The sequence below is a fragment of the Strix uralensis genome, unplaced genomic scaffold (assembly GCF_047716275.1).
Source record: "Strix uralensis isolate ZFMK-TIS-50842 unplaced genomic scaffold, bStrUra1 scaffold_280, whole genome shotgun sequence".
Classification (NCBI taxonomy): Eukaryota; Metazoa; Chordata; class Aves; order Strigiformes; family Strigidae; genus Strix; species Strix uralensis.
This window is the reverse complement of record NW_027436876.1, coordinates 1-115,748: the sequence shown is the minus strand read 5'-3', so window position 1 is coordinate 115,748 and position 115,748 is coordinate 1. Positions and strand designations below refer to the sequence as shown.

The following is a 115,748-nucleotide window of genomic DNA, read 5'->3' as shown; positions in this document are numbered from 1 at the left end:
CTGCCCGCAGAGGTCACGGCCAGGAAGAAGTGTTACTTCCAGGGCAGTAGCCGGCCCTCTCCACCCACAGCGCACACGGGGATTTCGGAGCAGAGCGGCGGTGCTGGGGGCGCGGGGAAACACGCGACTCTGCACAGCCTGAGCCCTGGCTGGGGACGTGCTGGCCCTGGGACCGGCTCCTCCTCCTTCTGCCCCACGGGACGGTGTTGGTGAGAGCGGACCCCCCTTGGCTCACCTGTGGGGCTCCTCTCTGCCCCCACCAGCTCCACACCCACACGGCTCTAGGCCTGCCCGTCCCCGGCACGGATCTGGGCAGCACCCCAGCGCTCCCCGCCCTGGGCAGAGGGACAGGGCTGTAGGCAAGGCCCTGGCAGACGAGGGGAGCATGTGCTCTCGCCTGTGGGTACCTGTGGGTGCTCTGGAGGAGATCCAGGTCCTCCTGGTGCCGCTGCTGGAGGCTCTCCAGAAAGACTCTGTCTTGTGCCCGCGCCAGCTCCAGCGTCTGCACCTGCCGGGCACCCGGGGAGAAGCTCCTTGTGCCGCCCAGGGGACAGAGCTCCCACAGCAGCACTTGCTGGCCGCAGCCTTCTCTGGACAGGCAGCTTCCTCCTCTCTGCCCCGGCCCCCCCGATGCCATTGGGAGCAGGTGTGGCCCCTGCTCCTGCCCCTGCCTCACCCCTGCTCCCCCGTCCAGCCGGCGATGGAGCTCACCTGGCTCTCCAGCTCTGCCACACGGGCCTGGGCACGGAGCAGCGCTGCCTGAGAGCCCGTCGTATCCTCGTGGGGCTGGGCAGCGGGAGCCCCCAGCCTCCTCTCATGCAGCACGTCCAGGCCTGGGGACTCTGCCTACAGGGACAGAGAGACAAGACCCTTCAGCATCGGGGGCTTTCTGGTGGGGCCATCTGCCCCCAAAGGCAGGCACGTGCCTCGCCCGCAGCTGTGCCCTGGCTGTGCTAACCTGCGCAGACACAGGGACGCTCTCGGGGAGGTAAAGCCCTGGGGAGAGCATCTCCTCCCAGCCCGGGAATGGCAACCTAGCCCCAGCCTCCTGCAGTCCCTCCTCCACCCATCTCCAGCCCAACCCTGCTGCTGCCCAGGTGACACTCGGCAGCCCCTACCCCAGACACAAGCGTGCTGGGCTCTTCCTTCTCTGGGGACAGACTCAAGGATAAGGCCTTGCGAGGCCTCTGGGAGACAGCGTGTGTCCTTCCACCAGGGCCGGGCCGAGAGGCCCAGCTCCATCAGAAATGGAGGCTTTGAAGACCAAGCAAGATCTCCCTCCCTGTCACAGGCTACAATTCCCCTTCAGTTCTCCAAAAACAAGTTCAGAGCATCTTCACCACCGTGCTGGGGAAAACCAGCTGAAGAAAAAGCCCTTCGTCAGCTGGAGCCTCTGATGTCTCATTAATAGGAGACAGAGATGCCTGGGGAACTCTGTCAACACTGCTCAGGCAATGCAGGGCTCTCAATGCACACGATTTACAAAGCAGCCACAGCACACACACTTTGGCCTGACAAATACAACTCATGGCACCTCAGGGCTCTCCAAAGCCTTTGCCTCCATGAACGCAGGCTCCCAGGGCTGCAAAGCAGGGCACAGCCATCCTCCTGCCCAGGGAGCACGGGCAGAGCTGGGTGACGGTGAGTTGTCAGGGGAGGGCTCACGATCACCACCCCCTCTCAGGGGCCAGGCCCAGCAGACCTACCTGAGCCAGCAGCGCAGGGCACTGCGTCTCCTGCTCTCCCGGTAACAAGGCTGTGGGGACTGAAAAGTCAACAAGTCTGGGATTCAGACAGGCCAAGGGGAACCATTCCCTCCCAGGAGGACAAGGGCCTGGGTCTCCTCGGCAGAGCGGGAAGGGTCCTGCCCCGCTCTGGCAGCTGGGGATGGGGACGCAGGCTCAGACAGGCTTGTCCAGACCCGCACCCCTACCCCACCCCACGCACAGTGGCGAGGACTCTGCTCTGCAGAGTAAGTCTGGGGGCAAAGCACAGCTCCTCCTCCATCTCCCTCAACTAGGGAGGAGGCTGGGTCCCCTCAGCCACTTGCAGTGGCCTCTGAAGTGGTGCTCAGCCTCAGCCGAGGGCAGGAGGGGGTCTGCCAGCACACAGCGCTAGTGGGATGAGTGTTGGGGCAGCAGGAGGGAGGAAGGAGAAAAAAGGGACAGCACGAACGTAGGTCCACCCATTGCTCAGAGAGAGCAAGTCCCCGGCAGCCCTCTCAAACCCCACAGGCAGCACTGCGGAGCTCAGTGCACCCCAGCACCGTGTCCCCACCGCGCCACGACATGGGCATGGTGGGATCCTGCAGCCTGGCAGCCCCCTCCAGCAACAGCTGGGCAAAGCCCGGGCAGCGTTCACACGGACAAGGGCAATGCTGTGGCTCCTGCCTTTTTTTGGTTGGTTGTTTTTGCAGGGCCGGGACCCTCTCTGCCTCCTGCTGCCCAAACCGTACAACCACACGAAACGCACCCGGGGCGCTGGCATCTCTGGAGGGTTCTCCCTGCGCGGCCTCCGATGGGGGAGCTGAGGCTTGTTCCGTGGTGCTGAGCCAGGGGAGCGGTGACCTGCGTGGGCACAGAGACACGAGTGATGCACAGCAGTGCCACAGCTCAGGGAGAGGCACGCAGACATTCTCCTGCTCAGCATTTCGGGGAGTTTAAAGCTTGGCCGTCCCACTGTGACACCCCTCCTGTGGGGCACGCCTGAAAGGCAAAGGCGGCCTTACCCGGAGCCATCTCTGCTCGTTGCCTCGTCCTGCACAGCGGCTGCCTGCGGCCGTGCTCCTGGGGAGGCTGCTGGCCGGCTGCAAGCAAAAAGCATCTGATGTGGGAGAGCCCAGGAGGCGAGGAAAGACAAGATCCTCTCCCCCAACACCAGTTCCTGCCTCGCAGGGGAAAGCCTCTGTCCCACTCAGCTATGGCAGGATTCAGCCTTTGGGCTGCAGGGGCAGCAAAGACACCTCAAAACCTCCCTCACCGCTGGTCCTTGCTGCATCCAACCCCTTCCCCTGGGCAACACCAGCCCCAGCTAACACAGCCCTGCCCACGCCACAGGGCTCTCTGTCTGCAATTTGCTTCCCAGTCCCCTTCAGTGGCACGAGTCCGGACCTGGGTCCGTGTCAACTCAGCTGGAGGAGGTGCTTTGCCTCAACTAGGAGGAAGGAAGGGGAATGAAGGCAGGAACGAGGAGCACGGGGCGGGGAGCTGGTGGGGGTGTGCTGATCCAGGACAGCTCCGCGGGACCCACGGCACTGTGTGCCCTCTTGGCTACAACTGGCAGGAGAGCCCAGAGGTGGGAGGGGACTGCGGGCTGGATCACTGGGACGAAGCCCCGCATTATTACCCCAACCCAAGACAAGACAGTGCTTAAAATTCATTTCTCAGATCGGACCCCAGGGTTTCTGAGAGCTCCTCCTGGAGCAGCTACACGCGGAGCAGACGGGAGCGCTGCGGCCATCAACCATGCCTTTACCTGACAGGAGAGCAGGGTTGCAGCCCTTCAACTGGGGCCTCCGAGGGCTTGGCATTCCCCTCCTGGGCCTTCGCCTGGGCTTGGGCTTTTTTGCGTGATAAGGCAGCGCTCAGCCAGTCCTCCTCCTCCACCGAGTCATGTTTAGCTGCTGTCTCCTCTGCAGCCGGGAGCTGTCTGGCGGGGCTGGGCCGCCCAGCTGCGGCAGGGCTGGGGGAGCTCCCTGCAGGACTGGCCTTCGATGGAAATGACAGCTCCAAATCCATAAAATCGTCATCTTTCAGGCCCAGCCAGGCACCTCGATTCCTGCGGCCCCCCGTGGGCCTCTGGCTGGCTGATGGAGGAGCTATGGAGAGGGTCTCTGCTTGTCGATCAATGCTCGTCTTGGCTGAAAACCTGTTGTGAGGAGAAGCAGTCGCATCCCTGCCCGCGAGGGGACACCGGGGGGACCCTGCCCGCTCCGCTGCAGGGGCAGCGTGGTCGGTGGCTGGAGCTACAGACACACAGAGAGCACAATACCTCACAGGCTGCCTTCTCGCCGGCCGGCCCTTGGCTGTGGAGGCCACCGAGGGCTCGTATGCTCCAAAGACAAAATTCTCATGCCGACCCTCTTCCTTCTCTGTTCAGACAAGTGGCCTTGAGTCAGTGCCCAGAGGAGCAGCCCACTGCAAAGACTCCAGCCCTCCTCCTCCTCCCCCCCTGCAATTCCCACTGACGTTGCTGCCTCTGGGAAAACACCGCTGCAAACCTCTTGCCCAGAAACCGGCAAGCGAGGGGCCTCCCCAGGGTGGCTGCGAAAAACTTTTGTGGGGAATCAGCCCACGGCCAAACGGAACCGAGTTACAGCTCCTGCGCAAATGCTGCCAGGCTGCCGCGAGGGCAGAAAGGGCATTTCCCCTGCAAGGGCAGTAGAAATCAATCTCACTCGCCCAAGCCAACGCTGCCACCTCTGCAGCCCTCCCCAGTGTCCCTGGCTGTGCTCACCTGGCTGCTTTTGGTACTTCTTCTCCTGTGTGACCTCCCGGCGCTCTCCCAGGCCTGGCTCTTCCAGGATTCTGGCCACGGAGCCTCGTCCCAGTAACTCATCCAGCACGGCACGGGCTGGCCGGACCTTCTCTCTGCTGGGGACACAGCGGCAGATGGGTTTCTCCCAGAGGCAGGACTGGTCCTCCTCACACAGCCTTGCCAGCCTGCTCTGCCTCTTCTCTGCCACACAAGGCTGCTCCTGCCCCTTTCGGGGACCCACAGGCACAAGCTCAGCATCCCCCACCCACCATAGTGGCACCATCTCAAGACACAAGCCAGCCCCTCCTTTACTCCCGCCGCCCCTTCACTGCCCTTACTCTTCTGCCTTCTTGCCCTGCTTGCCATCTCTTCCTGGGCCACTGCCAAGGCCCAGTGCATCTAGCAGGTCATCGCCATCGTCTTCAAAGGTGATCTCCTTCCTCCTCTGCACTGGGGCCGCGGTGCGCAGGGGCGTCTGGGCTGCGGGTGGCTCTGGGGGTGGGATCACACATCGTAGGAGGTTTGAGCTGGGCTTGTCTCTTTCCCCCCCCACCCCCCAACAAGAGATCAGAGCAGCCCTGCCTGCTCTTCTCTCTCAGGACCGTTTACAGAGACACTTTTAAATAGCTCTTTTCAGTGACCAAATCTCACAGCAAGTGACAAAGTGGCAACGTGCTACTGCCTGGTCCATGGCCACTGATGGGACACTGCTGGGTGTCACTGACACTGGGGTTTCCAGCTCTGGCGGACACCAGCAGCTTCTTCAGCTTTGCAAGTTTCCACTCAGATAATTCCTCCCCACCTTCACCCAAAGTCTCTCTTCCACCAATGCACCTTAGTCCTTGCCCCAGCCCACCAGCTGCTACTCGTGTCCAGAGGGGATTTTTCAGGGTGAAAGGAGGTTTGAGGGGACTACCAGACCCATTGGCATCCCTCCTGCAGCAACAAGAGAGACGAGTGCCTGTAACACAGTCACAGTGCAGCTGGATCCCACCCAGAGGTGCAACTGTGCTTTGGGGTGGACCAGCGAGGCCCTCAGCCACCCAAATCCTGACCCAGAACACTGCTTCTCCTCTGGCAGCGTGCAGAACAGGCTGGGTGAGTCCAAGGGAAGATCTGAGACTCCATTCCCAGAAAGAAAAAGTCAGTTCTGTAACCTCTAGCACACTGCAAATATTGAGCACTCGGGGAGCTGTTACCAGCTGTAACCGTGCTACCAAGTTGCTCCCTAAAAGGCCGTACTGGTTAACAAGAGATGCCACTAGCTGGCTTTCATTTAACGTTTGGACATGACACAAACTCAGCCAGGCTGCTGATTCATTTAACACAAAGAGGATGCATCAAGCAATCCCACTTACCTTTCTCCTTGCTCTGTTTTTCCTCAGGGATGCTTTTAGTGCCTGTCGGGGATGGCTTCTTGGGTGCATCCTGCTCCTCATCAGACAAGAGCCCCGACAGAGGATCATCTAAATCTGGCAATTACGCCGTAGGGGCAGAAAATAAAACAATAAAAACAAACAAAACAACAAAACCAAGGTTATTGAGAACAACGCCTCTGTGCTAAGCCAAACACTGCTCCCCACCATGTGCACATGGGGACAGGAGATCATCTCTGCCCAAAGCCACGAACGCAGACTCCGCACAGACCCTGGACACCCATGAGTATCTCAAAACTGGGGTGCTTTAACGCTTGACCACTCTTTAGGCAATGACAAAGGGGAGGACAAAGCCCACCTAAATCATCTAAAGCCAATTAGTGACTGGAGCAGATGCTGACCTCGGTTAAAGTGCAGGCTCTGACAGCCAGATCTCAGCTGTGCCAGGAAACCAGCCCCCCTCTTTGGAAGGGGGACAGAATCCCCCCCTCCCCGATACAAGGGTCTCCAAGTGCTACAGACAGGCACTAAAAACCAAAGCACAGCTGAAAAAGCAAACGCCCTCAGGAATCCTCTCCCAGCCCCACCCTGAGGAGGGCTTCCAACACTGAGCAGTCTTTTTTTTTTTTTTTCCCCTTTGGTCACCTCTAAGGGATGAGCTTTGCACGGACATCGCAGGGGTGAAGGATGCTCTATGTCATTACCCAGCCAAGCCTTTGGGTGACAGAAGAGGCAAGCTACGGGCAAAGAGCAAGGACAGAGTCCTCAGCTGCCCCCACACATCCATGTGCTGAAGGGAAGCGACATCCTACCTTCCAAGTTGAATTTCCTGTACTGTCGGGAAGCAGCGAAGGATGACAGCAGCTTCTTCTCCATCGCAGGTCCAGACTCTCCTGCAAAGAGAGGCCACAGCTCTCACAGACAAGGTACTGTGGAGATGGCCCTTTCCCACCCCGGCTGAAGGTCACTTTTCTGGTGGCAGCCCCCTAAAAGCACATCCTGGGACACACAGTCAGTCCCCTCACGGCCCTGGGGGGTAGGAATCTCTCTCTTGAGGGGCCTCCTTGCAGGCAGAGAAGGAGAAAAGGGCTTGGGGAAGAGCAGGACAGGTTGCGGACAGGCACGTCTTAAATGCAACCGCCTGGCTCTCCTTCCACGCAGACCAGGCAGATCCCTGGTCTTTGACCTGCACCAGGCAACAGCCAAGTGGGTTTGGTGGGAGGCGGCAGCGTGGCTGTCATGGCTGCTGATGGCAGTGATGTTATCACAGCACGACAAGAGGCCGGGCCAGGGATCAACCAAGGGACAACACACAGCCAGAATGACACTCGGTGGCTGGCACAGCCCCAAAAAAGATTTTAGGGAACAAATCCACTTTTCATTCCCTATCGCGGAAGAAAACACGCCCTGCTCGTCTGGAACCAGGGTACGACAAGAGCAGCACAATCTCCTTTTCACCTTTCCCAGGGCCTTTCACGGTTGTCAGCCCTGGCCCAGAACCGGATCTCGACGCTCCCAGCAGATCAGCTTCCAGGTCGTCCAAGTCCTGGAAAGCAACAGGACGGCGACGGGAGCAGGGCGAGTGCTACTCCTGCCTCAGCGCTGCTTCTCCCTTCGGAAGTTGGTGCTGGAGGCCACGGCTGCAGCCCACGCGGGGCTCAGGCGAAGGGTATTTCTGCACTGACCTTCAGGCTCTGCAACAGAGCTTGGGGCTCTCTGCCGGAGGCGCTGGAGCCCTGCGTGCCAAGGAGGGCAGAGATCAGAGACAAGCAGACTTTGGAAACTCCTCACCCCTCACTTCCATGCTCCAGCCCCCGCTTTTCCTCATTGTTTGGAATGGGAGAACACACGCCCAGCTCCTCCTGGGGTGCCCCTCACTGGAAACTCCCCGTGCCTTGATTCCTTTGCTGACATCCTACTGCCTCTGGGAGAAGTGTCAGCAACACCCAGGCCGGTGCTTTGGGTCAGGGTCCTTCCTGCGGCGCTTCCTCCCAAGAGCACCCAGCAGGGCTGGGCTGCAGCACGACGTGCCCCCCTGGCTTTGCTCCAGCTCACCCACGGCACCCGCAAGCCCTTCTCCCACCAGCCACCCGCTCCCCTGGCCCAGTTCCCCTGTAGTCACGCCAGAGAGGGGTCACCTCTTCAGCCAGACCTCACGGTTTCCCCCGATATCCCACTGCTGACTTGCCTGGGGTGACACCAGGGGCAAGCCTGGCCCAGCTCAGTCCCAGCCCTCGCGGTACCCAGGCTCTCTCCCAAAATGCAGGCTCACCTCTGCAGCTTCCACGTCCTCTGCAGGCAATCTACTGAAGAAATCCTCCGCTACGTGGCACCTGCGACACAAGCCCGGGGGTCAGCAGCAGCACCCGTGAGCTCGGCAAGGGCGCGTTAGGGACAGCCAGGCCAGGTGGCGGCAGGCGGAGGGGACCGCACGGGCACACCACGGCAGCCGCGTTGTGCAACAGAAAAGGAGGTGCAAATAGCGCCCGCATAAAAGATGGGAGTGCTGGGACTGCTGTAGTTAAGCGAGCAACTCTCCTAAGGCAGACGTACCAGGAGATGTACCGGGCTGGGCGCACCCAGCTCTCGCTGGAAAGCTTCAGGCTCTGGGCTCCCAGTTCCCAAAGGCATTGCCGGTAACTCGCCTTCCCGGGCAATCGCTCTCGGGGCAGGGAGCGAGGGGGACAAGACGAGGACGGGGCAGGTCACAAGGACCTGGGGAGCACAGAGGGATCTCCAAGAGCGAGAGGCTCTGTCTCAAAGGCACTCACTTCTGGCTGGCCGGCGAGCTGGTGCCCCGGACTCTCCCACTGCTGCCCCTGGCCAGCTGCGAAGTCCTCACAGAATTCACGGGGCTTTCGTCTGGAAACAAGACAGGGAGACGTGAGGATGACGGACACAGGCATATTCCTGACCCGGGCACCCCAGAGGGGGATTTGTTGTCTCCCCACGGGCCACAGATGCTTTTAATCAGAGATGAACTTCACTCGGCCTCCCCAAGCTGACGTCCAGCCTCTTCGACAGCCTCTGACTCTGGGAAACCCTGCTTGCTGCTTCCTCCCCCCTCACCGCTGGAGCCCCCTCAGAGACCACTGGCTCTTTCACCAGCACCTCCCGCTCCCAGCAGGGGACTAAGAGCACAAGGATGCTGCCCTTTCAGCTGCAAAGAAGGTTCCTTTTACCGTCCTCGAATCCCAGAAGGTCGCCAAGCAGGTCATCCAAAGAGTCTGAAACCAGACACATTAAAGGCGTTGAGGCAGGGGAGCTCACCACGCAGGTGCAAACAAGCTCCCAGTTTCAGTATGCCTTGCTCTTTTGAAACCCCCCAAGCATACAGGTTTGGGCTCAAGCACCATCAGCATAAGGCCTTCCTAGAGAGAACTGCCAAGACTTGACCCAGTATTTTGTGGATAAAAGATTTCACTTCACTTAGCCAGAAAGGAGATCTCTCTATCAAGGAGCCAGCAGCTTCCTATTCAGTCTCTGGCCACAAGCAGCCCTTCCTCTGGGAGCTCTCGCCCCACAGTGGCTCAGAGGCCCTGGGCAACCCCAAAAGTGCTGCTTCAGTGTCCAGGGCTGCAAGAGCCCCCCAAACAAGCACCTGGGCGTCAGGTGAGGCAGAGAACTGAACTAACCACATCTATTCTGCCCTGGACTGGGGAAAGCCCGCAGGAAAGGGCTGTAGGAGCCCGATAAGCAAAGCCCCTCGCTGGCAGAGGCAGGTGAATGTCTCTGCTTCAGGAATGAGACGACGCCTCAGCTGCAGCTCTCGGCCAAGGCCCAGGAAACATCGTCGCAGCCAGGACCCCCACCTGATCCCGCTGCCCCACCTCGCCTCCGGCCCCGCGTTCCCGCAGAACAAAGCACCTACGGACAGCGAAGGGAACGCGCTCCAGGCTACGTACCGCTTAAACTTCTCGGGGGTTTTGTAGCCTACGGAGAGAGGCAAATTCCCTCATGAGAAAAGGGCGCGGGGCTGGCCGGGTCGTGCTCCAACCCCGCCGGAGCCAGGGGCAGGGTTCTCCAGAGCACCCCACAAGCAACAGCGAAGCCCCCCCGCCTCCCTCCCGGCCCCGCTGGTCGGGAAACGGCCCCTGAACCGCCGGAACCCCGAGAGATTCCCAACTGCAGCGGCAGCGGCGAGCACAGCCCCTCCCGCCCCCCGCGGGGTCCCTCCTGCCCCCCACAGAGGGGCCGGAGCAGCAAAGCCGCATTGCCCGGGCCCGCCTCAGCACCCCCCGCACTCACCATCGCGGCGCGCCGGCCTTCCCCTGCTCTCCCGCCGCCTTCCCGGCTCCTCCCGCTCTCCGCCGCTCCCTGCAGGGACACAAGGGTCTCCTCAGCGGCCGGCCCGGCCCGCGGCACCCCCCGTTACCTCTGGCCCACGCGATCTCCTGCTCCTGCCGGGGCCCCTCTCGGCCCGCCCGGCCGGCTCCGCGCTGCTCCGCCTCGCCCGGCTGCTCGGAACAAGGCTCCGGCGCTGCAAAAGAGCCCCGCAGGTAGCGAGTCTCGCCCGCCGCCGCCGCCCCGGGGAGCCCCCACCTCTCCGCCGCCGGGCGCCCAACGGCCCAACCGCCGCCTCTCCGCACCCGCTGCGCGGCGCGCGCTGCCCGCCCGCCCGCGCGCGGCTCTTCAAGAGACAGACACCACCCCACACACACAGCCGCGGGCTGAGGAGGCGGCGGGGGGCAGCGCCTCGGGAAGAGCTGCAGCCCCGGGGGGGGCAGGACAGGGGCTGGAGAAGCTCCTGGGGAGCGGCTGCTGCGGGAGGGAGTATACAGTATTCAGGAAGGCATTTGGGTGGGCACTGCCCACACAGACCCTACTCTTAGATAGGTCTTCATGCTTTCCAAAGTTGTTAAAGATGAAAACACTCTTTTCCTAAGAACTGTATCATTGACTTGTTTAGCAAGACTCTTCTCTCGAATTGGACTCGATGCAAACACAAGAATGTTATTACAAACCTTTGTTTAAATCCCCGTACAGTATCTTGTTAGGAAATCCTTTCCTGCAGACTCCAATGCCTTCCAGAACACCGTTACATCTCAGCTGGTGCAGAACAAGCTTGTGATCCATCAGGCCTATTACAGAGCAACATGGGGATATACTGATTTTTCTAGCACTGGACAATTGGTCTTTCTGCCAACTTCTAATCTATGTTTTATGAACGACCTGGGGTCTTTGTTTCACTGGGAATGATACAACACACAACATGAGGATGAGTTGTTCGCAAGTTGGACATCAGCTTATTTAGATTTTCCTGGAAAAAAGAGATCATTTGCAATCGCTCTATTACTTCAAGACATAATGCAAATACTTTCAATATGATTTGGCTCTGATTAAAAATAAAAATTCAGAAGTTTTTCCTTACTGTTCTAGTGAATATTCTACAGTCCTGTATAGGCATCAGCAAAGTAAATAGCTACTAACAATGGATACAACTGATAAACTTTACTCCTGTCTTAAAATGAAACTGTGTCCTTAGTGGTTAGCAGCTAATCATAAGAGCTATGAGGCACATCACCACCCACAAGAAGAGTTTTTCATAGACTGACTTGGAAATGGCGTTCGCTGCCTGGGGCACCTGCAGGGAGATGGTTCACAGAGCTGGGTCAGGGCACATCACCAGAATAAAACACCCCTCCACCATGTACAGATGCTGTCAGCCCACGAAATGCACTAACAGGCCTGAATGGTCCTGACTCTCCTCAGCTGAGACCTGCACCCACTCCTGTCCCTTAGGGAGAGGAGGGTCCCTGCTGCTCCCTAACGCTCACCTGATCCACTGCTTGGCCCTTCATGACATATTCATTTCCCACTTTCACCCGGGGATAGCACAAAGCTTTCAGCAAGTCTGCTGAGTTCAGGCCCATCAGGTACGCTGCTTTGTCAGCCTCTGTAAAACAAACCAAAAAAAAGCTGAAAGACTTTCTTCTTAGCTGGGACAGACAGAATGTGTTGGAGCCAGCCAGAGCTCACTCTGAAACCTGGCAAACTGTTTGGCTTTACACTGTGCACAAAAGCTTGAAAAATGTTATTTACTCTTCCAAACAGCCTTGTGGGGCTGGTCCTCATGATTGGAGTGGCTACAGCAGCCCCAGCAGGTATGGTAAAACCAGTGAGTGCATTGGTGATGGGACAACAGAGTGTTTTTCCCTTCGAGCCACTTCTCCACAATGTCACACAAGCAGAACAATTCTCAGTGTGTTACCAGAAACTGGTGAACACTGCAGTAACGTGTCCCAGAGACAAGGTCCTTCAGCAGAGCCATCAGGAAAAAAAGGGATGCAGAAAGTGACTCGACAGAAGGTGGTAAGTTGAAGGTTGAAGCTCATTTTTATGTTCATCAAGGAACAACTGCTCCTTTCCTGGAAGACTCCTTGTATTTCTCGTGAAAAATGGTATGGAAACAGTGGGAAATACGTCTCTCCGAGTCATTAAGGTATTACCTTCCATGCCGTCTGGTTCTGCCCAAACTTCATGTTCCCATAGTGCAGGATTGCCCCTGTCAGGTTGGAAATCCCCATTCTCTCACTGGGGCTGAAGCCCAAAATGTCAACGGCTGCCTGCACAGCGGATAGATCAGCTGATTGTAACAGTGGTGATGGCGGAAGTCTCTCCTTGCAGAATGTACTCACGTCTGCGGCAACAAGTTCCTCCTGGTCATCAATGCTGGCCACAGAAATCTCCCTTTGGCTGATGAAGAGGCGGTTGTACAGGTTGGTTGTGATGAGGAGCATCTCTGAAAGGCAAACGAAGGAGCGAGAGCCAGATGCTGGCAGTGAAAATGGAACAACAGCTCAGCAAGGTTTCCCAGGCTCTTTTTCCTTTTGCATCCCCAAAAAGACAGAGTAAAGCCATTCATCTGCCTTCCACTGGGTGAGCAGAAGGTCCCGGCCAGGTTCTCAGTCCTACCAGTTTAATATGCTGTGAACTGGGAGCTGAACATTCAGAACTGGCAGACAAGGAACAAGTGCATCCAAAGAAACAGCTTTTACAAAAGATACTTTTAGGTAAGACTCATACATGACATATACTAAAATCCATCCTGAATGCCCTTCACACCCACTGGAGTTGTGTGCTGGTGCACAGAAGTAATACAAACACGTGTGTTTACCTCCATCTAATTAAGGCCAAAATTCACAGAACTCCTTTTCAGTCCTGAATCCTATGGCAGAGTAAGAGAAGTGAAGGTGTAGCCTCCAGAGTAAGAAACTGCCCGATCCAATGTCGGGGGAGGTTTCGATACGATCCCAAGACCGACATTAAGACACAAATGAGGTCAAATGCCGTATACCCAAACCAGGTTTTTATTATTAAAAAAAAGTGAAGAGGGTAGCAATAGGACAGAATGGAAGGAAAAGACAGAAATAAAGCAAGGATGTGGGATAGGGCTGCAAGAATAGTCACCACCATGGATCCAGCGACATCCCCTTGGTCCTCAGTCTTCAGTTCTTCGGTGGTGGGTGCACACAGAGCAAAGTTTCTGTTGCATTTTTAAGTTCATCGTATCCGCTGATTAGCATATCTGCCCAGCTTTAGGTTTTTTTTCTCTGGTCCCACAGGTTTTGTTGCATCTGGCTTATGGGCAGAAATGCTTGCCTCTTATCCGTTCATTAGCAATGCATGCATGGGGTCTGGCCTACAGAGTAGAGCCACAAGTGGCTACAGGATGGGGCCAGCTCAGTACACCTCTGCCCCTTTGAGGCAAGAAGTGGGGGGGTGCATCCTTCAATACGCTCCCGCTTCCCTGGGCCACACTCCCCAGACCAATTCACAGGCCGCAGCAGCTTGTTTTGGAGGTTTGCACAGACACAAGCAAGCTTTGAGACAGTCCTATGACATTTCAGTCTCTCACAGAAGCCATCTCCTTATTTTACTCTGGAACCATGATTCAGGCTCCGAGGTGAATGGTGTCTCCAAAGGGATGAGGATAAAACACACTCACACCAGTCTGCAGTTCTCCTGGTCACTATTCGACTTTTCTTGTCTGGGGGTCTTGTAAGTTACTGCAATCCATGCCACTGAGGGAATGTGCCCTGAAAGCAAGGCACAACACTGGTTCTGCCATCACCCAAGCTGCGCTCTACCCTTGGGCTGCAACTCCAGACCCCCTCCAGGACACAATGACCTCTGAGCATGGACATAACTATTTTAGTGCTACAGAAATGTCTGTGCTCAAATGCCTGCTTCTCCAGAGGTAATAGTGCTGGAAAAAGGCTGTGCAGACACCTTCAAGCAAACTGCCTGCAAGTCAGTTGGAGCTGGGAAGCAGTGTGCCCTATGCTCTTGCAGTTTGAACTCAGCAGCTGTGCGCATCACTGCCTTGGACCCTGGTGGTGCACTTCATCTACAGAAAAACATGTCCCAGGAGTGCCAAAGGCCATCCCTTTCTGATCTCTACATTCATTTCATCCCTGTTCCCTTTCACCTGCTGCCTCTCTTTGAAAGCAGCAGGTTTTCTCATGTCCTGACTAATGCACCGCCCTTGCTAAGGTCTTTGCTCCCAGGCAGGAGGCTTCTGCTGACTGGCTGCAACAGGGCTGGTGAAGGTCCAGTACACTTCCAGATTTCCTCCCTTTAGTACTGCCCTTTCCCATCCCACTCTGCCCAGTCTTCTCCAAGGTGCTTCTCAGAAATGGAGTTAGCCTGCTTCTGGCTCTCCCTCAGCTGAACGTCACTCTCCCTGTGGCAGATGCCTGGAAGGTGCAAAGCTAAGGTCCCAAGGAAGAATAGGATTGAAATTAAGGATATTAAACAGCTCGCCAAAGCCACCTCCACTTCCCAGACTCAGAAATCTCCATTGCATTTGTTCTTGCAGTGAGTTTGAGGACAGTTTTGCTGCTGCGGGAAGTCTGGAATATGGCATTTCAGAGGCAACCCGGTTAAGTGCTGTACACGGTTTTATGATAAAGAGATAATGATAAACTGGGGATTTTCAGAAGGGAATGCTGGTTAGAAACTCATAGTAAAATTAAGCCTCAGCCCAATGGCAGACATTCCTGTTCAAATTTTCTGTGTGGTAAGTTATTTGTGCAAGCTTCTTAACTCTGCATGTAGCACTGTACACTCACTGACTGAATGCTTTAGCCAATAAAAATACACTTATAGCAGATGTTAGCAGGTGGTCCCAAAACCTCAGGCACATTCTTGTAACCCAAAATACAAAAAACTTCAAGTCTGGGATAAAGGATGCACTTGCAAGAAGAAATAAAAAATGACACAAAGAACTAAGCCGGTTTCAGTAGGCACTGCAGACACAGAATGCCAGTTGGAAAAGTTAAGCAGATTGCCCCAGTTCACTTTCAAGCACACATGGGCACACCTTCAAGTAAAATTTCTTCAGAGGTCGGAAGTAAGTAATTTCTAGGTTGTTGTGGGTTGCACAGTAAATGCTGTTCTCAGAGCAAGACATGAAATACAGACCAGAGGCACTTCTAAAAGCCTGTCCAACCTGGGATGACTTGCAGAACACACCATCACCAGTTGAGAATGTGGGATGATCCTTCACACTGCTGCATGGGAGATCAACTTCCCCAGAGTGCTCACCACCTGGCAGCTTGCTTTATGATACTCCCAGAGGGACTTTTAAAAGGGCACTAGGAAATTTGAAAATCCAGATCATTCTTTCTATGTCTAAAGGGGAAGCAGGACTTAATTCTCACTTTAGAGGCATGGTAGCTGCAGGAACAGCTTCATCTGGGGCCACACCAAGAGTTGCATCCCAGCACTCCAGCACTCCCATAGCCTGGGACTTTACCACAACACTGGTGCTGCATACAGAAGGTGTTCCTGCTGAAACTCAGCTTGGGAACTCTGTATGGCTCAGGGCCTGGGAAACAGTAGGAGAAAGAGAAACCGAGTGCAAACATCCACTCTCCAAGCTTAATCTGCTTTCAAACCACAGTGATTCTCTAGATTGCTACAGCATGCTAGAAACTCTCTTTTTTTTTTGCATTGTCTGATGAAGTAGGGAAGAAAGGTGTTTCCTCCCTGGACTGCCTGAGACACCAAACAAGGCCCTGAGAATTCTCTTGGAACACAGCTGATGGTTGGATACTAAACACACAGCGATGCTGAAGCCCCTAGGAGAGGCTTATTATCGCCAGCTTGTGAAGAAAGTATTTAGACTGTACCTCAGAAGACTCTAAAGCTTTCTGAAGACAACGTCATCTTCAGAGAGAAGAAAGCTAAGCAGTGCATGCAGGGGTGCTAACGTTTTGGCTTCCAGGGATGTCACTTACATGCCTTTCCAGCCACCTGGGGTGACATAGGGAACTATCACTTAAGGGTTAACAGGATAGCAATTATTTAGCTGAAACAAGGAATTTTAAGTCATTGTGCAAGGGGGTCTTGTTAAAGAGAAGTTCCTGATAAGAACAAAAACTTGCTTTCCTGCAATTGTTGCAAAGTACTGGATGACACCTTTGTGTTCAGTCTTCCCTGCACCAGATTCTCCACTGTTGAAAGAAAGCACAGACCAAAGAATTATCTGCCCACTTTTTGTAGGAGACGAAGTTCAAAGTCACAGATGTACTTATGTGATTAGGAAAGACTGATTTTCATGATCTGTCAAACAGAAAAATAACTGCAGGCAGAGAAGCTGTAGGGAAAAGTGCTGATTCTCAGGTAACCCGTGACCTAGTGTCTATCGAAGGGAAAGAAACAAAATCTCTGCAAGCAAAACTGAAAAGATGCATGGTCTTTTTCTCCTCTTTCCCTCCGTGTACTCCACTTTTTGTCTTCTCCACCTTTGCTCCACCCTGCACTCCCCTCTTTGCTTCTGTCTTTACTATTCTGTATCTTTATTACTATTTAATACAGGACAGGACTTGATTCAAACTAAAGCCAGGTATTTTGGTGAAAATATTTCTTCCAGCTCTGTTCTGAACCTACCTGCTGTTGCCTGAAGCCATGTGTTGGTGTGGGACTTCCCAGACCGTGTGTCCTATCCAACTGCAACTGCCCTCTGCAGCGGTTCCTGTTACGGTGCTTAGCTTAGTACTTAGACCAGAAATACACATCATGTGCAGTACAACAGCACAGCACTTCAAAAATAAAACTATTTCAGGAGACAGGGAAAACTGTCCAGAGCTGGTTTTGCATCACCTAGAGATAAAACAGGCACATCTAATTCCACAGTACAATAGTAGGGAGCCCAAGCAGATAATCTGCAACATGACACAGAACAAGGAACTGGGGTAGCACGCTGCAGGGGATGGCAAAGGCAGCTGAGCCCACGGCACGTGAGGAATGGCATTTGGCAGAAGCAGTGTTTCTAACACAGTTCTTTAATATGAGTCTGGTCAAAACAGAAAAGCATGAACTGATAGGCATTGTCAGAGATGGAGAAGATGTGCGGAGGGGCTTCCTGGCGCTTCTTGCCTCGGCAGCCAGCCACCACCTCCGGGTTGTACACCGGCAGCCACTCGTAGGGGTTGACAGTGACGCAGAAGAGACCCAAGTAGGTCTGCAGGAAAAAATCAGAAGAGTCACCGAAGTCCATCTCCTGGCAGCTGGATTTTCTCCTTTGCCACGAGAGGGAATAGATCATCCAGAGCTGTATTGGTCCTTGAGGTTGTAGAGGACAGCAGGTTCATGTAGGTGGGTCAGCACGGCCACATCCTCAATTCTGTCAAACTTAGGTGGGTTCATGGCATATACATCATCAGTTTTGGCAGCAACCGTCTATAATTCAGAAAGAAAGAGTTAATCTTGATTCAGCAACTCTCAATGCTCCTTTCATGTGTACACACAGAGACACAAACACAGAGAAGTCATAACATTTGTAAGGCTGCTCCAATTCGTATTTGTCTTTCCGATTAACTGTGCAAAACAAGATATGGCTGTTACAGAGCAGACACTGCTGCCAGCCAGGAACACCGGCAAATTTACAGGATGTCAAGGTACTGTCCTGGAATTGCTACAACCACACAGACAGGATTTGTGCTGGATTAGATCTTTCTACACATTAGGGCTGCTTATGAACTTCAGGCTGCTGCTGCTCATGGCTGTAATAGACAGGGGCACAAGTGCTGGCCAGTCAGCCTTTCAGACTCCGAGACTCACACTGCACAGTGCCGGAGAGACAGGACAGTCACAGCATAGGATTCATCCTGACTTGGAACAGATTTGTTCCACTGCTGCCTGTTGCTATTCCTTTTTAAACAAAGACTGCAGCGCTACCAAGCAGCACCGTCTACTGGGCTCACATCGGGGGTGACCATCCTGTCACAGCCCAGAGCCTGTGGGTAGGGGGGGGGGGTGCAGATGTGCAGGAAAACAAATGTACACAGATGGCAGCAGCTTATCTTGGCAACAATGAACCATGAAGGAGCTTGAAAATCCTGTTATGACTTCTCCCGATGGGCTTTTCCCATTGATTTCACTTTTTTATACCCCTCACGTACTTACTGTGAGCAACCACTCCAGCTGAGGACCAGCAAAGTAAAGCACATGCACCAGTCCTGCCCTACCCAGGGAACAGCCCAGCAGGGAATCTGCAGCAGATTTCCCACCACAGTGCTACAGCCTTGCAAAGCTCCAAGCATGGGGAACAGTGCCTGTGACAGGAGCCCTCCACCCCTCTGCAAGTCAGTCACAGCACGGCCACAAGCATGGCCAGGGGATCAGGAGCCACCAACAAGGGCTTTCTCCCTGGCAGGTTTTATAGGCTTGGCCCCTTCCCTATATTTGGAAGGAAGGGATCGACACCCCTACCTGCTCACCAACTCATGTTTGGTTTCTGCCATATACAGTACGTGTCCCAGCACAGCTTCAGCATCATCTGGGTTGGAAAAGCCCTTGAAGATCCTCCAGTCCAACCATGAACCTCACACTGTCCATCCCCAACGGTCCAGGGATGCTGCCCTGGGCAGCCCATTCCAATGCCCAACAACCCCTTCTGCAAAGAAATACTTCCTAAGAGCCAGTCTAACCCTGCCCTGGCGCAGCTTGAGGCCATTCCCTCTTGTCCTGGCGCTGGTTCCTTGGGTCAAGAGACTCATACCCCCTCTCTGCACCCTCCTGTCAGGGAGTTGTAGAGGGCCATGAGATCTCCCCTCAGCCTCCTCTTCTCCAGACTAAACAACCCCAGTTCCCTCAGCCGCTCCCCAACAGACCTGTGCTCCAGACCCTTCACCAGCTTCGTTGCCCTTCTCTGGACACACTCGAGTCATTCAATGGCCTTTTTGGAGTGAGGGGCCCAAAACCGAACCCAGTCATCGAGGGGCGGCCTCACCAGTGCTGAGTACAGGGGTGAGATCCCTTCCCTGTCCCTGCTGGCCACGCTATGGCTGATACAATCCAGGATGCCATTGGCCTGCTTGGCCACCTGGGCACGCTGCTGGCTCCTGTTCAGGCGGCTGGCAGTCAGCCCCCCCAGGTCCCTCTCTGACTAGCAAGAGAGATGGAGGCCAGACAAACTGTGGCTCTTGACACAGTCCACTTCACATCTGCTTGTAGCCGTGGTTAAGGATCACGCCAGGGGCTACAGGCACCACACCCATGGGAACAAGTACGAGGGTGTGAAGCTCGGGCAAGTGGGACTTTGAAGCGTGGTCAAGACAACCTGCACTAGTGATGAGAAATTCATACAGGATAGACTTTGATCTCCAAACCCTAGGAAACAAGTGGAACACCCTGCATCACAAAGAGAAGGTCTGGGATTGTGCTGAGGATGAAATATTGGACAACCTGGCACAATGAACAACCGATTAATTAACGTGGCAATGAAACTAACTTTTGAGTGTCCTGGAAGTGAACTACCCTCGTTATAATACTAAAAACCACACACACACACACACACAGAGGTTCAGAAGACGCTGCCCGGGTTGAGACCCTTTCCCTGAGCACACGCAGTAGTAGAAGCATGCAGTATGTTAATCACTAACCAATCCGTATCCAATAGGCGTATTTGGAAAAGCTTCTGATTTCTGTGTATAAAAGAAGCACAAAAACCTGCTGTTGGTGTCCTTGATTTGTGGAAAAGTCCCCCGAGCACCCAGGCCTCAATAAGTACAGTAACTCTGGTGAGCCTGTGAAGGGGGGTTTATTGAGCAGCCATCCCCTGGGCACAGCATGGGGACGCCACCCCTTCAGCCTGGCACAAAATGAGCATTGTAGGACGCTTTCTTCAGGGACTCCAGGAAGAGCTGCTCATTATCTAAGTAAGCGTGGTCCTGAAAAGAGAGGGATGGATGGAAGGGGTATCAGAGAGTGCCACAGAAGGGGGCTGACAGTCCCGGGAGTCACTCATGAGGGAGGGAAGCATTCCAAACCCTCCTTCCTGCAGTCAGCAGGGGGCAGCATCATCCGTGGTACCCCCTGGGTTGTGGGGGCTCCCCCTGCCCCAAGCCCACAACCTCACACTCTCAGCAAGACTCACAGCAGAAGCCTCAAAGAGCAGCCCCGCCTGGGGAAGGACCCAGCAGGGAATCGGGGGGCCGACGGGAGAGGATGGGGACATTGTGAAGCCAGAGGCCAGCAGAGCTGGCTTCTCCCAGCCAGGGACAGGGCGAGGACAAGGGCAACCCCACGGAGCTGAGGACGTTGTCCATGAGCCTGAGACCAGCTGCGAGGATCCACCCGTCCTTGTTTCTGCCATCACTCCTCTAGGTGCCCGGGGCTTCTACAAGCCCGCCCAGCCCCACAGCTCAGTAATGATCTGAGCCACAGCCTGGGCTGTCTCCTACCAGGCTCAGATCAGGCTTCACCCAGCCCTGCTCCCACCCAGCGGGTTTGAAGCCCCTTCCCGCCCCGGTCTCCCACCACCTCACCTGCAGGGCCCGGAACTTCAGCATCGCCAGCGTGGCACTGAGCTCGGCGGAGCTGGCCCTGGCCAGGAGTTCCTCGACACCTCCCGGGCTCCCGATGGCTGGTGGAAAGCCTGGAACAGAAGCCCGACTGTGTGGTGCTGCTGCCGTCAGAGGAACCGCAGACAGAGACGACACAGCATCCCTTTGGGTGCTGCCTGCGCGTCCCTGCAGCAGGGTCCTCCCCACGCTCCCAGGGGAAACGGGCTTTAACCCACCGGCCTCTCCCTTCCTGGCCCCTCTGCCCTCTCCTGGCACTGCCCTGGCTCAGAGCTTCGCTGAGCTCCTTCAGAGGACGAGGAGGCCAACTCCAACAGCCCCCAGGAACAGCCCAAGCCTCCCAAGAAGTGGAATACAAGTGCAGCTGCCCCCCAGCATGTCCCTCCCCACCAGCAGCAAGCACAAAGCCTTACACAGCATGCTGGAGAAGCCACTCTCAGGGGCACTGGAGTCCCGGCCTGCAGTCCGCAGCATCGTGCGGCTCTTGGACAGCTCCTGGCGCAGCTGTTCAAGCTGGCTCCTCTGCTGAGCCATGCTCAGCCGGTCCTGCCCCGTCCCGGGGAGAAAGGGAGAGAGAGAAGCTGTTGGCAAAGGTTCGGGCCCTTGGCAAGGCGGCCCCAGGCCCAGAAGGGAAGGCGAGGGGGTATTTGCCTGGTGCAGACGCTCTTCCTGCTGCCTGAGCTGCTCCAACTGCCGCTGCAGGGACTGCAGCCTCGACTGGTGCTGCGACTCGACCCTGCGTGCCTCCCGCAGGGCTCGCTGCCCTTCCTCGTACTTCTGGGAGGAGAGCTGCAAGGCAGAGTGGCTGGGGAGGCTGGGGACAGGGACCCTCGCTGCCCTGGGGCACGACTCCTTTGGGCATCCCCTCCTTCCCCTTCCAGGACAGGCTTTCTGTCCCTGCTTTGGCAGGGCTGTGAAAGCCCAGCTTTGCTGCCAGCCCGTGTGCAGCTGGGAACAGCAGCGCAGATGCTCCGCTTACCTTGGTCACGCTTTTCAGCTCCTCCTCCTGCTGCCGGACGCGCAGCGCAGCCTCATTCACCTCCTCCCTCTCCGCCTTCAGCTCCTGCCAGGCCTCATCCAGCAGCTCCTTCTCTCTTGCCAGCTGCTCCTCCTGGGCTCTCAGCGTGCGGACCCGCATCTTCACCTCTGCCCGCTCCTAGGATGGGCACAGGGGAAACCAGCGGATGACCTGCTCTGTCCTGGACGTTCTCTCGTGTCTTCCCAAGAGATGGCAAAGATCTGCCCCTGCTGAGCTTCTCGTGTGTGCCAGTCTGGGGTGCAGAGCAACACCACCAGCTACTCCAGCAGCACCCTCACCCCCCCAGCCTTGGGCTCTTCCTGGAACAGCCTGATTCTCACCACCCCGAGCCATGTCTCTGCCTCCAACAACTCCACGTCTCCCCTCTAGGCAGGACCCACCCGGCAGCCTGCCATGGGGGTGCTGGAGGCCATGGGCAGGGGCTCTGCTGCGGTACCTTGGCCAGGCTCCTGACGGGGCCCTCTCCCCAGCGCTCGCGCCGTGTCCCGCTCCTTGCTCAGCCCCGCTCACACTCACATGACGTGTGAAAAGCACCTGGAGATCTCCGCCCCACCTCACCTTCGCCCTCTCCAGCTCCGCTCGCTCCACGGAGAGCTGCTGGGTCACCACTCGCTGCTCCTCCTCCAGCGAGTGCTGCAGTGATTCTGCTCTGGAGCGCTCTGCCAATGCCCTCTGTCGCTCCTGGGTTCAGACACAGAGGAGACACAGATGTCATTCGCAGGCTCCAGGCCAGGGACCGCCAGTGGGCGAGACCTACGGCCCATCCCCAGACAGGAGGGCTGAGCCGGGCAGAGGACACAGGCTGGGCTCACCTGCTCCAGCAGCCGCGTCTGCTCCCCCAGCCTGGCCTCCAGTTTAGCCACCACCTCCTGGAATCGGCGCCGCTCCTCCTCCGCGTCCTTCTGCTGCTGCCACAGGCTGTCCTGGAGCACTGGGGAGAGGCAGCAGTGGGGCCATGAGCAGCATGCAGAGGGAAGCCCCGCTCTGCCACCCCAGATTCACAGAAAAACTGCACGCGTTTGTGCTCAGCACCTTCGGCACATCCGCCAGGACACCGTTGGGGAAAGGAAAGACCCCGAGATGCCCAGTGACCAAGGCAGGCAAAGCTCTGCCAGCCTTGGCTCCCAGCCTCTGGCTGACTCGGAGCCCCTTCTCCCCGTTTCCTGGGTGTCCCCAGCCCCGGCAGGGACCTCGCGGCCATTTCGGCGCAGACAAATGGCAGACGTACCCTCGAGCTGCTTCTCCTGCTTCTGCACCCCCATGGCCAGCTCCCGGGAGGTGCTGTGGTGCATGGCCTCCACCCTGTGCAAGACGTCACACAGGTCACTGAAGAACTTCTCCATCTGCTCGATGACGCTGTTCAGAGTCCTGCAGAGGGCAGCGAGAGGAAGGTCACCCCGGGGGGACACACTTCATCTCCCTGCAATGGCCAGAGGGACGTGTGGTGGGCCAAAGGCCGGGCAGCCCTGCCCTGAACCTCTCTGGGGCAGAGCAGAGCAGTATTCCTGCATCAGCAGAGCTCAGCGTCCCTGGAGGCAGGGGCTGGGAGAGGGGACGGCCTCTGGTGCCACGGTCTGAGGCCGCTTCCCTGGAGGACAGGGAACACCGTGGCCAGGGACCAACGCGGGGACGCGACGCCGGCTATCGGTACCTGCCGTGCGAAGTGGCGCTGGTCACCGCGTCGAGCTCCTGGTCCTTCATCTGCTTTAGCCGCTGGAGCTGCTCGTCATGGTCTCTGCGCAGCTCCTGCACAGACAGCCTGCAGGACACGGGCAAGGAGCCCACCACGGGCTGTTACAAACCAGGGCTCCCCGCGATGGGCAGCGGGGAAGAGGCTTGCTCAAGGGCCTGGGAACCAGGTCCCAGGAGCTGAGCTGGCACGGGGCTCTGTCCCAGGGCATCCACTGACAGGCACCGCATTAGGCATGGACCACAGCTGGGGGGGATGGGCTTCTCCACCAAAAACGGATTTCCAATTGACCCCCACTCTGTGGACATTACTGACTCACTGACCTGGACAAAAGGGGTTTGAGGGAGATAAAACACTGGGCTCAGCACCTTGCAAAATACAGTGCATTCACTTGGAAAGGACGTCTCCAGCCACATCTCCCTCTGTCTGGCTACAAAGCAAATCCCCATTCTAAACGCCGCCCAACTGCCCACAGCCCAGCGCTTCTGGAGTCTCCCTTCTCCTGGCACCGTGTCTCCAAACCACTCCCCAATTCCTCTGCCACAACCAGCAGCACTGGCCCCACTCGTGCGCCGCTCGTGCCGCTCTCACCTCTGCAGCTCTCGCAGCCGCTCCAGCTCCAGTGCGCTCCGCTGCTCCTGCGTGGCCAGGTGCTGCTGGTGCTGTGCCAGCAGCTCTGCCCGTGCCTGCTCCGCCTCCTGCCTCTGCCCCAGGAGCTGAGCTGCCAGCTGCTCCTTCTCCTGCCGCAGCCTCTGCTCCTGCTGCCTGCAGGTCTCCTCCAGCACCTTCACCTGGCTCCTGCCCGCAGAGGTCACGGCCAGGAAGAAGTGTTACTTCCAGGGCAGTAGCCGGCCCTCTCCACCCACAGCGCACACGGGGATTTCGGAGCAGAGCGGCGGTGCTGGGGGCGCGGGGAAACACGCGACTCTGCACAGCCTGAGCCCTGGCTGGGGACGTGCTGGCCCTGGGACCGGCTCCTCCTCCTTCTGCCCCACGGGACGGTGTTGGTGAGAGCGGACCCCCCTTGGCTCACCTGTGGGGCTCCTCTCTGCCCCCACCAGCTCCACACCCACACGGCTCTAGGCCTGCCCGTCCCCGGCACGGATCTGGGCAGCACCCCAGCGCTCCCCGCCCTGGGCAGAGGGACAGGGCTGTAGGCAAGGCCCTGGCAGACGAGGGGAGCATGTGCTCTCGCCTGTGGGTACCTGTGGGTGCTCTGGAGGAGATCCAGGTCCTCCTGGTGCCGCTGCTGGAGGCTCTCCAGAAAGACTCTGTCTTGTGCCCGCGCCAGCTCCAGCGTCTGCACCTGCCGGGCACCCGGGGAGAAGCTCCTTGTGCCGCCCAGGGGACAGAGCTCCCACAGCAGCACTTGCTGGCCGCAGCCTTCTCTGGACAGGCAGCTTCCTCCTCTCTGCCCCGGCCCCCCCGATGCCATTGGGAGCAGGTGTGGCCCCTGCTCCTGCCCCTGCCTCACCCCTGCTCCCCCGTCCAGCCGGCGATGGAGCTCACCTGGCTCTCCAGCTCTGCCACACGGGCCTGGGCACGGAGCAGCGCTGCCTGAGAGCCCGTCGTATCCTCGTGGGGCTGGGCAGCGGGAGCCCCCAGCCTCCTCTCATGCAGCACGTCCAGGCCTGGGGACTCTGCCTACAGGGACAGAGAGACAAGACCCTTCAGCATCGGGGGCTTTCTGGTGGGGCCATCTGCCCCCAAAGGCAGGCACGTGCCTCGCCCGCAGCTGTGCCCTGGCTGTGCTAACCTGCGCAGACACAGGGACGCTCTCGGGGAGGTAAAGCCCTGGGGAGAGCATCTCCTCCCAGCCCGGGAATGGCAACCTAGCCCCAGCCTCCTGCAGTCCCTCCTCCACCCATCTCCAGCCCAACCCTGCTGCTGCCCAGGTGACACTCGGCAGCCCCTACCCCAGACACAAGCGTGCTGGGCTCTTCCTTCTCTGGGGACAGACTCAAGGATAAGGCCTTGCGAGGCCTCTGGGAGACAGCGTGTGTCCTTCCACCAGGGCCGGGCCGAGAGGCCCAGCTCCATCAGAAATGGAGGCTTTGAAGACCAAGCAAGATCTCCCTCCCTGTCACAGGCTACAATTCCCCTTCAGTTCTCCAAAAACAAGTTCAGAGCATCTTCACCACCGTGCTGGGGAAAACCAGCTGAAGAAAAAGCCCTTCGTCAGCTGGAGCCTCTGATGTCTCATTAATAGGAGACAGAGATGCCTGGGGAACTCTGTCAACACTGCTCAGGCAATGCAGGGCTCTCAATGCACACGATTTACAAAGCAGCCACAGCACACACACTTTGGCCTGACAAATACAACTCATGGCACCTCAGGGCTCTCCAAAGCCTTTGCCTCCATGAACGCAGGCTCCCAGGGCTGCAAAGCAGGGCACAGCCATCCTCCTGCCCAGGGAGCACGGGCAGAGCTGGGTGACGGTGAGTTGTCAGGGGAGGGCTCACGATCACCACCCCCTCTCAGGGGCCAGGCCCAGCAGACCTACCTGAGCCAGCAGCGCAGGGCACTGCGTCTCCTGCTCTCCCGGTAACAAGGCTGTGGGGACTGAAAAGTCAACAAGTCTGGGATTCAGACAGGCCAAGGGGAACCATTCCCTCCCAGGAGGACAAGGGCCTGGGTCTCCTCGGCAGAGCGGGAAGGGTCCTGCCCCGCTCTGGCAGCTGGGGATGGGGACGCAGGCTCAGACAGGCTTGTCCAGACCCGCACCCCTACCCCACCCCACGCACAGTGGCGAGGACTCTGCTCTGCAGAGTAAGTCTGGGGGCAAAGCACAGCTCCTCCTCCATCTCCCTCAACTAGGGAGGAGGCTGGGTCCCCTCAGCCACTTGCAGTGGCCTCTGAAGTGGTGCTCAGCCTCAGCCGAGGGCAGGAGGGGGTCTGCCAGCACACAGCGCTAGTGGGATGAGTGTTGGGGCAGCAGGAGGGAGGAAGGAGAAAAAAGGGACAGCACGAACGTAGGTCCACCCATTGCTCAGAGAGAGCAAGTCCCCGGCAGCCCTCTCAAACCCCACAGGCAGCACTGCGGAGCTCAGTGCACCCCAGCACCGTGTCCCCACCGCGCCACGACATGGGCATGGTGGGATCCTGCAGCCTGGCAGCCCCCTCCAGCAACAGCTGGGCAAAGCCCGGGCAGCGTTCACACGGACAAGGGCAATGCTGTGGCTCCTGCCTTTTTTTGGTTGGTTGTTTTTGCAGGGCCGGGACCCTCTCTGCCTCCTGCTGCCCAAACCGTACAACCACACGAAACGCACCCGGGGCGCTGGCATCTCTGGAGGGTTCTCCCTGCGCGGCCTCCGATGGGGGAGCTGAGGCTTGTTCCGTGGTGCTGAGCCAGGGGAGCGGTGACCTGCGTGGGCACAGAGACACGAGTGATGCACAGCAGTGCCACAGCTCAGGGAGAGGCACGCAGACATTCTCCTGCTCAGCATTTCGGGGAGTTTAAAGCTTGGCCGTCCCACTGTGACACCCCTCCTGTGGGGCACGCCTGAAAGGCAAAGGCGGCCTTACCCGGAGCCATCTCTGCTCGTTGCCTCGTCCTGCACAGCGGCTGCCTGCGGCCGTGCTCCTGGGGAGGCTGCTGGCCGGCTGCAAGCAAAAAGCATCTGATGTGGGAGAGCCCAGGAGGCGAGGAAAGACAAGATCCTCTCCCCCAACACCAGTTCCTGCCTCGCAGGGGAAAGCCTCTGTCCCACTCAGCTATGGCAGGATTCAGCCTTTGGGCTGCAGGGGCAGCAAAGACACCTCAAAACCTCCCTCACCGCTGGTCCTTGCTGCATCCAACCCCTTCCCCTGGGCAACACCAGCCCCAGCTAACACAGCCCTGCCCACGCCACAGGGCTCTCTGTCTGCAATTTGCTTCCCAGTCCCCTTCAGTGGCACGAGTCCGGACCTGGGTCCGTGTCAACTCAGCTGGAGGAGGTGCTTTGCCTCAACTAGGAGGAAGGAAGGGGAATGAAGGCAGGAACGAGGAGCACGGGGCGGGGAGCTGGTGGGGGTGTGCTGATCCAGGACAGCTCCGCGGGACCCACGGCACTGTGTGCCCTCTTGGCTACAACTGGCAGGAGAGCCCAGAGGTGGGAGGGGACTGCGGGCTGGATCACTGGGACGAAGCCCCGCATTATTACCCCAACCCAAGACAAGACAGTGCTTAAAATTCATTTCTCAGATCGGACCCCAGGGTTTCTGAGAGCTCCTCCTGGAGCAGCTACACGCGGAGCAGACGGGAGCGCTGCGGCCATCAACCATGCCTTTACCTGACAGGAGAGCAGGGTTGCAGCCCTTCAACTGGGGCCTCCGAGGGCTTGGCATTCCCCTCCTGGGCCTTCGCCTGGGCTTGGGCTTTTTTGCGTGATAAGGCAGCGCTCAGCCAGTCCTCCTCCTCCACCGAGTCATGTTTAGCTGCTGTCTCCTCTGCAGCCGGGAGCTGTCTGGCGGGGCTGGGCCGCCCAGCTGCGGCAGGGCTGGGGGAGCTCCCTGCAGGACTGGCCTTCGATGGAAATGACAGCTCCAAATCCATAAAATCGTCATCTTTCAGGCCCAGCCAGGCACCTCGATTCCTGCGGCCCCCCGTGGGCCTCTGGCTGGCTGATGGAGGAGCTATGGAGAGGGTCTCTGCTTGTCGATCAATGCTCGTCTTGGCTGAAAACCTGTTGTGAGGAGAAGCAGTCGCATCCCTGCCCGCGAGGGGACACCGGGGGGACCCTGCCCGCTCCGCTGCAGGGGCAGCGTGGTCGGTGGCTGGAGCTACAGACACACAGAGAGCACAATACCTCACAGGCTGCCTTCTCGCCGGCCGGCCCTTGGCTGTGGAGGCCACCGAGGGCTCGTATGCTCCAAAGACAAAATTCTCATGCCGACCCTCTTCCTTCTCTGTTCAGACAAGTGGCCTTGAGTCAGTGCCCAGAGGAGCAGCCCACTGCAAAGACTCCAGCCCTCCTCCTCCTCCCCCCCTGCAATTCCCACTGACGTTGCTGCCTCTGGGAAAACACCGCTGCAAACCTCTTGCCCAGAAACCGGCAAGCGAGGGGCCTCCCCAGGGTGGCTGCGAAAAACTTTTGTGGGGAATCAGCCCACGGCCAAACGGAACCGAGTTACAGCTCCTGCGCAAATGCTGCCAGGCTGCCGCGAGGGCAGAAAGGGCATTTCCCCTGCAAGGGCAGTAGAAATCAATCTCACTCGCCCAAGCCAACGCTGCCACCTCTGCAGCCCTCCCCAGTGTCCCTGGCTGTGCTCACCTGGCTGCTTTTGGTACTTCTTCTCCTGTGTGACCTCCCGGCGCTCTCCCAGGCCTGGCTCTTCCAGGATTCTGGCCACGGAGCCTCGTCCCAGTAACTCATCCAGCACGGCACGGGCTGGCCGGACCTTCTCTCTGCTGGGGACACAGCGGCAGATGGGTTTCTCCCAGAGGCAGGACTGGTCCTCCTCACACAGCCTTGCCAGCCTGCTCTGCCTCTTCTCTGCCACACAAGGCTGCTCCTGCCCCTTTCGGGGACCCACAGGCACAAGCTCAGCATCCCCCACCCACCATAGTGGCACCATCTCAAGACACAAGCCAGCCCCTCCTTTACTCCCGCCGCCCCTTCACTGCCCTTACTCTTCTGCCTTCTTGCCCTGCTTGCCATCTCTTCCTGGGCCACTGCCAAGGCCCAGTGCATCTAGCAGGTCATCGCCATCGTCTTCAAAGGTGATCTCCTTCCTCCTCTGCACTGGGGCCGCGGTGCGCAGGGGCGTCTGGGCTGCGGGTGGCTCTGGGGGTGGGATCACACATCGTAGGAGGTTTGAGCTGGGCTTGTCTCTTTCCCCCCCCACCCCCCAACAAGAGATCAGAGCAGCCCTGCCTGCTCTTCTCTCTCAGGACCGTTTACAGAGACACTTTTAAATAGCTCTTTTCAGTGACCAAATCTCACAGCAAGTGACAAAGTGGCAACGTGCTACTGCCTGGTCCATGGCCACTGATGGGACACTGCTGGGTGTCACTGACACTGGGGTTTCCAGCTCTGGCGGACACCAGCAGCTTCTTCAGCTTTGCAAGTTTCCACTCAGATAATTCCTCCCCACCTTCACCCAAAGTCTCTCTTCCACCAATGCACCTTAGTCCTTGCCCCAGCCCACCAGCTGCTACTCGTGTCCAGAGGGGATTTTTCAGGGTGAAAGGAGGTTTGAGGGGACTACCAGACCCATTGGCATCCCTCCTGCAGCAACAAGAGAGACGAGTGCCTGTAACACAGTCACAGTGCAGCTGGATCCCACCCAGAGGTGCAACTGTGCTTTGGGGTGGACCAGCGAGGCCCTCAGCCACCCAAATCCTGACCCAGAACACTGCTTCTCCTCTGGCAGCGTGCAGAACAGGCTGGGTGAGTCCAAGGGAAGATCTGAGACTCCATTCCCAGAAAGAAAAAGTCAGTTCTGTAACCTCTAGCACACTGCAAATATTGAGCACTCGGGGAGCTGTTACCAGCTGTAACCGTGCTACCAAGTTGCTCCCTAAAAGGCCGTACTGGTTAACAAGAGATGCCACTAGCTGGCTTTCATTTAACGTTTGGACATGACACAAACTCAGCCAGGCTGCTGATTCATTTAACACAAAGAGGATGCATCAAGCAATCCCACTTACCTTTCTCCTTGCTCTGTTTTTCCTCAGGGATGCTTTTAGTGCCTGTCGGGGATGGCTTCTTGGGTGCATCCTGCTCCTCATCAGACAAGAGCCCCGACAGAGGATCATCTAAATCTGGCAATTACGCCGTAGGGGCAGAAAATAAAACAATAAAAACAAACAAAACAACAAAACCAAGGTTATTGAGAACAACGCCTCTGTGCTAAGCCAAACACTGCTCCCCACCATGTGCACATGGGGACAGGAGATCATCTCTGCCCAAAGCCACGAACGCAGACTCCGCACAGACCCTGGACACCCATGAGTATCTCAAAACTGGGGTGCTTTAACGCTTGACCACTCTTTAGGCAATGACAAAGGGGAGGACAAAGCCCACCTAAATCATCTAAAGCCAATTAGTGACTGGAGCAGATGCTGACCTCGGTTAAAGTGCAGGCTCTGACAGCCAGATCTCAGCTGTGCCAGGAAACCAGCCCCCCTCTTTGGAAGGGGGACAGAATCCCCCCCTCCCCGATACAAGGGTCTCCAAGTGCTACAGACAGGCACTAAAAACCAAAGCACAGCTGAAAAAGCAAACGCCCTCAGGAATCCTCTCCCAGCCCCACCCTGAGGAGGGCTTCCAACACTGAGCAGTCTTTTTTTTTTTTTTTCCCCTTTGGTCACCTCTAAGGGATGAGCTTTGCACGGACATCGCAGGGGTGAAGGATGCTCTATGTCATTACCCAGCCAAGCCTTTGGGTGACAGAAGAGGCAAGCTACGGGCAAAGAGCAAGGACAGAGTCCTCAGCTGCCCCCACACATCCATGTGCTGAAGGGAAGCGACATCCTACCTTCCAAGTTGAATTTCCTGTACTGTCGGGAAGCAGCGAAGGATGACAGCAGCTTCTTCTCCATCGCAGGTCCAGACTCTCCTGCAAAGAGAGGCCACAGCTCTCACAGACAAGGTACTGTGGAGATGGCCCTTTCCCACCCCGGCTGAAGGTCACTTTTCTGGTGGCAGCCCCCTAAAAGCACATCCTGGGACACACAGTCAGTCCCCTCACGGCCCTGGGGGGTAGGAATCTCTCTCTTGAGGGGCCTCCTTGCAGGCAGAGAAGGAGAAAAGGGCTTGGGGAAGAGCAGGACAGGTTGCGGACAGGCACGTCTTAAATGCAACCGCCTGGCTCTCCTTCCACGCAGACCAGGCAGATCCCTGGTCTTTGACCTGCACCAGGCAACAGCCAAGTGGGTTTGGTGGGAGGCGGCAGCGTGGCTGTCATGGCTGCTGATGGCAGTGATGTTATCACAGCACGACAAGAGGCCGGGCCAGGGATCAACCAAGGGACAACACACAGCCAGAATGACACTCGGTGGCTGGCACAGCCCCAAAAAAGATTTTAGGGAACAAATCCACTTTTCATTCCCTATCGCGGAAGAAAACACGCCCTGCTCGTCTGGAACCAGGGTACGACAAGAGCAGCACAATCTCCTTTTCACCTTTCCCAGGGCCTTTCACGGTTGTCAGCCCTGGCCCAGAACCGGATCTCGACGCTCCCAGCAGATCAGCTTCCAGGTCGTCCAAGTCCTGGAAAGCAACAGGACGGCGACGGGAGCAGGGCGAGTGCTACTCCTGCCTCAGCGCTGCTTCTCCCTTCGGAAGTTGGTGCTGGAGGCCACGGCTGCAGCCCACGCGGGGCTCAGGCGAAGGGTATTTCTGCACTGACCTTCAGGCTCTGCAACAGAGCTTGGGGCTCTCTGCCGGAGGCGCTGGAGCCCTGCGTGCCAAGGAGGGCAGAGATCAGAGACAAGCAGACTTTGGAAACTCCTCACCCCTCACTTCCATGCTCCAGCCCCCGCTTTTCCTCATTGTTTGGAATGGGAGAACACACGCCCAGCTCCTCCTGGGGTGCCCCTCACTGGAAACTCCCCGTGCCTTGATTCCTTTGCTGACATCCTACTGCCTCTGGGAGAAGTGTCAGCAACACCCAGGCCGGTGCTTTGGGTCAGGGTCCTTCCTGCGGCGCTTCCTCCCAAGAGCACCCAGCAGGGCTGGGCTGCAGCACGACGTGCCCCCCTGGCTTTGCTCCAGCTCACCCACGGCACCCGCAAGCCCTTCTCCCACCAGCCACCCGCTCCCCTGGCCCAGTTCCCCTGTAGTCACGCCAGAGAGGGGTCACCTCTTCAGCCAGACCTCACGGTTTCCCCCGATATCCCACTGCTGACTTGCCTGGGGTGACACCAGGGGCAAGCCTGGCCCAGCTCAGTCCCAGCCCTCGCGGTACCCAGGCTCTCTCCCAAAATGCAGGCTCACCTCTGCAGCTTCCACGTCCTCTGCAGGCAATCTACTGAAGAAATCCTCCGCTACGTGGCACCTGCGACACAAGCCCGGGGGTCAGCAGCAGCACCCGTGAGCTCGGCAAGGGCGCGTTAGGGACAGCCAGGCCAGGTGGCGGCAGGCGGAGGGGACCGCACGGGCACACCACGGCAGCCGCGTTGTGCAACAGAAAAGGAGGTGCAAATAGCGCCCGCATAAAAGATGGGAGTGCTGGGACTGCTGTAGTTAAGCGAGCAACTCTCCTAAGGCAGACGTACCAGGAGATGTACCGGGCTGGGCGCACCCAGCTCTCGCTGGAAAGCTTCAGGCTCTGGGCTCCCAGTTCCCAAAGGCATTGCCGGTAACTCGCCTTCCCGGGCAATCGCTCTCGGGGCAGGGAGCGAGGGGGACAAGACGAGGACGGGGCAGGTCACAAGGACCTGGGGAGCACAGAGGGATCTCCAAGAGCGAGAGGCTCTGTCTCAAAGGCACTCACTTCTGGCTGGCCGGCGAGCTGGTGCCCCGGACTCTCCCACTGCTGCCCCTGGCCAGCTGCGAAGTCCTCACAGAATTCACGGGGCTTTCGTCTGGAAACAAGACAGGGAGACGTGAGGATGACGGACACAGGCATATTCCTGACCCGGGCACCCCAGAGGGGGATTTGTTGTCTCCCCACGGGCCACAGATGCTTTTAATCAGAGATGAACTTCACTCGGCCTCCCCAAGCTGACGTCCAGCCTCTTCGACAGCCTCTGACTCTGGGAAACCCTGCTTGCTGCTTCCTCCCCCCTCACCGCTGGAGCCCCCTCAGAGACCACTGGCTCTTTCACCAGCACCTCCCGCTCCCAGCAGGGGACTAAGAGCACAAGGATGCTGCCCTTTCAGCTGCAAAGAAGGTTCCTTTTACCGTCCTCGAATCCCAGAAGGTCGCCAAGCAGGTCATCCAAAGAGTCTGAAACCAGACACATTAAAGGCGTTGAGGCAGGGGAGCTCACCACGCAGGTGCAAACAAGCTCCCAGTTTCAGTATGCCTTGCTCTTTTGAAACCCCCCAAGCATACAGGTTTGGGCTCAAGCACCATCAGCATAAGGCCTTCCTAGAGAGAACTGCCAAGACTTGACCCAGTATTTTGTGGATAAAAGATTTCACTTCACTTAGCCAGAAAGGAGATCTCTCTATCAAGGAGCCAGCAGCTTCCTATTCAGTCTCTGGCCACAAGCAGCCCTTCCTCTGGGAGCTCTCGCCCCACAGTGGCTCAGAGGCCCTGGGCAACCCCAAAAGTGCTGCTTCAGTGTCCAGGGCTGCAAGAGCCCCCCAAACAAGCACCTGGGCGTCAGGTGAGGCAGAGAACTGAACTAACCACATCTATTCTGCCCTGGACTGGGGAAAGCCCGCAGGAAAGGGCTGTAGGAGCCCGATAAGCAAAGCCCCTCGCTGGCAGAGGCAGGTGAATGTCTCTGCTTCAGGAATGAGACGACGCCTCAGCTGCAGCTCTCGGCCAAGGCCCAGGAAACATCGTCGCAGCCAGGACCCCCACCTGATCCCGCTGCCCCACCTCGCCTCCGGCCCCGCGTTCCCGCAGAACAAAGCACCTACGGACAGCGAAGGGAACGCGCTCCAGGCTACGTACCGCTTAAACTTCTCGGGGGTTTTGTAGCCTACGGAGAGAGGCAAATTCCCTCATGAGAAAAGGGCGCGGGGCTGGCCGGGTCGTGCTCCAACCCCGCCGGAGCCAGGGGCAGGGTTCTCCAGAGCACCCCACAAGCAACAGCGAAGCCCCCCCGCCTCCCTCCCGGCCCCGCTGGTCGGGAAACGGCCCCTGAACCGCCGGAACCCCGAGAGATTCCCAACTGCAGCGGCAGCGGCGAGCACAGCCCCTCCCGCCCCCCGCGGGGTCCCTCCTGCCCCCCACAGAGGGGCCGGAGCAGCAAAGCCGCATTGCCCGGGCCCGCCTCAGCACCCCCCGCACTCACCATCGCGGCGCGCCGGCCTTCCCCTGCTCTCCCGCCGCCTTCCCGGCTCCTCCCGCTCTCCGCCGCTCCCTGCAGGGACACAAGGGTCTCCTCAGCGGCCGGCCCGGCCCGCGGCACCCCCCGTTACCTCTGGCCCACGCGATCTCCTGCTCCTGCCGGGGCCCCTCTCGGCCCGCCCGGCCGGCTCCGCGCTGCTCCGCCTCGCCCGGCTGCTCGGAACAAGGCTCCGGCGCTGCAAAAGAGCCCCGCAGGTAGCGAGTCTCGCCCGCCGCCGCCGCCCCGGGGAGCCCCCACCTCTCCGCCGCCAGGCGCCCAACGGCCCAACCGCCGCCTCTCCGCACCCGCTGCGCGGCGCGCGCTGCCCGCCCGCCCGCGCGCGGCTCTTCAAGAGACAGACACCACCCCACACACACAGCCGCGGGCTGAGGAGGCGGCGGGGGGCAGCGCCTCGGGAAGAGCTGCAGCCCCGGGGGGGGCAGGACAGGGGCTGGAGAAGCTCCTGGGGAGCGGCTGCTGCGGGAGGGAGTATACAGTATTCAGGAAGGCATTTGGGTGGGCACTGCCCACACAGACCCTACTCTTAGATAGGTCTTCATGCTTTCCAAAGTTGTTAAAGATGAAAACACTCTTTTCCTAAGAACTGTATCATTGACTTGTTTAGCAAGACTCTTCTCTCGAATTGGACTCGATGCAAACACAAGAATGTTATTACAAACCTTTGTTTAAATCCCCGTACAGTATCTTGTTAGGAAATCCTTTCCTGCAGACTCCAATGCCTTCCAGAACACCGTTACATCTCAGCTGGTGCAGAACAAGCTTGTGATCCATCAGGCCTATTACAGAGCAACATGGGGATATACTGATTTTTCTAGCACTGGACAATTGGTCTTTCTGCCAACTTCTAATCTATGTTTTATGAACGACCTGGGGTCTTTGTTTCACTGGGAATGATACAACACACAACATGAGGATGAGTTGTTCGCAAGTTGGACATCAGCTTATTTAGATTTTCCTGGAAAAAAGAGATCATTTGCAATCGCTCTATTACTTCAAGACATAATGCAAATACTTTCAATATGATTTGGCTCTGATTAAAAATAAAAATTCAGAAGTTTTTCCTTACTGTTCTAGTGAATATTCTACAGTCCTGTATAGGCATCAGCAAAGTAAATAGCTACTAACAATGGATACAACTGATAAACTTTACTCCTGTCTTAAAATGAAACTGTGTCCTTAGTGGTTAGCAGCTAATCATAAGAGCTATGAGGCACATCACCACCCACAAGAAGAGTTTTTCATAGACTGACTTGGAAATGGCGTTCGCTGCCTGGGGCACCTGCAGGGAGATGGTTCACAGAGCTGGGTCAGGGCACATCACCAGAATAAAACACCCCTCCACCATGTACAGATGCTGTCAGCCCACGAAATGCACTAACAGGCCTGAATGGTCCTGACTCTCCTCAGCTGAGACCTGCACCCACTCCTGTCCCTTAGGGAGAGGAGGGTCCCTGCTGCTCCCTAACGCTCACCTGATCCACTGCTTGGCCCTTCATGACATATTCATTTCCCACTTTCACCCGGGGATAGCACAAAGCTTTCAGCAAGTCTGCTGAGTTCAGGCCCATCAGGTACGCTGCTTTGTCAGCCTCTGTAAAACAAACCAAAAAAAAGCTGAAAGACTTTCTTCTTAGCTGGGACAGACAGAATGTGTTGGAGCCAGCCAGAGCTCACTCTGAAACCTGGCAAACTGTTTGGCTTTACACTGTGCACAAAAGCTTGAAAAATGTTATTTACTCTTCCAAACAGCCTTGTGGGGCTGGTCCTCATGATTGGAGTGGCTACAGCAGCCCCAGCAGGTATGGTAAAACCAGTGAGTGCATTGGTGATGGGACAACAGAGTGTTTTTCCCTTCGAGCCACTTCTCCACAATGTCACACAAGCAGAACAATTCTCAGTGTGTTACCAGAAACTGGTGAACACTGCAGTAACGTGTCCCAGAGACAAGGTCCTTCAGCAGAGCCATCAGGAAAAAAAGGGATGCAGAAAGTGACTCGACAGAAGGTGGTAAGTTGAAGGTTGAAGCTCATTTTTATGTTCATCAAGGAACAACTGCTCCTTTCCTGGAAGACTCCTTGTATTTCTCGTGAAAAATGGTATGGAAACAGTGGGAAATACGTCTCTCCGAGTCATTAAGGTATTACCTTCCATGCCGTCTGGTTCTGCCCAAACTTCATGTTCCCATAGTGCAGGATTGCCCCTGTCAGGTTGGAAATCCCCATTCTCTCACTGGGGCTGAAGCCCAAAATGTCAACGGCTGCCTGCACAGCGGATAGATCAGCTGATTGTAACAGTGGTGATGGCGGAAGTCTCTCCTTGCAGAATGTACTCACGTCTGCGGCAACAAGTTCCTCCTGGTCATCAATGCTGGCCACAGAAATCTCCCTTTGGCTGATGAAGAGGCGGTTGTACAGGTTGGTTGTGATGAGGAGCATCTCTGAAAGGCAAACGAAGGAGCGAGAGCCAGATGCTGGCAGTGAAAATGGAACAACAGCTCAGCAAGGTTTCCCAGGCTCTTTTTCCTTTTGCATCCCCAAAAAGACAGAGTAAAGCCATTCATCTGCCTTCCACTGGGTGAGCAGAAGGTCCCGGCCAGGTTCTCAGTCCTACCAGTTTAATATGCTGTGAACTGGGAGCTGAACATTCAGAACTGGCAGACAAGGAACAAGTGCATCCAAAGAAACAGCTTTTACAAAAGATACTTTTAGGTAAGACTCATACATGACATATACTAAAATCCATCCTGAATGCCCTTCACACCCACTGGAGTTGTGTGCTGGTGCACAGAAGTAATACAAACACGTGTGTTTACCTCCATCTAATTAAGGCCAAAATTCACAGAACTCCTTTTCAGTCCTGAATCCTATGGCAGAGTAAGAGAAGTGAAGGTGTAGCCTCCAGAGTAAGAAACTGCCCGATCCAATGTCGGGGGAGGTTTCGATACGATCCCAAGACCGACATTAAGACACAAATGAGGTCAAATGCCGTATACCCAAACCAGGTTTTTATTATTAAAAAAAAGTGAAGAGGGTAGCAATAGGACAGAATGGAAGGAAAAGACAGAAATAAAGCAAGGATGTGGGATAGGGCTGCAAGAATAGTCACCACCATGGATCCAGCGACATCCCCTTGGTCCTCAGTCTTCAGTTCTTCGGTGGTGGGTGCACACAGAGCAAAGTTTCTGTTGCATTTTTAAGTTCATCGTATCCGCTGATTAGCATATCTGCCCAGCTTTAGGTTTTTTTTCTCTGGTCCCACAGGTTTTGTTGCATCTGGCTTATGGGCAGAAATGCTTGCCTCTTATCCGTTCATTAGCAATGCATGCATGGGGTCTGGCCTACAGAGTAGAGCCACAAGTGGCTACAGGATGGGGCCAGCTCAGTACACCTCTGCCCCTTTGAGGCAAGAAGTGGGGGGGTGCATCCTTCAATACGCTCCCGCTTCCCTGGGCCACACTCCCCAGACCAATTCACAGGCCGCAGCAGCTTGTTTTGGAGGTTTGCACAGACACAAGCAAGCTTTGAGACAGTCCTATGACATTTCAGTCTCTCACAGAAGCCATCTCCTTATTTTACTCTGGAACCATGATTCAGGCTCCGAGGTGAATGGTGTCTCCAAAGGGATGAGGATAAAACACACTCACACCAGTCTGCAGTTCTCCTGGTCACTATTCGACTTTTCTTGTCTGGGGGTCTTGTAAGTTACTGCAATCCATGCCACTGAGGGAATGTGCCCTGAAAGCAAGGCACAACACTGGTTCTGCCATCACCCAAGCTGCGCTCTACCCTTGGGCTGCAACTCCAGACCCCCTCCAGGACACAATGACCTCTGAGCATGGACATAACTATTTTAGTGCTACAGAAATGTCTGTGCTCAAATGCCTGCTTCTCCAGAGGTAATAGTGCTGGAAAAAGGCTGTGCAGACACCTTCAAGCAAACTGCCTGCAAGTCAGTTGGAGCTGGGAAGCAGTGTGCCCTATGCTCTTGCAGTTTGAACTCAGCAGCTGTGCGCATCACTGCCTTGGACCCTGGTGGTGCACTTCATCTACAGAAAAACATGTCCCAGGAGTGCCAAAGGCCATCCCTTTCTGATCTCTACATTCATTTCATCCCTGTTCCCTTTCACCTGCTGCCTCTCTTTGAAAGCAGCAGGTTTTCTCATGTCCTGACTAATGCACCGCCCTTGCTAAGGTCTTTGCTCCCAGGCAGGAGGCTTCTGCTGACTGGCTGCAACAGGGCTGGTGAAGGTCCAGTACACTTCCAGATTTCCTCCCTTTAGTACTGCCCTTTCCCATCCCACTCTGCCCAGTCTTCTCCAAGGTGCTTCTCAGAAATGGAGTTAGCCTGCTTCTGGCTCTCCCTCAGCTGAACGTCACTCTCCCTGTGGCAGATGCCTGGAAGGTGCAAAGCTAAGGTCCCAAGGAAGAATAGGATTGAAATTAAGGATATTAAACAGCTCGCCAAAGCCACCTCCACTTCCCAGACTCAGAAATCTCCATTGCATTTGTTCTTGCAGTGAGTTTGAGGACAGTTTTGCTGCTGCGGGAAGTCTGGAATATGGCATTTCAGAGGCAACCCGGTTAAGTGCTGTACACGGTTTTATGATAAAGAGATAATGATAAACTGGGGATTTTCAGAAGGGAATGCTGGTTAGAAACTCATAGTAAAATTAAGCCTCAGCCCAATGGCAGACATTCCTGTTCAAATTTTCTGTGTGGTAAGTTATTTGTGCAAGCTTCTTAACTCTGCATGTAGCACTGTACACTCACTGACTGAATGCTTTAGCCAATAAAAATACACTTATAGCAGATGTTAGCAGGTGGTCCCAAAACCTCAGGCACATTCTTGTAACCCAAAATACAAAAAACTTCAAGTCTGGGATAAAGGATGCACTTGCAAGAAGAAATAAAAAATGACACAAAGAACTAAGCCGGTTTCAGTAGGCACTGCAGACACAGAATGCCAGTTGGAAAAGTTAAGCAGATTGCCCCAGTTCACTTTCAAGCACACATGGGCACACCTTCAAGTAAAATTTCTTCAGAGGTCGGAAGTAAGTAATTTCTAGGTTGTTGTGGGTTGCACAGTAAATGCTGTTCTCAGAGCAAGACATGAAATACAGACCAGAGGCACTTCTAAAAGCCTGTCCAACCTGGGATGACTTGCAGAACACACCATCACCAGTTGAGAATGTGGGATGATCCTTCACACTGCTGCATGGGAGATCAACTTCCCCAGAGTGCTCACCACCTGGCAGCTTGCTTTATGATACTCCCAGAGGGACTTTTAAAAGGGCACTAGGAAATTTGAAAATCCAGATCATTCTTTCTATGTCTAAAGGGGAAGCAGGACTTAATTCTCACTTTAGAGGCATGGTAGCTGCAGGAACAGCTTCATCTGGGGCCACACCAAGAGTTGCATCCCAGCACTCCAGCACTCCCATAGCCTGGGACTTTACCACAACACTGGTGCTGCATACAGAAGGTGTTCCTGCTGAAACTCAGCTTGGGAACTCTGTATGGCTCAGGGCCTGGGAAACAGTAGGAGAAAGAGAAACCGAGTGCAAACATCCACTCTCCAAGCTTAATCTGCTTTCAAACCACAGTGATTCTCTAGATTGCTACAGCATGCTAGAAACTCTCTTTTTTTTTTGCATTGTCTGATGAAGTAGGGAAGAAAGGTGTTTCCTCCCTGGACTGCCTGAGACACCAAACAAGGCCCTGAGAATTCTCTTGGAACACAGCTGATGGTTGGATACTAAACACACAGCGATGCTGAAGCCCCTAGGAGAGGCTTATTATCGCCAGCTTGTGAAGAAAGTATTTAGACTGTACCTCAGAAGACTCTAAAGCTTTCTGAAGACAACGTCATCTTCAGAGAGAAGAAAGCTAAGCAGTGCATGCAGGGGTGCTAACGTTTTGGCTTCCAGGGATGTCACTTACATGCCTTTCCAGCCACCTGGGGTGACATAGGGAACTATCACTTAAGGGTTAACAGGATAGCAATTATTTAGCTGAAACAAGGAATTTTAAGTCATTGTGCAAGGGGGTCTTGTTAAAGAGAAGTTCCTGATAAGAACAAAAACTTGCTTTCCTGCAATTGTTGCAAAGTACTGGATGACACCTTTGTGTTCAGTCTTCCCTGCACCAGATTCTCCACTGTTGAAAGAAAGCACAGACCAAAGAATTATCTGCCCACTTTTTGTAGGAGACGAAGTTCAAAGTCACAGATGTACTTATGTGATTAGGAAAGACTGATTTTCATGATCTGTCAAACAGAAAAATAACTGCAGGCAGAGAAGCTGTAGGGAAAAGTGCTGATTCTCAGGTAACCCGTGACCTAGTGTCTATCGAAGGGAAAGAAACAAAATCTCTGCAAGCAAAACTGAAAAGATGCATGGTCTTTTTCTCCTCTTTCCCTCCGTGTACTCCACTTTTTGTCTTCTCCACCTTTGCTCCACCCTGCACTCCCCTCTTTGCTTCTGTCTTTACTATTCTGTATCTTTATTACTATTTAATACAGGACAGGACTTGATTCAAACTAAAGCCAGGTATTTTGGTGAAAATATTTCTTCCAGCTCTGTTCTGAACCTACCTGCTGTTGCCTGAAGCCATGTGTTGGTGTGGGACTTCCCAGACCGTGTGTCCTATCCAACTGCAACTGCCCTCTGCAGCGGTTCCTGTTACGGTGCTTAGCTTAGTACTTAGACCAGAAATACACATCATGTGCAGTACAACAGCACAGCACTTCAAAAATAAAACTATTTCAGGAGACAGGGAAAACTGTCCAGAGCTGGTTTTGCATCACCTAGAGATAAAACAGGCACATCTAATTCCACAGTACAATAGTAGGGAGCCCAAGCAGATAATCTGCAACATGACACAGAACAAGGAACTGGGGTAGCACGCTGCAGGGGATGGCAAAGGCAGCTGAGCCCACGGCACGTGAGGAATGGCATTTGGCAGAAGCAGTGTTTCTAACACAGTTCTTTAATATGAGTCTGGTCAAAACAGAAAAGCATGAACTGATAGGCATTGTCAGAGATGGAGAAGATGTGCGGAGGGGCTTCCTGGCGCTTCTTGCCTCGGCAGCCAGCCACCACCTCCGGGTTGTACACCGGCAGCCACTCGTAGGGGTTGACAGTGACGCAGAAGAGACCCAAGTAGGTCTGCAGGAAAAAATCAGAAGAGTCACCGAAGTCCATCTCCTGGCAGCTGGATTTTCTCCTTTGCCACGAGAGGGAATAGATCATCCAGAGCTGTATTGGTCCTTGAGGTTGTAGAGGACAGCAGGTTCATGTAGGTGGGTCAGCACGGCCACATCCTCAATTCTGTCAAACTTAGGTGGGTTCATGGCATATACATCATCAGTTTTGGCAGCAACCGTCTATAATTCAGAAAGAAAGAGTTAATCTTGATTCAGCAACTCTCAATGCTCCTTTCATGTGTACACACAGAGACACAAACACAGAGAAGTCATAACATTTGTAAGGCTGCTCCAATTCGTATTTGTCTTTCCGATTAACTGTGCAAAACAAGATATGGCTGTTACAGAGCAGACACTGCTGCCAGCCAGGAACACCGGCAAATTTACAGGATGTCAAGGTACTGTCCTGGAATTGCTACAACCACACAGACAGGATTTGTGCTGGATTAGATCTTTCTACACATTAGGGCTGCTTATGAACTTCAGGCTGCTGCTGCTCATGGCTGTAATAGACAGGGGCACAAGTGCTGGCCAGTCAGCCTTTCAGACTCCGAGACTCACACTGCACAGTGCCGGAGAGACAGGACAGTCACAGCATAGGATTCATCCTGACTTGGAACAGATTTGTTCCACTGCTGCCTGTTGCTATTCCTTTTTAAACAAAGACTGCAGCGCTACCAAGCAGCACCGTCTACTGGGCTCACATCGGGGGTGACCATCCTGTCACAGCCCAGAGCCTGTGGGTAGGGGGGGGGGGTGCAGATGTGCAGGAAAACAAATGTACACAGATGGCAGCAGCTTATCTTGGCAACAATGAACCATGAAGGAGCTTGAAAATCCTGTTATGACTTCTCCCGATGGGCTTTTCCCATTGATTTCACTTTTTTATACCCCTCACGTACTTACTGTGAGCAACCACTCCAGCTGAGGACCAGCAAAGTAAAGCACATGCACCAGTCCTGCCCTACCCAGGGAACAGCCCAGCAGGGAATCTGCAGCAGATTTCCCACCACAGTGCTACAGCCTTGCAAAGCTCCAAGCATGGGGAACAGTGCCTGTGACAGGAGCCCTCCACCCCTCTGCAAGTCAGTCACAGCACGGCCACAAGCATGGCCAGGGGATCAGGAGCCACCAACAAGGGCTTTCTCCCTGGCAGGTTTTATAGGCTTGGCCCCTTCCCTATATTTGGAAGGAAGGGATCGACACCCCTACCTGCTCACCAACTCATGTTTGGTTTCTGCCATATACAGTACGTGTCCCAGCACAGCTTCAGCATCATCTGGGTTGGAAAAGCCCTTGAAGATCCTCCAGTCCAACCATGAACCTCACACTGTCCATCCCCAACGGTCCAGGGATGCTGCCCTGGGCAGCCCATTCCAATGCCCAACAACCCCTTCTGCAAAGAAATACTTCCTAAGAGCCAGTCTAACCCTGCCCTGGCGCAGCTTGAGGCCATTCCCTCTTGTCCTGGCGCTGGTTCCTTGGGTCAAGAGACTCATACCCCCTCTCTGCACCCTCCTGTCAGGGAGTTGTAGAGGGCCATGAGATCTCCCCTCAGCCTCCTCTTCTCCAGACTAAACAACCCCAGTTCCCTCAGCCGCTCCCCAACAGACCTGTGCTCCAGACCCTTCACCAGCTTCGTTGCCCTTCTCTGGACACACTCGAGTCATTCAATGGCCTTTTTGGAGTGAGGGGCCCAAAACCGAACCCAGTCATCGAGGGGCGGCCTCACCAGTGCTGAGTACAGGGGTGAGATCCCTTCCCTGTCCCTGCTGGCCACGCTATGGCTGATACAATCCAGGATGCCATTGGCCTGCTTGGCCACCTGGGCACGCTGCTGGCTCCTGTTCAGGCGGCTGGCAGTCAGCCCCCCCAGGTCCCTCTCTGACTAGCAAGAGAGATGGAGGCCAGACAAACTGTGGCTCTTGACACAGTCCACTTCACATCTGCTTGTAGCCGTGGTTAAGGATCACGCCAGGGGCTACAGGCACCACACCCATGGGAACAAGTACGAGGGTGTGAAGCTCGGGCAAGTGGGACTTTGAAGCGTGGTCAAGACAACCTGCACTAGTGATGAGAAATTCATACAGGATAGACTTTGATCTCCAAACCCTAGGAAACAAGTGGAACACCCTGCATCACAAAGAGAAGGTCTGGGATTGTGCTGAGGATGAAATATTGGACAACCTGGCACAATGAACAACCGATTAATTAACGTGGCAATGAAACTAACTTTTGAGTGTCCTGGAAGTGAACTACCCTCGTTATAATACTAAAAACCACACACACACACACACACAGAGGTTCAGAAGACGCTGCCCGGGTTGAGACCCTTTCCCTGAGCACACGCAGTAGTAGAAGCATGCAGTATGTTAATCACTAACCAATCCGTATCCAATAGGCGTATTTGGAAAAGCTTCTGATTTCTGTGTATAAAAGAAGCACAAAAACCTGCTGTTGGTGTCCTTGATTTGTGGAAAAGTCCCCCGAGCACCCAGGCCTCAATAAGTACAGTAACTCTGGTGAGCCTGTGAAGGGGGGTTTATTGAGCAGCCATCCCCTGGGCACAGCATGGGGACGCCACCCCTTCAGCCTGGCACAAAATGAGCATTGTAGGACGCTTTCTTCAGGGACTCCAGGAAGAGCTGCTCATTATCTAAGTAAGCGTGGTCCTGAAAAGAGAGGGATGGATGGAAGGGGTATCAGAGAGTGCCACAGAAGGGGGCTGACAGTCCCGGGAGTCACTCATGAGGGAGGGAAGCATTCCAAACCCTCCTTCCTGCAGTCAGCAGGGGGCAGCATCATCCGTGGTACCCCCTGGGTTGTGGGGGCTCCCCCTGCCCCAAGCCCACAACCTCACACTCTCAGCAAGACTCACAGCAGAAGCCTCAAAGAGCAGCCCCGCCTGGGGAAGGACCCAGCAGGGAATCGGGGGGCCGACGGGAGAGGATGGGGACATTGTGAAGCCAGAGGCCAGCAGAGCTGGCTTCTCCCAGCCAGGGACAGGGCGAGGACAAGGGCAACCCCACGGAGCTGAGGACGTTGTCCATGAGCCTGAGACCAGCTGCGAGGATCCACCCGTCCTTGTTTCTGCCATCACTCCTCTAGGTGCCCGGGGCTTCTACAAGCCCGCCCAGCCCCACAGCTCAGTAATGATCTGAGCCACAGCCTGGGCTGTCTCCTACCAGGCTCAGATCAGGCTTCACCCAGCCCTGCTCCCACCCAGCGGGTTTGAAGCCCCTTCCCGCCCCGGTCTCCCACCACCTCACCTGCAGGGCCCGGAACTTCAGCATCGCCAGCGTGGCACTGAGCTCGGCGGAGCTGGCCCTGGCCAGGAGTTCCTCGACACCTCCCGGGCTCCCGATGGCTGGTGGAAAGCCTGGAACAGAAGCCCGACTGTGTGGTGCTGCTGCCGTCAGAGGAACCGCAGACAGAGACGACACAGCATCCCTTTGGGTGCTGCCTGCGCGTCCCTGCAGCAGGGTCCTCCCCACGCTCCCAGGGGAAACGGGCTTTAACCCACCGGCCTCTCCCTTCCTGGCCCCTCTGCCCTCTCCTGGCACTGCCCTGGCTCAGAGCTTCGCTGAGCTCCTTCAGAGGACGAGGAGGCCAACTCCAACAGCCCCCAGGAACAGCCCAAGCCTCCCAAGAAGTGGAATACAAGTGCAGCTGCCCCCCAGCATGTCCCTCCCCACCAGCAGCAAGCACAAAGCCTTACACAGCATGCTGGAGAAGCCACTCTCAGGGGCACTGGAGTCCCGGCCTGCAGTCCGCAGCATCGTGCGGCTCTTGGACAGCTCCTGGCGCAGCTGTTCAAGCTGGCTCCTCTGCTGAGCCATGCTCAGCCGGTCCTGCCCCGTCCCGGGGAGAAAGGGAGAGAGAGAAGCTGTTGGCAAAGGTTCGGGCCCTTGGCAAGGCGGCCCCAGGCCCAGAAGGGAAGGCGAGGGGGTATTTGCCTGGTGCAGACGCTCTTCCTGCTGCCTGAGCTGCTCCAACTGCCGCTGCAGGGACTGCAGCCTCGACTGGTGCTGCGACTCGACCCTGCGTGCCTCCCGCAGGGCTCGCTGCCCTTCCTCGTACTTCTGGGAGGAGAGCTGCAAGGCAGAGTGGCTGGGGAGGCTGGGGACAGGGACCCTCGCTGCCCTGGGGCACGACTCCTTTGGGCATCCCCTCCTTCCCCTTCCAGGACAGGCTTTCTGTCCCTGCTTTGGCAGGGCTGTGAAAGCCCAGCTTTGCTGCCAGCCCGTGTGCAGCTGGGAACAGCAGCGCAGATGCTCCGCTTACCTTGGTCACGCTTTTCAGCTCCTCCTCCTGCTGCCGGACGCGCAGCGCAGCCTCATTCACCTCCTCCCTCTCCGCCTTCAGCTCCTGCCAGGCCTCATCCAGCAGCTCCTTCTCTCTTGCCAGCTGCTCCTCCTGGGCTCTCAGCGTGCGGACCCGCATCTTCACCTCTGCCCGCTCCTAGGATGGGCACAGGGGAAACCAGCGGATGACCTGCTCTGTCCTGGACGTTCTCTCGTGTCTTCCCAAGAGATGGCAAAGATCTGCCCCTGCTGAGCTTCTCGTGTGTGCCAGTCTGGGGTGCAGAGCAACACCACCAGCTACTCCAGCAGCACCCTCACCCCCCCAGCCTTGGGCTCTTCCTGGAACAGCCTGATTCTCACCACCCCGAGCCATGTCTCTGCCTCCAACAACTCCACGTCTCCCCTCTAGGCAGGACCCACCCGGCAGCCTGCCATGGGGGTGCTGGAGGCCATGGGCAGGGGCTCTGCTGCGGTACCTTGGCCAGGCTCCTGACGGGGCCCTCTCCCCAGCGCTCGCGCCGTGTCCCGCTCCTTGCTCAGCCCCGCTCACACTCACATGACGTGTGAAAAGCACCTGGAGATCTCCGCCCCACCTCACCTTCGCCCTCTCCAGCTCCGCTCGCTCCACGGAGAGCTGCTGGGTCACCACTCGCTGCTCCTCCTCCAGCGAGTGCTGCAGTGATTCTGCTCTGGAGCGCTCTGCCAATGCCCTCTGTCGCTCCTGGGTTCAGACACAGAGGAGACACAGATGTCATTCGCAGGCTCCAGGCCAGGGACCGCCAGTGGGCGAGACCTACGGCCCATCCCCAGACAGGAGGGCTGAGCCGGGCAGAGGACACAGGCTGGGCTCACCTGCTCCAGCAGCCGCGTCTGCTCCCCCAGCCTGGCCTCCAGTTTAGCCACCACCTCCTGGAATCGGCGCCGCTCCTCCTCCGCGTCCTTCTGCTGCTGCCACAGGCTGTCCTGGAGCACTGGGGAGAGGCAGCAGTGGGGCCATGAGCAGCATGCAGAGGGAAGCCCCGCTCTGCCACCCCAGATTCACAGAAAAACTGCACGCGTTTGTGCTCAGCACCTTCGGCACATCCGCCAGGACACCGTTGGGGAAAGGAAAGACCCCGAGATGCCCAGTGACCAAGGCAGGCAAAGCTCTGCCAGCCTTGGCTCCCAGCCTCTGGCTGACTCGGAGCCCCTTCTCCCCGTTTCCTGGGTGTCCCCAGCCCCGGCAGGGACCTCGCGGCCATTTCGGCGCAGACAAATGGCAGACGTACCCTCGAGCTGCTTCTCCTGCTTCTGCACCCCCATGGCCAGCTCCCGGGAGGTGCTGTGGTGCATGGCCTCCACCCTGTGCAAGACGTCACACAGGTCACTGAAGAACTTCTCCATCTGCTCGATGACGCTGTTCAGAGTCCTGCAGAGGGCAGCGAGAGGAAGGTCACCCCGGGGGGACACACTTCATCTCCCTGCAATGGCCAGAGGGACGTGTGGTGGGCCAAAGGCCGGGCAGCCCTGCCCTGAACCTCTCTGGGGCAGAGCAGAGCAGTATTCCTGCATCAGCAGAGCTCAGCGTCCCTGGAGGCAGGGGCTGGGAGAGGGGACGGCCTCTGGTGCCACGGTCTGAGGCCGCTTCCCTGGAGGACAGGGAACACCGTGGCCAGGGACCAACGCGGGGACGCGACGCCGGCTATCGGTACCTGCCGTGCGAAGTGGCGCTGGTCACCGCGTCGAGCTCCTGGTCCTTCATCTGCTTTAGCCGCTGGAGCTGCTCGTCATGGTCTCTGCGCAGCTCCTGCACAGACAGCCTGCAGGACACGGGCAAGGAGCCCACCACGGGCTGTTACAAACCAGGGCTCCCCGCGATGGGCAGCGGGGAAGAGGCTTGCTCAAGGGCCTGGGAACCAGGTCCCAGGAGCTGAGCTGGCACGGGGCTCTGTCCCAGGGCATCCACTGACAGGCACCGCATTAGGCATGGACCACAGCTGGGGGGGATGGGCTTCTCCACCAAAAACGGATTTCCAATTGACCCCCACTCTGTGGACATTACTGACTCACTGACCTGGACAAAAGGGGTTTGAGGGAGATAAAACACTGGGCTCAGCACCTTGCAAAATACAGTGCATTCACTTGGAAAGGACGTCTCCAGCCACATCTCCCTCTGTCTGGCTACAAAGCAAATCCCCATTCTAAACGCCGCCCAACTGCCCACAGCCCAGCGCTTCTGGAGTCTCCCTTCTCCTGGCACCGTGTCTCCAAACCACTCCCCAATTCCTCTGCCACAACCAGCAGCACTGGCCCCACTCGTGCGCCGCTCGTGCCGCTCTCACCTCTGCAGCTCTCGCAGCCGCTCCAGCTCCAGTGCGCTCCGCTGCTCCTGCGTGGCCAGGTGCTGCTGGTGCTGTGCCAGCAGCTCTGCCCGTGCCTGCTCCGCCTCCTGCCTCTGCCCCAGGAGCTGAGCTGCCAGCTGCTCCTTCTCCTGCCGCAGCCTCTGCTCCTGCTGCCTGCAGGTCTCCTCCAGCACCTTCACCTGGCTCCTGCCCGCAGAGGTCACGGCCAGGAAGAAGTGTTACTTCCAGGGCAGTAGCCGGCCCTCTCCACCCACAGCGCACACGGGGATTTCGGAGCAGAGCGGCGGTGCTGGGGGCGCGGGGAAACACGCGACTCTGCACAGCCTGAGCCCTGGCTGGGGACGTGCTGGCCCTGGGACCGGCTCCTCCTCCTTCTGCCCCACGGGACGGTGTTGGTGAGAGCGGACCCCCCTTGGCTCACCTGTGGGGCTCCTCTCTGCCCCCACCAGCTCCACACCCACACGGCTCTAGGCCTGCCCGTCCCCGGCACGGATCTGGGCAGCACCCCAGCGCTCCCCGCCCTGGGCAGAGGGACAGGGCTGTAGGCAAGGCCCTGGCAGACGAGGGGAGCATGTGCTCTCGCCTGTGGGTACCTGTGGGTGCTCTGGAGGAGATCCAGGTCCTCCTGGTGCCGCTGCTGGAGGCTCTCCAGAAAGACTCTGTCTTGTGCCCGCGCCAGCTCCAGCGTCTGCACCTGCCGGGCACCCGGGGAGAAGCTCCTTGTGCCGCCCAGGGGACAGAGCTCCCACAGCAGCACTTGCTGGCCGCAGCCTTCTCTGGACAGGCAGCTTCCTCCTCTCTGCCCCGGCCCCCCCGATGCCATTGGGAGCAGGTGTGGCCCCTGCTCCTGCCCCTGCCTCACCCCTGCTCCCCCGTCCAGCCGGCGATGGAGCTCACCTGGCTCTCCAGCTCTGCCACACGGGCCTGGGCACGGAGCAGCGCTGCCTGAGAGCCCGTCGTATCCTCGTGGGGCTGGGCAGCGGGAGCCCCCAGCCTCCTCTCATGCAGCACGTCCAGGCCTGGGGACTCTGCCTACAGGGACAGAGAGACAAGACCCTTCAGCATCGGGGGCTTTCTGGTGGGGCCATCTGCCCCCAAAGGCAGGCACGTGCCTCGCCCGCAGCTGTGCCCTGGCTGTGCTAACCTGCGCAGACACAGGGACGCTCTCGGGGAGGTAAAGCCCTGGGGAGAGCATCTCCTCCCAGCCCGGGAATGGCAACCTAGCCCCAGCCTCCTGCAGTCCCTCCTCCACCCATCTCCAGCCCAACCCTGCTGCTGCCCAGGTGACACTCGGCAGCCCCTACCCCAGACACAAGCGTGCTGGGCTCTTCCTTCTCTGGGGACAGACTCAAGGATAAGGCCTTGCGAGGCCTCTGGGAGACAGCGTGTGTCCTTCCACCAGGGCCGGGCCGAGAGGCCCAGCTCCATCAGAAATGGAGGCTTTGAAGACCAAGCAAGATCTCCCTCCCTGTCACAGGCTACAATTCCCCTTCAGTTCTCCAAAAACAAGTTCAGAGCATCTTCACCACCGTGCTGGGGAAAACCAGCTGAAGAAAAAGCCCTTCGTCAGCTGGAGCCTCTGATGTCTCATTAATAGGAGACAGAGATGCCTGGGGAACTCTGTCAACACTGCTCAGGCAATGCAGGGCTCTCAATGCACACGATTTACAAAGCAGCCACAGCACACACACTTTGGCCTGACAAATACAACTCATGGCACCTCAGGGCTCTCCAAAGCCTTTGCCTCCATGAACGCAGGCTCCCAGGGCTGCAAAGCAGGGCACAGCCATCCTCCTGCCCAGGGAGCACGGGCAGAGCTGGGTGACGGTGAGTTGTCAGGGGAGGGCTCACGATCACCACCCCCTCTCAGGGGCCAGGCCCAGCAGACCTACCTGAGCCAGCAGCGCAGGGCACTGCGTCTCCTGCTCTCCCGGTAACAAGGCTGTGGGGACTGAAAAGTCAACAAGTCTGGGATTCAGACAGGCCAAGGGGAACCATTCCCTCCCAGGAGGACAAGGGCCTGGGTCTCCTCGGCAGAGCGGGAAGGGTCCTGCCCCGCTCTGGCAGCTGGGGATGGGGACGCAGGCTCAGACAGGCTTGTCCAGACCCGCACCCCTACCCCACCCCACGCACAGTGGCGAGGACTCTGCTCTGCAGAGTAAGTCTGGGGGCAAAGCACAGCTCCTCCTCCATCTCCCTCAACTAGGGAGGAGGCTGGGTCCCCTCAGCCACTTGCAGTGGCCTCTGAAGTGGTGCTCAGCCTCAGCCGAGGGCAGGAGGGGGTCTGCCAGCACACAGCGCTAGTGGGATGAGTGTTGGGGCAGCAGGAGGGAGGAAGGAGAAAAAAGGGACAGCACGAACGTAGGTCCACCCATTGCTCAGAGAGAGCAAGTCCCCGGCAGCCCTCTCAAACCCCACAGGCAGCACTGCGGAGCTCAGTGCACCCCAGCACCGTGTCCCCACCGCGCCACGACATGGGCATGGTGGGATCCTGCAGCCTGGCAGCCCCCTCCAGCAACAGCTGGGCAAAGCCCGGGCAGCGTTCACACGGACAAGGGCAATGCTGTGGCTCCTGCCTTTTTTTGGTTGGTTGTTTTTGCAGGGCCGGGACCCTCTCTGCCTCCTGCTGCCCAAACCGTACAACCACACGAAACGCACCCGGGGCGCTGGCATCTCTGGAGGGTTCTCCCTGCGCGGCCTCCGATGGGGGAGCTGAGGCTTGTTCCGTGGTGCTGAGCCAGGGGAGCGGTGACCTGCGTGGGCACAGAGACACGAGTGATGCACAGCAGTGCCACAGCTCAGGGAGAGGCACGCAGACATTCTCCTGCTCAGCATTTCGGGGAGTTTAAAGCTTGGCCGTCCCACTGTGACACCCCTCCTGTGGGGCACGCCTGAAAGGCAAAGGCGGCCTTACCCGGAGCCATCTCTGCTCGTTGCCTCGTCCTGCACAGCGGCTGCCTGCGGCCGTGCTCCTGGGGAGGCTGCTGGCCGGCTGCAAGCAAAAAGCATCTGATGTGGGAGAGCCCAGGAGGCGAGGAAAGACAAGATCCTCTCCCCCAACACCAGTTCCTGCCTCGCAGGGGAAAGCCTCTGTCCCACTCAGCTATGGCAGGATTCAGCCTTTGGGCTGCAGGGGCAGCAAAGACACCTCAAAACCTCCCTCACCGCTGGTCCTTGCTGCATCCAACCCCTTCCCCTGGGCAACACCAGCCCCAGCTAACACAGCCCTGCCCACGCCACAGGGCTCTCTGTCTGCAATTTGCTTCCCAGTCCCCTTCAGTGGCACGAGTCCGGACCTGGGTCCGTGTCAACTCAGCTGGAGGAGGTGCTTTGCCTCAACTAGGAGGAAGGAAGGGGAATGAAGGCAGGAACGAGGAGCACGGGGCGGGGAGCTGGTGGGGGTGTGCTGATCCAGGACAGCTCCGCGGGACCCACGGCACTGTGTGCCCTCTTGGCTACAACTGGCAGGAGAGCCCAGAGGTGGGAGGGGACTGCGGGCTGGATCACTGGGACGAAGCCCCGCATTATTACCCCAACCCAAGACAAGACAGTGCTTAAAATTCATTTCTCAGATCGGACCCCAGGGTTTCTGAGAGCTCCTCCTGGAGCAGCTACACGCGGAGCAGACGGGAGCGCTGCGGCCATCAACCATGCCTTTACCTGACAGGAGAGCAGGGTTGCAGCCCTTCAACTGGGGCCTCCGAGGGCTTGGCATTCCCCTCCTGGGCCTTCGCCTGGGCTTGGGCTTTTTTGCGTGATAAGGCAGCGCTCAGCCAGTCCTCCTCCTCCACCGAGTCATGTTTAGCTGCTGTCTCCTCTGCAGCCGGGAGCTGTCTGGCGGGGCTGGGCCGCCCAGCTGCGGCAGGGCTGGGGGAGCTCCCTGCAGGACTGGCCTTCGATGGAAATGACAGCTCCAAATCCATAAAATCGTCATCTTTCAGGCCCAGCCAGGCACCTCGATTCCTGCGGCCCCCCGTGGGCCTCTGGCTGGCTGATGGAGGAGCTATGGAGAGGGTCTCTGCTTGTCGATCAATGCTCGTCTTGGCTGAAAACCTGTTGTGAGGAGAAGCAGTCGCATCCCTGCCCGCGAGGGGACACCGGGGGGACCCTGCCCGCTCCGCTGCAGGGGCAGCGTGGTCGGTGGCTGGAGCTACAGACACACAGAGAGCACAATACCTCACAGGCTGCCTTCTCGCCGGCCGGCCCTTGGCTGTGGAGGCCACCGAGGGCTCGTATGCTCCAAAGACAAAATTCTCATGCCGACCCTCTTCCTTCTCTGTTCAGACAAGTGGCCTTGAGTCAGTGCCCAGAGGAGCAGCCCACTGCAAAGACTCCAGCCCTCCTCCTCCTCCCCCCCTGCAATTCCCACTGACGTTGCTGCCTCTGGGAAAACACCGCTGCAAACCTCTTGCCCAGAAACCGGCAAGCGAGGGGCCTCCCCAGGGTGGCTGCGAAAAACTTTTGTGGGGAATCAGCCCACGGCCAAACGGAACCGAGTTACAGCTCCTGCGCAAATGCTGCCAGGCTGCCGCGAGGGCAGAAAGGGCATTTCCCCTGCAAGGGCAGTAGAAATCAATCTCACTCGCCCAAGCCAACGCTGCCACCTCTGCAGCCCTCCCCAGTGTCCCTGGCTGTGCTCACCTGGCTGCTTTTGGTACTTCTTCTCCTGTGTGACCTCCCGGCGCTCTCCCAGGCCTGGCTCTTCCAGGATTCTGGCCACGGAGCCTCGTCCCAGTAACTCATCCAGCACGGCACGGGCTGGCCGGACCTTCTCTCTGCTGGGGACACAGCGGCAGATGGGTTTCTCCCAGAGGCAGGACTGGTCCTCCTCACACAGCCTTGCCAGCCTGCTCTGCCTCTTCTCTGCCACACAAGGCTGCTCCTGCCCCTTTCGGGGACCCACAGGCACAAGCTCAGCATCCCCCACCCACCATAGTGGCACCATCTCAAGACACAAGCCAGCCCCTCCTTTACTCCCGCCGCCCCTTCACTGCCCTTACTCTTCTGCCTTCTTGCCCTGCTTGCCATCTCTTCCTGGGCCACTGCCAAGGCCCAGTGCATCTAGCAGGTCATCGCCATCGTCTTCAAAGGTGATCTCCTTCCTCCTCTGCACTGGGGCCGCGGTGCGCAGGGGCGTCTGGGCTGCGGGTGGCTCTGGGGGTGGGATCACACATCGTAGGAGGTTTGAGCTGGGCTTGTCTCTTTCCCCCCCCACCCCCCAACAAGAGATCAGAGCAGCCCTGCCTGCTCTTCTCTCTCAGGACCGTTTACAGAGACACTTTTAAATAGCTCTTTTCAGTGACCAAATCTCACAGCAAGTGACAAAGTGGCAACGTGCTACTGCCTGGTCCATGGCCACTGATGGGACACTGCTGGGTGTCACTGACACTGGGGTTTCCAGCTCTGGCGGACACCAGCAGCTTCTTCAGCTTTGCAAGTTTCCACTCAGATAATTCCTCCCCACCTTCACCCAAAGTCTCTCTTCCACCAATGCACCTTAGTCCTTGCCCCAGCCCACCAGCTGCTACTCGTGTCCAGAGGGGATTTTTCAGGGTGAAAGGAGGTTTGAGGGGACTACCAGACCCATTGGCATCCCTCCTGCAGCAACAAGAGAGACGAGTGCCTGTAACACAGTCACAGTGCAGCTGGATCCCACCCAGAGGTGCAACTGTGCTTTGGGGTGGACCAGCGAGGCCCTCAGCCACCCAAATCCTGACCCAGAACACTGCTTCTCCTCTGGCAGCGTGCAGAACAGGCTGGGTGAGTCCAAGGGAAGATCTGAGACTCCATTCCCAGAAAGAAAAAGTCAGTTCTGTAACCTCTAGCACACTGCAAATATTGAGCACTCGGGGAGCTGTTACCAGCTGTAACCGTGCTACCAAGTTGCTCCCTAAAAGGCCGTACTGGTTAACAAGAGATGCCACTAGCTGGCTTTCATTTAACGTTTGGACATGACACAAACTCAGCCAGGCTGCTGATTCATTTAACACAAAGAGGATGCATCAAGCAATCCCACTTACCTTTCTCCTTGCTCTGTTTTTCCTCAGGGATGCTTTTAGTGCCTGTCGGGGATGGCTTCTTGGGTGCATCCTGCTCCTCATCAGACAAGAGCCCCGACAGAGGATCATCTAAATCTGGCAATTACGCCGTAGGGGCAGAAAATAAAACAATAAAAACAAACAAAACAACAAAACCAAGGTTATTGAGAACAACGCCTCTGTGCTAAGCCAAACACTGCTCCCCACCATGTGCACATGGGGACAGGAGATCATCTCTGCCCAAAGCCACGAACGCAGACTCCGCACAGACCCTGGACACCCATGAGTATCTCAAAACTGGGGTGCTTTAACGCTTGACCACTCTTTAGGCAATGACAAAGGGGAGGACAAAGCCCACCTAAATCATCTAAAGCCAATTAGTGACTGGAGCAGATGCTGACCTCGGTTAAAGTGCAGGCTCTGACAGCCAGATCTCAGCTGTGCCAGGAAACCAGCCCCCCTCTTTGGAAGGGGGACAGAATCCCCCCCTCCCCGATACAAGGGTCTCCAAGTGCTACAGACAGGCACTAAAAACCAAAGCACAGCTGAAAAAGCAAACGCCCTCAGGAATCCTCTCCCAGCCCCACCCTGAGGAGGGCTTCCAACACTGAGCAGTCTTTTTTTTTTTTTTTCCCCTTTGGTCACCTCTAAGGGATGAGCTTTGCACGGACATCGCAGGGGTGAAGGATGCTCTATGTCATTACCCAGCCAAGCCTTTGGGTGACAGAAGAGGCAAGCTACGGGCAAAGAGCAAGGACAGAGTCCTCAGCTGCCCCCACACATCCATGTGCTGAAGGGAAGCGACATCCTACCTTCCAAGTTGAATTTCCTGTACTGTCGGGAAGCAGCGAAGGATGACAGCAGCTTCTTCTCCATCGCAGGTCCAGACTCTCCTGCAAAGAGAGGCCACAGCTCTCACAGACAAGGTACTGTGGAGATGGCCCTTTCCCACCCCGGCTGAAGGTCACTTTTCTGGTGGCAGCCCCCTAAAAGCACATCCTGGGACACACAGTCAGTCCCCTCACGGCCCTGGGGGGTAGGAATCTCTCTCTTGAGGGGCCTCCTTGCAGGCAGAGAAGGAGAAAAGGGCTTGGGGAAGAGCAGGACAGGTTGCGGACAGGCACGTCTTAAATGCAACCGCCTGGCTCTCCTTCCACGCAGACCAGGCAGATCCCTGGTCTTTGACCTGCACCAGGCAACAGCCAAGTGGGTTTGGTGGGAGGCGGCAGCGTGGCTGTCATGGCTGCTGATGGCAGTGATGTTATCACAGCACGACAAGAGGCCGGGCCAGGGATCAACCAAGGGACAACACACAGCCAGAATGACACTCGGTGGCTGGCACAGCCCCAAAAAAGATTTTAGGGAACAAATCCACTTTTCATTCCCTATCGCGGAAGAAAACACGCCCTGCTCGTCTGGAACCAGGGTACGACAAGAGCAGCACAATCTCCTTTTCACCTTTCCCAGGGCCTTTCACGGTTGTCAGCCCTGGCCCAGAACCGGATCTCGACGCTCCCAGCAGATCAGCTTCCAGGTCGTCCAAGTCCTGGAAAGCAACAGGACGGCGACGGGAGCAGGGCGAGTGCTACTCCTGCCTCAGCGCTGCTTCTCCCTTCGGAAGTTGGTGCTGGAGGCCACGGCTGCAGCCCACGCGGGGCTCAGGCGAAGGGTATTTCTGCACTGACCTTCAGGCTCTGCAACAGAGCTTGGGGCTCTCTGCCGGAGGCGCTGGAGCCCTGCGTGCCAAGGAGGGCAGAGATCAGAGACAAGCAGACTTTGGAAACTCCTCACCCCTCACTTCCATGCTCCAGCCCCCGCTTTTCCTCATTGTTTGGAATGGGAGAACACACGCCCAGCTCCTCCTGGGGTGCCCCTCACTGGAAACTCCCCGTGCCTTGATTCCTTTGCTGACATCCTACTGCCTCTGGGAGAAGTGTCAGCAACACCCAGGCCGGTGCTTTGGGTCAGGGTCCTTCCTGCGGCGCTTCCTCCCAAGAGCACCCAGCAGGGCTGGGCTGCAGCACGACGTGCCCCCCTGGCTTTGCTCCAGCTCACCCACGGCACCCGCAAGCCCTTCTCCCACCAGCCACCCGCTCCCCTGGCCCAGTTCCCCTGTAGTCACGCCAGAGAGGGGTCACCTCTTCAGCCAGACCTCACGGTTTCCCCCGATATCCCACTGCTGACTTGCCTGGGGTGACACCAGGGGCAAGCCTGGCCCAGCTCAGTCCCAGCCCTCGCGGTACCCAGGCTCTCTCCCAAAATGCAGGCTCACCTCTGCAGCTTCCACGTCCTCTGCAGGCAATCTACTGAAGAAATCCTCCGCTACGTGGCACCTGCGACACAAGCCCGGGGGTCAGCAGCAGCACCCGTGAGCTCGGCAAGGGCGCGTTAGGGACAGCCAGGCCAGGTGGCGGCAGGCGGAGGGGACCGCACGGGCACACCACGGCAGCCGCGTTGTGCAACAGAAAAGGAGGTGCAAATAGCGCCCGCATAAAAGATGGGAGTGCTGGGACTGCTGTAGTTAAGCGAGCAACTCTCCTAAGGCAGACGTACCAGGAGATGTACCGGGCTGGGCGCACCCAGCTCTCGCTGGAAAGCTTCAGGCTCTGGGCTCCCAGTTCCCAAAGGCATTGCCGGTAACTCGCCTTCCCGGGCAATCGCTCTCGGGGCAGGGAGCGAGGGGGACAAGACGAGGACGGGGCAGGTCACAAGGACCTGGGGAGCACAGAGGGATCTCCAAGAGCGAGAGGCTCTGTCTCAAAGGCACTCACTTCTGGCTGGCCGGCGAGCTGGTGCCCCGGACTCTCCCACTGCTGCCCCTGGCCAGCTGCGAAGTCCTCACAGAATTCACGGGGCTTTCGTCTGGAAACAAGACAGGGAGACGTGAGGATGACGGACACAGGCATATTCCTGACCCGGGCACCCCAGAGGGGGATTTGTTGTCTCCCCACGGGCCACAGATGCTTTTAATCAGAGATGAACTTCACTCGGCCTCCCCAAGCTGACGTCCAGCCTCTTCGACAGCCTCTGACTCTGGGAAACCCTGCTTGCTGCTTCCTCCCCCCTCACCGCTGGAGCCCCCTCAGAGACCACTGGCTCTTTCACCAGCACCTCCCGCTCCCAGCAGGGGACTAAGAGCACAAGGATGCTGCCCTTTCAGCTGCAAAGAAGGTTCCTTTTACCGTCCTCGAATCCCAGAAGGTCGCCAAGCAGGTCATCCAAAGAGTCTGAAACCAGACACATTAAAGGCGTTGAGGCAGGGGAGCTCACCACGCAGGTGCAAACAAGCTCCCAGTTTCAGTATGCCTTGCTCTTTTGAAACCCCCCAAGCATACAGGTTTGGGCTCAAGCACCATCAGCATAAGGCCTTCCTAGAGAGAACTGCCAAGACTTGACCCAGTATTTTGTGGATAAAAGATTTCACTTCACTTAGCCAGAAAGGAGATCTCTCTATCAAGGAGCCAGCAGCTTCCTATTCAGTCTCTGGCCACAAGCAGCCCTTCCTCTGGGAGCTCTCGCCCCACAGTGGCTCAGAGGCCCTGGGCAACCCCAAAAGTGCTGCTTCAGTGTCCAGGGCTGCAAGAGCCCCCCAAACAAGCACCTGGGCGTCAGGTGAGGCAGAGAACTGAACTAACCACATCTATTCTGCCCTGGACTGGGGAAAGCCCGCAGGAAAGGGCTGTAGGAGCCCGATAAGCAAAGCCCCTCGCTGGCAGAGGCAGGTGAATGTCTCTGCTTCAGGAATGAGACGACGCCTCAGCTGCAGCTCTCGGCCAAGGCCCAGGAAACATCGTCGCAGCCAGGACCCCCACCTGATCCCGCTGCCCCACCTCGCCTCCGGCCCCGCGTTCCCGCAGAACAAAGCACCTACGGACAGCGAAGGGAACGCGCTCCAGGCTACGTACCGCTTAAACTTCTCGGGGGTTTTGTAGCCTACGGAGAGAGGCAAATTCCCTCATGAGAAAAGGGCGCGGGGCTGGCCGGGTCGTGCTCCAACCCCGCCGGAGCCAGGGGCAGGGTTCTCCAGAGCACCCCACAAGCAACAGCGAAGCCCCCCCGCCTCCCTCCCGGCCCCGCTGGTCGGGAAACGGCCCCTGAACCGCCGGAACCCCGAGAGATTCCCAACTGCAGCGGCAGCGGCGAGCACAGCCCCTCCCGCCCCCCGCGGGGTCCCTCCTGCCCCCCACAGAGGGGCCGGAGCAGCAAAGCCGCATTGCCCGGGCCCGCCTCAGCACCCCCCGCACTCACCATCGCGGCGCGCCGGCCTTCCCCTGCTCTCCCGCCGCCTTCCCGGCTCCTCCCGCTCTCCGCCGCTCCCTGCAGGGACACAAGGGTCTCCTCAGCGGCCGGCCCGGCCCGCGGCACCCCCCGTTACCTCTGGCCCACGCGATCTCCTGCTCCTGCCGGGGCCCCTCTCGGCCCGCCCGGCCGGCTCCGCGCTGCTCCGCCTCGCCCGGCTGCTCGGAACAAGGCTCCGGCGCTGCAAAAGAGCCCCGCAGGTAGCGAGTCTCGCCCGCCGCCGCCGCCCCGGGGAGCCCCCACCTCTCCGCCGCCGGGCGCCCAACGGCCCAACCGCCGCCTCTCCGCACCCGCTGCGCGGCGCGCGCTGCCCGCCCGCCCGCGCGCGGCTCTTCAAGAGACAGACACCACCCCACACACACAGCCGCGGGCTGAGGAGGCGGCGGGGGGCAGCGCCTCGGGAAGAGCTGCAGCCCCGGGGGGGGCAGGACAGGGGCTGGAGAAGCTCCTGGGGAGCGGCTGCTGCGGGAGGGAGTATACAGTATTCAGGAAGGCATTTGGGTGGGCACTGCCCACACAGACCCTACTCTTAGATAGGTCTTCATGCTTTCCAAAGTTGTTAAAGATGAAAACACTCTTTTCCTAAGAACTGTATCATTGACTTGTTTAGCAAGACCCTTCTCTCGAATTGGACTCGATGCAAACACAAGAATGTTATTACAAACCTTTGTTTAAATCCCCGTACAGTATCTTGTTAGGAAATCCTTTCCTGCAGACTCCAATGCCTTCCAGAACACCGTTACATCTCAGCTGGTGCAGAACAAGCTTGTGATCCATCAGGCCTATTACAGAGCAACATGGGGATATACTGATTTTTCTAGCACTGGACAATTGGTCTTTCTGCCAACTTCTAATCTATGTTTTATGAACGACCTGGGGTCTTTGTTTCACTGGGAATGATACAACACACAACATGAGGATGAGTTGTTCGCAAGTTGGACATCAGCTTATTTAGATTTTCCTGGAAAAAAGAGATCATTTGCAATCGCTCTATTACTTCAAGACATAATGCAAATACTTTCAATATGATTTGGCTCTGATTAAAAATAAAAATTCAGAAGTTTTTCCTTACTGTTCTAGTGAATATTCTACAGTCCTGTATAGGCATCAGCAAAGTAAATAGCTACTAACAATGGATACAACTGATAAACTTTACTCCTGTCTTAAAATGAAACTGTGTCCTTAGTGGTTAGCAGCTAATCATAAGAGCTATGAGGCACATCACCACCCACAAGAAGAGTTTTTCATAGACTGACTTGGAAATGGCGTTCGCTGCCTGGGGCACCTGCAGGGAGATGGTTCACAGAGCTGGGTCAGGGCACATCACCAGAATAAAACACCCCTCCACCATGTACAGATGCTGTCAGCCCACGAAATGCACTAACAGGCCTGAATGGTCCTGACTCTCCTCAGCTGAGACCTGCACCCACTCCTGTCCCTTAGGGAGAGGAGGGTCCCTGCTGCTCCCTAACGCTCACCTGATCCACTGCTTGGCCCTTCATGACATATTCATTTCCCACTTTCACCCGGGGATAGCACAAAGCTTTCAGCAAGTCTGCTGAGTTCAGGCCCATCAGGTACGCTGCTTTGTCAGCCTCTGTAAAACAAACCAAAAAAAAGCTGAAAGACTTTCTTCTTAGCTGGGACAGACAGAATGTGTTGGAGCCAGCCAGAGCTCACTCTGAAACCTGGCAAACTGTTTGGCTTTACACTGTGCACAAAAGCTTGAAAAATGTTATTTACTCTTCCAAACAGCCTTGTGGGGCTGGTCCTCATGATTGGAGTGGCTACAGCAGCCCCAGCAGGTATGGTAAAACCAGTGAGTGCATTGGTGATGGGACAACAGAGTGTTTTTCCCTTCGAGCCACTTCTCCACAATGTCACACAAGCAGAACAATTCTCAGTGTGTTACCAGAAACTGGTGAACACTGCAGTAACGTGTCCCAGAGACAAGGTCCTTCAGCAGAGCCATCAGGAAAAAAAGGGATGCAGAAAGTGACTCGACAGAAGGTGGTAAGTTGAAGGTTGAAGCTCATTTTTATGTTCATCAAGGAACAACTGCTCCTTTCCTGGAAGACTCCTTGTATTTCTCGTGAAAAATGGTATGGAAACAGTGGGAAATACGTCTCTCCGAGTCATTAAGGTATTACCTTCCATGCCGTCTGGTTCTGCCCAAACTTCATGTTCCCATAGTGCAGGATTGCCCCTGTCAGGTTGGAAATCCCCATTCTCTCACTGGGGCTGAAGCCCAAAATGTCAACGGCTGCCTGCACAGCGGATAGATCAGCTGATTGTAACAGTGGTGATGGCGGAAGTCTCTCCTTGCAGAATGTACTCACGTCTGCGGCAACAAGTTCCTCCTGGTCATCAATGCTGGCCACAGAAATCTCCCTTTGGCTGATGAAGAGGCGGTTGTACAGGTTGGTTGTGATGAGGAGCATCTCTGAAAGGCAAACGAAGGAGCGAGAGCCAGATGCTGGCAGTGAAAATGGAACAACAGCTCAGCAAGGTTTCCCAGGCTCTTTTTCCTTTTGCATCCCCAAAAAGACAGAGTAAAGCCATTCATCTGCCTTCCACTGGGTGAGCAGAAGGTCCCGGCCAGGTTCTCAGTCCTACCAGTTTAATATGCTGTGAACTGGGAGCTGAACATTCAGAACTGGCAGACAAGGAACAAGTGCATCCAAAGAAACAGCTTTTACAAAAGATACTTTTAGGTAAGACTCATACATGACATATACTAAAATCCATCCTGAATGCCCTTCACACCCACTGGAGTTGTGTGCTGGTGCACAGAAGTAATACAAACACGTGTGTTTACCTCCATCTAATTAAGGCCAAAATTCACAGAACTCCTTTTCAGTCCTGAATCCTATGGCAGAGTAAGAGAAGTGAAGGTGTAGCCTCCAGAGTAAGAAACTGCCCGATCCAATGTCGGGGGAGGTTTCGATACGATCCCAAGACCGACATTAAGACACAAATGAGGTCAAATGCCGTATACCCAAACCAGGTTTTTATTATTAAAAAAAAGTGAAGAGGGTAGCAATAGGACAGAATGGAAGGAAAAGACAGAAATAAAGCAAGGATGTGGGATAGGGCTGCAAGAATAGTCACCACCATGGATCCAGCGACATCCCCTTGGTCCTCAGTCTTCAGTTCTTCGGTGGTGGGTGCACACAGAGCAAAGTTTCTGTTGCATTTTTAAGTTCATCGTATCCGCTGATTAGCATATCTGCCCAGCTTTAGGTTTTTTTTCTCTGGTCCCACAGGTTTTGTTGCATCTGGCTTATGGGCAGAAATGCTTGCCTCTTATCCGTTCATTAGCAATGCATGCATGGGGTCTGGCCTACAGAGTAGAGCCACAAGTGGCTACAGGATGGGGCCAGCTCAGTACACCTCTGCCCCTTTGAGGCAAGAAGTGGGGGGGTGCATCCTTCAATACGCTCCCGCTTCCCTGGGCCACACTCCCCAGACCAATTCACAGGCCGCAGCAGCTTGTTTTGGAGGTTTGCACAGACACAAGCAAGCTTTGAGACAGTCCTATGACATTTCAGTCTCTCACAGAAGCCATCTCCTTATTTTACTCTGGAACCATGATTCAGGCTCCGAGGTGAATGGTGTCTCCAAAGGGATGAGGATAAAACACACTCACACCAGTCTGCAGTTCTCCTGGTCACTATTCGACTTTTCTTGTCTGGGGGTCTTGTAAGTTACTGCAATCCATGCCACTGAGGGAATGTGCCCTGAAAGCAAGGCACAACACTGGTTCTGCCATCACCCAAGCTGCGCTCTACCCTTGGGCTGCAACTCCAGACCCCCTCCAGGACACAATGACCTCTGAGCATGGACATAACTATTTTAGTGCTACAGAAATGTCTGTGCTCAAATGCCTGCTTCTCCAGAGGTAATAGTGCTGGAAAAAGGCTGTGCAGACACCTTCAAGCAAACTGCCTGCAAGTCAGTTGGAGCTGGGAAGCAGTGTGCCCTATGCTCTTGCAGTTTGAACTCAGCAGCTGTGCGCATCACTGCCTTGGACCCTGGTGGTGCACTTCATCTACAGAAAAACATGTCCCAGGAGTGCCAAAGGCCATCCCTTTCTGATCTCTACATTCATTTCATCCCTGTTCCCTTTCACCTGCTGCCTCTCTTTGAAAGCAGCAGGTTTTCTCATGTCCTGACTAATGCACCGCCCTTGCTAAGGTCTTTGCTCCCAGGCAGGAGGCTTCTGCTGACTGGCTGCAACAGGGCTGGTGAAGGTCCAGTACACTTCCAGATTTCCTCCCTTTAGTACTGCCCTTTCCCATCCCACTCTGCCCAGTCTTCTCCAAGGTGCTTCTCAGAAATGGAGTTAGCCTGCTTCTGGCTCTCCCTCAGCTGAACGTCACTCTCCCTGTGGCAGATGCCTGGAAGGTGCAAAGCTAAGGTCCCAAGGAAGAATAGGATTGAAATTAAGGATATTAAACAGCTCGCCAAAGCCACCTCCACTTCCCAGACTCAGAAATCTCCATTGCATTTGTTCTTGCAGTGAGTTTGAGGACAGTTTTGCTGCTGCGGGAAGTCTGGAATATGGCATTTCAGAGGCAACCCGGTTAAGTGCTGTACACGGTTTTATGATAAAGAGATAATGATAAACTGGGGATTTTCAGAAGGGAATGCTGGTTAGAAACTCATAGTAAAATTAAGCCTCAGCCCAATGGCAGACATTCCTGTTCAAATTTTCTGTGTGGTAAGTTATTTGTGCAAGCTTCTTAACTCTGCATGTAGCACTGTACACTCACTGACTGAATGCTTTAGCCAATAAAAATACACTTATAGCAGATGTTAGCAGGTGGTCCCAAAACCTCAGGCACATTCTTGTAACCCAAAATACAAAAAACTTCAAGTCTGGGATAAAGGATGCACTTGCAAGAAGAAATAAAAAATGACACAAAGAACTAAGCCGGTTTCAGTAGGCACTGCAGACACAGAATGCCAGTTGGAAAAGTTAAGCAGATTGCCCCAGTTCACTTTCAAGCACACATGGGCACACCTTCAAGTAAAATTTCTTCAGAGGTCGGAAGTAAGTAATTTCTAGGTTGTTGTGGGTTGCACAGTAAATGCTGTTCTCAGAGCAAGACATGAAATACAGACCAGAGGCACTTCTAAAAGCCTGTCCAACCTGGGATGACTTGCAGAACACACCATCACCAGTTGAGAATGTGGGATGATCCTTCACACTGCTGCATGGGAGATCAACTTCCCCAGAGTGCTCACCACCTGGCAGCTTGCTTTATGATACTCCCAGAGGGACTTTTAAAAGGGCACTAGGAAATTTGAAAATCCAGATCATTCTTTCTATGTCTAAAGGGGAAGCAGGACTTAATTCTCACTTTAGAGGCATGGTAGCTGCAGGAACAGCTTCATCTGGGGCCACACCAAGAGTTGCATCCCAGCACTCCAGCACTCCCATAGCCTGGGACTTTACCACAACACTGGTGCTGCATACAGAAGGTGTTCCTGCTGAAACTCAGCTTGGGAACTCTGTATGGCTCAGGGCCTGGGAAACAGTAGGAGAAAGAGAAACCGAGTGCAAACATCCACTCTCCAAGCTTAATCTGCTTTCAAACCACAGTGATTCTCTAGATTGCTACAGCATGCTAGAAACTCTCTTTTTTTTTTGCATTGTCTGATGAAGTAGGGAAGAAAGGTGTTTCCTCCCTGGACTGCCTGAGACACCAAACAAGGCCCTGAGAATTCTCTTGGAACACAGCTGATGGTTGGATACTAAACACACAGCGATGCTGAAGCCCCTAGGAGAGGCTTATTATCGCCAGCTTGTGAAGAAAGTATTTAGACTGTACCTCAGAAGACTCTAAAGCTTTCTGAAGACAACGTCATCTTCAGAGAGAAGAAAGCTAAGCAGTGCATGCAGGGGTGCTAACGTTTTGGCTTCCAGGGATGTCACTTACATGCCTTTCCAGCCACCTGGGGTGACATAGGGAACTATCACTTAAGGGTTAACAGGATAGCAATTATTTAGCTGAAACAAGGAATTTTAAGTCATTGTGCAAGGGGGTCTTGTTAAAGAGAAGTTCCTGATAAGAACAAAAACTTGCTTTCCTGCAATTGTTGCAAAGTACTGGATGACACCTTTGTGTTCAGTCTTCCCTGCACCAGATTCTCCACTGTTGAAAGAAAGCACAGACCAAAGAATTATCTGCCCACTTTTTGTAGGAGACGAAGTTCAAAGTCACAGATGTACTTATGTGATTAGGAAAGACTGATTTTCATGATCTGTCAAACAGAAAAATAACTGCAGGCAGAGAAGCTGTAGGGAAAAGTGCTGATTCTCAGGTAACCCGTGACCTAGTGTCTATCGAAGGGAAAGAAACAAAATCTCTGCAAGCAAAACTGAAAAGATGCATGGTCTTTTTCTCCTCTTTCCCTCCGTGTACTCCACTTTTTGTCTTCTCCACCTTTGCTCCACCCTGCACTCCCCTCTTTGCTTCTGTCTTTACTATTCTGTATCTTTATTACTATTTAATACAGGACAGGACTTGATTCAAACTAAAGCCAGGTATTTTGGTGAAAATATTTCTTCCAGCTCTGTTCTGAACCTACCTGCTGTTGCCTGAAGCCATGTGTTGGTGTGGGACTTCCCAGACCGTGTGTCCTATCCAACTGCAACTGCCCTCTGCAGCGGTTCCTGTTACGGTGCTTAGCTTAGTACTTAGACCAGAAATACACATCATGTGCAGTACAACAGCACAGCACTTCAAAAATAAAACTATTTCAGGAGACAGGGAAAACTGTCCAGAGCTGGTTTTGCATCACCTAGAGATAAAACAGGCACATCTAATTCCACAGTACAATAGTAGGGAGCCCAAGCAGATAATCTGCAACATGACACAGAACAAGGAACTGGGGTAGCACGCTGCAGGGGATGGCAAAGGCAGCTGAGCCCACGGCACGTGAGGAATGGCATTTGGCAGAAGCAGTGTTTCTAACACAGTTCTTTAATATGAGTCTGGTCAAAACAGAAAAGCATGAACTGATAGGCATTGTCAGAGATGGAGAAGATGTGCGGAGGGGCTTCCTGGCGCTTCTTGCCTCGGCAGCCAGCCACCACCTCCGGGTTGTACACCGGCAGCCACTCGTAGGGGTTGACAGTGACGCAGAAGAGACCCAAGTAGGTCTGCAGGAAAAAATCAGAAGAGTCACCGAAGTCCATCTCCTGGCAGCTGGATTTTCTCCTTTGCCACGAGAGGGAATAGATCATCCAGAGCTGTATTGGTCCTTGAGGTTGTAGAGGACAGCAGGTTCATGTAGGTGGGTCAGCACGGCCACATCCTCAATTCTGTCAAACTTAGGTGGGTTCATGGCATATACATCATCAGTTTTGGCAGCAACCGTCTATAATTCAGAAAGAAAGAGTTAATCTTGATTCAGCAACTCTCAATGCTCCTTTCATGTGTACACACAGAGACACAAACACAGAGAAGTCATAACATTTGTAAGGCTGCTCCAATTCGTATTTGTCTTTCCGATTAACTGTGCAAAACAAGATATGGCTGTTACAGAGCAGACACTGCTGCCAGCCAGGAACACCGGCAAATTTACAGGATGTCAAGGTACTGTCCTGGAATTGCTACAACCACACAGACAGGATTTGTGCTGGATTAGATCTTTCTACACATTAGGGCTGCTTATGAACTTCAGGCTGCTGCTGCTCATGGCTGTAATAGACAGGGGCACAAGTGCTGGCCAGTCAGCCTTTCAGACTCCGAGACTCACACTGCACAGTGCCGGAGAGACAGGACAGTCACAGCATAGGATTCATCCTGACTTGGAACAGATTTGTTCCACTGCTGCCTGTTGCTATTCCTTTTTAAACAAAGACTGCAGCGCTACCAAGCAGCACCGTCTACTGGGCTCACATCGGGGGTGACCATCCTGTCACAGCCCAGAGCCTGTGGGTAGGGGGGGGGGGTGCAGATGTGCAGGAAAACAAATGTACACAGATGGCAGCAGCTTATCTTGGCAACAATGAACCATGAAGGAGCTTGAAAATCCTGTTATGACTTCTCCCGATGGGCTTTTCCCATTGATTTCACTTTTTTATACCCCTCACGTACTTACTGTGAGCAACCACTCCAGCTGAGGACCAGCAAAGTAAAGCACATGCACCAGTCCTGCCCTACCCAGGGAACAGCCCAGCAGGGAATCTGCAGCAGATTTCCCACCACAGTGCTACAGCCTTGCAAAGCTCCAAGCATGGGGAACAGTGCCTGTGACAGGAGCCCTCCACCCCTCTGCAAGTCAGTCACAGCACGGCCACAAGCATGGCCAGGGGATCAGGAGCCACCAACAAGGGCTTTCTCCCTGGCAGGTTTTATAGGCTTGGCCCCTTCCCTATATTTGGAAGGAAGGGATCGACACCCCTACCTGCTCACCAACTCATGTTTGGTTTCTGCCATATACAGTACGTGTCCCAGCACAGCTTCAGCATCATCTGGGTTGGAAAAGCCCTTGAAGATCCTCCAGTCCAACCATGAACCTCACACTGTCCATCCCCAACGGTCCAGGGATGCTGCCCTGGGCAGCCCATTCCAATGCCCAACAACCCCTTCTGCAAAGAAATACTTCCTAAGAGCCAGTCTAACCCTGCCCTGGCGCAGCTTGAGGCCATTCCCTCTTGTCCTGGCGCTGGTTCCTTGGGTCAAGAGACTCATACCCCCTCTCTGCACCCTCCTGTCAGGGAGTTGTAGAGGGCCATGAGATCTCCCCTCAGCCTCCTCTTCTCCAGACTAAACAACCCCAGTTCCCTCAGCCGCTCCCCAACAGACCTGTGCTCCAGACCCTTCACCAGCTTCGTTGCCCTTCTCTGGACACACTCGAGTCATTCAATGGCCTTTTTGGAGTGAGGGGCCCAAAACCGAACCCAGTCATCGAGGGGCGGCCTCACCAGTGCTGAGTACAGGGGTGAGATCCCTTCCCTGTCCCTGCTGGCCACGCTATGGCTGATACAATCCAGGATGCCATTGGCCTGCTTGGCCACCTGGGCACGCTGCTGGCTCCTGTTCAGGCGGCTGGCAGTCAGCCCCCCCAGGTCCCTCTCTGACTAGCAAGAGAGATGGAGGCCAGACAAACTGTGGCTCTTGACACAGTCCACTTCACATCTGCTTGTAGCCGTGGTTAAGGATCACGCCAGGGGCTACAGGCACCACACCCATGGGAACAAGTACGAGGGTGTGAAGCTCGGGCAAGTGGGACTTTGAAGCGTGGTCAAGACAACCTGCACTAGTGATGAGAAATTCATACAGGATAGACTTTGATCTCCAAACCCTAGGAAACAAGTGGAACACCCTGCATCACAAAGAGAAGGTCTGGGATTGTGCTGAGGATGAAATATTGGACAACCTGGCACAATGAACAACCGATTAATTAACGTGGCAATGAAACTAACTTTTGAGTGTCCTGGAAGTGAACTACCCTCGTTATAATACTAAAAACCACACACACACACACACACAGAGGTTCAGAAGACGCTGCCCGGGTTGAGACCCTTTCCCTGAGCACACGCAGTAGTAGAAGCATGCAGTATGTTAATCACTAACCAATCCGTATCCAATAGGCGTATTTGGAAAAGCTTCTGATTTCTGTGTATAAAAGAAGCACAAAAACCTGCTGTTGGTGTCCTTGATTTGTGGAAAAGTCCCCCGAGCACCCAGGCCTCAATAAGTACAGTAACTCTGGTGAGCCTGTGAAGGGGGGTTTATTGAGCAGCCATCCCCTGGGCACAGCATGGGGACGCCACCCCTTCAGCCTGGCACAAAATGAGCATTGTAGGACGCTTTCTTCAGGGACTCCAGGAAGAGCTGCTCATTATCTAAGTAAGCGTGGTCCTGAAAAGAGAGGGATGGATGGAAGGGGTATCAGAGAGTGCCACAGAAGGGGGCTGACAGTCCCGGGAGTCACTCATGAGGGAGGGAAGCATTCCAAACCCTCCTTCCTGCAGTCAGCAGGGGGCAGCATCATCCGTGGTACCCCCTGGGTTGTGGGGGCTCCCCCTGCCCCAAGCCCACAACCTCACACTCTCAGCAAGACTCACAGCAGAAGCCTCAAAGAGCAGCCCCGCCTGGGGAAGGACCCAGCAGGGAATCGGGGGGCCGACGGGAGAGGATGGGGACATTGTGAAGCCAGAGGCCAGCAGAGCTGGCTTCTCCCAGCCAGGGACAGGGCGAGGACAAGGGCAACCCCACGGAGCTGAGGACGTTGTCCATGAGCCTGAGACCAGCTGCGAGGATCCACCCGTCCTTGTTTCTGCCATCACTCCTCTAGGTGCCCGGGGCTTCTACAAGCCCGCCCAGCCCCACAGCTCAGTAATGATCTGAGCCACAGCCTGGGCTGTCTCCTACCAGGCTCAGATCAGGCTTCACCCAGCCCTGCTCCCACCCAGCGGGTTTGAAGCCCCTTCCCGCCCCGGTCTCCCACCACCTCACCTGCAGGGCCCGGAACTTCAGCATCGCCAGCGTGGCACTGAGCTCGGCGGAGCTGGCCCTGGCCAGGAGTTCCTCGACACCTCCCGGGCTCCCGATGGCTGGTGGAAAGCCTGGAACAGAAGCCCGACTGTGTGGTGCTGCTGCCGTCAGAGGAACCGCAGACAGAGACGACACAGCATCCCTTTGGGTGCTGCCTGCGCGTCCCTGCAGCAGGGTCCTCCCCACGCTCCCAGGGGAAACGGGCTTTAACCCACCGGCCTCTCCCTTCCTGGCCCCTCTGCCCTCTCCTGGCACTGCCCTGGCTCAGAGCTTCGCTGAGCTCCTTCAGAGGACGAGGAGGCCAACTCCAACAGCCCCCAGGAACAGCCCAAGCCTCCCAAGAAGTGGAATACAAGTGCAGCTGCCCCCCAGCATGTCCCTCCCCACCAGCAGCAAGCACAAAGCCTTACACAGCATGCTGGAGAAGCCACTCTCAGGGGCACTGGAGTCCCGGCCTGCAGTCCGCAGCATCGTGCGGCTCTTGGACAGCTCCTGGCGCAGCTGTTCAAGCTGGCTCCTCTGCTGAGCCATGCTCAGCCGGTCCTGCCCCGTCCCGGGGAGAAAGGGAGAGAGAGAAGCTGTTGGCAAAGGTTCGGGCCCTTGGCAAGGCGGCCCCAGGCCCAGAAGGGAAGGCGAGGGGGTATTTGCCTGGTGCAGACGCTCTTCCTGCTGCCTGAGCTGCTCCAACTGCCGCTGCAGGGACTGCAGCCTCGACTGGTGCTGCGACTCGACCCTGCGTGCCTCCCGCAGGGCTCGCTGCCCTTCCTCGTACTTCTGGGAGGAGAGCTGCAAGGCAGAGTGGCTGGGGAGGCTGGGGACAGGGACCCTCGCTGCCCTGGGGCACGACTCCTTTGGGCATCCCCTCCTTCCCCTTCCAGGACAGGCTTTCTGTCCCTGCTTTGGCAGGGCTGTGAAAGCCCAGCTTTGCTGCCAGCCCGTGTGCAGCTGGGAACAGCAGCGCAGATGCTCCGCTTACCTTGGTCACGCTTTTCAGCTCCTCCTCCTGCTGCCGGACGCGCAGCGCAGCCTCATTCACCTCCTCCCTCTCCGCCTTCAGCTCCTGCCAGGCCTCATCCAGCAGCTCCTTCTCTCTTGCCAGCTGCTCCTCCTGGGCTCTCAGCGTGCGGACCCGCATCTTCACCTCTGCCCGCTCCTAGGATGGGCACAGGGGAAACCAGCGGATGACCTGCTCTGTCCTGGACGTTCTCTCGTGTCTTCCCAAGAGATGGCAAAGATCTGCCCCTGCTGAGCTTCTCGTGTGTGCCAGTCTGGGGTGCAGAGCAACACCACCAGCTACTCCAGCAGCACCCTCACCCCCCCAGCCTTGGGCTCTTCCTGGAACAGCCTGATTCTCACCACCCCGAGCCATGTCTCTGCCTCCAACAACTCCACGTCTCCCCTCTAGGCAGGACCCACCCGGCAGCCTGCCATGGGGGTGCTGGAGGCCATGGGCAGGGGCTCTGCTGCGGTACCTTGGCCAGGCTCCTGACGGGGCCCTCTCCCCAGCGCTCGCGCCGTGTCCCGCTCCTTGCTCAGCCCCGCTCACACTCACATGACGTGTGAAAAGCACCTGGAGATCTCCGCCCCACCTCACCTTCGCCCTCTCCAGCTCCGCTCGCTCCACGGAGAGCTGCTGGGTCACCACTCGCTGCTCCTCCTCCAGCGAGTGCTGCAGTGATTCTGCTCTGGAGCGCTCTGCCAATGCCCTCTGTCGCTCCTGGGTTCAGACACAGAGGAGACACAGATGTCATTCGCAGGCTCCAGGCCAGGGACCGCCAGTGGGCGAGACCTACGGCCCATCCCCAGACAGGAGGGCTGAGCCGGGCAGAGGACACAGGCTGGGCTCACCTGCTCCAGCAGCCGCGTCTGCTCCCCCAGCCTGGCCTCCAGTTTAGCCACCACCTCCTGGAATCGGCGCCGCTCCTCCTCCGCGTCCTTCTGCTGCTGCCACAGGCTGTCCTGGAGCACTGGGGAGAGGCAGCAGTGGGGCCATGAGCAGCATGCAGAGGGAAGCCCCGCTCTGCCACCCCAGATTCACAGAAAAACTGCACGCGTTTGTGCTCAGCACCTTCGGCACATCCGCCAGGACACCGTTGGGGAAAGGAAAGACCCCGAGATGCCCAGTGACCAAGGCAGGCAAAGCTCTGCCAGCCTTGGCTCCCAGCCTCTGGCTGACTCGGAGCCCCTTCTCCCCGTTTCCTGGGTGTCCCCAGCCCCGGCAGGGACCTCGCGGCCATTTCGGCGCAGACAAATGGCAGACGTACCCTCGAGCTGCTTCTCCTGCTTCTGCACCCCCATGGCCAGCTCCCGGGAGGTGCTGTGGTGCATGGCCTCCACCCTGTGCAAGACGTCACACAGGTCACTGAAGAACTTCTCCATCTGCTCGATGACGCTGTTCAGAGTCCTGCAGAGGGCAGCGAGAGGAAGGTCACCCCGGGGGGACACACTTCATCTCCCTGCAATGGCCAGAGGGACGTGTGGTGGGCCAAAGGCCGGGCAGCCCTGCCCTGAACCTCTCTGGGGCAGAGCAGAGCAGTATTCCTGCATCAGCAGAGCTCAGCGTCCCTGGAGGCAGGGGCTGGGAGAGGGGACGGCCTCTGGTGCCACGGTCTGAGGCCGCTTCCCTGGAGGACAGGGAACACCGTGGCCAGGGACCAACGCGGGGACGCGACGCCGGCTATCGGTACCTGCCGTGCGAAGTGGCGCTGGTCACCGCGTCGAGCTCCTGGTCCTTCATCTGCTTTAGCCGCTGGAGCTGCTCGTCATGGTCTCTGCGCAGCTCCTGCACAGACAGCCTGCAGGACACGGGCAAGGAGCCCACCACGGGCTGTTACAAACCAGGGCTCCCCGCGATGGGCAGCGGGGAAGAGGCTTGCTCAAGGGCCTGGGAACCAGGTCCCAGGAGCTGAGCTGGCACGGGGCTCTGTCCCAGGGCATCCACTGACAGGCACCGCATTAGGCATGGACCACAGCTGGGGGGGATGGGCTTCTCCACCAAAAACGGATTTCCAATTGACCCCCACTCTGTGGACATTACTGACTCACTGACCTGGACAAAAGGGGTTTGAGGGAGATAAAACACTGGGCTCAGCACCTTGCAAAATACAGTGCATTCACTTGGAAAGGACGTCTCCAGCCACATCTCCCTCTGTCTGGCTACAAAGCAAATCCCCATTCTAAACGCCGCCCAACTGCCCACAGCCCAGCGCTTCTGGAGTCTCCCTTCTCCTGGCACCGTGTCTCCAAACCACTCCCCAATTCCTCTGCCACAACCAGCAGCACTGGCCCCACTCGTGCGCCGCTCGTGCCGCTCTCACCTCTGCAGCTCTCGCAGCCGCTCCAGCTCCAGTGCGCTCCGCTGCTCCTGCGTGGCCAGGTGCTGCTGGTGCTGTGCCAGCAGCTCTGCCCGTGCCTGCTCCGCCTCCTGCCTCTGCCCCAGGAGCTGAGCTGCCAGCTGCTCCTTCTCCTGCCGCAGCCTCTGCTCCTGCTGCCTGCAGGTCTCCTCCAGCACCTTCACCTGGCTCCTGCCCGCAGAGGTCACGGCCAGGAAGAAGTGTTACTTCCAGGGCAGTAGCCGGCCCTCTCCACCCACAGCGCACACGGGGATTTCGGAGCAGAGCGGCGGTGCTGGGGGCGCGGGGAAACACGCGACTCTGCACAGCCTGAGCCCTGGCTGGGGACGTGCTGGCCCTGGGACCGGCTCCTCCTCCTTCTGCCCCACGGGACGGTGTTGGTGAGAGCGGACCCCCCTTGGCTCACCTGTGGGGCTCCTCTCTGCCCCCACCAGCTCCACACCCACACGGCTCTAGGCCTGCCCGTCCCCGGCACGGATCTGGGCAGCACCCCAGCGCTCCCCGCCCTGGGCAGAGGGACAGGGCTGTAGGCAAGGCCCTGGCAGACGAGGGGAGCATGTGCTCTCGCCTGTGGGTACCTGTGGGTGCTCTGGAGGAGATCCAGGTCCTCCTGGTGCCGCTGCTGGAGGCTCTCCAGAAAGACTCTGTCTTGTGCCCGCGCCAGCTCCAGCGTCTGCACCTGCCGGGCACCCGGGGAGAAGCTCCTTGTGCCGCCCAGGGGACAGAGCTCCCACAGCAGCACTTGCTGGCCGCAGCCTTCTCTGGACAGGCAGCTTCCTCCTCTCTGCCCCGGCCCCCCCGATGCCATTGGGAGCAGGTGTGGCCCCTGCTCCTGCCCCTGCCTCACCCCTGCTCCCCCGTCCAGCCGGCGATGGAGCTCACCTGGCTCTCCAGCTCTGCCACACGGGCCTGGGCACGGAGCAGCGCTGCCTGAGAGCCCGTCGTATCCTCGTGGGGCTGGGCAGCGGGAGCCCCCAGCCTCCTCTCATGCAGCACGTCCAGGCCTGGGGACTCTGCCTACAGGGACAGAGAGACAAGACCCTTCAGCATCGGGGGCTTTCTGGTGGGGCCATCTGCCCCCAAAGGCAGGCACGTGCCTCGCCCGCAGCTGTGCCCTGGCTGTGCTAACCTGCGCAGACACAGGGACGCTCTCGGGGAGGTAAAGCCCTGGGGAGAGCATCTCCTCCCAGCCCGGGAATGGCAACCTAGCCCCAGCCTCCTGCAGTCCCTCCTCCACCCATCTCCAGCCCAACCCTGCTGCTGCCCAGGTGACACTCGGCAGCCCCTACCCCAGACACAAGCGTGCTGGGCTCTTCCTTCTCTGGGGACAGACTCAAGGATAAGGCCTTGCGAGGCCTCTGGGAGACAGCGTGTGTCCTTCCACCAGGGCCGGGCCGAGAGGCCCAGCTCCATCAGAAATGGAGGCTTTGAAGACCAAGCAAGATCTCCCTCCCTGTCACAGGCTACAATTCCCCTTCAGTTCTCCAAAAACAAGTTCAGAGCATCTTCACCACCGTGCTGGGGAAAACCAGCTGAAGAAAAAGCCCTTCGTCAGCTGGAGCCTCTGATGTCTCATTAATAGGAGACAGAGATGCCTGGGGAACTCTGTCAACACTGCTCAGGCAATGCAGGGCTCTCAATGCACACGATTTACAAAGCAGCCACAGCACACACACTTTGGCCTGACAAATACAACTCATGGCACCTCAGGGCTCTCCAAAGCCTTTGCCTCCATGAACGCAGGCTCCCAGGGCTGCAAAGCAGGGCACAGCCATCCTCCTGCCCAGGGAGCACGGGCAGAGCTGGGTGACGGTGAGTTGTCAGGGGAGGGCTCACGATCACCACCCCCTCTCAGGGGCCAGGCCCAGCAGACCTACCTGAGCCAGCAGCGCAGGGCACTGCGTCTCCTGCTCTCCCGGTAACAAGGCTGTGGGGACTGAAAAGTCAACAAGTCTGGGATTCAGACAGGCCAAGGGGAACCATTCCCTCCCAGGAGGACAAGGGCCTGGGTCTCCTCGGCAGAGCGGGAAGGGTCCTGCCCCGCTCTGGCAGCTGGGGATGGGGACGCAGGCTCAGACAGGCTTGTCCAGACCCGCACCCCTACCCCACCCCACGCACAGTGGCGAGGACTCTGCTCTGCAGAGTAAGTCTGGGGGCAAAGCACAGCTCCTCCTCCATCTCCCTCAACTAGGGAGGAGGCTGGGTCCCCTCAGCCACTTGCAGTGGCCTCTGAAGTGGTGCTCAGCCTCAGCCGAGGGCAGGAGGGGGTCTGCCAGCACACAGCGCTAGTGGGATGAGTGTTGGGGCAGCAGGAGGGAGGAAGGAGAAAAAAGGGACAGCACGAACGTAGGTCCACCCATTGCTCAGAGAGAGCAAGTCCCCGGCAGCCCTCTCAAACCCCACAGGCAGCACTGCGGAGCTCAGTGCACCCCAGCACCGTGTCCCCACCGCGCCACGACATGGGCATGGTGGGATCCTGCAGCCTGGCAGCCCCCTCCAGCAACAGCTGGGCAAAGCCCGGGCAGCGTTCACACGGACAAGGGCAATGCTGTGGCTCCTGCCTTTTTTTGGTTGGTTGTTTTTGCAGGGCCGGGACCCTCTCTGCCTCCTGCTGCCCAAACCGTACAACCACACGAAACGCACCCGGGGCGCTGGCATCTCTGGAGGGTTCTCCCTGCGCGGCCTCCGATGGGGGAGCTGAGGCTTGTTCCGTGGTGCTGAGCCAGGGGAGCGGTGACCTGCGTGGGCACAGAGACACGAGTGATGCACAGCAGTGCCACAGCTCAGGGAGAGGCACGCAGACATTCTCCTGCTCAGCATTTCGGGGAGTTTAAAGCTTGGCCGTCCCACTGTGACACCCCTCCTGTGGGGCACGCCTGAAAGGCAAAGGCGGCCTTACCCGGAGCCATCTCTGCTCGTTGCCTCGTCCTGCACAGCGGCTGCCTGCGGCCGTGCTCCTGGGGAGGCTGCTGGCCGGCTGCAAGCAAAAAGCATCTGATGTGGGAGAGCCCAGGAGGCGAGGAAAGACAAGATCCTCTCCCCCAACACCAGTTCCTGCCTCGCAGGGGAAAGCCTCTGTCCCACTCAGCTATGGCAGGATTCAGCCTTTGGGCTGCAGGGGCAGCAAAGACACCTCAAAACCTCCCTCACCGCTGGTCCTTGCTGCATCCAACCCCTTCCCCTGGGCAACACCAGCCCCAGCTAACACAGCCCTGCCCACGCCACAGGGCTCTCTGTCTGCAATTTGCTTCCCAGTCCCCTTCAGTGGCACGAGTCCGGACCTGGGTCCGTGTCAACTCAGCTGGAGGAGGTGCTTTGCCTCAACTAGGAGGAAGGAAGGGGAATGAAGGCAGGAACGAGGAGCACGGGGCGGGGAGCTGGTGGGGGTGTGCTGATCCAGGACAGCTCCGCGGGACCCACGGCACTGTGTGCCCTCTTGGCTACAACTGGCAGGAGAGCCCAGAGGTGGGAGGGGACTGCGGGCTGGATCACTGGGACGAAGCCCCGCATTATTACCCCAACCCAAGACAAGACAGTGCTTAAAATTCATTTCTCAGATCGGACCCCAGGGTTTCTGAGAGCTCCTCCTGGAGCAGCTACACGCGGAGCAGACGGGAGCGCTGCGGCCATCAACCATGCCTTTACCTGACAGGAGAGCAGGGTTGCAGCCCTTCAACTGGGGCCTCCGAGGGCTTGGCATTCCCCTCCTGGGCCTTCGCCTGGGCTTGGGCTTTTTTGCGTGATAAGGCAGCGCTCAGCCAGTCCTCCTCCTCCACCGAGTCATGTTTAGCTGCTGTCTCCTCTGCAGCCGGGAGCTGTCTGGCGGGGCTGGGCCGCCCAGCTGCGGCAGGGCTGGGGGAGCTCCCTGCAGGACTGGCCTTCGATGGAAATGACAGCTCCAAATCCATAAAATCGTCATCTTTCAGGCCCAGCCAGGCACCTCGATTCCTGCGGCCCCCCGTGGGCCTCTGGCTGGCTGATGGAGGAGCTATGGAGAGGGTCTCTGCTTGTCGATCAATGCTCGTCTTGGCTGAAAACCTGTTGTGAGGAGAAGCAGTCGCATCCCTGCCCGCGAGGGGACACCGGGGGGACCCTGCCCGCTCCGCTGCAGGGGCAGCGTGGTCGGTGGCTGGAGCTACAGACACACAGAGAGCACAATACCTCACAGGCTGCCTTCTCGCCGGCCGGCCCTTGGCTGTGGAGGCCACCGAGGGCTCGTATGCTCCAAAGACAAAATTCTCATGCCGACCCTCTTCCTTCTCTGTTCAGACAAGTGGCCTTGAGTCAGTGCCCAGAGGAGCAGCCCACTGCAAAGACTCCAGCCCTCCTCCTCCTCCCCCCCTGCAATTCCCACTGACGTTGCTGCCTCTGGGAAAACACCGCTGCAAACCTCTTGCCCAGAAACCGGCAAGCGAGGGGCCTCCCCAGGGTGGCTGCGAAAAACTTTTGTGGGGAATCAGCCCACGGCCAAACGGAACCGAGTTACAGCTCCTGCGCAAATGCTGCCAGGCTGCCGCGAGGGCAGAAAGGGCATTTCCCCTGCAAGGGCAGTAGAAATCAATCTCACTCGCCCAAGCCAACGCTGCCACCTCTGCAGCCCTCCCCAGTGTCCCTGGCTGTGCTCACCTGGCTGCTTTTGGTACTTCTTCTCCTGTGTGACCTCCCGGCGCTCTCCCAGGCCTGGCTCTTCCAGGATTCTGGCCACGGAGCCTCGTCCCAGTAACTCATCCAGCACGGCACGGGCTGGCCGGACCTTCTCTCTGCTGGGGACACAGCGGCAGATGGGTTTCTCCCAGAGGCAGGACTGGTCCTCCTCACACAGCCTTGCCAGCCTGCTCTGCCTCTTCTCTGCCACACAAGGCTGCTCCTGCCCCTTTCGGGGACCCACAGGCACAAGCTCAGCATCCCCCACCCACCATAGTGGCACCATCTCAAGACACAAGCCAGCCCCTCCTTTACTCCCGCCGCCCCTTCACTGCCCTTACTCTTCTGCCTTCTTGCCCTGCTTGCCATCTCTTCCTGGGCCACTGCCAAGGCCCAGTGCATCTAGCAGGTCATCGCCATCGTCTTCAAAGGTGATCTCCTTCCTCCTCTGCACTGGGGCCGCGGTGCGCAGGGGCGTCTGGGCTGCGGGTGGCTCTGGGGGTGGGATCACACATCGTAGGAGGTTTGAGCTGGGCTTGTCTCTTTCCCCCCCCACCCCCCAACAAGAGATCAGAGCAGCCCTGCCTGCTCTTCTCTCTCAGGACCGTTTACAGAGACACTTTTAAATAGCTCTTTTCAGTGACCAAATCTCACAGCAAGTGACAAAGTGGCAACGTGCTACTGCCTGGTCCATGGCCACTGATGGGACACTGCTGGGTGTCACTGACACTGGGGTTTCCAGCTCTGGCGGACACCAGCAGCTTCTTCAGCTTTGCAAGTTTCCACTCAGATAATTCCTCCCCACCTTCACCCAAAGTCTCTCTTCCACCAATGCACCTTAGTCCTTGCCCCAGCCCACCAGCTGCTACTCGTGTCCAGAGGGGATTTTTCAGGGTGAAAGGAGGTTTGAGGGGACTACCAGACCCATTGGCATCCCTCCTGCAGCAACAAGAGAGACGAGTGCCTGTAACACAGTCACAGTGCAGCTGGATCCCACCCAGAGGTGCAACTGTGCTTTGGGGTGGACCAGCGAGGCCCTCAGCCACCCAAATCCTGACCCAGAACACTGCTTCTCCTCTGGCAGCGTGCAGAACAGGCTGGGTGAGTCCAAGGGAAGATCTGAGACTCCATTCCCAGAAAGAAAAAGTCAGTTCTGTAACCTCTAGCACACTGCAAATATTGAGCACTCGGGGAGCTGTTACCAGCTGTAACCGTGCTACCAAGTTGCTCCCTAAAAGGCCGTACTGGTTAACAAGAGATGCCACTAGCTGGCTTTCATTTAACGTTTGGACATGACACAAACTCAGCCAGGCTGCTGATTCATTTAACACAAAGAGGATGCATCAAGCAATCCCACTTACCTTTCTCCTTGCTCTGTTTTTCCTCAGGGATGCTTTTAGTGCCTGTCGGGGATGGCTTCTTGGGTGCATCCTGCTCCTCATCAGACAAGAGCCCCGACAGAGGATCATCTAAATCTGGCAATTACGCCGTAGGGGCAGAAAATAAAACAATAAAAACAAACAAAACAACAAAACCAAGGTTATTGAGAACAACGCCTCTGTGCTAAGCCAAACACTGCTCCCCACCATGTGCACATGGGGACAGGAGATCATCTCTGCCCAAAGCCACGAACGCAGACTCCGCACAGACCCTGGACACCCATGAGTATCTCAAAACTGGGGTGCTTTAACGCTTGACCACTCTTTAGGCAATGACAAAGGGGAGGACAAAGCCCACCTAAATCATCTAAAGCCAATTAGTGACTGGAGCAGATGCTGACCTCGGTTAAAGTGCAGGCTCTGACAGCCAGATCTCAGCTGTGCCAGGAAACCAGCCCCCCTCTTTGGAAGGGGGACAGAATCCCCCCCTCCCCGATACAAGGGTCTCCAAGTGCTACAGACAGGCACTAAAAACCAAAGCACAGCTGAAAAAGCAAACGCCCTCAGGAATCCTCTCCCAGCCCCACCCTGAGGAGGGCTTCCAACACTGAGCAGTCTTTTTTTTTTTTTTTCCCCTTTGGTCACCTCTAAGGGATGAGCTTTGCACGGACATCGCAGGGGTGAAGGATGCTCTATGTCATTACCCAGCCAAGCCTTTGGGTGACAGAAGAGGCAAGCTACGGGCAAAGAGCAAGGACAGAGTCCTCAGCTGCCCCCACACATCCATGTGCTGAAGGGAAGCGACATCCTACCTTCCAAGTTGAATTTCCTGTACTGTCGGGAAGCAGCGAAGGATGACAGCAGCTTCTTCTCCATCGCAGGTCCAGACTCTCCTGCAAAGAGAGGCCACAGCTCTCACAGACAAGGTACTGTGGAGATGGCCCTTTCCCACCCCGGCTGAAGGTCACTTTTCTGGTGGCAGCCCCCTAAAAGCACATCCTGGGACACACAGTCAGTCCCCTCACGGCCCTGGGGGGTAGGAATCTCTCTCTTGAGGGGCCTCCTTGCAGGCAGAGAAGGAGAAAAGGGCTTGGGGAAGAGCAGGACAGGTTGCGGACAGGCACGTCTTAAATGCAACCGCCTGGCTCTCCTTCCACGCAGACCAGGCAGATCCCTGGTCTTTGACCTGCACCAGGCAACAGCCAAGTGGGTTTGGTGGGAGGCGGCAGCGTGGCTGTCATGGCTGCTGATGGCAGTGATGTTATCACAGCACGACAAGAGGCCGGGCCAGGGATCAACCAAGGGACAACACACAGCCAGAATGACACTCGGTGGCTGGCACAGCCCCAAAAAAGATTTTAGGGAACAAATCCACTTTTCATTCCCTATCGCGGAAGAAAACACGCCCTGCTCGTCTGGAACCAGGGTACGACAAGAGCAGCACAATCTCCTTTTCACCTTTCCCAGGGCCTTTCACGGTTGTCAGCCCTGGCCCAGAACCGGATCTCGACGCTCCCAGCAGATCAGCTTCCAGGTCGTCCAAGTCCTGGAAAGCAACAGGACGGCGACGGGAGCAGGGCGAGTGCTACTCCTGCCTCAGCGCTGCTTCTCCCTTCGGAAGTTGGTGCTGGAGGCCACGGCTGCAGCCCACGCGGGGCTCAGGCGAAGGGTATTTCTGCACTGACCTTCAGGCTCTGCAACAGAGCTTGGGGCTCTCTGCCGGAGGCGCTGGAGCCCTGCGTGCCAAGGAGGGCAGAGATCAGAGACAAGCAGACTTTGGAAACTCCTCACCCCTCACTTCCATGCTCCAGCCCCCGCTTTTCCTCATTGTTTGGAATGGGAGAACACACGCCCAGCTCCTCCTGGGGTGCCCCTCACTGGAAACTCCCCGTGCCTTGATTCCTTTGCTGACATCCTACTGCCTCTGGGAGAAGTGTCAGCAACACCCAGGCCGGTGCTTTGGGTCAGGGTCCTTCCTGCGGCGCTTCCTCCCAAGAGCACCCAGCAGGGCTGGGCTGCAGCACGACGTGCCCCCCTGGCTTTGCTCCAGCTCACCCACGGCACCCGCAAGCCCTTCTCCCACCAGCCACCCGCTCCCCTGGCCCAGTTCCCCTGTAGTCACGCCAGAGAGGGGTCACCTCTTCAGCCAGACCTCACGGTTTCCCCCGATATCCCACTGCTGACTTGCCTGGGGTGACACCAGGGGCAAGCCTGGCCCAGCTCAGTCCCAGCCCTCGCGGTACCCAGGCTCTCTCCCAAAATGCAGGCTCACCTCTGCAGCTTCCACGTCCTCTGCAGGCAATCTACTGAAGAAATCCTCCGCTACGTGGCACCTGCGACACAAGCCCGGGGGTCAGCAGCAGCACCCGTGAGCTCGGCAAGGGCGCGTTAGGGACAGCCAGGCCAGGTGGCGGCAGGCGGAGGGGACCGCACGGGCACACCACGGCAGCCGCGTTGTGCAACAGAAAAGGAGGTGCAAATAGCGCCCGCATAAAAGATGGGAGTGCTGGGACTGCTGTAGTTAAGCGAGCAACTCTCCTAAGGCAGACGTACCAGGAGATGTACCGGGCTGGGCGCACCCAGCTCTCGCTGGAAAGCTTCAGGCTCTGGGCTCCCAGTTCCCAAAGGCATTGCCGGTAACTCGCCTTCCCGGGCAATCGCTCTCGGGGCAGGGAGCGAGGGGGACAAGACGAGGACGGGGCAGGTCACAAGGACCTGGGGAGCACAGAGGGATCTCCAAGAGCGAGAGGCTCTGTCTCAAAGGCACTCACTTCTGGCTGGCCGGCGAGCTGGTGCCCCGGACTCTCCCACTGCTGCCCCTGGCCAGCTGCGAAGTCCTCACAGAATTCACGGGGCTTTCGTCTGGAAACAAGACAGGGAGACGTGAGGATGACGGACACAGGCATATTCCTGACCCGGGCACCCCAGAGGGGGATTTGTTGTCTCCCCACGGGCCACAGATGCTTTTAATCAGAGATGAACTTCACTCGGCCTCCCCAAGCTGACGTCCAGCCTCTTCGACAGCCTCTGACTCTGGGAAACCCTGCTTGCTGCTTCCTCCCCCCTCACCGCTGGAGCCCCCTCAGAGACCACTGGCTCTTTCACCAGCACCTCCCGCTCCCAGCAGGGGACTAAGAGCACAAGGATGCTGCCCTTTCAGCTGCAAAGAAGGTTCCTTTTACCGTCCTCGAATCCCAGAAGGTCGCCAAGCAGGTCATCCAAAGAGTCTGAAACCAGACACATTAAAGGCGTTGAGGCAGGGGAGCTCACCACGCAGGTGCAAACAAGCTCCCAGTTTCAGTATGCCTTGCTCTTTTGAAACCCCCCAAGCATACAGGTTTGGGCTCAAGCACCATCAGCATAAGGCCTTCCTAGAGAGAACTGCCAAGACTTGACCCAGTATTTTGTGGATAAAAGATTTCACTTCACTTAGCCAGAAAGGAGATCTCTCTATCAAGGAGCCAGCAGCTTCCTATTCAGTCTCTGGCCACAAGCAGCCCTTCCTCTGGGAGCTCTCGCCCCACAGTGGCTCAGAGGCCCTGGGCAACCCCAAAAGTGCTGCTTCAGTGTCCAGGGCTGCAAGAGCCCCCCAAACAAGCACCTGGGCGTCAGGTGAGGCAGAGAACTGAACTAACCACATCTATTCTGCCCTGGACTGGGGAAAGCCCGCAGGAAAGGGCTGTAGGAGCCCGATAAGCAAAGCCCCTCGCTGGCAGAGGCAGGTGAATGTCTCTGCTTCAGGAATGAGACGACGCCTCAGCTGCAGCTCTCGGCCAAGGCCCAGGAAACATCGTCGCAGCCAGGACCCCCACCTGATCCCGCTGCCCCACCTCGCCTCCGGCCCCGCGTTCCCGCAGAACAAAGCACCTACGGACAGCGAAGGGAACGCGCTCCAGGCTACGTACCGCTTAAACTTCTCGGGGGTTTTGTAGCCTACGGAGAGAGGCAAATTCCCTCATGAGAAAAGGGCGCGGGGCTGGCCGGGTCGTGCTCCAACCCCGCCGGAGCCAGGGGCAGGGTTCTCCAGAGCACCCCACAAGCAACAGCGAAGCCCCCCCGCCTCCCTCCCGGCCCCGCTGGTCGGGAAACGGCCCCTGAACCGCCGGAACCCCGAGAGATTCCCAACTGCAGCGGCAGCGGCGAGCACAGCCCCTCCCGCCCCCCGCGGGGTCCCTCCTGCCCCCCACAGAGGGGCCGGAGCAGCAAAGCCGCATTGCCCGGGCCCGCCTCAGCACCCCCCGCACTCACCATCGCGGCGCGCCGGCCTTCCCCTGCTCTCCCGCCGCCTTCCCGGCTCCTCCCGCTCTCCGCCGCTCCCTGCAGGGACACAAGGGTCTCCTCAGCGGCCGGCCCGGCCCGCGGCACCCCCCGTTACCTCTGGCCCACGCGATCTCCTGCTCCTGCCGGGGCCCCTCTCGGCCCGCCCGGCCGGCTCCGCGCTGCTCCGCCTCGCCCGGCTGCTCGGAACAAGGCTCCGGCGCTGCAAAAGAGCCCCGCAGGTAGCGAGTCTCGCCCGCCGCCGCCGCCCCGGGGAGCCCCCACCTCTCCGCCGCCGGGCGCCCAACGGCCCAACCGCCGCCTCTCCGCACCCGCTGCGCGGCGCGCGCTGCCCGCCCGCCCGCGCGCGGCTCTTCAAGAGACAGACACCACCCCACACACACAGCCGCGGGCTGAGGAGGCGGCGGGGGGCAGCGCCTCGGGAAGAGCTGCAGCCCCGGGGGGGGCAGGACAGGGGCTGGAGAAGCTCCTGGGGAGCGGCTGCTGCGGGAGGGAGTATACAGTATTCAGGAAGGCATTTGGGTGGGCACTGCCCACACAGACCCTACTCTTAGATAGGTCTTCATGCTTTCCAAAGTTGTTAAAGATGAAAACACTCTTTTCCTAAGAACTGTATCATTGACTTGTTTAGCAAGACTCTTCTCTCGAATTGGACTCGATGCAAACACAAGAATGTTATTACAAACCTTTGTTTAAATCCCCGTACAGTATCTTGTTAGGAAATCCTTTCCTGCAGACTCCAATGCCTTCCAGAACACCGTTACATCTCAGCTGGTGCAGAACAAGCTTGTGATCCATCAGGCCTATTACAGAGCAACATGGGGATATACTGATTTTTCTAGCACTGGACAATTGGTCTTTCTGCCAACTTCTAATCTATGTTTTATGAACGACCTGGGGTCTTTGTTTCACTGGGAATGATACAACACACAACATGAGGATGAGTTGTTCGCAAGTTGGACATCAGCTTATTTAGATTTTCCTGGAAAAAAGAGATCATTTGCAATCGCTCTATTACTTCAAGACATAATGCAAATACTTTCAATATGATTTGGCTCTGATTAAAAATAAAAATTCAGAAGTTTTTCCTTACTGTTCTAGTGAATATTCTACAGTCCTGTATAGGCATCAGCAAAGTAAATAGCTACTAACAATGGATACAACTGATAAACTTTACTCCTGTCTTAAAATGAAACTGTGTCCTTAGTGGTTAGCAGCTAATCATAAGAGCTATGAGGCACATCACCACCCACAAGAAGAGTTTTTCATAGACTGACTTGGAAATGGCGTTCGCTGCCTGGGGCACCTGCAGGGAGATGGTTCACAGAGCTGGGTCAGGGCACATCACCAGAATAAAACACCCCTCCACCATGTACAGATGCTGTCAGCCCACGAAATGCACTAACAGGCCTGAATGGTCCTGACTCTCCTCAGCTGAGACCTGCACCCACTCCTGTCCCTTAGGGAGAGGAGGGTCCCTGCTGCTCCCTAACGCTCACCTGATCCACTGCTTGGCCCTTCATGACATATTCATTTCCCACTTTCACCCGGGGATAGCACAAAGCTTTCAGCAAGTCTGCTGAGTTCAGGCCCATCAGGTACGCTGCTTTGTCAGCCTCTGTAAAACAAACCAAAAAAAAGCTGAAAGACTTTCTTCTTAGCTGGGACAGACAGAATGTGTTGGAGCCAGCCAGAGCTCACTCTGAAACCTGGCAAACTGTTTGGCTTTACACTGTGCACAAAAGCTTGAAAAATGTTATTTACTCTTCCAAACAGCCTTGTGGGGCTGGTCCTCATGATTGGAGTGGCTACAGCAGCCCCAGCAGGTATGGTAAAACCAGTGAGTGCATTGGTGATGGGACAACAGAGTGTTTTTCCCTTCGAGCCACTTCTCCACAATGTCACACAAGCAGAACAATTCTCAGTGTGTTACCAGAAACTGGTGAACACTGCAGTAACGTGTCCCAGAGACAAGGTCCTTCAGCAGAGCCATCAGGAAAAAAAGGGATGCAGAAAGTGACTCGACAGAAGGTGGTAAGTTGAAGGTTGAAGCTCATTTTTATGTTCATCAAGGAACAACTGCTCCTTTCCTGGAAGACTCCTTGTATTTCTCGTGAAAAATGGTATGGAAACAGTGGGAAATACGTCTCTCCGAGTCATTAAGGTATTACCTTCCATGCCGTCTGGTTCTGCCCAAACTTCATGTTCCCATAGTGCAGGATTGCCCCTGTCAGGTTGGAAATCCCCATTCTCTCACTGGGGCTGAAGCCCAAAATGTCAACGGCTGCCTGCACAGCGGATAGATCAGCTGATTGTAACAGTGGTGATGGCGGAAGTCTCTCCTTGCAGAATGTACTCACGTCTGCGGCAACAAGTTCCTCCTGGTCATCAATGCTGGCCACAGAAATCTCCCTTTGGCTGATGAAGAGGCGGTTGTACAGGTTGGTTGTGATGAGGAGCATCTCTGAAAGGCAAACGAAGGAGCGAGAGCCAGATGCTGGCAGTGAAAATGGAACAACAGCTCAGCAAGGTTTCCCAGGCTCTTTTTCCTTTTGCATCCCCAAAAAGACAGAGTAAAGCCATTCATCTGCCTTCCACTGGGTGAGCAGAAGGTCCCGGCCAGGTTCTCAGTCCTACCAGTTTAATATGCTGTGAACTGGGAGCTGAACATTCAGAACTGGCAGACAAGGAACAAGTGCATCCAAAGAAACAGCTTTTACAAAAGATACTTTTAGGTAAGACTCATACATGACATATACTAAAATCCATCCTGAATGCCCTTCACACCCACTGGAGTTGTGTGCTGGTGCACAGAAGTAATACAAACACGTGTGTTTACCTCCATCTAATTAAGGCCAAAATTCACAGAACTCCTTTTCAGTCCTGAATCCTATGGCAGAGTAAGAGAAGTGAAGGTGTAGCCTCCAGAGTAAGAAACTGCCCGATCCAATGTCGGGGGAGGTTTCGATACGATCCCAAGACCGACATTAAGACACAAATGAGGTCAAATGCCGTATACCCAAACCAGGTTTTTATTATTAAAAAAAAGTGAAGAGGGTAGCAATAGGACAGAATGGAAGGAAAAGACAGAAATAAAGCAAGGATGTGGGATAGGGCTGCAAGAATAGTCACCACCATGGATCCAGCGACATCCCCTTGGTCCTCAGTCTTCAGTTCTTCGGTGGTGGGTGCACACAGAGCAAAGTTTCTGTTGCATTTTTAAGTTCATCGTATCCGCTGATTAGCATATCTGCCCAGCTTTAGGTTTTTTTTCTCTGGTCCCACAGGTTTTGTTGCATCTGGCTTATGGGCAGAAATGCTTGCCTCTTATCCGTTCATTAGCAATGCATGCATGGGGTCTGGCCTACAGAGTAGAGCCACAAGTGGCTACAGGATGGGGCCAGCTCAGTACACCTCTGCCCCTTTGAGGCAAGAAGTGGGGGGGTGCATCCTTCAATACGCTCCCGCTTCCCTGGGCCACACTCCCCAGACCAATTCACAGGCCGCAGCAGCTTGTTTTGGAGGTTTGCACAGACACAAGCAAGCTTTGAGACAGTCCTATGACATTTCAGTCTCTCACAGAAGCCATCTCCTTATTTTACTCTGGAACCATGATTCAGGCTCCGAGGTGAATGGTGTCTCCAAAGGGATGAGGATAAAACACACTCACACCAGTCTGCAGTTCTCCTGGTCACTATTCGACTTTTCTTGTCTGGGGGTCTTGTAAGTTACTGCAATCCATGCCACTGAGGGAATGTGCCCTGAAAGCAAGGCACAACACTGGTTCTGCCATCACCCAAGCTGCGCTCTACCCTTGGGCTGCAACTCCAGACCCCCTCCAGGACACAATGACCTCTGAGCATGGACATAACTATTTTAGTGCTACAGAAATGTCTGTGCTCAAATGCCTGCTTCTCCAGAGGTAATAGTGCTGGAAAAAGGCTGTGCAGACACCTTCAAGCAAACTGCCTGCAAGTCAGTTGGAGCTGGGAAGCAGTGTGCCCTATGCTCTTGCAGTTTGAACTCAGCAGCTGTGCGCATCACTGCCTTGGACCCTGGTGGTGCACTTCATCTACAGAAAAACATGTCCCAGGAGTGCCAAAGGCCATCCCTTTCTGATCTCTACATTCATTTCATCCCTGTTCCCTTTCACCTGCTGCCTCTCTTTGAAAGCAGCAGGTTTTCTCATGTCCTGACTAATGCACCGCCCTTGCTAAGGTCTTTGCTCCCAGGCAGGAGGCTTCTGCTGACTGGCTGCAACAGGGCTGGTGAAGGTCCAGTACACTTCCAGATTTCCTCCCTTTAGTACTGCCCTTTCCCATCCCACTCTGCCCAGTCTTCTCCAAGGTGCTTCTCAGAAATGGAGTTAGCCTGCTTCTGGCTCTCCCTCAGCTGAACGTCACTCTCCCTGTGGCAGATGCCTGGAAGGTGCAAAGCTAAGGTCCCAAGGAAGAATAGGATTGAAATTAAGGATATTAAACAGCTCGCCAAAGCCACCTCCACTTCCCAGACTCAGAAATCTCCATTGCATTTGTTCTTGCAGTGAGTTTGAGGACAGTTTTGCTGCTGCGGGAAGTCTGGAATATGGCATTTCAGAGGCAACCCGGTTAAGTGCTGTACACGGTTTTATGATAAAGAGATAATGATAAACTGGGGATTTTCAGAAGGGAATGCTGGTTAGAAACTCATAGTAAAATTAAGCCTCAGCCCAATGGCAGACATTCCTGTTCAAATTTTCTGTGTGGTAAGTTATTTGTGCAAGCTTCTTAACTCTGCATGTAGCACTGTACACTCACTGACTGAATGCTTTAGCCAATAAAAATACACTTATAGCAGATGTTAGCAGGTGGTCCCAAAACCTCAGGCACATTCTTGTAACCCAAAATACAAAAAACTTCAAGTCTGGGATAAATGATGCACTTGCAAGAAGAAATAAAAAATGACACAAAGAACTAAGCCGGTTTCAGTAGGCACTGCAGACACAGAATGCCAGTTGGAAAAGTTAAGCAGATTGCCCCAGTTCACTTTCAAGCACACATGGGCACACCTTCAAGTAAAATTTCTTCAGAGGTCGGAAGTAAGTAATTTCTAGGTTGTTGTGGGTTGCACAGTAAATGCTGTTCTCAGAGCAAGACATGAAATACAGACCAGAGGCACTTCTAAAAGCCTGTCCAACCTGGGATGACTTGCAGAACACACCATCACCAGTTGAGAATGTGGGATGATCCTTCACACTGCTGCATGGGAGATCAACTTCCCCAGAGTGCTCACCACCTGGCAGCTTGCTTTATGATACTCCCAGAGGGACTTTTAAAAGGGCACTAGGAAATTTGAAAATCCAGATCATTCTTTCTATGTCTAAAGGGGAAGCAGGACTTAATTCTCACTTTAGAGGCATGGTAGCTGCAGGAACAGCTTCATCTGGGGCCACACCAAGAGTTGCATCCCAGCACTCCAGCACTCCCATAGCCTGGGACTTTACCACAACACTGGTGCTGCATACAGAAGGTGTTCCTGCTGAAACTCAGCTTGGGAACTCTGTATGGCTCAGGGCCTGGGAAACAGTAGGAGAAAGAGAAACCGAGTGCAAACATCCACTCTCCAAGCTTAATCTGCTTTCAAACCACAGTGATTCTCTAGATTGCTACAGCATGCTAGAAACTCTCTTTTTTTTTTGCATTGTCTGATGAAGTAGGGAAGAAAGGTGTTTCCTCCCTGGACTGCCTGAGACACCAAACAAGGCCCTGAGAATTCTCTTGGAACACAGCTGATGGTTGGATACTAAACACACAGCGATGCTGAAGCCCCTAGGAGAGGCTTATTATCGCCAGCTTGTGAAGAAAGTATTTAGACTGTACCTCAGAAGACTCTAAAGCTTTCTGAAGACAACGTCATCTTCAGAGAGAAGAAAGCTAAGCAGTGCATGCAGGGGTGCTAACGTTTTGGCTTCCAGGGATGTCACTTACATGCCTTTCCAGCCACCTGGGGTGACATAGGGAACTATCACTTAAGGGTTAACAGGATAGCAATTATTTAGCTGAAACAAGGAATTTTAAGTCATTGTGCAAGGGGGTCTTGTTAAAGAGAAGTTCCTGATAAGAACAAAAACTTGCTTTCCTGCAATTGTTGCAAAGTACTGGATGACACCTTTGTGTTCAGTCTTCCCTGCACCAGATTCTCCACTGTTGAAAGAAAGCACAGACCAAAGAATTATCTGCCCACTTTTTGTAGGAGACGAAGTTCAAAGTCACAGATGTACTTATGTGATTAGGAAAGACTGATTTTCATGATCTGTCAAACAGAAAAATAACTGCAGGCAGAGAAGCTGTAGGGAAAAGTGCTGATTCTCAGGTAACCCGTGACCTAGTGTCTATCGAAGGGAAAGAAACAAAATCTCTGCAAGCAAAACTGAAAAGATGCATGGTCTTTTTCTCCTCTTTCCCTCCGTGTACTCCACTTTTTGTCTTCTCCACCTTTGCTCCACCCTGCACTCCCCTCTTTGCTTCTGTCTTTACTATTCTGTATCTTTATTACTATTTAATACAGGACAGGACTTGATTCAAACTAAAGCCAGGTATTTTGGTGAAAATATTTCTTCCAGCTCTGTTCTGAACCTACCTGCTGTTGCCTGAAGCCATGTGTTGGTGTGGGACTTCCCAGACCGTGTGTCCTATCCAACTGCAACTGCCCTCTGCAGCGGTTCCTGTTACGGTGCTTAGCTTAGTACTTAGACCAGAAATACACATCATGTGCAGTACAACAGCACAGCACTTCAAAAATAAAACTATTTCAGGAGACAGGGAAAACTGTCCAGAGCTGGTTTTGCATCACCTAGAGATAAAACAGGCACATCTAATTCCACAGTACAATAGTAGGGAGCCCAAGCAGATAATCTGCAACATGACACAGAACAAGGAACTGGGGTAGCACGCTGCAGGGGATGGCAAAGGCAGCTGAGCCCACGGCACGTGAGGAATGGCATTTGGCAGAAGCAGTGTTTCTAACACAGTTCTTTAATATGAGTCTGGTCAAAACAGAAAAGCATGAACTGATAGGCATTGTCAGAGATGGAGAAGATGTGCGGAGGGGCTTCCTGGCGCTTCTTGCCTCGGCAGCCAGCCACCACCTCCGGGTTGTACACCGGCAGCCACTCGTAGGGGTTGACAGTGACGCAGAAGAGACCCAAGTAGGTCTGCAGGAAAAAATCAGAAGAGTCACCGAAGTCCATCTCCTGGCAGCTGGATTTTCTCCTTTGCCACGAGAGGGAATAGATCATCCAGAGCTGTATTGGTCCTTGAGGTTGTAGAGGACAGCAGGTTCATGTAGGTGGGTCAGCACGGCCACATCCTCAATTCTGTCAAACTTAGGTGGGTTCATGGCATATACATCATCAGTTTTGGCAGCAACCGTCTATAATTCAGAAAGAAAGAGTTAATCTTGATTCAGCAACTCTCAATGCTCCTTTCATGTGTACACACAGAGACACAAACACAGAGAAGTCATAACATTTGTAAGGCTGCTCCAATTCGTATTTGTCTTTCCGATTAACTGTGCAAAACAAGATATGGCTGTTACAGAGCAGACACTGCTGCCAGCCAGGAACACCGGCAAATTTACAGGATGTCAAGGTACTGTCCTGGAATTGCTACAACCACACAGACAGGATTTGTGCTGGATTAGATCTTTCTACACATTAGGGCTGCTTATGAACTTCAGGCTGCTGCTGCTCATGGCTGTAATAGACAGGGGCACAAGTGCTGGCCAGTCAGCCTTTCAGACTCCGAGACTCACACTGCACAGTGCCGGAGAGACAGGACAGTCACAGCATAGGATTCATCCTGACTTGGAACAGATTTGTTCCACTGCTGCCTGTTGCTATTCCTTTTTAAACAAAGACTGCAGCGCTACCAAGCAGCACCGTCTACTGGGCTCACATCGGGGGTGACCATCCTGTCACAGCCCAGAGCCTGTGGGTAGGGGGGGGGGGTGCAGATGTGCAGGAAAACAAATGTACACAGATGGCAGCAGCTTATCTTGGCAACAATGAACCATGAAGGAGCTTGAAAATCCTGTTATGACTTCTCCCGATGGGCTTTTCCCATTGATTTCACTTTTTTATACCCCTCACGTACTTACTGTGAGCAACCACTCCAGCTGAGGACCAGCAAAGTAAAGCACATGCACCAGTCCTGCCCTACCCAGGGAACAGCCCAGCAGGGAATCTGCAGCAGATTTCCCACCACAGTGCTACAGCCTTGCAAAGCTCCAAGCATGGGGAACAGTGCCTGTGACAGGAGCCCTCCACCCCTCTGCAAGTCAGTCACAGCACGGCCACAAGCATGGCCAGGGGATCAGGAGCCACCAACAAGGGCTTTCTCCCTGGCAGGTTTTATAGGCTTGGCCCCTTCCCTATATTTGGAAGGAAGGGATCGACACCCCTACCTGCTCACCAACTCATGTTTGGTTTCTGCCATATACAGTACGTGTCCCAGCACAGCTTCAGCATCATCTGGGTTGGAAAAGCCCTTGAAGATCCTCCAGTCCAACCATGAACCTCACACTGTCCATCCCCAACGGTCCAGGGATGCTGCCCTGGGCAGCCCATTCCAATGCCCAACAACCCCTTCTGCAAAGAAATACTTCCTAAGAGCCAGTCTAACCCTGCCCTGGCGCAGCTTGAGGCCATTCCCTCTTGTCCTGGCGCTGGTTCCTTGGGTCAAGAGACTCATACCCCCTCTCTGCACCCTCCTGTCAGGGAGTTGTAGAGGGCCATGAGATCTCCCCTCAGCCTCCTCTTCTCCAGACTAAACAACCCCAGTTCCCTCAGCCGCTCCCCAACAGACCTGTGCTCCAGACCCTTCACCAGCTTCGTTGCCCTTCTCTGGACACACTCGAGTCATTCAATGGCCTTTTTGGAGTGAGGGGCCCAAAACCGAACCCAGTCATCGAGGGGCGGCCTCACCAGTGCTGAGTACAGGGGTGAGATCCCTTCCCTGTCCCTGCTGGCCACGCTATGGCTGATACAATCCAGGATGCCATTGGCCTGCTTGGCCACCTGGGCACGCTGCTGGCTCCTGTTCAGGCGGCTGGCAGTCAGCCCCCCCAGGTCCCTCTCTGACTAGCAAGAGAGATGGAGGCCAGACAAACTGTGGCTCTTGACACAGTCCACTTCACATCTGCTTGTAGCCGTGGTTAAGGATCACGCCAGGGGCTACAGGCACCACACCCATGGGAACAAGTACGAGGGTGTGAAGCTCGGGCAAGTGGGACTTTGAAGCGTGGTCAAGACAACCTGCACTAGTGATGAGAAATTCATACAGGATAGACTTTGATCTCCAAACCCTAGGAAACAAGTGGAACACCCTGCATCACAAAGAGAAGGTCTGGGATTGTGCTGAGGATGAAATATTGGACAACCTGGCACAATGAACAACCGATTAATTAACGTGGCAATGAAACTAACTTTTGAGTGTCCTGGAAGTGAACTACCCTCGTTATAATACTAAAAACCACACACACACACACACACAGAGGTTCAGAAGACGCTGCCCGGGTTGAGACCCTTTCCCTGAGCACACGCAGTAGTAGAAGCATGCAGTATGTTAATCACTAACCAATCCGTATCCAATAGGCGTATTTGGAAAAGCTTCTGATTTCTGTGTATAAAAGAAGCACAAAAACCTGCTGTTGGTGTCCTTGATTTGTGGAAAAGTCCCCCGAGCACCCAGGCCTCAATAAGTACAGTAACTCTGGTGAGCCTGTGAAGGGGGGTTTATTGAGCAGCCATCCCCTGGGCACAGCATGGGGACGCCACCCCTTCAGCCTGGCACAAAATGAGCATTGTAGGACGCTTTCTTCAGGGACTCCAGGAAGAGCTGCTCATTATCTAAGTAAGCGTGGTCCTGAAAAGAGAGGGATGGATGGAAGGGGTATCAGAGAGTGCCACAGAAGGGGGCTGACAGTCCCGGGAGTCACTCATGAGGGAGGGAAGCATTCCAAACCCTCCTTCCTGCAGTCAGCAGGGGGCAGCATCATCCGTGGTACCCCCTGGGTTGTGGGGGCTCCCCCTGCCCCAAGCCCACAACCTCACACTCTCAGCAAGACTCACAGCAGAAGCCTCAAAGAGCAGCCCCGCCTGGGGAAGGACCCAGCAGGGAATCGGGGGGCCGACGGGAGAGGATGGGGACATTGTGAAGCCAGAGGCCAGCAGAGCTGGCTTCTCCCAGCCAGGGACAGGGCGAGGACAAGGGCAACCCCACGGAGCTGAGGACGTTGTCCATGAGCCTGAGACCAGCTGCGAGGATCCACCCGTCCTTGTTTCTGCCATCACTCCTCTAGGTGCCCGGGGCTTCTACAAGCCCGCCCAGCCCCACAGCTCAGTAATGATCTGAGCCACAGCCTGGGCTGTCTCCTACCAGGCTCAGATCAGGCTTCACCCAGCCCTGCTCCCACCCAGCGGGTTTGAAGCCCCTTCCCGCCCCGGTCTCCCACCACCTCACCTGCAGGGCCCGGAACTTCAGCATCGCCAGCGTGGCACTGAGCTCGGCGGAGCTGGCCCTGGCCAGGAGTTCCTCGACACCTCCCGGGCTCCCGATGGCTGGTGGAAAGCCTGGAACAGAAGCCCGACTGTGTGGTGCTGCTGCCGTCAGAGGAACCGCAGACAGAGACGACACAGCATCCCTTTGGGTGCTGCCTGCGCGTCCCTGCAGCAGGGTCCTCCCCACGCTCCCAGGGGAAACGGGCTTTAACCCACCGGCCTCTCCCTTCCTGGCCCCTCTGCCCTCTCCTGGCACTGCCCTGGCTCAGAGCTTCGCTGAGCTCCTTCAGAGGACGAGGAGGCCAACTCCAACAGCCCCCAGGAACAGCCCAAGCCTCCCAAGAAGTGGAATACAAGTGCAGCTGCCCCCCAGCATGTCCCTCCCCACCAGCAGCAAGCACAAAGCCTTACACAGCATGCTGGAGAAGCCACTCTCAGGGGCACTGGAGTCCCGGCCTGCAGTCCGCAGCATCGTGCGGCTCTTGGACAGCTCCTGGCGCAGCTGTTCAAGCTGGCTCCTCTGCTGAGCCATGCTCAGCCGGTCCTGCCCCGTCCCGGGGAGAAAGGGAGAGAGAGAAGCTGTTGGCAAAGGTTCGGGCCCTTGGCAAGGCGGCCCCAGGCCCAGAAGGGAAGGCGAGGGGGTATTTGCCTGGTGCAGACGCTCTTCCTGCTGCCTGAGCTGCTCCAACTGCCGCTGCAGGGACTGCAGCCTCGACTGGTGCTGCGACTCGACCCTGCGTGCCTCCCGCAGGGCTCGCTGCCCTTCCTCGTACTTCTGGGAGGAGAGCTGCAAGGCAGAGTGGCTGGGGAGGCTGGGGACAGGGACCCTCGCTGCCCTGGGGCACGACTCCTTTGGGCATCCCCTCCTTCCCCTTCCAGGACAGGCTTTCTGTCCCTGCTTTGGCAGGGCTGTGAAAGCCCAGCTTTGCTGCCAGCCCGTGTGCAGCTGGGAACAGCAGCGCAGATGCTCCGCTTACCTTGGTCACGCTTTTCAGCTCCTCCTCCTGCTGCCGGACGCGCAGCGCAGCCTCATTCACCTCCTCCCTCTCCGCCTTCAGCTCCTGCCAGGCCTCATCCAGCAGCTCTTTCTCTCTTGCCAGCTGCTCCTCCTGGGCTCTCAGCGTGCGGACCCGCATCTTCACCTCTGCCCGCTCCTAGGATGGGCACAGGGGAAACCAGCGGATGACCTGCTCTGTCCTGGACGTTCTCTCGTGTCTTCCCAAGAGATGGCAAAGATCTGCCCCTGCTGAGCTTCTCGTGTGTGCCAGTCTGGGGTGCAGAGCAACACCACCAGCTACTCCAGCAGCACCCTCACCCCCCCAGCCTTGGGCTCTTCCTGGAACAGCCTGATTCTCACCACCCCGAGCCATGTCTCTGCCTCCAACAACTCCACGTCTCCCCTCTAGGCAGGACCCACCCGGCAGCCTGCCATGGGGGTGCTGGAGGCCATGGGCAGGGGCTCTGCTGCGGTACCTTGGCCAGGCTCCTGACGGGGCCCTCTCCCCAGCGCTCGCGCCGTGTCCCGCTCCTTGCTCAGCCCCGCTCACACTCACATGACGTGTGAAAAGCACCTGGAGATCTCCGCCCCACCTCACCTTCGCCCTCTCCAGCTCCGCTCGCTCCACGGAGAGCTGCTGGGTCACCACTCGCTGCTCCTCCTCCAGCGAGTGCTGCAGTGATTCTGCTCTGGAGCGCTCTGCCAATGCCCTCTGTCGCTCCTGGGTTCAGACACAGAGGAGACACAGATGTCATTCGCAGGCTCCAGGCCAGGGACCGCCAGTGGGCGAGACCTACGGCCCATCCCCAGACAGGAGGGCTGAGCCGGGCAGAGGACACAGGCTGGGCTCACCTGCTCCAGCAGCCGCGTCTGCTCCCCCAGCCTGGCCTCCAGTTTAGCCACCACCTCCTGGAATCGGCGCCGCTCCTCCTCCGCGTCCTTCTGCTGCTGCCACAGGCTGTCCTGGAGCACTGGGGAGAGGCAGCAGTGGGGCCATGAGCAGCATGCAGAGGGAAGCCCCGCTCTGCCACCCCAGATTCACAGAAAAACTGCACGCGTTTGTGCTCAGCACCTTCGGCACATCCGCCAGGACACCGTTGGGGAAAGGAAAGACCCCGAGATGCCCAGTGACCAAGGCAGGCAAAGCTCTGCCAGCCTTGGCTCCCAGCCTCTGGCTGACTCGGAGCCCCTTCTCCCCGTTTCCTGGGTGTCCCCAGCCCCGGCAGGGACCTCGCGGCCATTTCGGCGCAGACAAATGGCAGACGTACCCTCGAGCTGCTTCTCCTGCTTCTGCACCCCCATGGCCAGCTCCCGGGAGGTGCTGTGGTGCATGGCCTCCACCCTGTGCAAGACGTCACACAGGTCACTGAAGAACTTCTCCATCTGCTCGATGACGCTGTTCAGAGTCCTGCAGAGGGCAGCGAGAGGAAGGTCACCCCGGGGGGACACACTTCATCTCCCTGCAATGGCCAGAGGGACGTGTGGTGGGCCAAAGGCCGGGCAGCCCTGCCCTGAACCTCTCTGGGGCAGAGCAGAGCAGTATTCCTGCATCAGCAGAGCTCAGCGTCCCTGGAGGCAGGGGCTGGGAGAGGGGACGGCCTCTGGTGCCACGGTCTGAGGCCGCTTCCCTGGAGGACAGGGAACACCGTGGCCAGGGACCAACGCGGGGACGCGACGCCGGCTATCGGTACCTGCCGTGCGAAGTGGCGCTGGTCACCGCGTCGAGCTCCTGGTCCTTCATCTGCTTTAGCCGCTGGAGCTGCTCGTCATGGTCTCTGCGCAGCTCCTGCACAGACAGCCTGCAGGACACGGGCAAGGAGCCCACCACGGGCTGTTACAAACCAGGGCTCCCCGCGATGGGCAGCGGGGAAGAGGCTTGCTCAAGGGCCTGGGAACCAGGTCCCAGGAGCTGAGCTGGCACGGGGCTCTGTCCCAGGGCATCCACTGACAGGCACCGCATTAGGCATGGACCACAGCTGGGGGGGATGGGCTTCTCCACCAAAAACGGATTTCCAATTGACCCCCACTCTGTGGACATTACTGACTCACTGACCTGGACAAAAGGGGTTTGAGGGAGATAAAACACTGGGCTCAGCACCTTGCAAAATACAGTGCATTCACTTGGAAAGGACGTCTCCAGCCACATCTCCCTCTGTCTGGCTACAAAGCAAATCCCCATTCTAAACGCCGCCCAACTGCCCACAGCCCAGCGCTTCTGGAGTCTCCCTTCTCCTGGCACCGTGTCTCCAAACCACTCCCCAATTCCTCTGCCACAACCAGCAGCACTGGCCCCACTCGTGCGCCGCTCGTGCCGCTCTCACCTCTGCAGCTCTCGCAGCCGCTCCAGCTCCAGTGCGCTCCGCTGCTCCTGCGTGGCCAGGTGCTGCTGGTGCTGTGCCAGCAGCTCTGCCCGTGCCTGCTCCGCCTCCTGCCTCTGCCCCAGGAGCTGAGCTGCCAGCTGCTCCTTCTCCTGCCGCAGCCTCTGCTCCTGCTGCCTGCAGGTCTCCTCCAGCACCTTCACCTGGCTCCTGCCCGCAGAGGTCACGGCCAGGAAGAAGTGTTACTTCCAGGGCAGTAGCCGGCCCTCTCCACCCACAGCGCACACGGGGATTTCGGAGCAGAGCGGCGGTGCTGGGGGCGCGGGGAAACACGCGACTCTGCACAGCCTGAGCCCTGGCTGGGGACGTGCTGGCCCTGGGACCGGCTCCTCCTCCTTCTGCCCCACGGGACGGTGTTGGTGAGAGCGGACCCCCCTTGGCTCACCTGTGGGGCTCCTCTCTGCCCCCACCAGCTCCACACCCACACGGCTCTAGGCCTGCCCGTCCCCGGCACGGATCTGGGCAGCACCCCAGCGCTCCCCGCCCTGGGCAGAGGGACAGGGCTGTAGGCAAGGCCCTGGCAGACGAGGGGAGCATGTGCTCTCGCCTGTGGGTACCTGTGGGTGCTCTGGAGGAGATCCAGGTCCTCCTGGTGCCGCTGCTGGAGGCTCTCCAGAAAGACTCTGTCTTGTGCCCGCGCCAGCTCCAGCGTCTGCACCTGCCGGGCACCCGGGGAGAAGCTCCTTGTGCCGCCCAGGGGACAGAGCTCCCACAGCAGCACTTGCTGGCCGCAGCCTTCTCTGGACAGGCAGCTTCCTCCTCTCTGCCCCGGCCCCCCCGATGCCATTGGGAGCAGGTGTGGCCCCTGCTCCTGCCCCTGCCTCACCCCTGCTCCCCCGTCCAGCCGGCGATGGAGCTCACCTGGCTCTCCAGCTCTGCCACACGGGCCTGGGCACGGAGCAGCGCTGCCTGAGAGCCCGTCGTATCCTCGTGGGGCTGGGCAGCGGGAGCCCCCAGCCTCCTCTCATGCAGCACGTCCAGGCCTGGGGACTCTGCCTACAGGGACAGAGAGACAAGACCCTTCAGCATCGGGGGCTTTCTGGTGGGGCCATCTGCCCCCAAAGGCAGGCACGTGCCTCGCCCGCAGCTGTGCCCTGGCTGTGCTAACCTGCGCAGACACAGGGACGCTCTCGGGGAGGTAAAGCCCTGGGGAGAGCATCTCCTCCCAGCCCGGGAATGGCAACCTAGCCCCAGCCTCCTGCAGTCCCTCCTCCACCCATCTCCAGCCCAACCCTGCTGCTGCCCAGGTGACACTCGGCAGCCCCTACCCCAGACACAAGCGTGCTGGGCTCTTCCTTCTCTGGGGACAGACTCAAGGATAAGGCCTTGCGAGGCCTCTGGGAGACAGCGTGTGTCCTTCCACCAGGGCCGGGCCGAGAGGCCCAGCTCCATCAGAAATGGAGGCTTTGAAGACCAAGCAAGATCTCCCTCCCTGTCACAGGCTACAATTCCCCTTCAGTTCTCCAAAAACAAGTTCAGAGCATCTTCACCACCGTGCTGGGGAAAACCAGCTGAAGAAAAAGCCCTTCGTCAGCTGGAGCCTCTGATGTCTCATTAATAGGAGACAGAGATGCCTGGGGAACTCTGTCAACACTGCTCAGGCAATGCAGGGCTCTCAATGCACACGATTTACAAAGCAGCCACAGCACACACACTTTGGCCTGACAAATACAACTCATGGCACCTCAGGGCTCTCCAAAGCCTTTGCCTCCATGAACGCAGGCTCCCAGGGCTGCAAAGCAGGGCACAGCCATCCTCCTGCCCAGGGAGCACGGGCAGAGCTGGGTGACGGTGAGTTGTCAGGGGAGGGCTCACGATCACCACCCCCTCTCAGGGGCCAGGCCCAGCAGACCTACCTGAGCCAGCAGCGCAGGGCACTGCGTCTCCTGCTCTCCCGGTAACAAGGCTGTGGGGACTGAAAAGTCAACAAGTCTGGGATTCAGACAGGCCAAGGGGAACCATTCCCTCCCAGGAGGACAAGGGCCTGGGTCTCCTCGGCAGAGCGGGAAGGGTCCTGCCCCGCTCTGGCAGCTGGGGATGGGGACGCAGGCTCAGACAGGCTTGTCCAGACCCGCACCCCTACCCCACCCCACGCACAGTGGCGAGGACTCTGCTCTGCAGAGTAAGTCTGGGGGCAAAGCACAGCTCCTCCTCCATCTCCCTCAACTAGGGAGGAGGCTGGGTCCCCTCAGCCACTTGCAGTGGCCTCTGAAGTGGTGCTCAGCCTCAGCCGAGGGCAGGAGGGGGTCTGCCAGCACACAGCGCTAGTGGGATGAGTGTTGGGGCAGCAGGAGGGAGGAAGGAGAAAAAAGGGACAGCACGAACGTAGGTCCACCCATTGCTCAGAGAGAGCAAGTCCCCGGCAGCCCTCTCAAACCCCACAGGCAGCACTGCGGAGCTCAGTGCACCCCAGCACCGTGTCCCCACCGCGCCACGACATGGGCATGGTGGGATCCTGCAGCCTGGCAGCCCCCTCCAGCAACAGCTGGGCAAAGCCCGGGCAGCGTTCACACGGACAAGGGCAATGCTGTGGCTCCTGCCTTTTTTTGGTTGGTTGTTTTTGCAGGGCCGGGACCCTCTCTGCCTCCTGCTGCCCAAACCGTACAACCACACGAAACGCACCCGGGGCGCTGGCATCTCTGGAGGGTTCTCCCTGCGCGGCCTCCGATGGGGGAGCTGAGGCTTGTTCCGTGGTGCTGAGCCAGGGGAGCGGTGACCTGCGTGGGCACAGAGACACGAGTGATGCACAGCAGTGCCACAGCTCAGGGAGAGGCACGCAGACATTCTCCTGCTCAGCATTTCGGGGAGTTTAAAGCTTGGCCGTCCCACTGTGACACCCCTCCTGTGGGGCACGCCTGAAAGGCAAAGGCGGCCTTACCCGGAGCCATCTCTGCTCGTTGCCTCGTCCTGCACAGCGGCTGCCTGCGGCCGTGCTCCTGGGGAGGCTGCTGGCCGGCTGCAAGCAAAAAGCATCTGATGTGGGAGAGCCCAGGAGGCGAGGAAAGACAAGATCCTCTCCCCCAACACCAGTTCCTGCCTCGCAGGGGAAAGCCTCTGTCCCACTCAGCTATGGCAGGATTCAGCCTTTGGGCTGCAGGGGCAGCAAAGACACCTCAAAACCTCCCTCACCGCTGGTCCTTGCTGCATCCAACCCCTTCCCCTGGGCAACACCAGCCCCAGCTAACACAGCCCTGCCCACGCCACAGGGCTCTCTGTCTGCAATTTGCTTCCCAGTCCCCTTCAGTGGCACGAGTCCGGACCTGGGTCCGTGTCAACTCAGCTGGAGGAGGTGCTTTGCCTCAACTAGGAGGAAGGAAGGGGAATGAAGGCAGGAACGAGGAGCACGGGGCGGGGAGCTGGTGGGGGTGTGCTGATCCAGGACAGCTCCGCGGGACCCACGGCACTGTGTGCCCTCTTGGCTACAACTGGCAGGAGAGCCCAGAGGTGGGAGGGGACTGCGGGCTGGATCACTGGGACGAAGCCCCGCATTATTACCCCAACCCAAGACAAGACAGTGCTTAAAATTCATTTCTCAGATCGGACCCCAGGGTTTCTGAGAGCTCCTCCTGGAGCAGCTACACGCGGAGCAGACGGGAGCGCTGCGGCCATCAACCATGCCTTTACCTGACAGGAGAGCAGGGTTGCAGCCCTTCAACTGGGGCCTCCGAGGGCTTGGCATTCCCCTCCTGGGCCTTCGCCTGGGCTTGGGCTTTTTTGCGTGATAAGGCAGCGCTCAGCCAGTCCTCCTCCTCCACCGAGTCATGTTTAGCTGCTGTCTCCTCTGCAGCCGGGAGCTGTCTGGCGGGGCTGGGCCGCCCAGCTGCGGCAGGGCTGGGGGAGCTCCCTGCAGGACTGGCCTTCGATGGAAATGACAGCTCCAAATCCATAAAATCGTCATCTTTCAGGCCCAGCCAGGCACCTCGATTCCTGCGGCCCCCCGTGGGCCTCTGGCTGGCTGATGGAGGAGCTATGGAGAGGGTCTCTGCTTGTCGATCAATGCTCGTCTTGGCTGAAAACCTGTTGTGAGGAGAAGCAGTCGCATCCCTGCCCGCGAGGGGACACCGGGGGGACCCTGCCCGCTCCGCTGCAGGGGCAGCGTGGTCGGTGGCTGGAGCTACAGACACACAGAGAGCACAATACCTCACAGGCTGCCTTCTCGCCGGCCGGCCCTTGGCTGTGGAGGCCACCGAGGGCTCGTATGCTCCAAAGACAAAATTCTCATGCCGACCCTCTTCCTTCTCTGTTCAGACAAGTGGCCTTGAGTCAGTGCCCAGAGGAGCAGCCCACTGCAAAGACTCCAGCCCTCCTCCTCCTCCCCCCCTGCAATTCCCACTGACGTTGCTGCCTCTGGGAAAACACCGCTGCAAACCTCTTGCCCAGAAACCGGCAAGCGAGGGGCCTCCCCAGGGTGGCTGCGAAAAACTTTTGTGGGGAATCAGCCCACGGCCAAACGGAACCGAGTTACAGCTCCTGCGCAAATGCTGCCAGGCTGCCGCGAGGGCAGAAAGGGCATTTCCCCTGCAAGGGCAGTAGAAATCAATCTCACTCGCCCAAGCCAACGCTGCCACCTCTGCAGCCCTCCCCAGTGTCCCTGGCTGTGCTCACCTGGCTGCTTTTGGTACTTCTTCTCCTGTGTGACCTCCCGGCGCTCTCCCAGGCCTGGCTCTTCCAGGATTCTGGCCACGGAGCCTCGTCCCAGTAACTCATCCAGCACGGCACGGGCTGGCCGGACCTTCTCTCTGCTGGGGACACAGCGGCAGATGGGTTTCTCCCAGAGGCAGGACTGGTCCTCCTCACACAGCCTTGCCAGCCTGCTCTGCCTCTTCTCTGCCACACAAGGCTGCTCCTGCCCCTTTCGGGGACCCACAGGCACAAGCTCAGCATCCCCCACCCACCATAGTGGCACCATCTCAAGACACAAGCCAGCCCCTCCTTTACTCCCGCCGCCCCTTCACTGCCCTTACTCTTCTGCCTTCTTGCCCTGCTTGCCATCTCTTCCTGGGCCACTGCCAAGGCCCAGTGCATCTAGCAGGTCATCGCCATCGTCTTCAAAGGTGATCTCCTTCCTCCTCTGCACTGGGGCCGCGGTGCGCAGGGGCGTCTGGGCTGCGGGTGGCTCTGGGGGTGGGATCACACATCGTAGGAGGTTTGAGCTGGGCTTGTCTCTTTCCCCCCCCACCCCCCAACAAGAGATCAGAGCAGCCCTGCCTGCTCTTCTCTCTCAGGACCGTTTACAGAGACACTTTTAAATAGCTCTTTTCAGTGACCAAATCTCACAGCAAGTGACAAAGTGGCAACGTGCTACTGCCTGGTCCATGGCCACTGATGGGACACTGCTGGGTGTCACTGACACTGGGGTTTCCAGCTCTGGCGGACACCAGCAGCTTCTTCAGCTTTGCAAGTTTCCACTCAGATAATTCCTCCCCACCTTCACCCAAAGTCTCTCTTCCACCAATGCACCTTAGTCCTTGCCCCAGCCCACCAGCTGCTACTCGTGTCCAGAGGGGATTTTTCAGGGTGAAAGGAGGTTTGAGGGGACTACCAGACCCATTGGCATCCCTCCTGCAGCAACAAGAGAGACGAGTGCCTGTAACACAGTCACAGTGCAGCTGGATCCCACCCAGAGGTGCAACTGTGCTTTGGGGTGGACCAGCGAGGCCCTCAGCCACCCAAATCCTGACCCAGAACACTGCTTCTCCTCTGGCAGCGTGCAGAACAGGCTGGGTGAGTCCAAGGGAAGATCTGAGACTCCATTCCCAGAAAGAAAAAGTCAGTTCTGTAACCTCTAGCACACTGCAAATATTGAGCACTCGGGGAGCTGTTACCAGCTGTAACCGTGCTACCAAGTTGCTCCCTAAAAGGCCGTACTGGTTAACAAGAGATGCCACTAGCTGGCTTTCATTTAACGTTTGGACATGACACAAACTCAGCCAGGCTGCTGATTCATTTAACACAAAGAGGATGCATCAAGCAATCCCACTTACCTTTCTCCTTGCTCTGTTTTTCCTCAGGGATGCTTTTAGTGCCTGTCGGGGATGGCTTCTTGGGTGCATCCTGCTCCTCATCAGACAAGAGCCCCGACAGAGGATCATCTAAATCTGGCAATTACGCCGTAGGGGCAGAAAATAAAACAATAAAAACAAACAAAACAACAAAACCAAGGTTATTGAGAACAACGCCTCTGTGCTAAGCCAAACACTGCTCCCCACCATGTGCACATGGGGACAGGAGATCATCTCTGCCCAAAGCCACGAACGCAGACTCCGCACAGACCCTGGACACCCATGAGTATCTCAAAACTGGGGTGCTTTAACGCTTGACCACTCTTTAGGCAATGACAAAGGGGAGGACAAAGCCCACCTAAATCATCTAAAGCCAATTAGTGACTGGAGCAGATGCTGACCTCGGTTAAAGTGCAGGCTCTGACAGCCAGATCTCAGCTGTGCCAGGAAACCAGCCCCCCTCTTTGGAAGGGGGACAGAATCCCCCCCTCCCCGATACAAGGGTCTCCAAGTGCTACAGACAGGCACTAAAAACCAAAGCACAGCTGAAAAAGCAAACGCCCTCAGGAATCCTCTCCCAGCCCCACCCTGAGGAGGGCTTCCAACACTGAGCAGTCTTTTTTTTTTTTTTTCCCCTTTGGTCACCTCTAAGGGATGAGCTTTGCACGGACATCGCAGGGGTGAAGGATGCTCTATGTCATTACCCAGCCAAGCCTTTGGGTGACAGAAGAGGCAAGCTACGGGCAAAGAGCAAGGACAGAGTCCTCAGCTGCCCCCACACATCCATGTGCTGAAGGGAAGCGACATCCTACCTTCCAAGTTGAATTTCCTGTACTGTCGGGAAGCAGCGAAGGATGACAGCAGCTTCTTCTCCATCGCAGGTCCAGACTCTCCTGCAAAGAGAGGCCACAGCTCTCACAGACAAGGTACTGTGGAGATGGCCCTTTCCCACCCCGGCTGAAGGTCACTTTTCTGGTGGCAGCCCCCTAAAAGCACATCCTGGGACACACAGTCAGTCCCCTCACGGCCCTGGGGGGTAGGAATCTCTCTCTTGAGGGGCCTCCTTGCAGGCAGAGAAGGAGAAAAGGGCTTGGGGAAGAGCAGGACAGGTTGCGGACAGGCACGTCTTAAATGCAACCGCCTGGCTCTCCTTCCACGCAGACCAGGCAGATCCCTGGTCTTTGACCTGCACCAGGCAACAGCCAAGTGGGTTTGGTGGGAGGCGGCAGCGTGGCTGTCATGGCTGCTGATGGCAGTGATGTTATCACAGCACGACAAGAGGCCGGGCCAGGGATCAACCAAGGGACAACACACAGCCAGAATGACACTCGGTGGCTGGCACAGCCCCAAAAAAGATTTTAGGGAACAAATCCACTTTTCATTCCCTATCGCGGAAGAAAACACGCCCTGCTCGTCTGGAACCAGGGTACGACAAGAGCAGCACAATCTCCTTTTCACCTTTCCCAGGGCCTTTCACGGTTGTCAGCCCTGGCCCAGAACCGGATCTCGACGCTCCCAGCAGATCAGCTTCCAGGTCGTCCAAGTCCTGGAAAGCAACAGGACGGCGACGGGAGCAGGGCGAGTGCTACTCCTGCCTCAGCGCTGCTTCTCCCTTCGGAAGTTGGTGCTGGAGGCCACGGCTGCAGCCCACGCGGGGCTCAGGCGAAGGGTATTTCTGCACTGACCTTCAGGCTCTGCAACAGAGCTTGGGGCTCTCTGCCGGAGGCGCTGGAGCCCTGCGTGCCAAGGAGGGCAGAGATCAGAGACAAGCAGACTTTGGAAACTCCTCACCCCTCACTTCCATGCTCCAGCCCCCGCTTTTCCTCATTGTTTGGAATGGGAGAACACACGCCCAGCTCCTCCTGGGGTGCCCCTCACTGGAAACTCCCCGTGCCTTGATTCCTTTGCTGACATCCTACTGCCTCTGGGAGAAGTGTCAGCAACACCCAGGCCGGTGCTTTGGGTCAGGGTCCTTCCTGCGGCGCTTCCTCCCAAGAGCACCCAGCAGGGCTGGGCTGCAGCACGACGTGCCCCCCTGGCTTTGCTCCAGCTCACCCACGGCACCCGCAAGCCCTTCTCCCACCAGCCACCCGCTCCCCTGGCCCAGTTCCCCTGTAGTCACGCCAGAGAGGGGTCACCTCTTCAGCCAGACCTCACGGTTTCCCCCGATATCCCACTGCTGACTTGCCTGGGGTGACACCAGGGGCAAGCCTGGCCCAGCTCAGTCCCAGCCCTCGCGGTACCCAGGCTCTCTCCCAAAATGCAGGCTCACCTCTGCAGCTTCCACGTCCTCTGCAGGCAATCTACTGAAGAAATCCTCCGCTACGTGGCACCTGCGACACAAGCCCGGGGGTCAGCAGCAGCACCCGTGAGCTCGGCAAGGGCGCGTTAGGGACAGCCAGGCCAGGTGGCGGCAGGCGGAGGGGACCGCACGGGCACACCACGGCAGCCGCGTTGTGCAACAGAAAAGGAGGTGCAAATAGCGCCCGCATAAAAGATGGGAGTGCTGGGACTGCTGTAGTTAAGCGAGCAACTCTCCTAAGGCAGACGTACCAGGAGATGTACCGGGCTGGGCGCACCCAGCTCTCGCTGGAAAGCTTCAGGCTCTGGGCTCCCAGTTCCCAAAGGCATTGCCGGTAACTCGCCTTCCCGGGCAATCGCTCTCGGGGCAGGGAGCGAGGGGGACAAGACGAGGACGGGGCAGGTCACAAGGACCTGGGGAGCACAGAGGGATCTCCAAGAGCGAGAGGCTCTGTCTCAAAGGCACTCACTTCTGGCTGGCCGGCGAGCTGGTGCCCCGGACTCTCCCACTGCTGCCCCTGGCCAGCTGCGAAGTCCTCACAGAATTCACGGGGCTTTCGTCTGGAAACAAGACAGGGAGACGTGAGGATGACGGACACAGGCATATTCCTGACCCGGGCACCCCAGAGGGGGATTTGTTGTCTCCCCACGGGCCACAGATGCTTTTAATCAGAGATGAACTTCACTCGGCCTCCCCAAGCTGACGTCCAGCCTCTTCGACAGCCTCTGACTCTGGGAAACCCTGCTTGCTGCTTCCTCCCCCCTCACCGCTGGAGCCCCCTCAGAGACCACTGGCTCTTTCACCAGCACCTCCCGCTCCCAGCAGGGGACTAAGAGCACAAGGATGCTGCCCTTTCAGCTGCAAAGAAGGTTCCTTTTACCGTCCTCGAATCCCAGAAGGTCGCCAAGCAGGTCATCCAAAGAGTCTGAAACCAGACACATTAAAGGCGTTGAGGCAGGGGAGCTCACCACGCAGGTGCAAACAAGCTCCCAGTTTCAGTATGCCTTGCTCTTTTGAAACCCCCCAAGCATACAGGTTTGGGCTCAAGCACCATCAGCATAAGGCCTTCCTAGAGAGAACTGCCAAGACTTGACCCAGTATTTTGTGGATAAAAGATTTCACTTCACTTAGCCAGAAAGGAGATCTCTCTATCAAGGAGCCAGCAGCTTCCTATTCAGTCTCTGGCCACAAGCAGCCCTTCCTCTGGGAGCTCTCGCCCCACAGTGGCTCAGAGGCCCTGGGCAACCCCAAAAGTGCTGCTTCAGTGTCCAGGGCTGCAAGAGCCCCCCAAACAAGCACCTGGGCGTCAGGTGAGGCAGAGAACTGAACTAACCACATCTATTCTGCCCTGGACTGGGGAAAGCCCGCAGGAAAGGGCTGTAGGAGCCCGATAAGCAAAGCCCCTCGCTGGCAGAGGCAGGTGAATGTCTCTGCTTCAGGAATGAGACGACGCCTCAGCTGCAGCTCTCGGCCAAGGCCCAGGAAACATCGTCGCAGCCAGGACCCCCACCTGATCCCGCTGCCCCACCTCGCCTCCGGCCCCGCGTTCCCGCAGAACAAAGCACCTACGGACAGCGAAGGGAACGCGCTCCAGGCTACGTACCGCTTAAACTTCTCGGGGGTTTTGTAGCCTACGGAGAGAGGCAAATTCCCTCATGAGAAAAGGGCGCGGGGCTGGCCGGGTCGTGCTCCAACCCCGCCGGAGCCAGGGGCAGGGTTCTCCAGAGCACCCCACAAGCAACAGCGAAGCCCCCCCGCCTCCCTCCCGGCCCCGCTGGTCGGGAAACGGCCCCTGAACCGCCGGAACCCCGAGAGATTCCCAACTGCAGCGGCAGCGGCGAGCACAGCCCCTCCCGCCCCCCGCGGGGTCCCTCCTGCCCCCCACAGAGGGGCCGGAGCAGCAAAGCCGCATTGCCCGGGCCCGCCTCAGCACCCCCCGCACTCACCATCGCGGCGCGCCGGCCTTCCCCTGCTCTCCCGCCGCCTTCCCGGCTCCTCCCGCTCTCCGCCGCTCCCTGCAGGGACACAAGGGTCTCCTCAGCGGCCGGCCCGGCCCGCGGCACCCCCCGTTACCTCTGGCCCACGCGATCTCCTGCTCCTGCCGGGGCCCCTCTCGGCCCGCCCGGCCGGCTCCGCGCTGCTCCGCCTCGCCCGGCTGCTCGGAACAAGGCTCCGGCGCTGCAAAAGAGCCCCGCAGGTAGCGAGTCTCGCCCGCCGCCGCCGCCCCGGGGAGCCCCCACCTCTCCGCCGCCGGGCGCCCAACGGCCCAACCGCCGCCTCTCCGCACCCGCTGCGCGGCGCGCGCTGCCCGCCCGCCCGCGCGCGGCTCTTCAAGAGACAGACACCACCCCACACACACAGCCGCGGGCTGAGGAGGCGGCGGGGGGCAGCGCCTCGGGAAGAGCTGCAGCCCCGGGGGGGGCAGGACAGGGGCTGGAGAAGCTCCTGGGGAGCGGCTGCTGCGGGAGGGAGTATACAGTATTCAGGAAGGCATTTGGGTGGGCACTGCCCACACAGACCCTACTCTTAGATAGGTCTTCATGCTTTCCAAAGTTGTTAAAGATGAAAACACTCTTTTCCTAAGAACTGTATCATTGACTTGTTTAGCAAGACTCTTCTCTCGAATTGGACTCGATGCAAACACAAGAATGTTATTACAAACCTTTGTTTAAATCCCCGTACAGTATCTTGTTAGGAAATCCTTTCCTGCAGACTCCAATGCCTTCCAGAACACCGTTACATCTCAGCTGGTGCAGAACAAGCTTGTGATCCATCAGGCCTATTACAGAGCAACATGGGGATATACTGATTTTTCTAGCACTGGACAATTGGTCTTTCTGCCAACTTCTAATCTATGTTTTATGAACGACCTGGGGTCTTTGTTTCACTGGGAATGATACAACACACAACATGAGGATGAGTTGTTCGCAAGTTGGACATCAGCTTATTTAGATTTTCCTGGAAAAAAGAGATCATTTGCAATCGCTCTATTACTTCAAGACATAATGCAAATACTTTCAATATGATTTGGCTCTGATTAAAAATAAAAATTCAGAAGTTTTTCCTTACTGTTCTAGTGAATATTCTACAGTCCTGTATAGGCATCAGCAAAGTAAATAGCTACTAACAATGGATACAACTGATAAACTTTACTCCTGTCTTAAAATGAAACTGTGTCCTTAGTGGTTAGCAGCTAATCATAAGAGCTATGAGGCACATCACCACCCACAAGAAGAGTTTTTCATAGACTGACTTGGAAATGGCGTTCGCTGCCTGGGGCACCTGCAGGGAGATGGTTCACAGAGCTGGGTCAGGGCACATCACCAGAATAAAACACCCCTCCACCATGTACAGATGCTGTCAGCCCACGAAATGCACTAACAGGCCTGAATGGTCCTGACTCTCCTCAGCTGAGACCTGCACCCACTCCTGTCCCTTAGGGAGAGGAGGGTCCCTGCTGCTCCCTAACGCTCACCTGATCCACTGCTTGGCCCTTCATGACATATTCATTTCCCACTTTCACCCGGGGATAGCACAAAGCTTTCAGCAAGTCTGCTGAGTTCAGGCCCATCAGGTACGCTGCTTTGTCAGCCTCTGTAAAACAAACCAAAAAAAAGCTGAAAGACTTTCTTCTTAGCTGGGACAGACAGAATGTGTTGGAGCCAGCCAGAGCTCACTCTGAAACCTGGCAAACTGTTTGGCTTTACACTGTGCACAAAAGCTTGAAAAATGTTATTTACTCTTCCAAACAGCCTTGTGGGGCTGGTCCTCATGATTGGAGTGGCTACAGCAGCCCCAGCAGGTATGGTAAAACCAGTGAGTGCATTGGTGATGGGACAACAGAGTGTTTTTCCCTTCGAGCCACTTCTCCACAATGTCACACAAGCAGAACAATTCTCAGTGTGTTACCAGAAACTGGTGAACACTGCAGTAACGTGTCCCAGAGACAAGGTCCTTCAGCAGAGCCATCAGGAAAAAAAGGGATGCAGAAAGTGACTCGACAGAAGGTGGTAAGTTGAAGGTTGAAGCTCATTTTTATGTTCATCAAGGAACAACTGCTCCTTTCCTGGAAGACTCCTTGTATTTCTCGTGAAAAATGGTATGGAAACAGTGGGAAATACGTCTCTCCGAGTCATTAAGGTATTACCTTCCATGCCGTCTGGTTCTGCCCAAACTTCATGTTCCCATAGTGCAGGATTGCCCCTGTCAGGTTGGAAATCCCCATTCTCTCACTGGGGCTGAAGCCCAAAATGTCAACGGCTGCCTGCACAGCGGATAGATCAGCTGATTGTAACAGTGGTGATGGCGGAAGTCTCTCCTTGCAGAATGTACTCACGTCTGCGGCAACAAGTTCCTCCTGGTCATCAATGCTGGCCACAGAAATCTCCCTTTGGCTGATGAAGAGGCGGTTGTACAGGTTGGTTGTGATGAGGAGCATCTCTGAAAGGCAAACGAAGGAGCGAGAGCCAGATGCTGGCAGTGAAAATGGAACAACAGCTCAGCAAGGTTTCCCAGGCTCTTTTTCCTTTTGCATCCCCAAAAAGACAGAGTAAAGCCATTCATCTGCCTTCCACTGGGTGAGCAGAAGGTCCCGGCCAGGTTCTCAGTCCTACCAGTTTAATATGCTGTGAACTGGGAGCTGAACATTCAGAACTGGCAGACAAGGAACAAGTGCATCCAAAGAAACAGCTTTTACAAAAGATACTTTTAGGTAAGACTCATACATGACATATACTAAAATCCATCCTGAATGCCCTTCACACCCACTGGAGTTGTGTGCTGGTGCACAGAAGTAATACAAACACGTGTGTTTACCTCCATCTAATTAAGGCCAAAATTCACAGAACTCCTTTTCAGTCCTGAATCCTATGGCAGAGTAAGAGAAGTGAAGGTGTAGCCTCCAGAGTAAGAAACTGCCCGATCCAATGTCGGGGGAGGTTTCGATACGATCCCAAGACCGACATTAAGACACAAATGAGGTCAAATGCCGTATACCCAAACCAGGTTTTTATTATTAAAAAAAAGTGAAGAGGGTAGCAATAGGACAGAATGGAAGGAAAAGACAGAAATAAAGCAAGGATGTGGGATAGGGCTGCAAGAATAGTCACCACCATGGATCCAGCGACATCCCCTTGGTCCTCAGTCTTCAGTTCTTCGGTGGTGGGTGCACACAGAGCAAAGTTTCTGTTGCATTTTTAAGTTCATCGTATCCGCTGATTAGCATATCTGCCCAGCTTTAGGTTTTTTTTCTCTGGTCCCACAGGTTTTGTTGCATCTGGCTTATGGGCAGAAATGCTTGCCTCTTATCCGTTCATTAGCAATGCATGCATGGGGTCTGGCCTACAGAGTAGAGCCACAAGTGGCTACAGGATGGGGCCAGCTCAGTACACCTCTGCCCCTTTGAGGCAAGAAGTGGGGGGGTGCATCCTTCAATACGCTCCCGCTTCCCTGGGCCACACTCCCCAGACCAATTCACAGGCCGCAGCAGCTTGTTTTGGAGGTTTGCACAGACACAAGCAAGCTTTGAGACAGTCCTATGACATTTCAGTCTCTCACAGAAGCCATCTCCTTATTTTACTCTGGAACCATGATTCAGGCTCCGAGGTGAATGGTGTCTCCAAAGGGATGAGGATAAAACACACTCACACCAGTCTGCAGTTCTCCTGGTCACTATTCGACTTTTCTTGTCTGGGGGTCTTGTAAGTTACTGCAATCCATGCCACTGAGGGAATGTGCCCTGAAAGCAAGGCACAACACTGGTTCTGCCATCACCCAAGCTGCGCTCTACCCTTGGGCTGCAACTCCAGACCCCCTCCAGGACACAATGACCTCTGAGCATGGACATAACTATTTTAGTGCTACAGAAATGTCTGTGCTCAAATGCCTGCTTCTCCAGAGGTAATAGTGCTGGAAAAAGGCTGTGCAGACACCTTCAAGCAAACTGCCTGCAAGTCAGTTGGAGCTGGGAAGCAGTGTGCCCTATGCTCTTGCAGTTTGAACTCAGCAGCTGTGCGCATCACTGCCTTGGACCCTGGTGGTGCACTTCATCTACAGAAAAACATGTCCCAGGAGTGCCAAAGGCCATCCCTTTCTGATCTCTACATTCATTTCATCCCTGTTCCCTTTCACCTGCTGCCTCTCTTTGAAAGCAGCAGGTTTTCTCATGTCCTGACTAATGCACCGCCCTTGCTAAGGTCTTTGCTCCCAGGCAGGAGGCTTCTGCTGACTGGCTGCAACAGGGCTGGTGAAGGTCCAGTACACTTCCAGATTTCCTCCCTTTAGTACTGCCCTTTCCCATCCCACTCTGCCCAGTCTTCTCCAAGGTGCTTCTCAGAAATGGAGTTAGCCTGCTTCTGGCTCTCCCTCAGCTGAACGTCACTCTCCCTGTGGCAGATGCCTGGAAGGTGCAAAGCTAAGGTCCCAAGGAAGAATAGGATTGAAATTAAGGATATTAAACAGCTCGCCAAAGCCACCTCCACTTCCCAGACTCAGAAATCTCCATTGCATTTGTTCTTGCAGTGAGTTTGAGGACAGTTTTGCTGCTGCGGGAAGTCTGGAATATGGCATTTCAGAGGCAACCCGGTTAAGTGCTGTACACGGTTTTATGATAAAGAGATAATGATAAACTGGGGATTTTCAGAAGGGAATGCTGGTTAGAAACTCATAGTAAAATTAAGCCTCAGCCCAATGGCAGACATTCCTGTTCAAATTTTCTGTGTGGTAAGTTATTTGTGCAAGCTTCTTAACTCTGCATGTAGCACTGTACACTCACTGACTGAATGCTTTAGCCAATAAAAATACACTTATAGCAGATGTTAGCAGGTGGTCCCAAAACCTCAGGCACATTCTTGTAACCCAAAATACAAAAAACTTCAAGTCTGGGATAAAGGATGCACTTGCAAGAAGAAATAAAAAATGACACAAAGAACTAAGCCGGTTTCAGTAGGCACTGCAGACACAGAATGCCAGTTGGAAAAGTTAAGCAGATTGCCCCAGTTCACTTTCAAGCACACATGGGCACACCTTCAAGTAAAATTTCTTCAGAGGTCGGAAGTAAGTAATTTCTAGGTTGTTGTGGGTTGCACAGTAAATGCTGTTCTCAGAGCAAGACATGAAATACAGACCAGAGGCACTTCTAAAAGCCTGTCCAACCTGGGATGACTTGCAGAACACACCATCACCAGTTGAGAATGTGGGATGATCCTTCACACTGCTGCATGGGAGATCAACTTCCCCAGAGTGCTCACCACCTGGCAGCTTGCTTTATGATACTCCCAGAGGGACTTTTAAAAGGGCACTAGGAAATTTGAAAATCCAGATCATTCTTTCTATGTCTAAAGGGGAAGCAGGACTTAATTCTCACTTTAGAGGCATGGTAGCTGCAGGAACAGCTTCATCTGGGGCCACACCAAGAGTTGCATCCCAGCACTCCAGCACTCCCATAGCCTGGGACTTTACCACAACACTGGTGCTGCATACAGAAGGTGTTCCTGCTGAAACTCAGCTTGGGAACTCTGTATGGCTCAGGGCCTGGGAAACAGTAGGAGAAAGAGAAACCGAGTGCAAACATCCACTCTCCAAGCTTAATCTGCTTTCAAACCACAGTGATTCTCTAGATTGCTACAGCATGCTAGAAACTCTCTTTTTTTTTTGCATTGTCTGATGAAGTAGGGAAGAAAGGTGTTTCCTCCCTGGACTGCCTGAGACACCAAACAAGGCCCTGAGAATTCTCTTGGAACACAGCTGATGGTTGGATACTAAACACACAGCGATGCTGAAGCCCCTAGGAGAGGCTTATTATCGCCAGCTTGTGAAGAAAGTATTTAGACTGTACCTCAGAAGACTCTAAAGCTTTCTGAAGACAACGTCATCTTCAGAGAGAAGAAAGCTAAGCAGTGCATGCAGGGGTGCTAACGTTTTGGCTTCCAGGGATGTCACTTACATGCCTTTCCAGCCACCTGGGGTGACATAGGGAACTATCACTTAAGGGTTAACAGGATAGCAATTATTTAGCTGAAACAAGGAATTTTAAGTCATTGTGCAAGGGGGTCTTGTTAAAGAGAAGTTCCTGATAAGAACAAAAACTTGCTTTCCTGCAATTGTTGCAAAGTACTGGATGACACCTTTGTGTTCAGTCTTCCCTGCACCAGATTCTCCACTGTTGAAAGAAAGCACAGACCAAAGAATTATCTGCCCACTTTTTGTAGGAGACGAAGTTCAAAGTCACAGATGTACTTATGTGATTAGGAAAGACTGATTTTCATGATCTGTCAAACAGAAAAATAACTGCAGGCAGAGAAGCTGTAGGGAAAAGTGCTGATTCTCAGGTAACCCGTGACCTAGTGTCTATCGAAGGGAAAGAAACAAAATCTCTGCAAGCAAAACTGAAAAGATGCATGGTCTTTTTCTCCTCTTTCCCTCCGTGTACTCCACTTTTTGTCTTCTCCACCTTTGCTCCACCCTGCACTCCCCTCTTTGCTTCTGTCTTTACTATTCTGTATCTTTATTACTATTTAATACAGGACAGGACTTGATTCAAACTAAAGCCAGGTATTTTGGTGAAAATATTTCTTCCAGCTCTGTTCTGAACCTACCTGCTGTTGCCTGAAGCCATGTGTTGGTGTGGGACTTCCCAGACCGTGTGTCCTATCCAACTGCAACTGCCCTCTGCAGCGGTTCCTGTTACGGTGCTTAGCTTAGTACTTAGACCAGAAATACACATCATGTGCAGTACAACAGCACAGCACTTCAAAAATAAAACTATTTCAGGAGACAGGGAAAACTGTCCAGAGCTGGTTTTGCATCACCTAGAGATAAAACAGGCACATCTAATTCCACAGTACAATAGTAGGGAGCCCAAGCAGATAATCTGCAACATGACACAGAACAAGGAACTGGGGTAGCACGCTGCAGGGGATGGCAAAGGCAGCTGAGCCCACGGCACGTGAGGAATGGCATTTGGCAGAAGCAGTGTTTCTAACACAGTTCTTTAATATGAGTCTGGTCAAAACAGAAAAGCATGAACTGATAGGCATTGTCAGAGATGGAGAAGATGTGCGGAGGGGCTTCCTGGCGCTTCTTGCCTCGGCAGCCAGCCACCACCTCCGGGTTGTACACCGGCAGCCACTCGTAGGGGTTGACAGTGACGCAGAAGAGACCCAAGTAGGTCTGCAGGAAAAAATCAGAAGAGTCACCGAAGTCCATCTCCTGGCAGCTGGATTTTCTCCTTTGCCACGAGAGGGAATAGATCATCCAGAGCTGTATTGGTCCTTGAGGTTGTAGAGGACAGCAGGTTCATGTAGGTGGGTCAGCACGGCCACATCCTCAATTCTGTCAAACTTAGGTGGGTTCATGGCATATACATCATCAGTTTTGGCAGCAACCGTCTATAATTCAGAAAGAAAGAGTTAATCTTGATTCAGCAACTCTCAATGCTCCTTTCATGTGTACACACAGAGACACAAACACAGAGAAGTCATAACATTTGTAAGGCTGCTCCAATTCGTATTTGTCTTTCCGATTAACTGTGCAAAACAAGATATGGCTGTTACAGAGCAGACACTGCTGCCAGCCAGGAACACCGGCAAATTTACAGGATGTCAAGGTACTGTCCTGGAATTGCTACAACCACACAGACAGGATTTGTGCTGGATTAGATCTTTCTACACATTAGGGCTGCTTATGAACTTCAGGCTGCTGCTGCTCATGGCTGTAATAGACAGGGGCACAAGTGCTGGCCAGTCAGCCTTTCAGACTCCGAGACTCACACTGCACAGTGCCGGAGAGACAGGACAGTCACAGCATAGGATTCATCCTGACTTGGAACAGATTTGTTCCACTGCTGCCTGTTGCTATTCCTTTTTAAACAAAGACTGCAGCGCTACCAAGCAGCACCGTCTACTGGGCTCACATCGGGGGTGACCATCCTGTCACAGCCCAGAGCCTGTGGGTAGGGGGGGGGGGTGCAGATGTGCAGGAAAACAAATGTACACAGATGGCAGCAGCTTATCTTGGCAACAATGAACCATGAAGGAGCTTGAAAATCCTGTTATGACTTCTCCCGATGGGCTTTTCCCATTGATTTCACTTTTTTATACCCCTCACGTACTTACTGTGAGCAACCACTCCAGCTGAGGACCAGCAAAGTAAAGCACATGCACCAGTCCTGCCCTACCCAGGGAACAGCCCAGCAGGGAATCTGCAGCAGATTTCCCACCACAGTGCTACAGCCTTGCAAAGCTCCAAGCATGGGGAACAGTGCCTGTGACAGGAGCCCTCCACCCCTCTGCAAGTCAGTCACAGCACGGCCACAAGCATGGCCAGGGGATCAGGAGCCACCAACAAGGGCTTTCTCCCTGGCAGGTTTTATAGGCTTGGCCCCTTCCCTATATTTGGAAGGAAGGGATCGACACCCCTACCTGCTCACCAACTCATGTTTGGTTTCTGCCATATACAGTACGTGTCCCAGCACAGCTTCAGCATCATCTGGGTTGGAAAAGCCCTTGAAGATCCTCCAGTCCAACCATGAACCTCACACTGTCCATCCCCAACGGTCCAGGGATGCTGCCCTGGGCAGCCCATTCCAATGCCCAACAACCCCTTCTGCAAAGAAATACTTCCTAAGAGCCAGTCTAACCCTGCCCTGGCGCAGCTTGAGGCCATTCCCTCTTGTCCTGGCGCTGGTTCCTTGGGTCAAGAGACTCATACCCCCTCTCTGCACCCTCCTGTCAGGGAGTTGTAGAGGGCCATGAGATCTCCCCTCAGCCTCCTCTTCTCCAGACTAAACAACCCCAGTTCCCTCAGCCGCTCCCCAACAGACCTGTGCT

General features: G+C 56.3%; 5 protein-coding genes and 5 long non-coding RNA genes across 27 annotated transcripts; all 10 read right to left on the bottom strand.

The window, feature by feature from the left end:
• Positions 1-235: 235 nt before the first annotated feature.
• Positions 236-10,219, bottom strand: LOC141938736 (fas-binding factor 1 homolog; the record flags this gene model as incomplete). The annotated part of the gene is made up of 18 exons (XM_074857691.1): positions 10,101-10,219; positions 9,758-9,785; positions 9,035-9,079; positions 8,624-8,714; positions 8,125-8,185; positions 7,538-7,588; positions 7,311-7,398; positions 6,665-6,745; positions 5,835-5,948; positions 4,815-4,968; positions 4,456-4,589; positions 3,991-4,090; positions 3,475-3,867; positions 2,729-2,806; positions 2,473-2,567; positions 1,707-1,765; positions 712-846; positions 236-508 (listed from the first exon to the last, which is right to left on the bottom strand). Coding segments are annotated over exons 1-18 (1,983 nt in total), but the record flags the coding sequence as incomplete, so codon positions are not given.
• Positions 10,215-11,775, bottom strand: LOC141938735 (uncharacterized). Its single transcript, XR_012627381.1, has 3 exons — positions 11,630-11,775; positions 10,817-10,933; positions 10,215-10,332 (listed from the first exon to the last, which is right to left on the bottom strand). It is a non-coding gene; the product is annotated as an uncharacterized LOC141938735 (long non-coding RNA).
• Positions 11,776-17,214: 5,439 nt separating this feature from the next.
• Positions 17,215-34,411, bottom strand: LOC141938739 (fas-binding factor 1 homolog). 5 transcript variants are annotated; one of them, XM_074857699.1, is made up of 29 exons: positions 34,293-34,411; positions 33,950-33,977; positions 33,227-33,271; positions 32,816-32,906; positions 32,317-32,377; positions 31,730-31,780; positions 31,503-31,590; positions 30,857-30,937; positions 30,027-30,140; positions 29,007-29,160; positions 28,648-28,784; positions 28,183-28,282; positions 27,667-28,059; positions 26,921-26,998; positions 26,665-26,759; positions 25,899-25,957; positions 24,904-25,038; positions 24,600-24,700; positions 23,986-24,192; positions 23,356-23,463; positions 22,933-23,072; positions 22,517-22,635; positions 22,263-22,385; positions 21,645-21,821; positions 21,317-21,454; positions 21,079-21,211; positions 20,630-20,739; positions 19,745-20,032; positions 17,215-17,540 (listed from the first exon to the last, which is right to left on the bottom strand). In XM_074857699.1, exons 1-28 carry the CDS (start codon positions 34,293-34,295, stop codon positions 19,949-19,951), a joined length of 3,153 nt encoding a protein of 1,050 aa, XP_074713800.1. In that variant the 5' UTR covers positions 34,296-34,411; the 3' UTR covers positions 17,215-17,540; positions 19,745-19,948. The 5 variants fall into 5 exon arrangements, with proteins under 5 accessions (XP_074713800.1, XP_074713801.1, XP_074713804.1 ...); XM_074857700.1 differs by having other exon boundaries at positions 19,812-20,032; XM_074857703.1 differs by having other exon boundaries at positions 25,899-25,948.
• On the bottom strand, positions 34,407-35,967 carry LOC141938740 (uncharacterized). Its single transcript, XR_012627383.1, has 3 exons — positions 35,822-35,967; positions 35,009-35,125; positions 34,407-34,524 (listed from the first exon to the last, which is right to left on the bottom strand). It is a non-coding gene; the product is annotated as an uncharacterized LOC141938740 (long non-coding RNA).
• Positions 35,968-41,406: 5,439 nt separating this feature from the next.
• LOC141938743 (fas-binding factor 1 homolog) lies at positions 41,407-58,603 on the bottom strand. Of its 5 annotated transcripts, none has more exons than XM_074857711.1 (29): positions 58,485-58,603; positions 58,142-58,169; positions 57,419-57,463; positions 57,008-57,098; positions 56,509-56,569; positions 55,922-55,972; positions 55,695-55,782; positions 55,049-55,129; positions 54,219-54,332; positions 53,199-53,352; positions 52,840-52,976; positions 52,375-52,474; positions 51,859-52,251; positions 51,113-51,190; positions 50,857-50,951; positions 50,091-50,149; positions 49,096-49,230; positions 48,792-48,892; positions 48,178-48,384; positions 47,548-47,655; positions 47,125-47,264; positions 46,709-46,827; positions 46,455-46,577; positions 45,837-46,013; positions 45,509-45,646; positions 45,271-45,403; positions 44,822-44,931; positions 43,937-44,224; positions 41,407-41,732 (listed from the first exon to the last, which is right to left on the bottom strand). In XM_074857711.1, the coding sequence occupies exons 1-28, from the start codon at positions 58,485-58,487 to the stop codon at positions 44,141-44,143; spliced, it is 3,153 nt and encodes a 1,050-aa protein (XP_074713812.1). In that variant the 5' UTR covers positions 58,488-58,603; the 3' UTR covers positions 41,407-41,732; positions 43,937-44,140. The 5 variants fall into 5 exon arrangements, with proteins under 5 accessions (XP_074713812.1, XP_074713813.1, XP_074713815.1 ...); XM_074857712.1 differs by having other exon boundaries at positions 44,004-44,224; XM_074857714.1 differs by having other exon boundaries at positions 50,091-50,140.
• Positions 58,599-60,159, bottom strand: LOC141938744 (uncharacterized). Its single transcript, XR_012627385.1, has 3 exons — positions 60,014-60,159; positions 59,201-59,317; positions 58,599-58,716 (listed from the first exon to the last, which is right to left on the bottom strand). It is a non-coding gene; the product is annotated as an uncharacterized LOC141938744 (long non-coding RNA).
• Positions 60,160-65,598: 5,439 nt separating this feature from the next.
• LOC141938741 (fas-binding factor 1 homolog) lies at positions 65,599-82,795 on the bottom strand. Of its 5 annotated transcripts, none has more exons than XM_074857705.1 (29): positions 82,677-82,795; positions 82,334-82,361; positions 81,611-81,655; positions 81,200-81,290; positions 80,701-80,761; positions 80,114-80,164; positions 79,887-79,974; positions 79,241-79,321; positions 78,411-78,524; positions 77,391-77,544; positions 77,032-77,168; positions 76,567-76,666; positions 76,051-76,443; positions 75,305-75,382; positions 75,049-75,143; positions 74,283-74,341; positions 73,288-73,422; positions 72,984-73,084; positions 72,370-72,576; positions 71,740-71,847; positions 71,317-71,456; positions 70,901-71,019; positions 70,647-70,769; positions 70,029-70,205; positions 69,701-69,838; positions 69,463-69,595; positions 69,014-69,123; positions 68,129-68,416; positions 65,599-65,924 (listed from the first exon to the last, which is right to left on the bottom strand). In XM_074857705.1, the coding sequence occupies exons 1-28, from the start codon at positions 82,677-82,679 to the stop codon at positions 68,333-68,335; spliced, it is 3,153 nt and encodes a 1,050-aa protein (XP_074713806.1). In that variant the 5' UTR covers positions 82,680-82,795; the 3' UTR covers positions 65,599-65,924; positions 68,129-68,332. The 5 variants fall into 5 exon arrangements, with proteins under 5 accessions (XP_074713806.1, XP_074713807.1, XP_074713809.1 ...); XM_074857706.1 differs by having other exon boundaries at positions 68,196-68,416; XM_074857708.1 differs by having other exon boundaries at positions 74,283-74,332.
• On the bottom strand, positions 82,791-84,351 carry LOC141938742 (uncharacterized). The gene is made up of 3 exons (XR_012627384.1): positions 84,206-84,351; positions 83,393-83,509; positions 82,791-82,908 (listed from the first exon to the last, which is right to left on the bottom strand). It is a non-coding gene; the product is annotated as an uncharacterized LOC141938742 (long non-coding RNA).
• Positions 84,352-89,790: 5,439 nt separating this feature from the next.
• Positions 89,791-106,987, bottom strand: LOC141938737 (fas-binding factor 1 homolog). Of its 6 annotated transcripts, none has more exons than XM_074857693.1 (29): positions 106,869-106,987; positions 106,526-106,553; positions 105,803-105,847; positions 105,392-105,482; positions 104,893-104,953; positions 104,306-104,356; positions 104,079-104,166; positions 103,433-103,513; positions 102,603-102,716; positions 101,583-101,736; positions 101,224-101,360; positions 100,759-100,858; positions 100,243-100,635; positions 99,497-99,574; positions 99,241-99,335; positions 98,475-98,533; positions 97,480-97,614; positions 97,176-97,276; positions 96,562-96,768; positions 95,932-96,039; positions 95,509-95,648; positions 95,093-95,211; positions 94,839-94,961; positions 94,221-94,397; positions 93,893-94,030; positions 93,655-93,787; positions 93,206-93,315; positions 92,321-92,608; positions 89,791-90,116 (listed from the first exon to the last, which is right to left on the bottom strand). In XM_074857693.1, the coding sequence occupies exons 1-28, from the start codon at positions 106,869-106,871 to the stop codon at positions 92,525-92,527; spliced, it is 3,153 nt and encodes a 1,050-aa protein (XP_074713794.1). In that variant the 5' UTR covers positions 106,872-106,987; the 3' UTR covers positions 89,791-90,116; positions 92,321-92,524. The 6 variants fall into 6 exon arrangements, with proteins under 6 accessions (XP_074713794.1, XP_074713795.1, XP_074713797.1 ...); XM_074857694.1 differs by having other exon boundaries at positions 92,388-92,608; XM_074857696.1 differs by having other exon boundaries at positions 98,475-98,524.
• LOC141938738 (uncharacterized) lies at positions 106,983-108,543 on the bottom strand. Its single transcript, XR_012627382.1, has 3 exons — positions 108,398-108,543; positions 107,585-107,701; positions 106,983-107,100 (listed from the first exon to the last, which is right to left on the bottom strand). It is a non-coding gene; the product is annotated as an uncharacterized LOC141938738 (long non-coding RNA).
• Between the last annotated feature and the right edge of the window lie 7,205 nt (positions 108,544-115,748).

Coding starts and splice junctions, on each gene's coding strand:
- LOC141938743 (XM_074857711.1), bottom strand. Junction 57,099..57,418: donor CCTTCTGGGATTCGAGGACG/GTAAAAGGAACC, acceptor TCTTGTTTCCAG/ACGAAAGCCCCGTGAATTCT. Junction 53,353..54,218: donor AAAACAGAGCAAGGAGAAAG/GTAAGTGGGATT, acceptor TCCCACCCCCAG/AGCCACCCGCAGCCCAGACG.
- LOC141938741 (XM_074857705.1), bottom strand. Junction 81,656..82,333: donor ACCCCCGAGAAGTTTAAGCG/GTACGTAGCCTG, acceptor GTCTGGTTTCAG/ACTCTTTGGATGACCTGCTT. Junction 68,417..69,013: donor TGAAGTTCCGGGCCCTGCAG/GTGAGGTGGTGG, acceptor CTCTCTTTTCAG/GACCACGCTTACTTAGATAA.
- LOC141938739 (XM_074857699.1), bottom strand. Junction 26,760..26,920: donor ACGAGCAGAGATGGCTCCGG/GTAAGGCCGCCT, acceptor GTGCCCACGCAG/GTCACCGCTCCCCTGGCTCA. Junction 21,212..21,316: donor AGGAAGAGCGTCTGCACCAG/GCAAATACCCCC, acceptor GGGACGGGGCAG/GACCGGCTGAGCATGGCTCA.
- LOC141938737 (XM_074857693.1), bottom strand. Junction 98,534..99,240: donor CAGAGATGCCAGCGCCCCGG/GTGCGTTTCGTG, acceptor TTGACTTTTCAG/TCCCCACAGCCTTGTTACCG. Junction 94,962..95,092: donor AGACGCGGCTGCTGGAGCAG/GTGAGCCCAGCC, acceptor GTCTGAACCCAG/GAGCGACAGAGGGCATTGGC.